This window comes from Camelus bactrianus, chromosome 11, assembly GCF_048773025.1.
Source record: "Camelus bactrianus isolate YW-2024 breed Bactrian camel chromosome 11, ASM4877302v1, whole genome shotgun sequence".
Classification (NCBI taxonomy): domain Eukaryota; kingdom Metazoa; phylum Chordata; class Mammalia; order Artiodactyla; family Camelidae; genus Camelus; species Camelus bactrianus.
Window position 1 is genome coordinate 7,186,359 of NC_133549.1, and position 125,455 is coordinate 7,311,813.

A 125,455-nucleotide genomic window follows, 5' to 3' on the forward strand; every position below is an offset into this window, starting at 1 on the left:
CAATGTCTGCTGTCCAGCATCACGTTTCAGTCATCCTCCATATACATACATACATTCCTTTCCATATCCTTTTTCATTATAGGTCACTACAGGGTATAGAATATGGTTCCCTGTGCTGTACAGAAGAAACTTGTTATCTATTAGAATTTGTCAGCTTTAGCCTCTGAGGAGCTCTTGGACCTTTTTGAGAATCTAATGAAAGCTGGAAGCCCTTCTCCCAAAAAAATATGCACATACCCACCATCTCTTCATATAAATTCATGCGGTTTATAGACACCCCAAAGCTTACACTGCCTTTAGGTTGGGAAAAAAAAGCCCACTGCCTTAGCAGGAAAGTGTTGTAAACATGTAAGAAAAGAATAATGTGTCATTTTTATCATGTCACTGCCATCCTTGTGGACTTTTTTAACTCATGTGTCTAATGTGCTTTGTCATCCTCATTATCCTCATCTCATTAATATTAAATACAATTCTGCTGTCTCCACTGGTGTTCATTCTTCCCTCTCACCCCCCACCCAATTTTTTCTTTTTTTTTTTGACTGTTGACACTCGGAAGGTCTCGGAACAAAGGATGCTTTGGCTGTTGGTCTCCTGCATAACACAGCATAGGTCCCTTCCAGCTCAGCACAATCTAGAAAAGAAAGAAGAACATGCAATATTGAAGTGAGTTTTTAAAATGGGGTCTTCTTTATGGGCAGTTAAAACTGCCAGGCCCGAAAGAGAAAATGCCAAGTGGCCCCTCAATACATTAAGAGAGGACCCTCGACATAAGCATTCAGTCCAAGATTGATTCAAATTTTCATAATTCTTATTCTTATTATTTATTCTAAAATACCTGAAAAGCAGTCTTCTTGAAGATAGAAGTGTTAAAGAAAAGCAATATTTTATGCATAGGTTGAAAAGGAATCAGCCCATTTATTCGATAATGAAAAAAATAATTATTTTCCCCTCCCCACCTAATGTCTTCTGTTTCCTTCCATCCTCATTCAGGTCCACTGGGAATTAGGCATATTCCTTAGTCATGCTTTTAAAAAACAAAGCCTGCATCATGGAACAGCAGCGTCCCTTGCGGACACCAGGACTCCCTCCACAGAAAGACACCTGAGCGCGTCTGGGTGCCTCTCAGGCTTACAGGGGACCTTCCTGTCTTTTCCTTCCCCATTTTTGGCACAAGGCGTGGGTTTTCAGCATAGCGGAATCTGGACTCTCTCCCTGTCCCTGTGTATGTATGTTTTCCTTTACTGTCTTCTATAAAAGGAGCCTGCTATCGATTGCAGCTGACTGAGCCGCCCGAGTTGATGTCCCACCAAGGCTAATCCAGTTAGGAATTAGTGTGACATCAGCCGTCAGGCAGGGAGCATGGCTGTGCGCAGCCTGTAAAAACGGACCGCGTTTGCATCACCGCTCCCTTGGCGATGCTTCTTGGAGCTTTGTCAGCTGTCCCCTGAGGTTGTTTCCTTAATATGTCAACAGACATTCCTGAATCTTCAATGCTGAATAGCTCTCTTCCTTTTCCAAAAACACCTGGGGGACCGAGCAGCTGGGGCGCCCTGTTGCTATGATCTTTCCCAGTGCTGTTTCTTTCGCAAAATCGGTGTTTCATTCTGTTCAAAACATTTAAGGTGATTTAAGAAGTTTCTGATTTCTGCTTCTCCGTGTTGGAGAACCTATTTTTTTTTTCTTCTTCTTTTTTTGAAGAAACAGGGCAGCGGGTTTAGTGCTGGGAGCTGCTTCTCTGCTTTTGTCTTTCTTTAGGAAAAGCCCTTACTCCCTCACCAGCTCATTCAGACCTTCCCATTATCCTGTTACAGGTGACACTTCATAGAACTAAACGACTGGTTGAAAGACCCGGCTGCAACTTGCCCCCATTTCTGATTTGCTCTCTGACCTTGCTCTCAGAAAGTCGGTGAGACACAAGAACGGGAGGGGCAGTGACCTTCAGTGTCCCCTGCCGACCAGGAGCCACCAGTCAGAAAGGTCTGTCCACCGGCGCCCAAGTGATACCTGCTTCCTCGTTTCTCCTATGTCTTTATTTGCTGTTCTGGTAACTTGATCTCCACTTTCATCTCGGAATATTTGACTTTGAGGAGGACCATATCCAAGTGGGTAAAGGGGGCCTCCAGTTAACACCCCTTCCTCCTCTCTCCCCCAAAGCAGACACAGCTCCTTCAAGGTCAGGTATTTCCCGCCACAACCACCCTCCAGATTGTTATGCGGTTGCTATAGCAATTAATCACTGTCAATAGTCTGAACATGATAAATTTGGACAGAAGTCATTTGGTCTTGGGTGTGGGGGGGTGTCATTAAATTCACCTCATTGTGAGTGACCAAGATGGAGTGTTTGGGGGAAAAGCCACTTCCACCTGTGTGAGCATCGGACTCCAGTGTTGAGGGGTGCCTGTCACCAGCAGCTGCTGTGGGGGGTCACAGGTCTTGTCCTTTGGAAACACACTGAGGGCCCCAGAGAGTTTTGTGCCCCTGGGGCTGGGCCTGCTGAGACCACCGCTTCCTCATTCTGCCAGCAGATGGAACCATCCCACTTCTGTTCTGCAATGCCTGGGCCCTGGGCGCCCGGCCTCCTGGGAGCTCTGCCATCACCCCCGCTGAAGAAGGTCCAGGAGGAGAATGGGAGTGGGGCTGCCCAGAAGGGGAGAGACTTATTAGAGTCCCTGGGTTTTAGAATTGAAAGTAATGTTTAGAGAGTTAGTGAACTCCAAGCTCCTCACTCATTTTAAGAACGAGAAACCCCAAGTCCAGAGAAGCTGAATGGCTGTGCTGGTGTGGCCAAGCTGGCATAAGGCCTGGGAGGGGAACAGGCCTCTCAGCCCCGGCCTGTGTCCGCCTCAGGACTGCTGCCTGCTCTCCTGCCGGGGCAGGGCCTGGGGGGCAGAGCGTGGTCCTCTCGGCACACTCAGTGCCCTGCCCAGTGGAGGGTGAGGCTCGAGGACCTCTGGGGCTCTGGACAGCATGGACGTGAGCAGTGAGGATGGAGTCAAGTCCGGGGGGGTCACCTGGACACATCTTTCCTTCTCCTCGCCTCACTGAGAGCCTGCAGGAGAGCTCTCCTGTCTGCACTCCACTTGGACTGGCCAGGGCACGCCATCTCCAGATTGCACACGTCCCCAGACAGGGCTGAAGAGGAGGCAGGGGAAGCCTGGGGGTTGCAGCAGGGCTGGAGGCAGAGAACCTGGGTGGTGCTGGGACAGCCTTGAACTAGGCTCTCCCTCCCTTTCCCTTGGGAATCGAGGGGAAAAAAACAGCAGACACGGATAAGGAAGTGGAAAGGGCCTCCTAACCCTCATGCAGGGCTTGCACATCCAGAATAAGCCTTGCTCATCCTTCCCCTCTTCCCTTTCCCCAAACTCCAGGAGCCCCCGTGGGCTGGGAGGGTGCAAAGCTGGCCAGACTTGGTGACTCTTATCCAGAGCCAGGACTCTGGGGTCCAACCTCCTGAGTTTCAATCTAGGCTCTGTCACTCGAGAGCTGTGTGATCTTGGGCAGGCCTGTGCCTCCTCGCAGCCTCAGTGTCCACATCTGTAAGATGGAGAGTTAGTTTAAGAACTATCAGAAGGATTAAATAGGAGGAAGTCCTGTCTGGTTGGCCCAGTGCCTGGGTCAAAGCAGCAGGTACACCTTGGTCACTGCCTTTATCCTCCTGTATAGAACTTTTGGAGAGAATCCCGAGGCAGTACAGAAGCGCAGACCTTTTGGGTTATCAGGTGGGCCTGCGTCAGCCATCAGTGTCTGGGCCTGGTGAGCAGGAAGGGCAGCAGGAGACGAGGAGACGGGGTGCTGGAAAGAGCACAGGTTACCTCCCTTTGATGGAGCCGCAGATCAACATAAATCCCACATAAATGGTAGAGTTGGCTCGTCCCAACCGGGGACGAATTTCTGCTTCCAGTGGCCTCCAAGCTCTAGCTGGAGGCACCTGGCTCCACTGGGCAGTCTAACCGTGGACAGGGCTGCAAGGAAAGGAGACCAAAGGAGCCCAAAAGTCAGATCGATACATACTCATGGCGCGTTGCAGTGTGGCCAGGGCTTGCCTGACCTCAGAGGAGTCGAGGAGGCGGTGTTTGTACCTTCCCCTTAGTCTGCTCCTAGCCAGGCTGAAGGACTTGCCTCAGGGTGAAGAGTGAGCAGCTGCTGAGAAGTAGGCCTGGCCTTGGCTCTCCATCCTCAAAGCGGTCCTCCCTCACTGCACACACACTCACACGCACGCAGAGTGCACACGCAGTGAGTAACCTCCAGGCGTGATCAGGCCAGGAGGACTCGGCATCCGCACTGATTGTGGCCGCTCTGCGATCCACTGGCTCCCGCTCCCCAGGAGTCTTGAGTGTCCGGAGAGCTGACTGCAGAGGCGAGGTCTGGGCCTGCCACACTGCGTATCAGAGAAACTGACCTCGTACCCAGAGCTGTCCTTTCCCCCAAAGGGACTGGGGCTGAGAGGCCGGCCAGGAGAAACTGGACCATCTTCCACTTTGTTCCCTGACATCTCTCTGGCCATCCTGGCCACGGACAGAGGGCTGATTCATCTCTTTCCAACTGAACCCGTCTTTCTCTCTCCAGCTTTGGAATGAGTCACTTGGCAAAGAGCTTCACGTGGAAATTACAAACCTCTCGTGTCACCTACGGAAACCCTGGTCCTCAGAAACCGCAATGAGGTTTCTGTTTGTTTTTGTTTGGTTTTTGCCGTTCTCCTCACTCCTGCAGCAGGAGTGATGCACGGGAGATCGCAGACCGCACACACACGCTTACACACACATGCACACACACACGCGCACACACATGTGGTGCATCCAGTCCACAAGCAGAGGGACACGTCTTGTCCAGCGGGGCAGACCTTGCTGTCCACTCTCCATGTGCTCTCCCAGTGTCTCTCTAGCCTTGTCTCCCGGGCCTCTGTCAATGCTTGGCCAGCCTTCCAGGATGAGCTGGGCTGCCCAGGGCTCAGAGGCACCTCCGCGCTTCCTGTGCAGCCAAGGGAAAGACTTCCCCTGGGAACCCTCGGAGCATGTTTTGAGGGGGAATGTTCCAGGCCTGGAGGGTTTCTTTCACTCTTTTGGGGCTAAAAATCATGACAGTAAAACCATAAAACTTTTCACACCGATGGTATCTATGCTCGTTTCATGGTTGATCCATTGACATCTGGGGGGAAGAACAAGAAATTAGCTCACGACTTTTAAACAGCAAACTTCTCTCCCCGTGGCTCCCACACATAGGAACGCAGTCACTCAGGAAGTGTTTTGTGAGTAACTTCTCCCTCCCAGGCACTGTTGAGGCTGCTGGGGACATAGCTTTGAAACACACAGATACACTTGTCTTCAGGAAGCTTATCTCCCAGTAAAGACTAAAGAGGAAAAAAAACTGCATAGATATGCCGTAAACTAAAACTAGAATTAAGGTCCATACGTGAAGCCTCACTTGTTATTCATACATTTTAAAATACTGTTATCAAGTCATCTACCTGAATTTAAGGGTTGAGGCTACATTTCTTTTCAGGAACCCTGAGCTCATCCTCTGACTTCACACACCTTTGCTCTACACAGGTGTCCACCAGGCAGCCGGCAAACCGAGGCTGGGTCACAAAAATCTATGGCTCTGAATTCTCCAATGGTGATTGCAAGACTCTGTCTATAGGGCTGGAAAGGCACCACCCAACCTATGAAAAAAATTAGGTTTAACTGAAGGTTTATCTTGGAAAAGGACTGATAAGTTAATATAATCAATGGTTCATTTATTTTTCTTCAGGGACATAGGAAACAACTATTTAAATAAACTGCTTACTGCGGGGAGGGTATAGCTCAGTGATGGAGCACGTGCTTAGCATGCACGAGGTCCGGGGTTCAATCCCCAGGACCTCTATTAAAAAATAAGTAAACCTAATTATCCCCCCAAATAAAATAGCTGCTTAGTAAACATTAAAAAAAAGAAAAATATTTAAATAAATAATCTCCTTAATTTGTAAGTCTGGCCTTTGCTGAGTTTAATTGGCAGCTCATCCATTTATTCATTTATCGAATGCCTGGCCCTGTGCACTGTGATAGAAACGCAGTTTAAATAAGACGTGGCCCCTGCCCTCATGGAGCTTGTAATCCTGCAAGAGAAGTAGGCGTGGAGACAATCGGAGCACCGTGGTGGGTGGTGAAGGCGGCGATGGGTTCCATCTGGCATGAGCGAGGCAGTGGGGGGGTCTTCAGAAGAAGACACCTGAACTGAGTCTTCAACACGAGTGGGAAGATACCTAAGTATCTCCTAAGAGCAGCGCCTTTCTTCCTCCTTTTTCTCTCTGACAGTTACCTACAGTGGCTGTCAGGAATTTGGCCACTGTATCCATCCACCGATAAACAACCACAGCTGCCCTTCGATGGAGTAAGTGCTTAGTGTTCTGTTTTGTGCAGAGATTAGATTCCAAATTCACTGGCACAGAAGATGAAACAGCTAATCATATTCAGTAATTGCATTTAAAACCCATGCTTTTGAATGACCGATGAACTCTTCTATTTTAAATGCTCCTGAAACTCTGTGCACCCAGCAGCTGACTGCAGAGAAGGGGCCTATCTTTTGAGTCTTATACTGTGGGTAGAGGGTCACGCCTTTTCACCCATGTCCCTTCCTTGAATTCAGCCCATGCATTTGAAAGAATACTGCTGTCAGAAAAGAAGTAAAATTGTCTCTGCTTGCAGATGAGATGATAAGTATATATAGAAAACCCTAAAGATCCACCAAAAGTTGTTAGAAATAATAAATGAATTCAGTAAAGTTGCAGGAGACAAAATCAATATACAAAAATCAGTTGCATTTCTATATGATAACAACAATCTTTCAGAAAGAGAAACTGAGAAAACAATCCCACTTACAATAGCATCAAAAAAGATAAAATACATAGGGATACATTTAACCAAGGCAGTGAAAAAATCTGCATGCTGAAACCCATCAAACAGTGATGAAAGAAACTGAGGAAGAAACAAATAAATGGACTGGAAGAATTAATATCGTTAAAATGTTCGTACCACCCAAGGGATCCACAGAGTCCACGCAATTCTTATCAAAATTCCAATGGCATTTTTCACATAAATAGAGCAAACAATCCTGAAATTTGCAAGGAATCACAAAACACCCCCAGGATCCAAAGCAGTATTTCGGAGTGGGGGCGGTAATTAGATGTACTTATTTATTTTAATGGAGATGCTGGAGCTTGAACCCAGGACCTCATGTACATGTACTCCGGCCACTGAGCTCTACCCTCCCCAGCCAAAACAATCCTGAGAAAGAACAATGGTGGAAGAACCACACTTCCTGATTTCAAACTACAGGTGACCTGTGAACAACACACGGGGTTAGGGGCCCTGACTCCTTACATGGTGGAAAATCTGCATTAATTTTACGAATGATCCTCCTCTATATCCACAGTGCAGCGCCCTCAGATTGTGCAGCAGTGCAACACACATCTGTGTTAAAAACCCGTTTACGTGCACGGATGCAGTTCAGACCTGTGTTGTTCAAGGGTCACCTGTATATTACAAAGCTACTGTGGGCGCCGGGTTTGCTCGGGGGGGGGGGTACTCGGTGCTGCCACGGTGAGTATTCTCCCCCAAAAGAAGTCGCCGCCACCGCCTGCCGACCCCACCAGTAAGCAGCAGCCGCCGCCGCCGCCGCCGCCGCCTCCCGGGCCCCGCTGTGCTCGGCCCAGCTCCGCGGCGGGGATCGCGACCGTGACGCGGGCGCCGTGGGGGCCCGTCCCCGGGCCTCGCCACCGCCTCAGGGCCCGCTGCCTGGGCTGCTGCCCCGCTGGGCGCTGGCCGTGCCGCCCGGCGCCGGAGCGGGCCCCGCCCCCGCCCACAGCAGGCCTCTCCTCCCCCCTGGCGGGGGCCCCGGCGGTGGCCCGGGGGGGGGGGGGGGACGCGGTGGGTGCAGCGGCGGCGGGCGTGGAGGCGGGCGAGGGCGGCTGCTGCCCGGGGCCCGGCCACAGCAGGCGGCGGCGGCAAGCCCCTGGGGCGGGCGCGGCTGGCAGGGCAGTCCGGAGCCGGAGGAGGCCGGCGCAGGTTCCAGCAGCGAGGGCGGGTATGAAGCGGCTGCAGCTCGCGAGGCCACGGGCCCCGCCCCCGGCGGAGCAGCAGGAGCGCTGCTTTGAAAAGGCCCTGGGAGACAAGCAGGGCTTCATCATCAAGCAGATGAAGGAGGACGGCGCCTCTCTCTTCCTGGCCGTAGCCGACTAGGTTTATGGAGACCAGGACATGCATGAGGTTGGACAGAAGCACTGCGTGGACTATCTGATGAAGAATGCTGACTCCCTCTCCAACTACGTCACAGAGTACTTCACCACCTACATCAACCGGCAGCGGAAGAACAACTGCCATGGCAACCACGTTGAGATGCAGGCCAAGGAAGAGATGTTCAGCCGGCCTGTGGAGGTGTACCAATGCAGCACAGAACTGATCAACACATTCCATGGCATCCAGCAAAATGCGGATGAACCCATCCGTGTCAGCTACCATCGGAATATCCACTACAACTCAGTGGTGAATCCTAACAAGGCCACCTTTGGCGTGGGACCGGGCCTGCCATCATTCAAACCAGGGTTTGCAGAGCAGTCCTTGATGAAGAATGCCATAAAAACATCGGAGGAGTCATAGATTGAACAGCAGATGCTGCAAGACAAGAAGCAGGCCACAAACGAGGCCATTGAGGAGCAGGTGGCTCGGGAGTCCTACCTGCAGTGGCTGAGGGATCAAGAGAAACAGGCCTGCCAAGTCCGTGGCCCCAGCCAGCCCTGGAAAGCCAGTGCCACATGCAGTTCTGCCACTGCAGCAGCCTCCAGTGGCCTGGAGGAGTGACCCATCTGGTCCCCATGGTAGTGGAGTTCAGCCTCGTCTCCTGAGCACCCTGAGCTGATGCCGAGCTGGGCATCAGGCCCCTTCCCCAGGCACTGTCTTAGCTCTTGCCAAACCTCCTTCACCCTGTGCACCAGATAGAAGCCGCCAGTTCTCAACAGGGGCCAACCGGGCTACTTCCCCCCTCATGTGCCTCTACCCTGCTCTGGAGTGCCAGGCCCTCATTCAGCAGATGTCCCCTTCTGCCTTCGGTCTGAGCGACTGGGATGATGAGACCCTAGCTTCGGTGCTGGCAGTGTCCCAACGGGAATACGTAGACAGTATGAAGAGAAACAAAGTGCACAGAGACCCACCCCCAGACAAGAGTTGATGGAGACCCAGAGACTGGAGACCGTCTCCCAACCCCCACCACTCCTGCCCTCCAGTGCCACCCCACCTTCTTTGGCTTTCTTCCCCTTCACCTTCTTCCTTGTTCCCTCTCTTCCCTCCTTTCCTTCCCTGCTTCCCTCTGGCTGGTCCACCCCCACGCACCCTTCATCGCTGCCACCACAACCACCAACTGTCTCTTCGCCAGCTGATGTGCCCTCTTGCCCCCTGCACGGCACCATCCCTGCATTCCACAGGGGACTCGGGCAAGGGTGCTGAAGGTAGGTGAGAGGCACACAGAGACAAACCGACTGGCAGCCAGGCAGCCCCTGAGGAGAGACATTCAGAGGGAAGTCTCCCTGCCCTCAATTCCTTCCAAGATCAGAAAACTGTCACCCCACCTCCACAGTGATGGCAGGGAGGTGGGAGGAAGAAGTGGGTATATCCCCTTCCCAGTACCCCCAAAATTGTCTGAGCCTTCAATGTTGAATTTTTCTTTATTAAAATGCACTTTTATCTTATAAAATCAACCAATCAAAAAGTGATGTAGACAATAGCATTGGCTCTATGAAGGCGGCATCTCTGGTTTGGGGGCAGGCAGGCCATGGGGCACAGAGGGGGCACAAAGATGTGGTTGCTGTCCCTGGCCTCCAGCTCTGTGGAGGTGGGCAGGGTCTAGAGCGTGAGCCAGGGGCAGGGACAAGAGGGGGCAGGTGTTCAAGTGGGCTTTTTGGACAATGAGACTGACCTCGCTGCATTCCTTATGGTTCCACCACCATCACTACTCTTTTTGGGGTGGGGGCACCTTTGAGGATCATGGCCACCACCCAGGATTTGAGTGTGGGGAATGGGAGCAGCCTGAGCAGATGGGGCACTCGTTCCCTGCAGGTGTCAACAAAATCCGCCATCTGTAATGTCCTTGGCACAATAAAACCAAATGTCAGTTTCAAAAACCAAAGCTATTGTGATCAAAACAGTATGGTATTGTCTGTCGACAGATGACTGGATAAACAAGATTTGGCATAAATATATATATATATATATATTTACTTTTTTACATACATGCATATACATGTATCATATATATATTTTTACAATGTAATACTACTCAGGCATAAAAAAGAATAAGATAATGCATTTGCAGCAACATGAATGGACCTAGATATCGTCATTCTAAGTGAAGTAAGCCAGAAAGAGAAAGAAAAACACCATATGATATCACTCATATGTGGCCTCTAAAAAAAGGGACACAAATGAACTTATTTACAAAACAGAAATAGAATCACAGACATAGAAAACAAACTCATGGTTACTAGGGGGAAATGGGGTGGGAAGGGATAAATTGGAAATTTGAAAATTGCACCTCTTGGGGAGTGATGGAAATGTTAGCTATCTCGATTGTGGTAGTGGTTTCATTGGTATATACATCCATCAAAATTCATCAAAGTGTATATCTGAAATATGTGTAGTTTTCTGTATAGGAACCATGCCACAATAAAGGTGTTAAAAAAAAAAGTATGGTATTGGCATTATAAACAGATATGTAGATCAATGAAACAGAATAGAGTCCAGAAATAAACCCCTGCAAAGATGGCCAGTTAATTGTTGACAAAGGAGCCAAGAATACACAGTGAGGAAAAGATAGCCTCTTCAATAAACAGTGCTGTGAAAACTGAATCTCCTAATGCAAAACATGGCACTGGACCCCTATTTTATACCGTATACAAAAACCAACTCAAAATGGATTAAAGACTTGAATATAAGACCTGAAACCATAAAACTCCTAGAAGAAAATAAAGAATAAAAGCTCCTTGCTGTCAGTCTTGGCAATGATTTTTTTTTTTTATTTGACACCAAAAGCAAAGGCAATAAAGGCAAAAAGAAACGAATGGGATGACATCAAACTAAAAACTTCTGCACAGCAAAGGAAACCGTCAACAAAAAGAAAAGATACCTATAGAATGGGAGAAAATGTTTGCAAACACATACCTAATAAGGGGCTAATATCTAAAATATACAAGGAACTTATATAACTCAACAGCAAAAAACCCCCAAACAACCCAATTTTTAAAATGGGCAAAAGACCTATACAGACATTTTCCAAAAGACATACAGGTGGCCAAAAGGTACATAAAAAGATGTTCAACATCTCTAACCATCAGGGAAATGCAAATCAGAACCACAAAGAGATAACACCTCACACCTGTTAGGATATCCAGTATCAAAAAGATAAGCGATAACAAATGCTGGTGAAGATGTGGAGCAAAGTGAACCCTTGTGCACAGTTGGGGCAAACTGGTACAGATGCTATCCAAAACAGTATGGACATTCCGCAGGAAATTAAAAATAGAACTGCCAAATGATCCAGTAATCCCACTCCTGGATATACATCCAAAAGAAACAAAATCATTATTTCAAAGAGAGATCTGTACACCTATATTCGTCGCAGCATTATTCACAACAGCGAAGGCATGAAAACAACCTAAGTGTCCTTCGATGGGCGAATGGATAAAGAAAATGTGGTACACACACACACACACACACACACATATACACACAATGGAATATTATTCAGCCTTTAAAAAGAAGAAAATCCTGCCATTTGCAATAACATGGATGGATCTTGAGGGCATTATGCCAAGTGAAATAAACCAGACAGAGAAAGACAAATACTGCATGGGATCACTGATATGTGGCATCTAAAGAAGAAAAAAAATGTTGATTGCACAGAAACAGACAGAGGAATGGTGGTCACCAGGGCTGGTGCAGGGGGGAAGGAAAATGGGGAGAAGATGGTCAAAGTGCACAGTCTTTCAATTATAAGATGAAAAAGATCTGAGGAGCTAGTGTCAAGTATTGTAACTATAGTTGATAAATACTGTGTTGTATAATAGAAATTTGCTGAGAGGGTTCAAGTTAAGTTTTCTCCCCCCTGAAAAAAAAAGAAGAAGAGTAAAATGTGTAAGATGATGGATGAGTTAATCAACTGAATTGCGGAAATCCTTTCATAATGCATATGCATGTATCAAATCATCACATTGTACATTTTAAATACATTACTATTTTATTTGTACCTCAGGACCTCAGTAAAGCTGAAATTAAAAAAAAACCCAGTTTTGTTACTGTCTCTCTTTGCCTCACAAATGTTCATGTGATTGAAGTCAATTAGAAAAAGTTACGTATGGGTAAGGTGTGTATACGTATCTGTCAGGAAAGAAAGTTAGTGAGGCAAAGGAGAAAAATCACAGAAGAATTAGAAATAGTAGGATAACCTTAATAGTAAGATAACGCCAGTATCCATAGTTAAGATAACCTGTAATATGTACCAAACAGATACAGTAAGATGACATGAATTGATAATAATTGTGTAATTACCTAATACCATGATAGCAAATCATATTTATTTTTCAAGTTTCCTGTATAATAGTGGTTTATAATGTAAACATCTATAATTTATAGCATTTTAAATCTTTTAAATATATATTTAAGACTCTGCAGTATTCTGACTCATAGTCATTAAAGCGTATTCGGTCATGTATTAGAATTGGAATCCGTCCTTCATTATAGACACTTGGGGAGGGCACAGGACACAGACTTTACCCAGTGCCTGTGCTTCGGGCAGGGCTTCTGCCGGGGGACTCAGTGCAGGATGTGGCTGTGTGTTTGGAGAACATTCAGTTTAGTTTCCTCTCAACTTTATTGTTTGTTGAGGCTTTTGGATTTGTTTCAGTTGGATAGAAAATGGAAGAAGTTATGTCAGATGAACCATTTCACTGTGTGTTGCTTTACAGAATCGCTTCCCCTGAATAATTAATAAAAGATTGACAGGAAGAACTTCCCTGGAATAATTAGCAGGTAGTTTCAGAATGGGAACTTTTCTTTTGCTCATTGTTCAGTCAAACTGAGCACCTAGTTTTTGCCCCTGGAGGATTTTGGACAGAGACGGAGGAAGCCTCAGAGCAACCGCAGAGCTGCTGAAAGTCAGAACAGGGCATGCGGATGCCCGGAGCAGCACCCCCGTCCTCTTACCAGAGAGATCCCCCGAAATCAGCCGTGACCTTGGGAAGAGCCCTGCCTGCCCTTCAAGGCGACATCCCAGAATCGCCTGTCTCACACACTGCTTTCGGCATCTTGCGGCTCTGACTGGCATCTTTATAATGAGATGAAGTTTCCGGTTTCTAGGGAAAAGAAGTCAGGCAGTGCACATTCAAGTGGCATAAGGGTTTTTTGTTTTTTTTTTTCTGTTTTTATATAAGACGGTGCAAAAAGTTTTCAGGGACTATACCAGGAATCCTGAGTCCTGTTTGGTCATGAAACACTCAGAGTTCACACTGCATCTAATTGCCCAGAACTCCACAAACGCATGGAGAACAAGAAATGCATTTGCTTTTCAGATCCAAGTGCTGACCTGAATGCAGTCCCCCTTTTGCCTTCCTGTGCGTTTTTAAATTTTGCCTTTTAACCTGATTTTGTTCCTTCTGGGAGTTCCTTCTTCCATGTCTGTTCTCCTTGAGCAGAATAATGTTTGCTGATTCAACTGTCATGCTGACATCTGTTGTGACTTTATTAATCATCTTGATAATATGATTAATATTAAAAATATAACTTAGGCACTCCCTAGTTGCATGGCCTCATGCAAGTCACTTAAATGCTTTGAACTTCAGTTTCCCTGACTATAAAAGGTGAGGATTAGCCTGGAATATTTCTAGTTCCTTTGGTGTCCACACGCTATGATTCTGAAGGGCCTGGGGGGCTCAGGGCCGAACTGTTCAGTGTGATGGGGAGGTAACACAGGGCTCCTTCAGTACCACTTCGGAGATGCTGCCTCCCCCTTTCTGTGCCCCCTTCCCTCTTGGCTCTCCCTGTAAACAATCTTTTTTTTGTCTTTCAGCCTGTGGTAGGGAGGGGAACAGTATGGGGGATGCTTTGGGGCACATGGGGTTTTTCATTTCTCCCTGGGCACCAGGTGAGAGGTTTCAGACTTTTTGGATGGTCTGGACCACTCTGGGGGATTTGGACCCATCCCTGCTTGGGGCAGGTTTCTTCTCCAAACCTGGGACAAGGCGGGTATCCTGTTCATATCCCCCACCTCCACAGTGTTCATCCACATTTTTTCCACTGTTGTTGGAAATCTGGCTGTTTTGACAGCCAACAGAACTGTAACTTAGTGCTTCACAATTTCACGTACAGCTGATGGGTCTATCTCCTCTCTGTAGGGATTTTGTTTGTTTGGGGGAAGTAAGTGGCCCAGCCGCCTCCTGCCAGGCCCCTGTGGGCTGCATGTTTGTCCTGGGAGGGGACAGCATATGCCTCCAGGGCGGGAGCTGAGAGACTATCTCAGATGAAAGCCACGGTGCCTTAGGCAAACCCCATCACCCCTGAGCTGCTCATGAACAACGCAGTGCTAATAAGGGACACCCCCTCCAGGGGGTGAGGGCCCCCTTGTAGTAGGGGGTGGGGAGGCAGGCCAGTGCTAAGTATTATTACAGTAATAGGAAGAGAGCCGCTGTTAGTGTTTTTAAGCCCCAGGGACACTTGAACATCAGAAGCTCACAGAGGTGCTGGTAACAGCTGCCTGAGGGCTGGGAGGCTTGCTTTTGCACAATCACCCGGCCACCTGCGCTTAACTCCTCACTGCGCCAGTAATTTGGAGGACATCAGTCTGAGAGGGGGCTGGGGATCTGGAAGGGATGGTAATTTTTAAAAAAAATCCTTTTCTTATGTGTTCATTTAATCAACACACATCAACTCAATGTCAAGATTTGCTCCTGGCAGGGGGCTGGGGACGCCCTGCTGCTCAGCCACTCCCCAGGGAGAGAGGAACAGTTCTGAGGTGGGTGAGGGTGATACCCAAGTGACAGGGTCCTGGGCCAGACAGATGGGCACAAGGGCTGGGGGCTCTCAGAGCCCTGGCACAGAGCCTGGTACCCTGGGGATGCCTCCCCCCCAAAATGATTGTGGAATAAATGGATACGTGAATAAAAGGAAACAACAGTCAGAAAATCCCAATCGGGGTGGGGTAAGTCCGGTCAAGCCAGAGGTGGCCAAGCCCAGGAGAGATCACCATGTGCCAGGCTGTGCAGCCTCAGAGGGACTGCACCATTGTGGCAACAGTCCCAGGTGCAGACCTGGGTTGATCACAAGAACCTAGGGTCCAAAAGGATGGGGAGACAAGCAGAGCCAGGTCCTGGGAAGTGAGCTGACCCAAGCAGCTCCTCTGTGCATCTGTGCGGAGTCCTTTGGGCACCAGTCTTTACTCAGTCCACACACATGCTACACCCCAGAGCCTCATCTCCTCTCCTTGAGCAGGTGCCTCCCAGCTTCCTCAGCCGCAGATTTTCTGACTCATCCGTCCATTTCCATCCTTGCTGTATATTTTATCAATAATTTTTCATTTAATCCTTCCAGCCATGATTTGGTGCTTGGCATTGGCCCAGGTTTTTAGAGGAGGAAGCTTGGCTCAGAGAGATTAAGTAGCTTGTCCAAAGTCACACAGCCAGTCAAGGTGAGAGCTGGGAGTGGAAACTGGGCATAGGAACTGGATTTGTTCTCCTCACCAAGGCATTTCAGACTCAGGGTGTCTCCAAGCTGGGAGGGATCTCGGGGGTCATGCAGAGGAATCCTCTGAATAATTAATTATTAATGCAGGAATCCTTTTCCAGCATTCTCCCTAAGTGGCTTATGCTCTTGCTTAGGGAAATCGCAAACAAAGACGAAAAGAAAGAGGAAGGGAAGAAGGAAGAAATGAAAAAAGGGAGGGAGAAAACAAAAGTTCAGCATCAATGGACATATTTAGGATTTTACTGAGAAAAACCTTAGCCAGCAGCTATTTTAATTTCAGCATACCCGAGCATCTTTTATTTTCGGGTCCGTGTGGCTACATCTGGAGATGGCCCCAGTGCCTCTTCTGGGTTGAGAATCTCTGTCTGAAAGCCTGGTCTGCTCGGCTGTGTCCGGGCATCTTTCTCTAAGATGTGCCTTTCCGTCCCAGGCAAGACTTCGTCTGCTCTTGTCAAAGGTCCCAATTTGCGGTCCTCGTAAGGAGCCTCCTCTGCCACCTCCCCCAGTCTGACCCGATGTCAGTCTCCGCCCAGGGGAGCACCCAGCCGGCCTGCCCAAGCTTCTGGAGCGAGACTAAACTGGGGACAAGGTAGGAAGCAGGCCGCAGGCACCCCACTGGCTCAGAGGAGGGCTGGGGGCGCCGGGACCTCGGGAAGACAGAAACTCCTGGAGCTGAAACGAGCTGCAGGTAGGTGACCTGGTTACTTCCTGAGGTATGTGGGGCGAGACAGCTCTCAGACCTAGAAGAGGGGCAAGTCTCCAGGTGAGTGGGGGACCACCTGCAGGCAGCACCTCTGCCTCCCGAATTGCTGACAAGGCTTTGACAGGTCAGGGCTGCCACCCAGCGCCCCCTAGTGCCTGGAGGTGGGCTAAACAGCAGAGGGAATCTAAGACCCAGGGAGGTAGGCCCCCTGCCTGCCCTCAGGATGCTAAGAGTCTAGAGGAGGGTCCAGTTAGAGGAGAGTTCAGGGCTAAGCTATGTGCAAATAACTTCCAGGGTAAGAGGGGAGAGGCCAAGAGTTGTTTTTTTTTTTAAGGGGGTGCTGGGGATTGAACCTAGGACATCACCCATTCAGTGATCATGCCAGTCCTGCAGGACTCGTCTCCTTACTCCCCTTTCTCAGGCCACTGAGGTCTCGGGAAAGGATGAGGCTCAGGGAAAAATTTGCCCCTAGTCACCAGCCAGTGAATAATTGCAACTTGACTCAAATTCAGATCTGATTTCAAACTACAGGGGCTTCAACTGCCCCCCCCCCCAGGGCACCCCTCATTGTTTCAATCAGGCTGCTGTAACAAAGGGCCCACCCTGGGTGGCTTGGACCACGCAAACTTGTGTCTTGTGGTTCCGGAAGCTTGAAGTCTGGGATCCAGGTGTGGATAGGGCTGGAGAGAGTCCTCGAGGTGTCTGCAGGGTTTCTTCTCCCTCTGTCCCCACCTGGCCTTCAGCCCTCTGTGTCCGTCTTGGGGGTCTTTCTTCTCCCCTTCTAAGGACACCAGTCCTACTGGATTAAAGGCACTTCTACAACCACATGACATTGTAACTTGATCACATCTGTGAAGACGCTTTCCAAATAAGGTCACATTCAAAGGCACTGGGGATCGGGACTTCAACATATCCATCACCTTCAAGCTCTCCAATGTCACTTTAGTCTCAAGAAAACAACATGACAACCAGAAAATGACAAAGGAAAGTCTGTGAGAACATGGACTGTTAAGCCATCAGGGAGCAGAAGACCTGTATTTGTAGGAAGACCCCAGAGAGATAAGGTGTGCATTGCTACAACATTCCAGGTTGAGCACAAATCGTCAGCAATTAGGCACTTAAAACAAGACGTCTTCCCGGTTCCCAGATTTTCTCTCCCTTTACATTTCTGATGCCAGTGCCCTCACCTCCTCAGTCATCCTCCTGTGTGGCCCAGGGCTGCCCTGTGCCCCCTCCCCAGACCCCCCACCTGTTATACCTGGCATGTTCACAGCTCCCACCTTCCATCTGACTGATGAGTACATAGGAGCTGAGTTCAGTCCTGGCTGGTATGTTAGCGTGTTACACTTTCAGACATGTGACAGAATGGTTATCAATTTTCTCTTCCAATTTTGAGGACAATAGGTATCCTCGTGAGTCTATGAGCACGTCTGGCATCAGCCCTTCGTGCCCCTTTCCCAGCTGACCCCTTGGTGTTGACAGGGCATTAGCCCATCCAAGCTCTGATCCCCAGACCCCATCTCCTCTCTCTCATGACCTTAGTCCTAGGTTGGCTCAGGACCCAGAAGACCACCTCCTCTTTTCTCTAAACTTCTGCAACTTGCCACAGCCTCCAAAAGGGGCCCCTCTGAGGGCACAATGGTGTCACTTGTCTGGCCCCCTTTCCTCTTGAAACTACATGGACAGTGAGTGCCTGATCCGGGCCCCCGCCGTGCTCCTGTGCCTCGCTGGGTCCCTGCACTACAAGGTCTGTCCATAGATGCTGGCAGCAGGTACCAACCCAAGACATCAAGGGAGACGCCCACCTTTAGCCTCTCTCGCTGAATCCAGGTGCACCATCAATTAAAACCCAGGCCTGGGTAGTTGCTGTCCCGCAGGGAATGTACACACATACAGCCCCCAAGCCCTCTCGCCTGTGACCACAACATGGAAAGAGCATTTTAAACCCTGAAAGGGGACAAACATGAGAAGCAGCTGAGCTTTTCAGTATTTCCTATAAGCAAGCTGCACCTTGAACGTTCAAAACACAGATCTCCCTGGACTTATGATGAGGTTACATCCCTAATAAACCCATCGTAAATTGAAAATATTCTAAGTTGAAAATGTATTTACACATCTGACCTAGCGAACATCATAGCTTAGACCTACCCACCTTCAACGTGCTCAGAACACGTCCATTAGCCTACAGTTGGGCAAAATCATCTCGCACAAAGTCTGATTTGTAAGAAAATGTTGACTATCTCGTGTAATTTACTGAACACTGTACTGAAAGTGAAAAACAGAATGCTTGTCTGGGTCCAGAATGGTATGTGTATCGGTCGTTTCCCCCATGATCGCAGGGCTGACTGGGAGCTGAGGCTCACCGCCCAGCATCACAGCAGAGAGTCAAGGAAAGCACCCCATAGCGCTAGCCTGGGAGAAAAGATTGTAGTAGAGAACAAACCTGACTCTATATTGGATCTGTTCCTTTAGTTTTAACCACTGTGCCCTGTTTTCCAGGCTCAGTCTTGCTAGCTCTGCTCCTTTTGTGAAACAATGTTGCCTTTAGCCTGAAATAGACAGGAGAGCCTATTCCTGGGGCTCTGACCTTCAAGGATGTTAGCCCTTCTGCACTTACGTGGAGATGGCAAGTTGCAAAATACAGAAAACCTTTGTTTTGTTGGAAGTTTACAGGGACACCATGACCTGGCCCACGTGGATGGCTGCAAGAACAAAGAATGCCTGCAGCAAGAAGTGTGCACCAACTAACCACACCCCCCCCCTTTTTTTTGTATTAAAGAAGCCTATATTCTGACTTGAGCAGGATGATTCTCCAACACATTAGTTGGCCATCCTCTCGGTCTGCTGGCTTTCCAAAAAAGTCGCTATTCCTTGCCCCAACACTTCATCTCCCGAGTTACTGGCCTGTCATGCAGTGAGCAGAACGAGTTTGGACTCGATAACAAGATCACAGTTCAGCATTGGAAGTATGGTTCCTACTGAATGCATATCGTTTTCAAAACATCATGAAGTCGAGAAACTGTTAAGTGGAACCATCGTAAGTGGGCACTGTTTCCTGCACTCCTAGTCCCAGGACTAGGTATTGATCAAGACCTCCACCATCAAGGGAAGGAGAAAATTAGGAAACCACAGCCCATTTATTTTAAAGAGCTGCACCTCACCAGAGTGCACATGTAAATAAGTAAGCCTCTCCCTAAATCAAAGATAATTTATATGACTATAAATTACCTGCACAAATTTATGCGTATAACTGAATCACTTTGCTGTACACATGAAACTAACATCATAAATCAACTACACATCATTAAAATTTTTAAGTAAAAACTTTAAATATATTTGGGATCAAATAAAAAATCTATAATAGGTATCTTACATATCTTATATACAATATATTTTATATATCATAGTTTATTTATAGATCTTAGATATAATTAAAATATAACACGTAAAATTATGTATTTTTATATATTATGATATATTTAATGTTTTAGGGGATATTAAGAGACTATTTTTCTCTTCTATTCCTTTTCCCTAGCCTCACGGATAATCAGGCCACCACTGCCAGCCAGCAAGGGGTGGGAGTTATTTCTGCTTTACGTAATCATTTCAACTTGGATTCTTGCAAAGTCTTTGGGTGGTCTTTGAAGCTGGTTTCTTTAAAGTTCCCCCAGGTCCCTTAATTAAACTGGATCATTTCAAGTTGATTGTACAGGGCATCTCGATGGTTTACAACCAAGCCAAGCATCACTACTTGGCCATGCCATTGTAAGGACATCTTCTTGTCCTCCCCCAGCAGCCCAGGGCAGGAGACGGTCCTTCTCTGGGGGCTGCAAGGATGGGCCAGCCCAGCAGTCTGCTTGCAGGAGTTTCTAGTCAGTGGTTATAAAGTTCTAGAGAAACCCACATCATTTCTGAAAATGCTAAATCAAAAGACATTTCTCCAAAGGGCCTCAGTCCTGCTGGTATTTCACAGGAATTCCAACTCCAGCAGCTTCACACAGCCATTATCACTTAATTACCAATATAAATCTACCAGCAACTTACATAACTTTGTTTGCAAATGAGTACGCACACCTCCTAAGTCATTCCCTCCTTTTCTCTCTCTCCCTGATGGGCGGGAGAGACTCCACAGCGCTATGGCTGGCGGAGGCTCCTGGTGTCCCCGTGTCATTCGAGGCCAGCATGTATCTGGAACGCAGCGACACTGAGCCTGCGGAATTGTACCTGGTGCCCACTCAGACCCACAGATCCCTCCTGGCATTGCGGGGCAGGTGCCTGGCAGAAGCCAGCTCCACCTGCCTGGGAGGTTCACAGACCGCAGGGAACTTCGTAGTGATCTGAGGCCACGTTTCTGGTACACGATGGAAACTGAAACCTGGATTTGGGTTCCCTCACCAAATTCACACAGAGCTAGTCATGACCGAAGCCTGAGTGTTTGGCGGCAAGGATGAGCAGCCCGGAGGCACAGCTCAGACACACAGGATTCAGTTCCATTTCCAGCTCTACCGCCAACCGGTCTTGGGGCTGAGGCCGGTCACCCACCCTCACTCCACCTGGTCCACTGTCTCCGGTACTGAGAAAGGGCTTTCTACCAGAACTTATCTTTCTGGTCTGGGAAGGGGTTTTAAGGTAGTAGCATTCCTCTGAATCTCTTTTAATGACAGCACACACACTGTATATATAAATAAATACGTATTTAATTTTTAAATAAAATCTATTACATTTATTTAGGCCCTCTGTCTTCATTCTGAAGTCTTGTTCTTATTTCTTTCTAGGCCTTATGTTTTGATTTCAGGCACATTTAGACTTACAACTTATGGAGAATGGTGGAAAAAAAGATTCCTGCATTATTTAGCGGGTTAATCTAAACGATCTCCCAGGTCTGTCCTAACATGGAAGTTCTGTGAGTCTAGAAAATGCCTTGGTGAAGGAGAACAAACCTAGGTTTTGAAGTCAGACATCCCTGGGCCCACCTCCTCACTTTCACATTTACCAGCTGTGTGACTTCAGGCAAACTGCTTAACCTCTCTGAGCTTAGGTTGCTCAGCTGAAAATCTGGGCCAATGCCAACTGCTAAATTATTGTCAGGAGGGTTAAATAATAAAGGGCTTTTAAGAAATGGAGAAGAATGCCTGGCAAGTAGTAGGCAACGTAGATATTAGAGTTTGCTTTTCTTTATTCACACAAGTCTTCGATTGGGTCAAAATTGTAGGCCACAATATGCTGGAATATTGCTTCTGTCTTCCCTTCCAGGGCCCTACTTCAGACAAAGAAAGAAGGAAATGAACAGTAACTCTCCAAGGCCCTTCTGAAAGCATCACCCGTCTATTGAAATGTTCTTTCCATTCAAAAACTAGGTTATTAATTATGGATTGCTATTGGAACTGAAAATCAGAACAGGGCTCACTGCTTAGGGCCCAGAGCTTGACAATTGGATTTTGGTCATTTCCTGGTATCTATGTAATACATCCCAAATGTGAGGTCTGCAGTGTTGAGAGACCAGCAAACTTCAGACTGAACGGCTGTTGGTAATATTTAGTACATGCCCTGGAATGACCGCTCTCTTGACTTTCATTCCCACCCCAGGCAGTGCGTTTCTGGGGGATTATTTCACTTCATGGGTGGCCTGAGTCCTTTGGCCCTCATCCCTCGTCCCTCAGCCTTATGGCTCATTCCTCCGCTCCAGGCAAGCAATAACCACCCAAAAAGGTGACTTTCATGCCCCAGTGGCATGAGTAACATCATTAACTCCTCAGGGCTGAGGTTTGTGATTACATAAAAATCTTACACCGCACCGCTTTCGCTGTCAGAATACCAGAGCAACAGGGTGTTTGCAGAGTCCGTGTTCTCTCCGGGAATGTGGTTGCCTGCCCGCATCAGCGAGACTTGGGATGCTTTTTCCGAATGATGCTATTTCAGCAGGATTGTGGGTTTCAGGATGGAAGCTAAGTACTCCCGTCTTCCAGTTCCAGCGAGAGCAACTGTGCAAGAGACTGGGCTCTGAAACTCTTCAGACCCAGGGAAACGCTGCTCATGTGTGCCCCGGAGGGATGGAGGGACGGGACGGGAGAAGCACAGCTGTGCCGCATGGTGTTTCACATGCTCTTCTACACATGAGCTTTCTAAAGTGCAAAAACGTTGCAGGGCCCTGGGCAGAGAAGACACGGTAACATATTTCCTCCTGGCCTCAGGCCAGCGCTAGGAGGAACCACGGGCTGGAGCTCCTGCACTGTGGGCTCCACGCGCCATCTGGTGACCTAGGGCTGACATTGCAAGCACCATGTTTTTTGTTTGTTTTTAAGATAAAATTCTAAATAATAAAACCAGTGGATCATGCTTTAGAAACACTAGTGTGAGCAAAAAATGAAGCAGATATTCTAAGAATGTAAAGATGACTGGGAGGCGAGCCTTGAGTAGTATAGAATTCAAATTTGTATCTTTTTTTTTAAAAAAGGCACTTCCAGACAAATACAAATATCATATCACTTATATGTTGAATTAGAGAAAAAAAAAAGAGAGATAAAATGAACTTATTTTCAGACCGGAAATAGACTTACAGATGTAGAAAACAAACTATGGTTACCAAAGGGGAAAGTTGGGGAGGATAAATTAGGAGTTTGGGATTAACAGACACACACTACTTTATATAAAATAGATAAACAACAAGGTCCTACTGTACAACACAGGGAACTATATTAAACATCTTGTAATAATCTATAATGGAAAAGAATATATATATACGTATATGTATAACTGAATCACTGAGCTGTACACCTGAAACTAACACAACGTTGTAAATCAGCTACACTTCCATTAAAAAAAAAATAATTAAAAAAAAAAGTACTCCAAGTTTGGGAAACTCTGGATTACCCAAGTTAAAACAGACATCTCTTCAAAAGTCTTGAATCCAAGGATGCTACTGAAGAAGGAGTTATAGTTCTAGACCTGTTTAACATCGAAATCTTTCTCCGCTCCACCTTCAAGCACTTCTTGAAGACAGCGCATTTGGCAAAGTTACTTTAGTGAGAAATTGGTCCATCCCACTCACTTGATCCATGATTAGATACCGTCTTTTCAAAAGGGAAAGACTTAAGTGGTAGCTGGTTTCAGCTGCTGATGCCAAAGCACCGCACACTGGGGGCTTGTACAACAGACATTAATTTTTCCACAATTTCTTCTGAGGTTTCTCTCTTTGGCCTGTAGATAGCTGTCTCCTCCCGAGGTGGTCACTTGGTCCTCTCCGTGTGTGAGTCTAGAGTCCAAATCTCCTTTTCTTATAAGGGCACCAGTCATGTTGGACTAGGGCCCTCCCTAATGACCTCATTTTTTTTAAGCACCTCTTTAAAGACTCTATATCCAAATACATCCCATTCTGAGAGACTGGGGGCTTAGGGCTACAATACAGGAATTTTGAAGGGGATGCAATTCGACTCATAAGAGCATCTTATTTTTGCATCTTTTGGAGAAAATTTGTGCTTCCGTGGAAAACTGCGCATTCTTTAGAGTGGGGTCAGCAAACTACAGCCAGTAGGCTGGACATGGCCTGCCACCCAGGCTTATAAATAAAGTTTTATTGGCACAAGGCTACTCTCATTGCTTCACAGATTATCTATGGTATCTTTCTTATTGTTTGTTGTGACTATATACTTCAATTAAAAAAAAAAGTAGACTTGAGTAGTTGTAACAATGACTCAAACACGGCTGGCAAAACCTAAAATATTTACTCTCTGGCCCTTCATAGAAAAAGTTGGCCAACCTCTGGTCTAGAGCACAATCAACCCCAGGGTTACCTAGTTTTTCATTTTTTTAATTCTAATTAAAAAAAATTTTTTTACACTTATCTTTTGATGGAGGGAAATTAATGTTGGTCTTTTTTTTTTTTTTTTTTTTTTAATGGAGGTACTGGGGATTGAACCTAGGACCTCATGCATGCTGAGCACACGCTCTACCACTGAGCTACCCTCTTCCCGCTGGGTTGTCTCATTCTGACTCTACAGGGCTCTGCACCTTCTGTTGCCTTTGAGCTATTGTACAGCCACTCAGTTGTAGATGATGGCTAGCGATGAAGAATAATCCTTGCCCTGGGACATGAAGAAGCCAGCATGGCCTCCACCGGCTCCTTCCTTTCAACCTTTCTCACCTACAAATGTACCTGTTCTTTCTCTTCTGAACTGGTTGTGACATCTTAACAGGTCCCTCACTGATCACAACTTCAGTAAAACCTTTGACATGTGTTGGTTTTATATTTGGATGAGTGTCATCATTTTACCTTTTTGAAAAGCTTCCTTTGACATTTCCATGTTGTTCTCCTTGGGTGTGATGACAGCACTGGGCTGAGGAAGGACCGTGTCTTGGTCCTTAAAAGACACATAGGGAAGCATTTGGGATGAGGTCGTGATGCTTACACCTTACTTACAAATGCTTTGGCATATGTGTTTGTACATTCTAACACATATTATATATACATACATGTGTGTATACATAAGCGAGAGAAAAAGAGAAAGCAGAGACAGCAAAATATTAATTAACCTGTGAATTTAGGTGAAAGCTGTGTGATGTCCTTGAATGGTGCACCTCATTCCACTTTTCTGTAGGTCTGACAATTTTCAAAATTAGTGATTGGAGGGGTCAGCTTCTGCCATATTCCCAGCTCAGCCTGGAGCCGGCCCCTGTCCTCGACTTCTGGATGTTTCTCGGTACTTCAGAGAGCAGCCAGTTACAGACACTTGCCAGTCATCTGACTCTTCACAGTGAGTCCCACTAATATGAATGTGAGTCCTTGTTGTTTATCTATTTTATGTATAGTGTTTTTTAAAAGATTTAATGGAGTGCCTGTTCTGTGCCAGATTTTATTCAAGTGCTTTATATTAAGTAATAAAACTAAGATCAGAAAAAGTGGAGCAGTTTTTTTTTCCTGGAAATATAAACACTGTCCTCAGACTATTTTGTAAATTACAAGCAGTGAAATTCTATTTCACAATTACCATACAAATAATACTTCAGCTCCATGAAGTTAAAAACTTCGCAGTTAAAAAACTTAGGGCAGGGGAAGAAGAGAGGAGAAGTTATAAGAGACAGAGGCAAAGGGGGGCTGCGGGAGAGGAGGGGGAAGAAAGAGAATATAGGAAAAAAGGAGAAACACGTTTAAAGGTGGGGGAAGGGAGAAAAGAAGAGAAAGAATCAAAAGGAGAGAACAGGTGAAAAAACTGAAGAGCAAATACAAAGAGAAGATAAAGAAAACCCTAGCAAGATGACTTTTACATCACACTTTGCTATTCAGTTATGTTGTGCACGGACTTAAGGCCAAAATATCAAAGGATTACTTCCTTTTATGATGCCTAGTTAACTATTGAACCATTGTTCACAGATCTGCAGTGTCTCTTATTATGCTTTTTTAAATTTTTAAAATTTTTTTCTCCTTTTTCAGTTTTATTAGGTAGAATTATTACAGTTCGACTGCACATACACATTATATTGCGTGTAAATACATATATACAATTTACTGCACATTTTTCAGTTTACATATATGTACTAATTATTGTTTCTAAGAACAGGTTAGATCTTTAGCTTTTTAAACTTACATAGTTGTCAAAGAAATAAAGACAACTACAAAATAAGAATCAACAGAATGCAGTAATCCAATCATAAAGGACAGTCAAATGTGCTTACACACATTCAAGAAATCAAAATAATAATTAGTTCATTTGTGTTATTATTTGTTAGATTCCTCATGTAAATGATGTCATATGGCATTATAGTAATCTGTATCCCTTCATCCCAAACTTCTAATCTATCCATTCCTACCCCACTCCCCTCTGGTAACCACACTGTGTTAGACAAACAACAAGGACCTACTGCACAGCACAAGGAACTATGTTCAGTTTCTTGTAATGAGCCTTAATGGAAAAGAAACTGAAAAAATATATGTGTATGTACATATACATATAACTGAATCGCTTTGCTGTACACCTGAAACTAACAGTGTAAATCGACGACACATCAATAAAATATTAGAATTTAAAAAAAAAGAATAAGTAAGTGAAATGTCGATATTTCTATTGTGATATGGCTCAAAGTTTTTTTCTTTTAGCAGTCTTAATGGTACCAAGTGAACAATATAAAGTAGATTTTTTTAAACTAGATTTCTTGTGCTCCTAAAGAGTGTCATTTAGAAGAAATGAATCTTTTAAGATGTACCCAGTATCCTAGGACCACTTGGAGTACGTTCGTGTTCAAGCTTAGGGAGCTACTTTGAGGTTTGTATCAATTACTGCACAGTCATTGCACAGCCTCCCCCACTCCCAGCTTGACACCACGGTCTTAATATAGTTTAGGGACCCCATGAGTTGCAATTGTCTGCTGCTTGTGTTGGGACTGTTAAGTTTGGGAGATTTTCACATCCTTCTATTACTGAGTCCAAACTCGTTCTGCTCACACATGACAGGCCAATAAATTGGGAGACGAGGTGTTGGGGCAAGGAATAGCGAATTTATTCGGAAAGCAAGCCGACCGAGAGGATGGCAGACTAATGTCTTGGAGAACCATCCTCCTCCAGTCAGAATACAGGCTCCTTTTATACGAAAAAACAGGAGAGGGGTTGTGGTTGGTTGTTGCAAACTTCTTGGTGCAGGAATTCTTTGTTCCTGCAGCCATCCACGTGGGCCAGGTCATGGTGTCCCTGTAAACTTCCAACAAAACAAAGGTTATTCTCTCTTCTGCAACTTGTTATCTTTACGAGAGTGCAGAGCTAGCAAGACTAAGCCTAGGAAACAGGGCACAGTGGTCAAAGCCAAAGGAACTGACCTATCATAGAGTCCGATGTGTTCTCCTCTGTTACGCTTCAAGGGATGAATGGCAAGGAAATAATGACGGAAGAGAGCAAGCCGGGCTCTCAGACGCTGTGTCATTCAGGGTGAAGGTGTAGATTGAAATTTTCTTCCTGAAGGAAGCAGAAAAGATGAGGTTTTTTTTGCAGGATGCTGCTGTTTCTAAATCTAAAAGGCACACTAAAGATAGCTAAAGGGACCGAGCTGCCCAGAGGCTCCTCGAGGTGCCCGGTGGGGGTTCCTGCTTGGAGACTCTGCCCTTCAAAGCCAGGTTCCAAACAGCCCTGAGAAATGGTGTGCACTCCTGGGCTGCCTTTCATCTGGTCACGAGGAAGCGGGGGCTAGAGTGGACGGAGAAGCTCCTTAATTGAAGGAAAACCCAGGGGAAGAGACTTTCTACCTCCCACAGAGGCTGATGGATCCTAAGAGAGAGGCCCTGTGTGGGTGGACGCTGGCCACTCTGAGCTCAGCCGTGGACAAGTGGGCTTTGGCCATGACTGACGTGGACTTTTTTCCATCCTCACTGATACCGTGCTCGTGAAGGCCCTGGTTTTCTCTTATCCAGGCTGATACCAAAGCCTCCAACTTGGGCCCCCTATTTCCAGGCTTGCCCCCTTCAATTCACAGTACATATGGACTCCAGCATCATTTTTCTTTAGCTCAGTTCAGCTCCGGTTGTTCTATTTTTAATTTAATTCGACTTTTAACAAATCAAACAACCAATTAACCAAGAAGGTAAAAAAGCCCCCGAATCTGTCAGTGATGTTCTACCTTTTCTTGAATTAACTCAAACCCCCTTAAACCAGTCCTATCTTTCTAACTACATCAGCCACCTCCCATTTACCTACCCCACCAACATCTGCAGACGGAGGGGAGGCATTTTCTTGTCGACACTGGGTTGGCCAAGACTGTGTCATATTCATTTTTTTAACCCTCATAGTATTTAGTGTAGTGTCATTCCTGAAAAGGGGGTTCAAGAAATGCCTCTGAGGGTATATACTCAAAAGAATGAAAGCAGGGACTCCAAGAGCCGTTTGCACATCCATGTTCATAGCAGCGTTATTCACAGTAGCCAAGGGGTGGAAGCCACCCAAGTGCCCATCAGTGGATGAATGGACACACAAAGTGTGTTCTGTCCACACAAAGGAGTATTATTCAGCCTTAAAAAGGAAGGAAATCCTGCCATACTTTACAACATGGATGCAACATGAGGACGCTCTGCAAAGTGAAACGAGCCAGTCAGAGAGGGACAAGCACTGTATGACCCCTAGAGAGGTCAAGTTCACAGGGACAGAAAGGAGAATGCTGGTTCCCAGGGGCGGGGGGAGGGGGAGCCATTTAGTGGGGACAGTGTCAGTTTTGCAAGATGGTTGCACACCAGTGTGACTATATTTAATGCCACTTAACTGTACACTTAAAAAGGGTTAAGATGGTAGATTTTATGTCGTGTGTATTTTATCACAATTTTTAAAAAGAAAGAAAGAGGGTTTGAATGTTAAATGCTCAGTTAAGGAGACTGTGAGTGATCTCTCCTGCACCTTTGCAGTGCTGCTCTTCCAATATAGTGGTTACACTTAACATACGTGTATATATATATTTAATATAAAATATAAATATAAATATATATATATATATATTTAATGGAGGGACTAGGGATTGAACCCAGGACATCATGCATGCTGGCTATGCCCTCCCCTCTGCACAATTCATCATTTAACAGGAACCCGTGTGTGACTGAATATACTGGCACCGCCTCCTTGGGCAGAAGCAGCAGAGGGAAAGATTCTGACAGCAACAGAAAGCCTAAGAATTCTGGTTTTTGCCTCAGAAACAGACTGCATGAGCAGACTGAGTCCTGCCCCCTTGCCTGCCAAACTCTTAAGGATCTGACTCGAGACCTTGGAACCCAGACCCAGGGATCTAAGTACGTCATGGGTGGGTCGTGCCACCATTACTGTGCCAGGGACGCGCCCTCAGGCAGGACCCCTTTGGTTTGCAGAAAAACAGAGAAGGACAAGAAAGGAGCTAGAGGTGGGAGTAAGGGTGATTGGTTTTTTTCTTCGTAAAAACTCTTAGGTTGTGTTTAAAAGGTAAGCATGACTGGGACATTATGCTGTGCATCAAAAGTTAACACATTATAATTGACTGGACTTCAATTTTAAAAAGAAGCATGTAGAAATTAGATAAAAATAAAACAGTAAACATTTTTTAAAAAGATAAGCTGTGCCTCAATTTTTAAAAATTAAAAAAAAAAAAGATAGGCTGGTAGAAAATTGGCTGGCGTTCACGGTTTCCTTGGGATCTTAGGAGAGACATGCACCCAGTTCCCGAGAATGTCCCTCCTGCGGTTGGGAGAGACGGGAGTCCCACCCTTTCCCTCCCTATAATACCTCTCCTTCTGTGCATCTTCCAAAGAGCGAGGCCACCCCAAGTGGAGATGACACGGTATCTATCTACAATTGGTTGATTTGCTGAGTATTGAAAGAATGGCTTGTCCCCAGATATGTAAGCTTTGTTCATCCCTTCCTCCTCGAATTTCTGTGCATGTCTACCATGAGAGCAATGCCAGCAGTTCCCAAGCCTCTTGTGGAGCTTCTGAAAAAATACAGATGCTCGTGCCCTGCACTCGGAGTTTCCAGTTTCACTGGTCCAGGGTGAGGTCCAGACATTCTCTGTGAACATGCTGCTCCCAGGATTAAAGATTCCTGGTGATTCTACTTGGCAGAGATGAGAACCACTCGATTAGGCCGACACGACTAAAGATCTCATTTCCTGGAAGGGCAGCGCTCACATGTGCGTATCCATGAGATGCTAATGACAGTATCTAAACACCTTACCTTGCCGGTCACTTGAGTAGGAGTTGAAGCAAAGGGACCGGGGACGTGGGTGCCAGGGACAGTTGTGTGTTCTGCTCTTTTTGTATTGGGCCCTCCAGGACCAGCAGGGCTTGGCCCAGTGAATGTGTCGAGGCAGGAATGATGGCGGTAAGTGGTCAGAAAGTGGCCCCTCGGCTTGGAAGTAGTAAGATGCTCACACTGGGTTGAGGGAATACTGCGACATAGAATACACCTGGGGAGGGGTTCTCATCCAGCAGGAACAGGTGGCCGCAAGTGCAGAAAACTCTGCAAAAGATGCTTCAGCCACCAGGGGCCGATGTCCCTCCTAGAACCGTGAGCCCGGACACATACTTGCGAGCGCTGGCTGAGCAGCTCCAAGGACTAGGCTGCTGCCCAGCCTTCTTCCCTGTTCCCTTTAATAAGAATTTGTCCTCTCCTGGGTTCAAGATGTTGAGCACACTGTGTGTGGGGCAGTGAGGCCCTCTCCTTTCATCAGAAAGCAAACGCTTTCCCAGACATACCCTAGCTGACTTCTGCTTAAGTCCCATTGTCCAGGACAGAGACACAAACCCAGCCTGTATTCCCTAACTAGAAGGAAGGCTGAAAAGTTGGGAACAGCATAGTCCTGCTGGCTGCCTGAGCAGGAGACATTGCCCCAGGGGTCAACTTACTGCCAGCCTGGAGAAACTCAGGGTTTTGTGAGCCAGCAAGAAGGGAGGCTAGGTATTGGGTTAATAACCTGTGGTCTGACACAGGTCCCCACCGGGAATTTGACTTTTCTAGATGTCGTCCTCCACATAAACCGATTACTAATACTGTGACAGCATCTTCACCGTGGAGATTCTCTGAGGACTTGTGTGGGAGACATCGCAAGGCCAGAATCTCAGACGGAGCCCTATCAGGCAGCTCCCCCCCAACTCTCAGACCCTCAGAGGTAACCTGCAGACTCCAGCTGAAATCTTGCTTTGTCACTGCTCCCCCCACCGACCCGACACTAAGTGGAAAGGCTGGAAAAAGCACACTGCATTGACAACAGCACCATCTTCTGTCCAGCGAAATGTCAGCTTCTAAACCGAGCAGGGTGTTGGGCCACGCCACGGCCCACTCCTTCCACAGCACTAATGCATGTGAGACGCAGGCACTGGAGAACTTTTCCCGTGGGATTTGAGCCCTGGGTACCTGTCTCACGTCTGCGTGTCCATCATTGGCTGTTTTCTGTGGATACCTCCTAGCCCTGCAGCACTCACACGGTGGTGACGCTCCAGTCCACTGCTTCCCTGGCAGCGCCGTGGAGACCGAGGCAAACGCCTGCAGGGCGCCTGGACAGCTGCGGACAGTGGGTTTATGCAAACACTCCTGTAGGAAGGAGACGTGAGAGAGCGTTTCCTTGGAGCGTTTCCCTCGCTCACACTTCCTCTCCCCCATTCACTCCTCTCCTCTCCCCTTCCTGAGCCCAAAGCAGAGCCCATTTTAAATTAGGAACATAAGGAGAGGCAGGATGAAAATTCAAAAGTGTTTCCCAGAAACCGCATTTATGCGTGAAGGGAATCCAGGCTGCCCTCCTTTAACGATCTCGTGGAAGGATGGAAGGTATACAGCGTGGACAACCAACCCCCAGACATCTGAGTTCTTCGTAGGTTGGAACCAGCGCTGTGAGGGTCCAAGCAGGTGAGACGGTCGGCCAGCTGCGGGAGCCAGAGGTGAAGGAGTGAGCACATCCCTGTAAGGGGGTCCTCAGAGGCCACCACTGGACATTCCTATCCACGAGACAAAGCACAGGCAGGGTTTCTTTCTCAGCACCACGCGTGTGTTGCCTAGGAAACAGCACGGGGCCGGCGCTGGGGGTAAGGGGTGGCAGAGAGAATATATGAGCTAAAATAAAGTGGCTACACAGAAGGTAGGGGCGGCTCTAACACTTGTCTATGATGACCTTTTGGGGGAGGGTGGGGAGGTAACTAGGTTTATTTATTTATTTTTAACGGAGGTACTGGGGATTGAACCTAGGACCTTGTGCATGCTAAGCACACATTGTACCACTAAGCTGTATCTTCCCCACACCCCTACCCCTGGAAGCTGTTTTTGATGTTAGAGTAACAACTAGGCATAAACCTTAATTCATGGATGGATGAAACAGAAAAAATTGCAAGGAGTAGGGGGAGCAAGCCCTTCTCAACCCTCTTCACATACCCCTTGCAAAGCCAGCCCTCATCTCCACGAGGATGAAGAGGGGTAGCTGGCTGTTCTCACACTGGGCCTCGTCGGTCCCTCAAAGCAGCAAGCATGTCAGCAAGGACTTGGAGCTTTCAAAGGATCATGTTTCAAGAGTAGTTATGTCACTGGAAATTCTCCTATTGATCCATTTATAACAGGCTCACTGTACAATATTGAATTCATTTTCATCCAGTTTGAAGTATTTATTAACTACCATGTTTCTGGTACAATGTTTGGTGTGCAGGAGACAAGGAATGAAAAGCAACATCCTATTTCTCAAGGAATTCATAAGCTGTGGCAGAAACACACATACTCTTTCATTCATACAGCAGTGATTTATTGAGGGCCTACTGTGTGCACTGGGAGTGCAGATTATGTAGGCAGGAAGCCTGACCTATTAATTGCATACTTTTCTTTCTCAGTGTTTTGGAGATAAAGCAGCAGAGGGCACAACTGTGAGTGGGACAGCTCTGCGGCTTTCTTGTTGTGTGATGCTGAGGCAGGTTACCCTCTCCCATTCCCAACTTCCTCATCTGTAAAGTGAGAAAAATAACCACACCTCATTCATGAGTCGTTTTGAGGATTAAATGCAATAATATATATAGAGAGAGATCACTGTGTCTTATTTATAAGTATGATAAGTAACTGTAAGCCACTATTGTTCCCACAATTGAAAGTTTGGGGAAGGCAGAAGAAGTATGATTAGGGCCATCGTGAGGGGCTTCTCAGAGATGCCTGGTAATCTGGGTCTTCAGTGAGGAGTAGGAGGTAAGCATTTCTCGGGCATGCCATAGCTAGAGATGCCGGCCCTGGGATTAGTGTGATGAAAGCCGTAACTCCACAAACCCTGCTCAGCCCTCAGACTGCTCATGGGAGGGGAGGGGTGGGGGCAGAGAAGTAAACCTGCAACTACAACACAGCCGTGTTAGGGATATGCTAAGATGTTTGCGGAATCTGGGAGAGGGTGACCTCACTTCGGTAGGGTGGGTGGTGGTGAGAGGTATAAGGTATTTAGAAATGACTTTCTGGAGAGATAACGTTTGAACTGTGTCCTGAAAGGAAAAGAACCCGTCAGGTGGAGTGGAGGTAAGGGCTTTCCAGAAGATGGAAGGGCTCTTGAAAAAAAAACAAGTGAGAGCACGTGGCATGTTTGAGGGACTTCAGAATCCAGATGTATATGAGCCTGAGGAGAATGCGGCTGGAGAAGTCGGCAGGGCCAACTCAAGAGGCATCTCAGATGCTATGATAAGAAATTCAAACACTGTTCTGAGGGCTCTGGGCAGCCGTGGTTTAATTTTAGGAAGACCATCCTGGTAGCAACATGGCATGGGTATTGCAGGAGAGAGTGAATCAGGCAGGGGGTGATTGCCGTTATCCTAGCAAGAAATGAGGAGAGTCTAATACTAAGGTGTTATTGGGGGGCAGAGAGGTGGGGACCAAGAGGTTTAGAAAGTTTCTTGGATGGATTTGAGGAGCCACTGGAGGTGGGAATCAGGGAAGAAAGTGGCAAGTCTGTTGGCTCCCAGGATGTCTGACTTGGGTTCCTCAGTGATTGATGGCCATTGCCCTAAACAGGAAATACCTGGGAAGAAGTGTAATCTCAGGGGGTGGGGGTAATGATGATGGAGGTGAAGATAATGAGGTTACACTGGTAGAAGTGAAGATTGAGAATGATGTAATACTCAAATGGAGACATCTCTCAAATGGAGGCAGTAGGTACATAGGTTGGGAGCTCAGGAGAGAGATCTCTGCTGGAGATACAGATTTCTTGCATCCTTAGCATGTAAATGGTAGTTGAATCTATAGTTTTAATGAAGTTTTTCAGGGAAAATTTATAGAGTGAGAAGAAAGGGGATCTGAAGGATATAACTCTGGAAACATCAATATGAATGGGTCAGGAAGAGAAAGAGGAGTCTTCCCAAAGAGATGGAGAAGAAACAGCTGGGGAAATAGGCAAAAGGAAAAACAGGAAGAAGCTGTCTGATGAAAACCGGAGGAAGACAGGTTTCAAGACGAGGACATTCTCAACAGAGTCAAGTGTGATGAAGACAAAAGAGGGCAGCTTTGCAATTAGGGGAGCACTGCCCAGCTTGGTGAGCCAGGAGAGGGTGTGGGAAATATTCAGGCAGAGAAAGTGACCAGTGCAAACACGTGGTGAGAAAAGAGTTCCATGTGGCTGGGACACAGGGCAGAGTAGGGCAACTGGGTTATGAGGCTGGCTGGCTTTCACCAGATCCTGAAAAGCCTCCAGTGCACTCTCTACAGTGGGCTTTATTTTGTAGGTAACAGGGAACAAATGCATAAGCCATAAGCCAACTTATTCTTTTTTACTGTCATTTAAAGAAAAAATTAAGGTGAAACTTACACACCATGAAATGCATAGATCTTAAGTGTTCCTTCAATTCGAGTTTTAACAAATGTGAAACCTGCCTAACCAGTACCTTAATCAAGATAAAATATTTCCATCACTTCTGAAAGTTCCCTTGTGCCATGTTTTGGTCAGTCTCCACTCCCCATAGGCAACCACTGTTCTCACTTCTATCCATCAAATCACTTTTGTCCATTCTTGAATTTCACATAAATGGAATCATGCAGCATGTTAACTTTGTAACTCTGGCTTCTTTTTTTCAACACAATGTTTTTGAGATTTATCCATATTGTTGTATGGATTAGTAATTCATTCTCTTATTGGTGAATAGTATCAATATATTAATAGATCACAATTTGCTTCTCCATTTGTCTATTGATGGACATTTAGGTTGTAACACACTTTTGGTTATGACTAATGTTGCCAAAAATATTCTGGTGCAAGCATTTTTGTTGTAATATGTTTATGTTTTTTTAGGCAAATATATAGAAGTGGAATTGCTGAATCATAAAGTCGATACATTTTAACTTTACTAAAAACAATCTTACAAAGTGATCGTGCCAGTTACACACCCCCCAGTAACGTAAGGAGTTTCAGTAGTTCCACCTCCTTGATCTTTGCTATTTCATATTTTCAATCATTTAAATTTTAGCTGTTCCAGTGGACATGAAGCAGTATCTCTTTGAGGGTTTCATTTGCATTTCTCCAATGACTAATGATACTGAACACCTTTTCAGATGCTTCTATTTTTATACCTTCATTTGTTAAGTGTCTGCTTAAGACTTTGACTCATTTTTGTTTGATAGTATATGAAGGATATAAGTTGAAGGAAACAAGTTTACTGGCACATTGAATTCTGAAGGCAATGCATATTTACTGACACATCCTGAATAGGTTTACAGTGGAATCCTTTAATGCATTCTGTCAATGGAAATCTGAACGACTCTGAAATAGGAAAAAAAAATCTTGCACATATGATGTCAAATAACTTTTGATTACATAAAACCAAAAATACAAAATTTAAATAACTTTAAATTACATAAAATAACCTTACATTTCAATAAGTTTAAATTTCACTTTATCCATTATGATTACTACACAACCACTTTGAAGGTGCGATTATGACTTCTCCATTGACCAATGTAGAGATCTTTTTGGTTAGAAGGCAAAGAAAACCCACGTCACTGATTCAGTTTGCCTAGGATTGAACCAGAACCCAAACCAGTGCCGTGCATGCTTAGGTGAGGTTTTCTGTTTCTGTGTTTAGCAGTAGATGCTGTCAGAAATACAGAAAATACAGACACGTGGACTATTTTGGGGACTGCACGTGGGAGCACAAGCATGTGTGGGAAGACCTGCGGCTAGAGTCACAGCTTGGGCATCTGACTGCGAGCGCTGGCGCAGGCATCCTGTTTTCAGCCCAACCCCTAGCTCATAGATGCAGTACTTCCCATGGCCTCTAAATCATTCTTGGTTTCGCTATTTATTTTTTAGGCAGATGTCGGGAACGCATTTCAGACCCACTGCGTCAGTCTCTGTGGGTGGTGCCAGCCTGCACCTTTGTCAAAATGAGATTCGAGGTGATCCTAAGCACAACTTACATACCTCCCTTTGGCCCATCCTCACAGGCACGCCTGATTTAGTGTCTTCGAGCAGGCCAACCGCCAATTAGGAATCGATGGAGTTAGTGTAGATTGTATATTAATTTAACGAGGGCCTCCTTTCTTCTTAAAAACGTAAGGACCGGATCAGACTCCAGGTAGTGCTTGGTGGAATCTGTCAAAAGCGCGCAGAGAGGACCAAGGCGGGAAGCCAAGCCCCCTACCTGCGGGCGCGCGCCCGGGCCAGCCGCGCACGCGCACGCACTCGCGCACGCCGGCTCCTTCCTTTGGGCGCCCGGCCTCGGCGGCGCGCGGGGCAAATGGAGTGGGTGCTCGCGGATGCGCTGCTAGCGCAGAGCCGGGACCCCCGGGCCCTGCTTGGGGCGCTGTGCCGCGGGGAGGCGTCCGCGGAGCGCGTGGAGACGCTGCGCTTTCTTCTGCAGCGACTCGAGGACCAGGAGGCCAGCGGTGCCGGCGGCGCGGGCGCGCTCCCGGAGGCGGTGCGCGAGGTCGCGGCCGGGTACCTGGTGCCGCTGCTGCGGTGCCTGCGTGGGCGACCCGCGGGCGGCGCGGACCCCGGCTCCCCGGCCCACCAGCGCCGGCGCCTGCTGAGGGCGGCGGGCGCGGCCCTGCGCTCGTGCGCCCGCCTCGCCGGGGGCCCGCAGCTGGCGGCCGCGCTGGCCGAGGAGGCGCTGCGCGACTTAGTCGCCGTGGGGCGGGCGCCTGGCCTCGAGGGGGCCTCCGAGGCGGCCGTGGAGGTGCTGGCGGCCGTAGGGCCCTGCCTGCGGCCCCGCGAGGACGCGGCGCTGCTGGAGCGGGTGGCGCAGGCCGCCCTCGGCCTGGCGCTGGGCGGGGACGAGGCGGGGCCTGCCGAGGACGCGGCGGCGCTGGTGGCCGGGCGGCTGCTGCCGGCCCTGGGCCAGTGCGGCGGGGCGGCGCTGCGGGCCGTGTGGGGCGGGCTGGTCGCGCCTGGGGCGCCCTCGGGGCCGGGCCGCGTCGGGCCGCAGCTGCTGGTGCTCAGCGCCCTGGCCGAGAAGCTGCTGCCCGAGCCCGGCGTGGAGCGCGCCCTGGCCGCACGCGAAGCCGGCCCGGACGCGCGGCGCTGCTGGCGATTCTGGAGGACCGTGCAGGCCGGGCTGGCCCAGGCCGAGGACGCCCTGACGCGCAAGCGGGCGCGCTATTTGCTGCAGCGCGCGGTGGAGGTGTCGGCGGAGCTGGGGGCGGAGTGCGCGTGCGCCCCCCAGGAAGGAACTGGTACTTGTCCCTCTGTTCCTCTGCCCATCCCTGCCTGACTTTCTGGGGGGGGAGGTCCTCTGCTTCCGACAGTCAGCTCCAGGGGTCATCTCCGCGATCCATACAGAATTTGGTTATTCTCATGGTTCCCAGAAAGCCCGAAAAACCTGGGGAACGTCATCTCGACGTTGTTCTTTGAAGTGACAACAAATCACTGCAATAGTCTGCATTTCCTCACCTTTCTGACCCACAGCAGTGACATACTGCATCCACGCAGTAATTCAGGAAGGGGACTGAGCCCCTGCAGGATTTTACAGACCAAATTGTTCCTATATCGTGGTAGGTCCGTTCTAATGAAGGGCTAGAGCCCATCAGAGCAGTAGGAAAACTATTTGCAAGTACTGATCGGTGAATTGACTCTTGAGTGTTAGAATTTTGTCCTGGAAACCATCACACTCTTGAAATTTCTCTTGGTAGTTCTCTAAACAGGATTTGTTCAGCATATGGGCCTTAAGTCGACCTTTTGAGGATATTTTTGCAATTCATTGAAAAGAATGAGGTTTTAATTTTTTTCTAACATTCTGAGCCTGTGTAGGAATGAATTCCTACCGCTTTACTGCAGAACAAGAGCAGATGAAATAGCAAGGCCCTTCAGTTTGGTTACTTCGCTGAAGTATGTGAAAGTCATCTTAAGTTCATTCTGAGCTGTCAAAATCCAAAGTGGATTGAGTGATTCAAAACTGCCTCAGTAGATGCAAATTTTCTAGTCTTTCACCTGTAGCTATGTAATTATTTATACTGGTAAAGGATTTTTGCTTGGTTGAAGTTGTGAGGAGATTAGATTTTTCTGTAAGTTGAAAACATGAGATAGTAATATTTTAATGGTCCGTAAGTTGGTGATCATCCAATAAGAGTTGTCACTGGAAAACATTTTTAAAATTACCTAAGTTAAACATGCGTTTATTTTAAAGAGTCAATCCTCCTGCAGATTTAAAGATAATGGTCTTTCCATGCTTGCCCCTCCCCCCTAGTTTCCCTCCTTTCAGAGAGATCAACCACTTTTACCTCTTCTAGCTGATTATTTTGGTATTTGCCCTCTATCTTGAAATAATCTAGTTATATCATAAAATCCTTTGTCATACTTATCATTTTGGTTAAGTGTGGGTTCAACATTTACAAAATTATGACCATGAAAATACTGTTCACAGGTGATGTATGTAGTAAACTATGATGATTTTTTCCTTCCTGCAGGTTTTTCCTAGATTTGTGTCATTTTAAAATTTGTTTGGTTATCTCCATGCTTATCACTAATTCAGCCCCAAATTCTTAGTTGTCTAAATCTTTGCTGTACAAAGTCAGATCATCTGGCATTATAAACTTTCCCAAAGAAGTCTCTCCCGGTGCCCTCTTACAAGCTCAGCCTGGTGCACAGCTGACATTCTTAGATCTGCCTTCACCATCATCCAGGGGATTCCCTTTACCTGAGTCCTGTGTTGGAGCTCTTGTTTCCTGGAGTTCATATCTTCTTTTTTGGTTTACTCATTTATTTTGTTGTAGTTCATTTTCCATTAGTTTCCTGAGATAATTTTTTTCTGATAAAAAATTTTAAGACCTTGCATATCTGATAATTTTGTCAAAGGATCCTTAATTTCTGATGTTTTTATTTCTGCCCTTTCCATCTGACACTTTTTTTTATAGTTTTCATCTCCTGAAAGTCCCCATCTGTTCGTGCATGTTGTGTATCTTTTCTGCTAGATTCTTTAACATACTAATCATCTTGATTATGTACAAGTTCTATACCTGGACCATCACTAAGCCTGGTATTGTTTCCTATTTTATCTCTTGGCATTGGGACCACTTGACCTTTGAAAACTTGTCAAAATTTTATTTTATTTCTTAACTGATTTTTATTTTAGTGACCATCACTTCCTCTTCTGCTTGGCCAGAGGCAGAACAGTTTGTGTGTCCTGTCTATTCTTGGGAGGCGTCCTGCCCTTTGGAATTCACAACTCCTGGTTGCACTGCAACCTCAGCTCTCTGACGGGCACCCCCAAAAGCTTAGGCTCCTGTAGATTATCCAGCCTTTTCTCTTCGTTGGTATGGCAGTCCTGTTCTCATGTGGCTTTTTATGTCCCAAGTGGGAGCCAAGACCAAGCATGTCTAGAGCCTTTGTTTTGCTCTCACATTTGATCATTTGATCGAAGGTTTGATTGGGGTAGAGGTCTAGCTTGAAAGACATTGCTGTTCAAGATTTTAAAGGCGTTGATCTGTTGTCTTAGAAGCTAGAGCTTCTGTTGTTACTGGGTAGAAGTCTGGAACCATCCTGAATCGTGTTTGTTTAGATGTGATGTTTTCTCCGTGGAAGATCGTGGAGGCTGTGTCCCTGGGATTCCGCTGTTCCAGTTTTGGCATGGGCCTGTTTATACCCCTGTGCTGGGCACTTGGTGGGCCTCTTCCATCTGGAAATCATGTCCTTTGGTTCTGGGAAATTTTCCCAAGTGACTTTGCTTTCCTTCCTCCCTGTTCACTTTCTGTCCTCTTTTTGAATATTGGACCTCCTGGACTGGTCTTCAAGGCATCTTTTCTCTCCGATTTTCTATGGTTTTGTCTTTTTGCTCCACTTCCTGGGTGATTGCCTCAACTTTATTTCCAGTCCTTTCTTTGAGTTTCTTGTTTTTGCTGTCAGCTTGTGTTCTCATGTGATCTTTTTCATTCTTGGATTCTCTTCTTTTTAATAGTGTCTTTTCTTATATCATAACTGCACTGTTTTCTCTTACCTCCCCTTAAAATATTCGTGAAAGTTTTTTTCTTGTTTAGGTTTTCTTTTTCCTGCATAGTTTTGTTTTTTCTGGATTTCCTTATTTGTTTGTTTTAGTCTCAATCTTTGGAGGCTTCTCTGGATGTCTGGTGACCCTTAGATACTTGCTCAAATTTAAGAACGTAGAACCAAAAGTCATGTTTAAAGCTCTCTATTGTTAGAGAATGCAATGTTTGGTAATAGTGGCGTAATTTTAAGAACTACTGTCATTTAGAAACTTAATGAAGTTTTCTACTTTAGGAACTAAGTCTTGGAACTAATTTTATTTTTTAAACCATATTAGGCCCAAGTCTGTTTTGGTGGTCTGAGAAGAAAAAAGATGAGCTGCTAAAGTTTTGGGAAAACTATATTTTAATTATGGAAACTTTTGAAGGAAATCAGGTAAGTGTTTTCCTATATTAACAGTCCTATGTAGATGCAGGTTTTTATTTTCTTTTCTTCAAACATTCTGTAAAATTAAAAAAGACAAAAAGACCAGCTTGGATATAGCATAATAGAATACAAGTGTACTTTGTTTCCTGGCGTAGATGCAATTTAAAATTGAATATAAGCTCAGGAAATTAAAGAATACTTTCAGTTGACTTAAATTATCATTCAGAGAATTTGGTGTATTCGATCTTCTCTGACATTTACTTCTTAAGCGTTTGTTAGTTTTTAGTTCCTTGATGTTATGAGTAATCAACAAAAGAAATACACACTTAGGAAAATATTACTTAAAGTCAAAGGTAAATTATTATTAAGTAATTATTAGTCCTTTGAGTTTGTTTTTGCTTTTCTTTTTAGTTTTTTTGGTTTCTTTTTGTCTTTGCATACGTGGTCCTGAGAATGGAAAGTTGAAAAATCATTTTCAGTTGACTTTGAGTTCGTGTTTTTAGCATCATGGAATTTTTTAATTGAGAGGAATCTCTTAAGATTACCTAATGCAGTGCAGTGGTTCTCAAACTGTAACAGTCCTTAAAGTCTCCCAGGTGGCTTAAGTATAAATTGCTGGATCTGGTACCCCAAGTTTCTGATTCAGTAGGTCTGAGACGGGACCTGAGAACTTGAATGTTTTACATGTTCCCAGGGGAAGCCCTGGTGTAGGGGTTCCCAGTCTGTAAGCTGCAGGCCACTCTGGGGCCAGCCGTCTGTCGAGTCATTACCAGGTGTCAGTGCAAACGCACACTGAGCGCGGTGTGGCCTGAAATGAGGAATTACTCACATGTGCTAAATATATATGCAGATGCTTGGATGAGGAGTAGAGAAAGTCATATGGAATTTTATGGTTTTCCTTAATCCGTAGATCTGTTAAGATCTCACTATTCAGAAATTCCGATTTACCTTTAATTGGAAGGACGTATAAATTAGCCTCTGGTATCTACAGCGCAGTCTAAGAGTAAGGAGCACTGAACTCTGACTGGCTCTGCTTCTAAATGTGTGACCTTGAACGACTTGAGTGACTAAAGTGTTTCAGTTTTTTTCCTCCTTGTGGTACAGTGGTATTATCAGCCCTGCCTGTTTCCTGGGACCGTTGAGGACTACATGATGTCCTTTATGCTCAGGCCCTAATTGTGACGTGACTGTAACTTTGTTCTGGGTTGCATTTGTTAGCTTTGCCACACTCCGTCTCACAGCCCTGAATTCATACAGTTGAAAAACTGGGCAATCAGGCACCTTCTGCGTATTTATTATGCATAGTGGGGAGGTGGGGGGCGGGGAACAGAAGAGCTACTGTTATATAAATAGATGAAAAATTCTTTTAAGTTTTTAAAGGTGAGTTTTCATTTCATATGGCTTTTTGCTTTTGTTTTCAGATACATGTTATAAAGCCAGTTTTACCAAAGCTAAACAATCTGTTTGAATATGCAGTGTCAGAGGAAAATGGTAATACTTCCATTTTGATTTTTTATAACATTTCGTTTTTCCCCTTGATTTTATAACAAACGCTGTTCATTGTGGAGGATGTTTATGAATAAATGAATTTGCCGCCACCAAGAGCCAGCTGTTGACATTCCAGATACATACCTTGTGGGTTGATTGTAGTATTTTTTTCTCACTCAGCGGTGGTATCCAAATGCATTTACCTATATCCTTAAATAGTCCTTGAGAATTTAATACCAAGTGGCTGCAGAGTTTTCTATAATTTAGAGGTATGGTAATTTAGTAAGCTTTTGATTATGAAAAATTTCAGACATTTATAGAAAACGAGTTGATATGATGAACCCTCATCACCCAGCTTCCACAGTGAGCGGCTTGTGGCCAGCCTCTGCCTTACACGTAACCTGTCTCGAATGATTCTGAGGCACATTCCTAGACAGCACATCATTTCATCTGAAATTATTTCAGTATATAGCCTTAAGGGATAAGGACTCTTTGGTAATGTTTTAATGATGGCATATTATGCATTTTTAATTTTATATTTTAACTGCTTTCCATTCTTATTCTCCATATATCTGTTTCATTGTTTGAGTTGCTTTCTTGGGGTTTCAGTTACTGCTCTGTAGGTTGGACTTCTTAGGAAGAGAAAATTCCAAGGTATTGTTTTAAATTTGGTTTTAGGTCCTTAATCAGTACGGTATTATGTGAGCATTTTAGGAGAAATAAAGTGAAGCCTGGAGAGCTTCCTAAAATTATTTTATGAAATTAGGTTTAGATCAGTGGAAAAGCTAAATGTAGGCTGACGGTGTCTTGTATTCACATGAATGATAAAGTGCTTCATGATCGTGTTTACACATGAGATTAACCTAGGTAAGTGAGTTGTAGGCCTGCTTTAGGTAATTACAGCTTTAACAGCTTGAGCCCATTAGGGACTGAGCTTTACTAGCTGATTGCTGTGCTTGTTTTCTGATACACTGGGGTTTTTCTCAGACCGTAAGAATCTACAGTTCCACCGGGGGCTAGAATTTAATTCAATCCTGTTGTGACTTCACTTATGCATTTACTATTAAAACGATTCTCTTATTACCATGTTCTGCCCTCAACTCATGGCAAACCAAATCAAATAGCAGTGACAGATTTTGAAAAATTACCATTGCCAAAGAACTGAACAGGCATCTTGCTGTAAATTACACACACACAAATGGATTGATTTATTCATAGAATGCGAGAGCTGAAAAAAATGCTGTATTTTCAAAAATAGAATTAGGATATTTCAAAAGAGTTAAAGTATCTCTAAAATGCTTATAGATTTCATTTTTTGTTCCTCACTCATTTATATATTTGCTTAATAGATGTTTACTTTAGTGTCCAGAGCATCCTAAACACTGGGCTAAATTGGTGAGACAGATGTTCTGCACTTGATTTTTGTCTGTTTTCCATGAACCAATAGTTTTGATCATAAGTCCCATACAAGAGGCTGAAATGAACTCTCCAGGGAGCGAGGCCACACCCTGGAGAGGGCGGTCAGGAAGGGCCTGCCTGAGGAATGACGTGGAAGTTGAGGAGGGGGCTCTGGGTGCCGGAGCCCTGAGACGGGACCAGAGGAGCAGAACAGGGAGGCACAGGATAGTGGTTGGGTGCGGTAAGCCTGGGATTGTTGTCAGGGTCAGTTCCTGCCTTGTTCTGATTCTGTTACGAGGTTTGAGAAGCCACTCAAGGGTGTTGAGCAGAGGGGAGAGAGTTTCAGGTTTCTGTATGAGAAACAAATGGAAGTAAGGTAAGAGAAAAGTGGACTGAAACCACCCCAGATCTAAGGTTCCAACCCGCGTGCGTGGGGTAACATTTAACTTTTGTACCCTGTAGCTGCCATAGCATTTGCTTGCGGTCTTTCTAAATAAAACTATCTGAAAATGGAATACTGAAGTTATTTTGGCCCCTTAGTGATTACATACTCTTGGGTGTGATTAAAAAGAAACTCAAGTTCGTAGCGGTGCGGGGAAATTAATGTTTGTGCGTGTGATTGTTTATGAATATATCGTCCACTGTGTAGGGACACTGTGTGAGAAGCAAATGTCAGCGCTGCGTGTTTATTTCCACAGGATGCTGGCTCTTCCACCCATCCTGGCACCTGTGTATTTATAAAAGAATGTTTGAAAGTGAAAACAAAATCCTGACCAAAGAAGGCGTTACCCATTTTTTGGAGCTGTGTGAAACAAGGGTTCTCCCATTTTCACCAGAATTTTCTGAGGTAATGACAGTGATTCCGTCCACACGTTGCCTCTGTCAAAGGACGAAAGGCAAAGGCATCCGTTGCAGCAGATGAGATCTTCAGAAATAAATACTAGGGCTCTAAGATTATGAGTAACATTTTACAGATTTGCGTACGTCAAATCCTGTTTCTCTAAACTCAGCTATCGTACTTGGAAAGACTTCCTGTAATGTAGTTTGCCGACAGGCTGCCGGCCTCGTGACCAGTGTGGAAAAGCAGCTCTTCGGTGTCAGTGTTCTGAGCAGAAGTCAGCAGCATGAAGACTGTGCCAGAAGCTTGTCGGCGGTCCTGTTCCACGGTCCTGAGTCTCTGAAGTCTTGCTGCTTGTCCAGTGATGCTGCGCCTCCAGTTATCCACTGTATTGAGCATACGTGGCCTTTTGAGCTGTGTTATTAGCGTCTACACTTCCATTTGTCAGAAAGCACCCAAAGCAAAGAGATTGTGACGATCACAGCTGTGCTTTCAAGTTTTATATTATGGTGCCTGTGAGCCATACGATCACTGACTCGGGGATGGTAATTGAGCCCCCCTTTAGAGGGAGCCTGAGTAAACTTCCCTCATTGTCCCACTGCGTGGATAGTGCTGCACTAGGCACCGTTCCCTCCGTTCCCCACCTCTTGCTCTCCTGTGAGCTTGCCTTTGTCTAGTGATAGTTTTGAGGATAGACTTCCACATTTTCCACCATGTGTTCCTCCTTTGGATTCCTTCCTTCCTTCTTAACATGTGTATTCTCTTCTCAGTGTTCCGTAGGTTTTTATCAGGTGGCGAAATTAGATATTTTGTCATTCTGGTAGAATTAAGGTGTCCTCCAAGGCTGTCATAAGCTAACCTCCAGCAGAAGAGATGAGCTTTGCTTATAACAGCTCTTCTGTTGCCTGTGTAGGATGTGCGGGTGGGGCAGGCTGACTTTTCAAAATTACAGTTACAACTTAACACCAAATACTGTTTTCCCTTTTTTTTTTCTTTTTTTAGTTTATTGTTGGACCATTGATGGACGCACTTTCAGAGAGCTCTCTGTATAGCAGGTAAACACGCATTGTTATCAAGCAGCCGTGCAGTGATACGCGCTTCATAGACAAGGGTAACGTGAGTGTGACAGTGACCAGGCTGTTTAATGCGTTTGATGCATAAGTACACGTTGCCTCACAGACGTCCAGCTCTTTCCTGCCATGTCGTCCCTTCTGCGTTTGTTACTCCTTCTGCCTTTCTTTTAGTTACGTCGGGTGTTCCTCTTTTTCTTTTCTCTCCTACTTGGGCCCTTCCATTCCTGGGCTTCCGGAAAGGGCATCTCACAGAGCTTTCTTTCCCTCCCTCCTGCCTGGTTTCCGCCCTCTTGGAAATTGTAGTGGTTTTGGCTAACCAACGCTTAACCCTTTATTTTCCCCTTTTTCTTTTGATTTTGACCCATAGAAAAGTTGTGAGGATAATACACACATGCTCATTTGCCTTCTACCCACTTCCCTACATGATAATGTTTTGTCACATTTGTTTAATCGTCACCTCTCTCCCTCTGTATGTGTGTGTGTGTGTGTGTGCATCTGTTCCTTAGTTCTGTCTGCTGAGCAGTCTGTCCATCGTTCATCCATCCATATTGAAATCCATCCGTTAATGCACCCACTTCCAGAGCAGCACCACGGGGCCCATTCTGACTTCCCCATTTCCATATCTGATGGGGCGGCCGTTCTCCAGAATACATTATTTATTTCCCACCTTTACCCTTTGTCAAAGTTGATAATGAGAAGAGTTTGTCTGTGTTGTGTCTTGCCCTCATTTTCTGAGCATCATCTGTACCCTTGAATTACATCTTCAAAAATGTCCTTCGCTTTTGAAATTGTTACCTTTCTAACTCTGATAATTAAATTTATATTTGCAAGTCTTTTTTTTGGTATACCTGTAACAGAAAAAACCCTCACCACCAACTTCTTTAAAATTTTTAGATTAGTCTAAGTTATATTAATATTTAGTTCTATTTAATAAATATCAAAAGAGCAGAGCAATGGTTGATTTGAAAATTATTTTTAGTTTTCAGATACTTTGTTACTATTGAATCATTTTCTGAAGCAGTTAGGCAGCTGGAGAGCAGTAACACCAGCTTGGTGCTTTCTGAAGGCACGGACAGACGTGTTCATTGTGCAGCACCTTCAATTTCCGGGCACACTCATTTGTTCAAGTAACAGGTGATGTTCCTGGCAAAAGTGGATGGCAGGCAGGAAGGAAACACGGCTTTAGTAGATGTTACAAATTAAATGCTCTTTCAGAAGTGATTTATTACCAACCTACGTCTTTCTATGAATGTTACTTCTTTAAAATTATTGGATTATGTGTTGGAAACAGTAAAATATAATTTTAAATTGTCACTTTTAGACTTTTTTTAAATGATACTATTTGGCAAGATTCACATATATGTGTCAGAGAAAGTACCGTAAAAAGGAAGTCCGTGCCTGCTCAGATAGAGCACACCACTCACTTCCGTTTTCCTGGGAGATCTGGATGTTTTTGGGACCAGGAGGAGCCTCAAGATCTTTCTGAAAAATAAAATGCAAATTCAGGAAAAGAATATAGTTTTATTGTTGAAACACACTTGGGCCACATTGCATTTAGTTTCAGTATACTTATTTGTAAATAGATTTCAATTTTTTTTTTTTTCTCCATTTGTCTATAGGTCCCCAGGCCAGCTGATAGGAAGTGGTTCACCATTGGGACTGAAGTTACAGAAGTTTTTAGTTGCTTACATTTCTCTTCTTCCAGAAGAAATAAAAAGTATGTGTCTGCAAAGAGTTTCTTTTTAATTTATTAGCTTAAATTTTTAAAATTTTTAATTTGTTGATTATAAGCACTATCCTATGACTATTACAATCAGTATTGTCAAGATAATTCCGTTTTCCAGGATATGGAGATTTTGTCAGAATTGAACAGGCGTCCGTGGACTTTGAGTACACCCTTTACTGCATTGGTGTGCCATGGAAGCGGCTTTTTAATGTGTGCTGCAGTTTGCCATTCTTTCTAATTGTCTCTATTCAGTTTCAAAAATCAGCAAAATAGTTTGGAGAAAGAAAGAACCTGGGCTTAGGAGAAAGTTGTAAACAGAATATCCATTGTGGCAGACTTGCCTCTTTGTAGGTACTGACTCGGAAAGATAAGGAAAAATTACTGCTTTTTGTAAGACCTTGTGTCCCAGAAATATCCCACTTTTTCAGGCTGGAGACGTGTTATTCTTGCTGATGAAACATGTTGGTAAACAAAGCACAAAGCCAGTGTTATTTTGCTTGCTGATCCACAGGATTTACTCTGCTTTCTAAATCTTTATTTCATTATGGGCTTTGTGACCCTTGCTATGAAATATATGTATTTTTTTCTTTGGTATTTAATGTGCAAACAGGGTGAACCTGGTTATTTTATTATTACCAATAGTGATATCTATTCAAAAGTCAGGAAAGGGAAAAGATGGTCATCTGTGTAATCACGGCTTTAGGTTTACAGAATATTGATTGTTTTAATTAAAAAAAAAATAAAGTGGCGATAGTACCTGTCAGAGCTACTCTGTGGCTTGCTAGAGTTTGGAAGTTTACAGTCTGGGGATGAATTTGCTGATCCCGTTGCCTGTAGCACAGTGAGTGAGAGGATAGTGGTCAGCTATCCTCTTAGAGGCTGGGGGCCTGGTGTCTGTGGCAGTGCTGGGCACCTGGTAGACCCTTGTCCAAGTGAAGACTGTGAAATGGAAGCTTGGCTGTTACCACATTCCTCGTGTCACGTGTCGGGTGTTAGTCCACCAGAAGGGAGGACAAGTGAGACGTCTACTTACACTTTTTACTTTGTAGTTTGATTTTCAGTCAACAATTTCCAGTGTTGTGCTAGACACTTTGGGAGATATAAAATACAGGTAGCACCCTTCTAGGAGCTCCCAAGGATTTCCTAAAAATCATTCTACAGTGATGATCTGAGGAAGCAGTCAGATTTTCATTAACTACATGGCATGAAGGTCCTTAAGGTATCACACATCAGCAGAGAATGCACAATAAAGCACCACCCCTTTGTTATCTCAAAATGGTTTAATTATAGTGATTAGATCCAGGGGAGGTAAGAAATAGCCTGTGAGAAAGATCTGATACTATTGTTTGCAGATACCAGAGGCCAGTTACCCTTGCTATTTATCCTGTTTTTGTTTTTTTTTAATATCTGTAACAGAAGAATGGCTTGCAACAGTAAAAAATGTATCTTTTACCTTAACTTTAAAAATATATATAACTTCATGGTTACTAGAATCTCTGTAATATAGTAGAATACTTACCTTATTAAAAGGAATTAAATGGAAATAATGTTGATTTTTTTTTTTCCAACAGCCTTTTTGAGGTATAATTCACATACCACAAAATTTATTCTTTTAAATTGTTCAGTTCAGTGGTTTTTAGTATAATTACAAAGTTGTGCACCCATCATCACTAATTCCAGAGTATTTTCATCATCTGGGGAAGGAAATTCTGTGCCGATAAACAGTCATATTTCATTCTCCGTGTCCCCAGCTCCTGTCAGCTAATTTACTTTCTGTCTGTATTCTAAATTTTTCATATAAAAAATTTGTGTATTTGTGTATTCTAAACATTTCATATAAAAGAAATCATATAGTATGTGGCCCTTTATTTTATGCCTGGCTTCTTTCACGTAGTATAATTCATCTGTATTGTAACATGTATTCATATTTCATTCCTTTTTGTGGCTGAATAATATTCCACTGCAGAGATACTTCACATTCTATTTATCTGCTCATTGGTTGGTAGATGTTTGGATTGTTTCTGCTTTTAACTGTTATGAATAACTCCTTTGAATATTCACAGAACAAGTTTTTGTATGAACATAGTCTTTCACTTCTCTTAGTTATATACCTAGGAGTGGAATTACTGGGTCGTATGATAACTCTGTGTTTAGCTTTTAGAGGAGCTGCCTGTTTTCCACAGTAGCTGCCCCGTTTTGCATTCCCACCGGCAGTGGATGAGTTTAGTTTCTCCATGTCCTTGTGAACAGTGGTTACTATCTGTCCTTTGAATTAGCGCCGCCCTAGTGGCTGTGCAGTTACATCCTTATGGGTTTGATTTCCATTTCCCTGCGTGATGTCTGATGGTGTTGAGCATCTTTTCATGTGCTTATTGGCAACAGTGATTCCTTAAAACTTTCTTTCAGGTAGTTTCCTGTTAAAGTTTATTCAGAGGATGACAAGTAGACATTGGTGTGCTGTTCCCATTCTGTTTCTGTCTAAGGCTTTGGCAAACATCCCAAGATGTAAAGCCCTGGGTATAGAAGGCCTTCTTGCCCTCAGGTAATTTACTCTGTGTGTGTTCACATATGCTTATTTGTCAAAACTTTCCATTAGTAAATTTTGTTTTCCCTTCTGCTTTAACCCATAGTGAGTGGTTTTAGTTAATACTGGCATTGGCATTTTTTTTGCTCTTAATTTTATATAAGAAAAAAGTAAATTTAAAAAAACTATTATTTATATAGTTGAACTTGTTTTGTTTTATGAATTACTAATTTAAATATAGCATAATTTATACATATGTACTAATATATATTAATGTATGATATATAAGGCTATATATAAAAATACATAAAGCTAATATATAATATATTATGTATACTAATATATGCTAATTTAAAGGTATCAATGTAAATATATTTATATAAATGTAACGTATTTAAATACTAATTTAAATATATTAAATAAGAATTTAGATATATTACATTTATATAAATACATACTGTTGGATTTTGATCACTTTAAAATAAGGCCTGTAAGTTGTTTTTATTATGTTGGTATGTAGGAAACTAGAGAGAAAATATCCAATGGCAATATTAATTACAAAGTATTGGAAAAAAATGTAAAATTCTTACTTTGAAAGTATCTTCATTTATAGTCTTACTTTTAAAAGAGATTTGTTTCCTATTAAAATTGAGCTCTGTTTGAGGCCTTAGTGGAAAATAGCAGCTTTGAGACACTCCTGGCAGTGACCTTGTGCATTAGAAAGTGTAGATGTTACCAGCCCAGGTGTCAGTGCTCACGAGTGATCAGAGCAGTCTTTGGGGTCATGATGTACATGTGTTTTTCCGGTGTCAGGGATGTCCTCCAGTGCACCATGATCACACATCAGATTCTGCTGAGAGGGGCGGCCCAGTGCTATCTCCTTCAGACGGCCATGAATCTAGTGGATGTGGTGAGTTTGTGTTTTCACTCGTGTTAACTTCAGTTTACAAGTCTTTCTCAGTGGGTGGGTGTTCATGAAATAGCTTGACAGGCCTGTGCTGCTGTCCTTAGAAAGCCTGGATTGTCAGGCTGGCCCTGGGTGGTATCCGGGACCTGGGACTCCGGGAGGGCTTCCGCTGCCTAGCCCACTGCAGAGCAGCGCACTGTGACCGAAGAGCTCGTGCAAACAGTGTGGTTTATACTGAATAGTGGTGTCCCTCCCGGCCGCCTGGGACCCTGGTATGTGCTATAAAGAGGGTGTCTGCCCCCAAAACCCCCGGGTGCCGGGTCTCTGAGATCCCCTGGCGGACACTGTACGAGTTGGCGGGGTGACTAGGGGACATGCTGGGGGAGGGCGCTGGGCTGCTTTCACCTGGTTTCCTCGGCGTTTTTCTCCACATCTTCCAATAAATTGACATTCAAGGAATACATACTATATTCTGCATTTTTTACAGAGCCCACTATTGCTGAGAACAGGGGTCAGCAAACTTTCTTTTGTGAAGAGCTGGACTAGCATTCATTTCAGGCTTTTTGAGTCATTCTGTCTTTGTCACAATGACTCAAAAGCAGCCGTAGACCGATTATAAATAAATGGGCATAGCTCTGTCCCAGTAAAACTTTATTGACATGACGGGCTGTGAGTGGCTTTGCCAACACCAGCCCCTGGCTTACAGCCAGGTATCTTAACTGTAGACATGCAATCTTAGGGGAATGAAAAGGTCTAGGTGAGTTTCTTAAGGCAGGGGTCATTTTTGTGGCTTTGAAAAGTAGGGTTCACTTTTTAAAAATTTTTTGTTTATATATTTTTATTGAAGTACAGTCATTTACAATGTGTCAATTTCTGGTGTACAGCACAATGTCCCAGTCATGCATATACATGCATATATTCATTTTCATATTCTTTTTCATTAAAGGTTAATTACAGGATATTGAATATAGTTCCCTGTGATATATAGAAAAAAAAATGTTTAATCTGTTTTTGTATATAGTGGCTAACATTTGCAAATCTTAAACTCCCAAATTTATCCCTTCCCACAAATTCACTTGATTTAAGCAATAAGTAATTTCTTACAGGATGTTTTTGTTTTTGCTTTTAGATTGTGATCATCTTGTCTCTAAGATGGTAACTTTGATTTTAAGGAAAACAGGTTGACAAAGTCATCTTTCATTTTATATAATGGTCGTTTTTAATCAGTATCTTCACTGTAAAAGTTGGATGTTATTTTCTTTTTGAAAAATAGCTTTTGAGTTAACTAATGGTGTTCTACTTTAAATAGTACGCTAGATTCCTTTTACGCTGATTTCTTACACAGTTAAGAATTTAAATGACTAATTTTTTCAAACTGCCCTGTCCCCTGCCCCCAGGAGAAAGTGTCGCTTTCGGATGTCTCAACTTTTCTCATGTCTGTGAGGCAAGAGGAGTGCTTGGGACGACAAACTTCATTGTGGACAGAGGTGAGATTGCAATACGATTTTTGAAAACTTTGTGAGAAACTGTTCCTAGTAGAATTCATTTTATATAAAATACAGTGATTGCTTTGTTACTTATCAACAGAGATTTTTAAAAATCGTTTACTTTCATTGAGTGGACCTAACTAATAATGCTGCTAAGATTCTGGCGGACCAGTGGGAGACAGGAACTGTCTGGGACAGAGAGAGCCCTGTTTAGAGGAGAAGGTGGTGTCAGTGCTCAGATCTCGCTTCTGGGTGAGGTCTGCGTTAGGAGTAGTGGTGGCATTAGACTCAGAAACAGTGAGAAATGCAGACTCATCTTTCTCTTTTCCTGTTCGTTACTTGCACTTTCATCTGCTCAGGGCCCCAAGCCTGACGTTTGACCAATTCATGATTCTTCCTGACTGTTTGCATCGAATTCACCATGAAACCCTCAGTCTCTTTACCCGTTTCCAGCCGTTGCTCTAGTGGAGACCCTCCCCTGGTGCCACCTCGGCTGTGGGGGCTTCTTCCTCCCCGAGAGCCTCCTCTGCTCCCCCCGCGGGGCAGGGCCTCCAAGTCCCCTTCCTCCTCCTCCGCTTCGTTTTTGAACAGAGGATGGGGGACTCAATTCATGCTACTGATGTTAGCACTTCTCTGTTACAGACTCGGCTGAATTCTAATCTGTGTCCTCTATAGGTTATATACTTTTTGAAGACAGGAACCTTTTTTTTTTTAAATTTTGTATTTCTCCAGTGCCTAAGAGACCACTGAGACTCGGGATGTGATTATTTCCTTTAGAAAGCACCTCTGGCTTCGGGTGCACAGAGAGAAACGAGAAATCAGGTTGAACTATGTTAACACAATTCAGGCACAAAATAATGAGGGTGTAGAGTTAGGGTAATGGCAGAGGGAGTGAGGAAGGGGCTACCTGGGGCCTTTAAAAGTTTGAATTTCACTTAATTTTTTTGATCATAGTACATCTAATTAGGTGGAATCTGAAAAATTTGGAACTGTGGAAAGCAAGTAAAAATCACCTGTAATGCCAACCATCAAATCCATATTTTTTAGTTTAATTCTTAATTTTTTGAATGTATGTATTCTCACTCTTGCTTATTTTGAATGATATTTTAATACATAGCGTATTTCTAAGCAAATTAAGGTTATATGTTTTGAATTTTATTTTTCATCTTCACATACATTTGAGTATTTTGCAGCATGTTGCTAAAGAATTCTCCAGTATGTGATATTTAAATATTAAGTTGTTGGAGGGGTGAGGTATAGCTCAGTGGTAGAGCACATGCTTAGCATGAACAGGGTCCTGGGTTCAATCCTCAGTACCTCCATTAAAAAAATAAATAAAATAAAAATTCAGTTGATTAACTATTTTAGGATTTATTTAATCAGTTCCATTTGTTGGACTTTTGCTTCAAATCTTATTTCATCTAGAAATGTGTACAGCTAAACGATAAGGATTTTAAAGGATCTAAGAAACAGACCCTTCTCACACCTAAAAATGTTAATTCGTTTATTGATGTCAAATATTCAGTGTTTAAATTTCTCCAGATGTTCAGTAAATGTGTTTTTCTGCTTTTTGCATTTTGTTTCTTCAGATATTGTTATTAACCAACATCCATAGTTTACATTAGGGCTCACCCTTCGTGTTGTACATTCTGTGGGCTTTGACATGTACCCACCATTATAGTGTCACACAGAATAGTTTTACTGCCCAAAATATCCCACGTCCACCCATTCACTCCTCTCTTCTCTTTCTGCCCCAAACCTCTGGCAGCCACTGATACTCCCCTGCCTCTGTAGTTTTGCCTTTTCCAGAAAGTCATTTAGTTGGAATCATACATTATGAAGCCTTTGCAGATTAGCTTCCTTCACTAAGTAACATGCTTTTAAGATTCTTCCATGTCTTGTTGGGGGAGGGTATAGCTCAACGGGTAGAGCAAGTGCTTAGCATGCATGAGGTCCTGGGTTCAATCCCCACTACTTCCTCCAAGAATAAATAAATACTAAATAAACCTACTTACCTCCCCCAACCAAAAATAAATTTTTTTTTAAAACCTAAAAAAAAAAAGACTCTTCCATGTCTTTTCATGGCTTGATAGCTCGTTTCTTTTTATCACTGAATAATATTCCATTGTCTGGATGGACCATTGTTTATCTGTTCACCAACCAAAGGATGTCATGGATGCTTTTAAGTCCTGGCAATCATGAATAAAGTTGTTATAAACATTTATGTACATACAGTTGTGAAGACATAACTTTTCATTTGGGTAAATACCAAGGAGCATAGTATTTGGATGGTAAGAGTGTGTTTAGTTTTTTTAAGAAGGTGCCTTCCATCTCCACGGTGCCTCGTGTCTGTGGTTCCTCCACATCCGAGGACTCATACAACCACGGGTCGTGTTGTACCGTAGCCTGTGCTGTGCAAGAATATCCTTGTATAAGTGGACATGTGCAGTGCAAACCCACGGTCAGCAGTCAGCGGTGCTTTAAAAAGCACATGTGATCGAAAGTAAACTTGCAAGAAGGGCGGGAACTTTAATTATAACTTACATTTCAAATTCTACATTCTCTCAAAAACAACATATCCTTGTTTGAGTATATGAAGCTGGAATGAATTTTAATTTAAGGTTGTAATTTGCTTTGCATGATGTTATTTTTCACAGAGGGATATTCTTTAGAACACCTTCCCAAAAGATGCATTTTATATTAGGTGCTTTAAAAATTCTTTCCTGTTAAGAAGTTTATGAATTCTTCGAGGAGATTAGAAAACACACACACACGTATGTATATGTACATATACATAGACATACTTTTTCTTGTCTGCACTATCTGGGGAACTCAGTGATGATAATAAACATTCTGTTACTTTGTTATGTTTGGTCATTTAAATTCAGTTAATTGTGGAAGAAAGAAAACTGACTTAAGAGATACAAGAAACCCTTTATTCAGTGAGTCTTTTAAAATAAAGTAATAACTGTTTTCTTTTCCAGCTCTGTGATTGGTTGTGTGTTAATGAAAGCTGTTTTAGACGAGCCTCAATTGGTAGTTCTACTGGACTCCACGAGACGTCAACTTTAAATGCTTACGTCAAGAGCCTCGTCCAAGAATATATCAAGTCACCTGCCTGGGACCGTAAGTCTGAAATCGTCTTTATGGATTGATGTAACTGAATGTTTTCAAAGAACTTTTTACTAGTTTTTCAGATTGAGATACAGGCTTCACCAAATGCATGCTGACTTACTGATTGCAGACCTGTATTGCAGAGAAATAATGTGAATAACAGAAGGTGAAAATACTCTTTCCTAACTTGTACTTTATCTGTTCTTGGACTTGAAATTTTAAGGTTTTCTAAATGTTTTAAGAAACTAGTAAGTCGCCAGAGTAGGAACAGATACCAAATCAATTTATTAATTTATTCTACAATTACTGAATCTTTGTCAGCGAGATCTTGCAAGTGTGTTTTTGGAGCCTCTGTAGTGGAAATATTTGTTGATAAATCTGTTCCTCTTTTGTTTGTTTTTAAGCATGACATTTAGTGTGAACTGATTGTGAAAAGTAATTCAGAGAAAAATTAGGTTTGAAAGGATGGTTTTAGTTTTTATTCATACCAAACACTTAGCAAAGATCAGTTTTGCATCTTCTTTGGGGAAATATGTAAGACTTCATGAGGGAAGAACCATTAGCAGATTCATTAATTAGGATTCTTTTTACATTTCCACTGCTTCCTCGTCATTAAAGTCATTAGTGGTAATTTGGGTAAGTTACGTCTTTAAATTTAACGTGTCTTAAATTTCTTAGCTTTGTCTCAGACCAAGTCATTTTCATCTTCTGATTTCTCTAATCTGATCATGGAATAGGTTTTAAATGACCAGGTAATTATCCTTCCAAAATGCATGAGTTTATCTGTTCATCCTTCTTAGAATAACATTTCTCTTTTGTGTTTTATTTTCTCTATGGTCTAATAAATTTTCCTTGTGGTAACTTGGAAGATTCTTTTGCTAGGCCTGTAAAAGTAAATAAATTTTAGTTCCTACTAGAGTAAACATAGATTAAACTCTCTAAAATATCTATGGAACTTCTTAATTCAGAGTATACAACAGCATCAGATCTGATTAAATATTCAAAAGTGGATACAATTTTTAGAGTTTCTTCCTTAACTTTTCTAGGACTTAAAATACACTGTTTAATACAATGTACTTTTTTAAGGTTTTAAAAAACTGGCCTCAAATGCAAATGAGATGTTTGCATGTGTGTGTGTGTATAATATTTTTGTTTTGACTCTTAACGCCTTTGGCTATGTGCCTTTATAAAATTTTAGTTTAGTTATCAATTACTGGGCAGTTTTCAGAATAAGTTAATACAGTCCAAAGAAAACATTATTTAGCTTGAGTTTTGGGGCATAAAATACATGTAGTATTCAAATTTTTTAAAATACAAAGACTCATCAGTCCAAATGTTTTCAATCTACATGTAAAGTAGCTTTTTTCTTTGGGTTGGACATGGTCAGTACAGATAGATTTTACACTGTTTATTCCACAAACATGTATCAAGGGTTTTCTAAGTGCCAGACATTGGAGTTACAGAGGTAAAAGATATGTCCCCTATCCTCAGAGAGAGCATTGTCTAGCAAAGGAGTTGACAAGTAAGCAGATAATCTTAGTGCCATGCCTTGAAAGACATAAGCACTGGGGTGGGGATCCTAAGCGAGCTGTCTCCATCCGGGGCAGGTAGACCTGCAGTGGTCGGGAGAGGTCACTGATGGGATGACACCTAGTGAGTGAATAGAAATGAAGATAGAAAGTGGGGAGGAATATCCCACAAGGCTGGGGTGAGCTTAGACCCAGGGAACTGAAAGTAGGTAGGCATCTCGCTGTGTCTGTCTGTCTATGGCTGGAGTGGTGAAGAGGTCAGGATGAATATAAGTTAGGTAGATACATATGTGTATGCTGTATCATTTATATGATGTACAACAAAACAAAGCAGCGACAACAGGACCACACAAAACCAGAATCATCAACAAACAGAAATGTTGGAGAGCTTTCAGAACAGGCTTTTTGAGTTAGAGAAAGTGAGACATGGTTTGGAAACAGCAGTAAGAAGAGCTTTCAGAGCTTGGAAAATGTCGTGTAGTCGCCCTGCACCAATATGTTGCTATTCATACCTACGTGTGTAAAAATGAGCCATCCTGTAGGGTGTTCTGCCACATTTCATCTCAGCTGAATTTCTCTAATGATCTAATACTGATGAAACACAGACATTTAGCTGTTTTATTTTTGGAACCGTGTCTTGGAAGGATTTTGTTAATGCTTTGCAAACATTAACTGTTGTTATTTAAGGAGGAGAAAAGTGCTGCATGCCTGACTGGTTTGAAGCCAAGCTTGTTGCTCTGATGGTCTTGCTCGCCGTAGATGTGGAAGGAATGAGGAGTCAATATAGGTAAGTGTTTCTAAATTTGAAAAGAAAGCTTTTTTTTTTTTTTTAATTTAAAGGCCAATCGAATTTATGGTACGTAGTCAGACTTCTCAGCGATTGGTATGGAATTGATCACAGTGCATTAGCAGAGGGTACTAGAACATTGGCAATACACTAAAGAAATGTTGAATATTAACAATAAATTAATAGGACTAGAGGTTTAAACTAGAGAAGGTCAAAAAAAAACCCCAACTATATACATGAATCATTGCTTTAAGAATGGGTTGTAAGATCTTAGCATAAGATTAGGTTAAGACATTTACCGGATTTTACCCCTTTGCGATATGTGTAGTTTTTTTTAAAGATAATAAAGACTCATTTCTATTTTGAGAAATAGGAGCAGATTAATTCTCACCAAATTATAAATGTTGCAAAAAGGAGCTTCATTAGGTGGGATATTTGCATGATAATGTAGTTAATTGGATTAATATCAGATCTCTTTTAGATAAAGTTTTAGTACTAAAGTTGGTTAACAGTTTTTCACAAATCTTTAATTCTTTGTATTTTTTTGGTTAATGTGTCTCATTTCTTTGACTAGCATATATTTTTGGTTTTTTGGTTTTGTTGTTGTTTTTTTTTTTTTTTTTGAATTATGGAAGCAGGGTCTCAGCATTTTAATTTGCAGATAAATTGGGTATAGGATTTTCTTCATACTGGTGCCTAGAGTCGAGGAGGTATGTGTGCCCTGTGCTTCCTTCTCTGGTGAATCACTGCCCTCACTGAGAAAGCACAAACTGAAAGTTCAGTGAGAAGATGGGAGTGAAGGACCAGCCCCAGTAGGATCTAAGTGTTTGGATCATCCGTAAGAGAAATTCTGTCTAATGGAAGCGTTAACTAACCAGTTCCACAAAGTGTAGCTGGAAAGTAATTCCTTTATGCTTTTGAAATGCTTGATTTGGGCATGTCTTTTAATGTCTAGTGAAAAGCGGAGAACACAGAATGTATTAAGGATATTCTTAGACCCTCTCCTGGATGCCCTTGTGAAGTTTGGCACAAATGCCTACATGCCCTTGCTGAGAACTGACAGATGCCTGCAGTTGCTGTTGAAGTTACTGCACACTTGCTTGTTGAAAGGTTCCAGTTCCCAAGATGGTGAGGATAAGTAGTTTCTGTTGGTGTCTTGCTTGGTCTGTCGTTGGTACTTGGAATGAGAGGAAACTCCTGCCCTTTTAACATCATGCGTTCAGCAGATACTCACCGAGCATCTCCTGGTGGTGCTGGGGTTGTGGAGGTAAAGGAGCAAACAGCCCTCAGGACGCTGACATTTTAGTGTCTGCATTTGTTGGTTACTGTTGATTTTAGAATGTGATTTCGTTTGCTTTTATTACTTTTTTAAAAATTTATGTGCGCTCATTAATTTACAGACTGTCAGAAATGATCATGGCTCTTTCATATATGTTTTTAAGAAAGATGCATTTCTAATTGCCACTATGCTAGATGTTGCAAAAAGGAAGCTAAACCATGAGAATGGCCATAATTTTATAATTACTTATTTTTATTTATTTTTAAATATGTTCATCCCCAAGCACCTCTCGGTGGGAAATGCTTCCCACAGGAAGTAGAGTGGTGGCAGGCAGACATGTTGAGACGTTTCTCCCTCCTCCCTAAACTAAGATTTATGTAAAACAGTAGTTGAAAATCCACGGACGTTAGAGACGAGAATAGCAATGGGTAAGCCTTGATTCCCAATCTTTCTGACCAATTTCATTTGGAATTTTAGAATTTTTCTCTTTAAAAAAGAATATTCCAGGGAGGGAGGGGATAGATCAGTGGTAGAGTGCATGCCTAGCATTCACAAGGTCCTGGGTTCAATCCCCAGTACTTCCATTAAAGATAAACAAATAAAAACCTAATTACGCCCACCCAAAAAATTAAAAATAAAAAGAATTTCTAGAGAAGCATTAGTATTAGGTTAAACCTGAGGATAATATTGAAAGGGTAGATTTTAGTATAGGCTCATGAAATATTAAAGCTAGTTTCCAAGTTCTGATATTTTTGAAAATGGTAGCAGAACCAAATGCCTACACATAACCATTACTTTTTATAAGACTTTGAACTCCTCTAAGGGCGTAAATTTGGTTTCATTCGAAATGTCTTACCTGTTGAAAATGCTCAGATCCATGCTTTCAGGTTCAGGACTGGGTCACAGGTGCTTTTGGAAAATTGTTGTGATATTTAGTACAGAACAAAAACATGTGGTGTTTATATGTAAATTATGATACAGAATAATTAAATACCCAAGAACTCACCACCCAACCTGAGAACGAATTTACCCATTACTCCTCAATCCCTTCGTTTTTCTCCTTATTTTGACTTACCTTTATCGCTTCTGTGCACTTAAAAAATGGTTTTGCTTCATACCTAGCTATTCCTCAACAGTAGTCTCATTTTCCTGCTTTAGGGAAATGTTACTTTTCTGTAAGAAGTCTCCTGTCACTTTTTTCACTTAGCATGTTTCCAAGGCTCATCCCTGTCCTTTCTTACACATCATTGTTTCGCCTGCCGTGTTATCTTCCATTGTGCGGTGACAGCACAGTTACCGGTTCTCCTGTTGCTGGACGTCGGATGGTGTTTAGTTTATTACTCTTATGTACAGCGCTGCCTTGAACACTTGTCCACGTGTGTCTTCTGGGTCTGTTTGTTTCTGCAGTATATGTACCCCCAGGACCAAAATGACTGGTTCCTAGGGCACATGCGTTTTCAGCTTTTAAGATAAGGTGAAATTGTTTTTCTAAGTAGCTGTGTATGCATTTTACGTTCTCACCTGCAGAATGTAAGCATGCCCATTGCTCCTCAAGCATTTCTCCTTTTATACCACAAGTAAGAGCCAAAGAAATCTCTAGTTAATTTTGATAGCAGTGGACCTCTAGGTAACTGGTAAACCAACTGTATGAAGTTTCATTACCTTTAAATGGACCTAAATCCTGAAAGGATTTCTTTGATGGGGGAAGAGGAAAATAGTTATCTCCAGTTTATGAATGAGTAAATACTCTATGAATTACTAGCACAGAGGTCAACAAACACGTAATGGTAAAATAAAAAATAACTTGGTACCGTCAGCCCTCCATGCTTCTGGATTCAAACAACCCTCAACTGAAAATATTTGGGGAGAAAAACCCCAGAAAGTTCCAAAAAAGCAAAACATGAATTTGCTGCGCTCTGGCAGCCACTTACACTGTATTTACAACTATTTGCATTAGGTATTATAAGTATTCTAGAGATGATTTAAAGTATATGGGCGAGTGTGTGCAGGTTATGTGCAAGTACTACTCATTAAAGTTGTTTAAAAATAGTTAATTAACCATATCTGTGTGGATCTATTTCTAGACTCTGTTCCATTGATCTATATATATATATCCCTTGGCCAACACCACACTGTTTTGGTTACTGTAGCTTTATAAAAAGCTGTTAGATAGTTTGATTCTTTAAAATTTATTTTCCTTTGTCAAAAATATTTCTAGCTATTTAGTTCCTTTGCCTTTTAATATAAACTTTATAATCAGCTTGTCTGTATTTACCAAAAGAAAAAAAAGTCTTGCTGGAGTTGATTAGAATTTTGTTAAATCTACAGATTAATTTTTTGAGAATTACTCTTTATATATTGAGACTTTTAATTCATGGATGTGGTATGTCTTCTGATTTATTTAAGCTGTCTTTATTTTCTTTCATCAGAGTATTTTAGTTTGCAGCATATAGATCCTGTGCAGGTTTTGTTAGATTTATACCTTTTGTGGGAAGATTATTGTAAATGGTATATTTAAAAGATTTTTGGTTTTCAGTTGTGCATTGCTAGTGTACAGAAATAGGACTGATTTTTCTGTGTTGACCTTATATCCTCTCACCTTGCTGAAGCACTTACTAGTTGCAGAAGTTTTTTTAATAGATTCCTTGGGATTTTTTTGTAGACAATGATGTCATTTGTGAATGCGGCAGTTATATTTTTAGTTGTCTGTCGTGTTCCCTTATCCTTTTAATGCCTGCAGAATCTGGGGTCTGAAGGAATTCTGTTTTTATTCTTGGTAATGGTAGTGGTAATTTGTGTCCTCTTTCTCTGTCTGTCTCTCTAAGACTGGCTAGTGGTTGATATTTTATTGATCTTTTCAAAGAACCAGCTTTTGGTTTCATTGATTTTTCTCTTTTCAGTTTCATTGATTTCTTTTTGTTTGTTTGCTTCTTTCTGCTTGCTTTTGGTTTATTTTGCCTTTTTATTGAAGTTAAGGTAGAAGCTTAGATTATTGTTTTTAGATCTTTTTTAAAGTGACATCTAACACAGTGAATTTTCTTAACTGCATCCCACAAATTTTGATATGTTGTATTTTCAGTTCAAAACATTTTCTAACTTTTTTGAGACTTTCTCTTTTATCCATGAATTATTTAGAAATGTATTTGGAGATTTTCCTGTTATCTTTCTGTTACTGCTTTTTAATTTACTTCTATTCTAGTCAGAGAGCATACTTTGTACAATTTCAGCTTCAAAAAGCTTGTTAAGGTTTGTTTTATGACCTAGGGTGTGGTTTACCTTGGTGAACGGTCCATGCACACTTGGAAAGAATGTGTGTTCTGCTGTCGGGTGGAATGTTCTGCAAATGTGCATTGTATCCAAGAGCTTCGTGGTGTTTTCAGTTTTATATTCTTGCTGATTTTAAGAGTGTTGAAGTCCAACTACAATTTTGGATTTGTCCCTTTCTCCTTTTTCTACTGTTAGCTTCATGTCATGTATTTTCAAGGTCTGTTAGGGGAATCTATATTTAGGATTGTGTTTTTTTCTTGGTAAGTACTCTTTTTCATTATGTAATGACCCTTTTTATCCCTGGTTATTTTCTTTACTCTGCAGCCTAGTTTGTCTGATAGTAATATAACCACTCCTACTTTCTTTTTATTAGAATTTGCATTTTTTTTTCTGGCTTTGTACTTTTACTTAGGTGATTATATTTAAAGTGAATTTCTTATAGACAGCACACAGTTGGATCATGTTATTTTATCCATTCTGACAGTCTGTGTCTTTTAATTGGTCTAGACTATTTGCATTTAATAAGATTACGTATATCTTTGGTTTTTGAGTCTGTCATTTTATTTTTTGAATTCTGTTTATTCCCTTTATTTTTTTTTTCTTTCCCCTCTTCTGACTTCTTTTGGGCAGTTTGAACATTATTTTGTCTTGCATTTTAATTATTTTTTGTATTTTTTACTAAATACCTGAAGATTTTTGGGATTACTCCAGAGATTACAATGTACATACTTTTTACTGTTGGCTTAGAATTAATATTTTGCCACTTGAAATTCATGTAGAAACTTTACTACCTTCTAGGTTCCTAACTTCCTCTCCCCTGTTTCTTATAGTTGTTATATCTACATTTGCTGAAAACCCTACCAGGCAGTGCTATGTTTCTCGCTTTCAACTATCAAATACGTTTTAAAGACTCGAGAGAAGAGACTGTTGCATTTACCCAGATATTTACAGATTCTTTTGCTTTTTCGCCCTGATGTTCCATGTTTTCCTGTGACATATGCCTTTTGTTCGAAAAATGTCTTTCAAAGAAAAAAAAATATATTTTTTTGGTATTTCTTTTGGAGCAGATTTGTTGGCAATGAATTCTTTTAGTTTTCCTTCATCTGAGAATGGCTTTATTTTACCCTTCTGAAGAATATTTTTGTTGGCTCTAACATTCTAGTTTTATAGGTCTTTTCTTTCAGCAATTGAAAGATGCCCCCTGTGCTCTGGGCCTCCGTGGGTTCTCATTAGAAGTCGGTAGTGATTCACATCATTCTCCTCCTCGGTCATAAGCCTTTCTTCGTGCTTTCAAGATTGTTTCTTTGTTTGCAGTTGTCAGCAGCTTGGTTATGCCGCGTCACGTTGCATGTTTTACTGATCTGTGTTCAAGTTCACAGGTTCTTTCCTCTTGCCTCCTTTCTGTTACTGATCCCATCCAGTGAGCTTCTGAAACGTGTTATTGTACTTTCAATTACAGAATTTCTGTTTGGTTTTTGCTTAAATCTATTTCTTTGCCGCGACTTCATTTTCTGTTTCAAGAGTGTGTGTGGATTGACTGCGGGAGCATTTTTTAGTAGCTGCTTTCAAGTCTTGTCTGATGATTCTAGCCTCACCATCATCTTGGTGTTGTCTTTTGTGTGTTCTTCTCCCACGTGAGCTAGGAATTTCCTCTTGCTTCAGACACCCAGTTATTTTGGATTGTACCCTAGGTATTTTGAATATCATGTTATGAGACACTGTATCTTGTTGAACTCCTGTGGACAGTGTTGACATTTTTGTTTAGCAGACAGTCAGCCTCGCTTGGTTTCAGCCTCTGTTCCTGACGCTCAGGCTTCCGTGGGGGCCGGCTCCACTGTCAGTTTTATTTTCAATTCCTCTGCGGTGCTGTCTTGACCTGCGCCCCAGGTGTTCCATCCAGTGGCCAGGCTGGGACCTGCACAGTTGTCTCCGTGAGGTCAGGTCCCAAAGTCTGTGATGTGCTGAGCCTTATATACCAGCAGAGCAGCTCAGGTGAGCCCAGCACTTCATAAACCACTTGCTGGGACCGTTTTCCTGAGCACCTCTGTCTCTGGCATCTTCTAAGGACTCACTGTCTGGTTCTCTGGGATTTTCCTTTTTCATTCCCTGCCCAGAAAGTTGGGGCCCATTCTGCTGCACGCTTTCTTGACTGCTCTGACATCTGGTTCCAGTCTGCAGCAGGACCGCAAAAACTCACTGCTCTTCCCAGTTACATCTGCCTGAATCCATCTGCTGCTTTTTGCCTTTCAGAGTCTTCAAATGGCTGTTTCAAATATTCTGGCCAGGTTTTGTATCTGTGTTCAGTGAGAGAGGGTGGCATGTCCCTGTTTCATCATGCCCAGAACTAAAACTCCTAAATGATTTTTAAGATCAGTTATAGATTTCCCCATATTAGTGGCTAATATTAGAATTCATTTTTGGTAAGTTACGCACACATATGCTTAACGTAGTTGAACTTTTACTAGAATATCTGGTCTAGTTTGTACCAAATAACTTATTTCTATCATTTTAGTTGCATGCTTTTTTTTCCCCCATACAGATGAGGTGTTTACCCTTCTTCAGAACTTTATCTTGTCCACCTCAGAGAGCATTTCTGAATTTATTCTCAGAAGACTTACTATGAATGAACTAAATAGTGTAAGTATTTATTGGAGTAACTTTCAGTCTTTTCATCGGTATTTGAGTGATTATTGACTGGCAGACACTGTATTAAATTAAAAATTACTTTAATGTAATAGTTTCTTGAAAAGTGGACTTAGGGAGCAGAAAAATTTTAAGCTTTGAAGTGTCCTAGTTCCGATAACTGTGACCTCGGTAAAGTTGTGTGGCTTTTCTGAGCCTCAGTTTTCTCATCTGTAAAGTGGAGATAATACATCTGCTTCCCAGGGCTTAGAGAGTTTCAGATGGTGTAAGATATTTGAAATACTTAGCATATTCAGTGCTCATTGGTCCCAGGGTCCAGAAGTTCTAATTTGGCAGGTTTGGGGGATGGGACCAGGTTTCAGTACACATACGGTTTAAGCTCTGTGTGTGATTCTGAAATGCAGTTAGAGCTGAGAACAACCAGTCTGAGGCAAAGAAGTTGCTCTGTGAAGGTAGCTGTCTTCTCTGTCTCTGTTCCACTTAATGTGTTCTTTCTAGGACATCTGAAAAAATTAATAAAGTTTTCTCCCTTCAAGAATATTTTGAAAATACAAATTTTTACAAATGCCTATTACTCTTAATTTATTTGGGGGGAAGTTGAAATCTCTAGAGACAAACGTTGAGGCAGTTAGAATCATTAGATTGTCAATAGAGTGAGACAATATACTTACTTTAAGAACTTTTATTAGACTATCCAGTTAAGGACATTTGTTTGATAGCTGATAAGCAGGTGTGAAAATATAAAAAGACAAGTTTTATAGTAAAAGACTTGAGATACTGTGATAGGAAGGCAAGAGAAACCTCCTGGACTGGGGAGGTTTTTAGCATTTTCCTTATTAAACAATTGTTTCTTGTTTGCTTTTTTTAATGGAGGTACTGAGTAAACAATGGTTAACAGTATACCTAAATTTCCAAGAAAGGATTTAATAAAGAAATAATTTTTTTTGTTTTGCTCCAGTATCACTTATTATTATCAGTATTGCTTTACCTTTTTATTATGGAAATTTTCAGACATACACAGAAGAAATATAATGAACTTCTGTGTACCCATTATATGACATAAATGTTTCTGTTTGTTTGGAATTTGAAGCTAAAAATAGCTTTAAAAAGGGAAATGTTAATGTGATTTTATCTTTTAGATGCAAAGATTTTATTTTATTATTATTTTTTATTGAATTACAGTCAATTACAATATATCAGTTTCTGGTGTATAGCACAATATCCCAGTCTTGCATATACATACATATATTCATTTTCATATTTTTTTTCCATTAAAGGTTATTACAGGATATTGAGCATAGTTCCCTGTGCTATACAGAAGAAATTTTTTAAAATCTATTTTTATATATAGTGGCTAATATTTGCAAATCTCAAACTCCCAAGAGTGATAGCATATGGTATTTTCCTTTCTCATTCTGGCTTATTTCACTTAGAAAGACAATCTCTAGGTCCATCCATGTTGCTGCAAATGACATTATTTTATTCTTTTTTATTGGCAGAGTAATATTCCATTGTATAACTATACCACAGCTTCTTTATCCAGTCATCTGTCTGTGGACATTTAGGTTGCTTCCATGTCTTGGCTATTGTATATAGTGCTGCTATGAACACTGGGGTGCATGTATCTTTTCACATTAGGAGTTCCCCCCCAGATTTATACACAGAGGTGGGATTGCTGGGTCATATGGCAAGTCTGTTTTTAGTTTTTTGAGGAATCTCCATACTTTTCTCCATAGTGGCTGCACCAAACTACATTCTCACCAGCAGTGTAGGAGGGTACCCTTTTCCCCACACCCTCTCCAGCATTTATCATTTGTAGACTTTTGAATGATGGCCATTCTGACTGGTGTGAGTTGATACTTCATTGTAGTTTTGATTTGCATTTCTCTGATAATTAGTGATATTAGGCATTTTTTCATATGTCTATTGGCCGTTTGTATATCTTCATTGGAGAAATGCTTGTCTAGGTCTTCTAGATGCAAAGATTTCAAAAAGTAAAAGCAGTATATGACAGTTTAAAATTATTTTGAAAAATTCACTCTCTAGTGAGTTACTAGAACTCCCAGTTAAGTACATTTGTTCGGTAGCTTATTAGAGTTAAATTAAAGTCTCTTCCCTAACCTCACATTCAGTTTGCCTCACCTCAGCAGCATGATGGTCAGTATTTGACAGCTGGCTCTCAGGTCGGGGAAAGCCCTGATTTGTAGTGTTTATCCATTTCTGTGGCTGATTTCAAGCCACCACTGTGAGGCCATGCATTGGGGTGAGATGCACCGTCCCCTGCAGCGCAGGCTGCCTCAGCCCTTTACTCACAGAGGAGACCACAGCCGTGGCTGAGTCATTTGTTTCATACTGTCCAGTGCCTGCACACCTGCCCCCGCACCTGCGTCCACCTTGCCTCCCTTTGTCTCTGCAGAGGAGGGCAGTCTGGCTTCCGTCCTCTTCCATTTTCCTGAGGACTTTACCCCACTGGCCATCCTCTTTTTCTGGTGTTTTTAACCTCTCTTTCCTCCTGGACTCCTTTCATGAGCATTGAAACTGCTCTAAGAGCCCCTCGTCTCACAAGAACCCTCTCGCAGTTCCTCCTGGCACGCTGTGTCCTTCTCTTTGTGAACTAATCTGTAGACAGGCCCCTCAGCTCCATTCAGAAATAGCTGACTCTGAAGTTGTCGGGGCCTCCTTTGTCTTACAGCTGGCCGAGACTTTTCAGACTCCGTCTTTCTTGATCCCTCAGCCCCAGTAGGCACATTGGACGCTTGTCCTGGACATGCCAGCGACTGTGACATCATCACCTCCTGCCGTTGCCCAGCTCTCTGACCGTTACTCCCGGGACCCGTCCATTCTCTCCTCTGTAGCCCGGGGAGTCGGAGTTTTTCCGGCGTGGCCCTGGTCGTTCCCTTCCCCTTCTCTCCTGTCTAGGGCATCTCACCTGCGCCCGGCACGCTCTCACTTAATTCTTCCAAAAACCACGTGTTGGGATACTGCCCTCCCCGTTTTACAGATGAGGAATCTGAGGCCCAAAGATGTTAGGTAACTTGCACCGGTCCCAGAGCTGGTGAGCGGTGGAGCTGGGCGGAACCCATTCCTGCCAGGTAAAGGCCTGTGTTTCATTCTGCCCCTCTCACTTACTAGCTCTGAGGTGCTGAACACAGACACACCGTGTGAGTGCAGAGGAGGACGTGCTCAGCTCCACCTGGGGAGGTGATGGAAGGCTTCTTGGAGGAGATGACTTTTCCTCTTGTCCATGTCTTCGCTGGGTACTTTTAATAAACTGATTTATTTCCTTCCTGAACTTTCCTAGTTTTGTGAAAACCATGGACCCTGCTTACTAAACATTTTATTTTGTGTCTTAGATTTCAGATCTGGACCGTTGCCGTTTATACCTGACGGTATTAACTGAGCTCATAAATCTCCATCTGAAGGTTGGCTGGAAAAGAGGTAACCCTATTTGGAGAGTTATTTCTCCTTTGAAAAATGCATCCGTGCGGCATCTTCAGGAGATGAACAGTGGACAGGTAATCTTCTCCACTTCAGGGCTTGCACTTAGGTTGAATGAGGTGCACATGGAATACGTATTTGACCAATAAACCATATTTTGATAACATAAAGGGTACCTGCTGAAATTCAATTTTTAAAATAATACCCTTTGTTTATAATATTGGATGACGGACTGGGACTCCTATTATAATATTAGGTGTGATGACCTCAACCATAAAATCATTTAGATACAGATAGTGGAATTTCACTAGGTGTTTGGCCCGGATGCCAGGAAGGGACGTTTCAATGTGTCCACATTCACCGGTCTGGTGTCCAGAGCCCTCTGTCCTTGGCTTCCACCCACCCTCCCCAAGTCCAGTCATCCCTGGCCTTTCCTCTGCCTTCCCACAGAGCCCCCTGGGCTGCAGTCACTCTTGGCCCCAGTGTGGGACTTCAAGATCACAGGCACATGCCATGTCCTCCCTCATCTGGGCTTCTGTCCCGTCCAGTCCTTCCACGAGCGCTCTCTCAGTGCACATGTGTTGGTGTCTGGTCCTCCCTCTACGTCCCAACCCAAATTACATTTTCTCTTGAAGGCCTCCTGGAATCAGTGCCTCATTCTTTCCTTCATTTATCTATTGCTCTTTATGCGTCCCTTTTTGCATTTATTTTCATCTTGTCTTTGGAATAATTTACGTGTATGTGTATTCTCCACTTGATTTTAGTACCTAAAAGTGTTTCTTAAACATGATATAATAAGGTGTAGTGGTTATGAGCACAGGCTTTGGAGTTAGACTTCCTGATGTGAATCCTGGCTTTATCCTTGCTAGCTGTGTGACCTTGGGGAAATTAATTAGCCCCTCTGTGCCTCATGGACTGCACCTGCAAAATGAGGGTTAGAGGGCTGATAGTGAGAATTAAAGCAAACTCACGTATGTCAAAACTTTAGGACAATCCCTGGCACGTAGAAAGTCTTCAGTAAATGTTAGCTGTCTTCACTTAACACATGTTGAGAGTTTTAAAAAGTTGAGCTGAATCATACTCTAGTCCAGGCTGCTAATTTAAATAGCGACTTGGTTGCCTTAATAATCTGATTTTTTTAAAGTAGTTTTCAGGAAATGTCCTAAAAGAAAATTATAAGGAAGACTGATGAGCATTCCAGCATCCTGTCTACTGCATGTTAGTGTTACATCAGTGCTAGGGCAGGACATTGTGATTTTCAAATGTGGACCAGAATCATGAACCACACCACAGTGATTCTTAAGCTTGCTTTATTTAGTGATTCACTGAGTTACATTAAGGTTAATAGGAACCATACTGGCTCAAAAGTAACACTGAATTTTATTTCCTGTGTTGATGGCATTGCTAAGTAAAATTCGTCTTGCAGAGATGCCTGGTTTACTTTGGCAGGGTGAGGGAAGCTACAGGGAAGTAATAAAAGGCTCCCCTCCATGGAGACACACTGGTTGGCAGTATTTGGAAAAAGGGCTTTGGTCTCCTGGGCAAGCTGTTTCCTCCATCTGGGTTCTTGCCTGCGCTCCTGGCCCCTTGGTTGGAGATGATGATCTAAGCACGAAGCTAGGCTGTCCCCTTTCCTTCCTTTGTGCTCCTTCTTGTAGAGCTACCAGTGCTGTATGTGAAATAACCCACTTATCTAACCCTCACAGTTATCCTGTGAAGTGGGTTCTATTACTGTCTCCCATTTTGCAGATGAGAAAACTAAGGTGTAGTGTGTCCACAGTCGGACAGCTGGAAAGTGCAGAGGCAGGATTCAGCCCTGGGCCCTGCGGTTCGTGGTCCCAGCGGTGTCACATCTCCAGAAGCAGCACAGGCTGACTGAAGGAGGTGTCTGTGGGTATACCAGGAGTCTCTTTTTTAAAAAATACTTCAGCCAAACAGTTAAAATAAGACTCACTCATAGGAAAGTTGTATCCAAATTGTCTTTAGTCTGAACTGCTTAAAGTCATTGCCACTCTAAGTTTGTTTGCCACCAACCTGTACAGAAACAGTAAAACTAAACAGCGTGTGTCAAATTTCCTTCTCCTCCACCTGGTGGCGTAGCAGGCTGGAGGAGGGAGGGGAGGGCGTGAGGTTCCCGCAGACGGGGACTCAGGCCCTTCCTGGTGAGGACCTGACACATCGTCCGTTTCCTCCTCAGGAGCCGACGCTCGGCAGGCAGATTCAGGGAGTCGTCAGTATGGCCTCCTTGGCCATGGTCTGTGAGGCCACTGACCAGAAGCCAGAACTACAGCTGGACTCTCTGGATGCTGGACCCATGGAGAGGCTTCTCTGCTCTCTTCCGCTCAATCAGACTCTGCAGAAGCCCCGCACTGATGGAGAGAGCAGGTGTGTTCACCAGCCAGCGGAGGAGGGGGCATATGTACGCAAAAGGCATCTTTTTGCTAATGTTTAAAAATGTACTTTGCAGGGTGGGTACAGCTCAGTGGTAGAGCATGTGCTTAGCATATACAAGGTCCTGGGTTCAGTCCCCAATACCTCCATTAAATAAATAAACAGACCTAATTATGTACCCCCTCCAAAAAAAAAAAGATGCGTTTTTGTTTGAGTCATTGGGAGAGTTAGTGAATGCCTGGCTCACTTAGAGGGGCGTGGAAGCTTAGAGGTGAGGCTGCGTTTGGGAAGATAATGTATTGTTGCATTCTTTGTCTCTGTCACTGGGAACCCATTCGCTTTTCTGCATTTAGTTATCAGTGAATCACTTAAAATGAGTGAAAAATAGCTACTTTCAGGGTAGTTAGAGATTGGAGGTTTATGTGGTTTCCTTGTTTTTTGGGAGACAACATTTAATAATGACTTTAATTTCTCCCCTTATAAGGATAGTTTACTACATACAAAAGACACTGAAACAGACTTAAGGAAGGATGGAGTAGTGACTTTATTTTTTGTCTCAGTTTTTCTGAAGAATCATCATCTTCTCAAGGATGGGGGAAAATAGTTGCACAATATATTCATGATCGGTGGGTCTGCCTCTCCTTCTTGTTGAAAAAATATCACACCCTTATACCAACCTCAGAGGGTGAAATTCTGGAACCCATTCTGCCTGCTGTTCAGATGCCAGAAAGGACTTTGCAGTCTGCACTGGAAGCCCTCACAATTCTTCCTTCTGATCAAGTTTTACCTGTGTTCCATTGCATGAAAATTTTGGTTCCGAAGGTAAGAAAGACACAGGGAGACATGAATTGAAGAATAACCATAGGAACAGACATCTGATTCTGAAATTGTGATAATTATGTATTTCTTTTTTTCTTTCTTTCTTTCTTTCTTTCTTTTTTTTTTCCTACCAGCTTCTGACCTCCTGTGAATCACTCTGCATAGAGTCTTTTGACCTGGCTTGGAAAATCATATCTTCTTTAAGCAACACTCAGCTGATATTCTGGTCTAATTTGAAAGCTTTTGTTCAGTTCGTTTTTGATACCAAAGTTCTTACCATTGCTGCGAAAATCAAGGGCCAAGCATATTTCAAAATAAAAGAGGTAACTTTTTAAAAAATTGGAATTAAAAAGCACATAATGTAAGATTTAGCATCTTAACCATTTTTAGGTGAGCTGTTCAGTCCTGTTAACTATATTCACATTGTTGTGATCTCCAGAGCTTTTTCATCTTTGTGGAACTGAAACTCTGTACCCGTTAAACAAGTCCCCTTCTTCCCCACCCCCAGCCCCTTGCAAATATGTTCTTTCTGTTTTTATGCATTTGGTTACTTTAGAAAAAGAGGTAACTTTTTGTTTTTATTTTAATTTGTGTGACCTGTAGTGCATGAAGAAGAACAGAGCTATATGTGTGACTACGTATTTGATTTGTTGTAATTTATTTATTCAGTCAGTAAATATTCCAAACCTTCTTCAGTGTCATGAGTAAGGACAAGAAAATCTGTTAGATGTGAAAGAGTAGGTGCGAAATGGTAGCCCATGAACCACACCTGCCTTACAAACATATTCGGTTCATATAATCAAATTAAAAACTTTTGCATTAGTTGCCTGCTTTTGAGAATTGGGAAATTTGCATGAAAATCTGTCTTTCCCCTTCTCGTGGGAAACTCGATGATCTGGCAGCCCTGGTCATTCCTCCATGATAGCAGTGGCTCGGCGTCGAACAGGCACTGGTCCATCCAGGGGGGCACACACTTTCTACTGCTCCCTCCACCCCACACCAAACTGTGGCACGATTCCTCCAGTACCCTGGACACAAATGCCAGGGGCGCTTGTCAGTGCATTTGTGCTGCTGCTTTTCTTGTACAAAGAACTATTTCTCTGTATACAACTGTATCAAGGTCTTTCTGGTTTCTGGAGGCATTTGCCTTTATAATCACTGATGCGTAGTAGAGAACATGACATGATGTTACATCATGCCTCAGGACTCGCATACACTCCTTCCAAGGGGGAAACGGAAAACAAACCCATTTATTTCCCGGCTGCCCCTGCATCACCTGTTTCCTTTCCTGCCGCATGGTCCACACTTGGAGATTGGTCTCTGCTGACTCAGGAAAGGGAGGCCACTGGCAATTGCAAAGAAAATTGCAAATGGAAAGGGCGAGGGTTTTTTCTCCCTTTCATTCTATTACTTTAGGCAGTTGTTTCTCTGGGAGAGTTCTGGGTGAATATCACTATGAGTAAAAATTTATTTATTTTTATTATTAAGAAGTGAAAATTAGCATTCAGTGATTGTTTATCATCTTGCAAAATTCTAAAGATAAAGAATTTTTCATCTTTTAGACTATGGTTACATTGAAACTATCATTCACAGCCATTCAAATAACATTTTTTAGCAACACGAAGTTTTTTTTTAAAAAGCTAAATTAGTCAAAGGAGAAGATAACTATTGTGTTTCATTCCAGATTATGTATAAGATAATTGAAATGTCTGCTATAAAAACTGGAGTTTTCAATATACTGATAACTTACTGCTGCAAATCTTGGATAGTTTCTGCTTCAAATGTATCCCAAGGGTCTTTATCAAGTGCTAAAAATTACAGCGAACTTGTCCTCGAGGCGTGTATATTTGGAACAGTGTTCCGGCGTGATCAGAGGTAAAGGATGCCATTACTTCAGCCTCTCAAGACTTGAACTTACGTATCTGCTTGGGCAGAATTCTCTTTATTTTAAGGCTTTCCATTAGAAGAATATTAGTTAACTTTTAATTTGGGGCTTTAATTTTTTTCTGTCTGAAACTTACTGTTCTTTGTCACATGTTTTTTTATGGAAAGACTTATTCAGGACGTACAGACCTTCATAGAAAATCTTGGACACAATTGTGCAGCAAACATTGTTATTGAAAAGTAAGTCTGGTGGGTCTCCCGTGCCTTGGTATCACTGGAACATTCAAAATACAACATCATATGAGAGACATTCTGTATGAGATATTGAATGAGGCTTCTAAAGTGTGTTAGAAATTTTATCTCCTCGCTAATACATTTTCTTCAGACCTGTCATTATTTACTAACATTTGATAAAAGTTAAAAAAAAAAAGTGTAGTGCAAAATCCAGCATAAATAAGGAAATAACAGTGGGGGACATAAAATCCCTAACCCTCTTCTTTTTGGGGGCGGAGGGGTGATCATCAGCACACATACTTTATTTTTTGGCTAAAATTCACAAGTCACTATACTTGCACAAAAATAAGATTATTGTTGTAACAGGCCCTGGAGTTTTGGTTCCTGGGATAAGCCTATTCTTCTCCAAGTGCTGAATTAATTTTTTTGTAGCTTTTTAAAAAGTTTTATTTTGTCACATAATTTTCAGGAACTTGTGTGTGTAGGTGTTTATGAAGAAGTTAATAGTGTTGTCATGATTCACTTTGATTTTAGAGTTTAGGACAAGAAATGATCATTGTGTCTAGCTATCATAAAGTGTTTATTATCCTAAGAGTCATAGCTATGTTTTAAATCATCTCCCTCTCTTCATTAAATATATACTGTTATCATTGTTAATTGTTTTAATTGATTTTTTATTTTCTTGGCTGGCTTAGTATAGCAGTAAGTGAGATTTCTTAGTTGACAGTTCCAAAATATTTTGATTTCTACTAGACAGATGTTTTATTGTGAAATTCAAATAACATTTATTCACATTATAACAATTGTAATGAACTTTGGAAATGCTTATGAAGAATTTCACTTAATTGATCTGTCCACATTTGGGTACTGGAAATGCTAGGATGCTCAGTGCACACAGTGCTCCCTGAGTCTGCCCCTCACTTAGAAAACATGTGTTTGAGCTCGTCCTGAGCAAATAGGTGTCTGTGGTCCTCTTCCAGGAACAGTTTCATATGATCTGTCTTGTCCACAGATATTACCAACCCAGTATCAGTAGTCTGCATCGTTTTCTCAGGTGTCTAGTTGAATTTGTGCTCATTCAGAGTTTCTGTACAGGTTCTCCATTTTTTTTTTGAGAGGGTAGGTGATTAGGTTTATTTATTTACTTACTGGAGGTACTGGGGATTGAACCCAGGACCTGGTGCATGCTAAGCAGGCACTCTTACCAATTGAGCTATACCCTACCTTGCCGCCAGGCTCGCCTTTTGATAATATTTGTTGTCTTTCCCTGTCTATCCTGAATTAAAAAGCATTGTCATTAAATATGAAGCTACTTATTTTTAGAAAACTTTGGAAAGCTTTGATATTTTGAAACTAATATTTAACGTACATTTTACTTTGAAAATGTATTAATGTTATCTATCATTTTATATTTTTCAGTACTAAAAGAGAGGACCATTATGTGAGAATTTGTGCCATCAAATTCCTGTGTTTATTAGATGGCTCAAATATGTCTCATAAGTTGTTCATGGAAGATCTTGCAATCAAGCTATTAGATAAAGTAAATATACTTTATTTTACTTTAAAGTATCTTGGTTTTTGTATAGTTAACAAGTTAAAATCCAGCAGTTACTCCCTCTATTGACACAACGTGTATTTCTAAGTATTTTCCGTCAAGAAAGAAATGGGGTTTATGTTCCATGTTTTCAGTTAACTCTTGGTTAGTAATTGTCCAACTTGTTTGGTTTTAGAGAACAGTGTTTTCTCTACGCTAGCTAAACTTCACCCTGTATATTTTCCCATACCAGTTAGAACCAATTATATTTCGTATGTTATATCCATACATCCTTTTCTGTAAGGAAAGGAATGAAAAGGTCAACAATTAGGAAGTGGCGTAATGGGAAGAATGGATTTTGTTGAGCCTGCGAAAGCGTTTGTAAGTGAACGTCACACTGTCTGAAGAACATGTTCCTAAATCAAGGCGGGGAGAAAAGGGCACGGTCGAATATAGTGCTCATTCTGAATTAGCAGCCAGGGTAGATGTGTTGCTTGGTCTGCTTTCTAAACTCTGGGGTGGGCCCTGGGGTGGAGCTGATGGCCACGGAACCCACTGAAGAGCTGATGACCACGGAACCCACTGAAGCCACCTGTGTGGAAAGAGAAGTGCTTATGGTACATTTGTTTCTGAAGGAGGCAGATCAGCTCATTACAGGAAACCTAGGACCTTTTTTTTTTTTTTAATGCAAGAACTCCTTCCTTTGCACTGTTGGAATCAGGGGAGACATCTTAGAGGTAACAGTGTTTTACTGGTTTCCTGAAGGGTAAGTAGGATTTGAAGCAGCGGGGTACTCCATCGGGTAAAACACGAATGCATGTTATCTTGTGTGTTGCTGTGTAGTATAAACTGGAGGAGTATTCGGAAGAAAAGTAAAGCAGAATAAGGAGGGAGGGGTAACTGTTTAGATAGAGGGTCAGAGAGGGCCTCTCGCGTACTTGACATTGGCTGATCTCTGGGTGAACTGTCAGTGAGGCGGGACGGTACCAGAGAGGATGGTGTCCCAGGGCCAGATGAGGAGGGTGCTGCCTGGAATGGTTGTCCAGCACAGTAATTCCTGAAGCATGTCCTATGGACCAGCAGCAGCAGCATCACCAGGGAACTCGGAAATGCAGACTCCTAGGCCCTGTCCCAGTCTACTGAATTGGATGCAGGGTAGGGCCCAGCCCTGTGTGTTCTGACCAGCCTTCAGGGGGACCCTGAGGCGCTCTGGCTGCAGGGAGGGCTCCTCGAAAGTTGGGACGCGTGTTAGTGACGTCCGCTGGGGCAACTTGAAAGTAGGGCCAGAGAAATAGATGAGCACGTTTATATTGTGCAGCACAGAGGACTATAGTCAATATCTTGTAGTAGCCTAACGATGAAAAAGAACATGGAAACGAATATATGTAAATTCATGTGTCACAAGCACTGTGCTGTACACCAGAAGTTGAGACAACATTGTAAACTGACTACACTTCAGTAAAAAAAAGAAAGTAGAGGCAGAGAATCTAAGGCTACAGGGTTCATACAAAAGTGGGGAATTTGCAAATGGTTTGAGGTTGTAGTGAGAAGAGTTGAATGTGCTCTTGAAGATCTTGTGGAGATTATTTTGGGGTCCAGGTTGGGCAGGAGGCACATGAAAAACTAGAGAATGCTGCTAGACTGGTAAAGGGACAGAAGATTTTGAGCTGAAAGGGGAATTTCAGCACTTCCCAGTTAGGACAGTGACTCCAGTGAGGCCCTGATGGCAGGTTTACTGGAGTCAAAGTGCTGGACCTGAGTGCAGATGGGATCTGCCCTCGCGATTTTGGTTTTAGCTGCATTGAGGCGAAGCAGTACATGAATCCTAAAACAACCTCTATCGAAAGAAACTTCCCAAAAGAAAGGTTGATAGTAGAGGAAGTTATGAGATTTCCATCATTGTCAAGAGTCATTAAAATCTTTATTAACTTAGCTGTCATAAAATTTAATATACATTCAGATGTACAATTTGGGATGACGGAAGAAGAAAGATCACAGAATTTACAAAGTAGATGAGAATTATCTGCATTAGATGAAAATTCATTGGGAGGTGGTGGATGAAGTTTTCATCTTGAGCACATTTGAAAATGTTAATTCTCTCTTTAGTGTGATCTTACTTAGCAGCTAAAGCACTAGCAGTCATGTGACAGAAGTAAATCTGGCATTTGGGTGAATTTGGACAGCGCAGACCAGGAAAGCAAGGGAGAGCCCTGCTCACGTGGGAACTCAGTGCTGCCGCCTCTGGTGTCTGGTGATGGCAGTGCGCCATCCGCATGCCGGGTGCTCCTGTCTTAAGGGTATTGACATCAAATTTCAGGTGCCTTATCCCAGACTTACAGTCATAGGCATATGGAAGGAGCAGGGTCTTAGGGCGCACCGTGATGTATGTGAACTGTGCCCTCTCCCCCTGTGACTCTCATCCCCCCCTCAGCTGGGCACAGGAAGCAGAAGTGTATTTCCAAGTACTGTTTGTATTCAGTACAGCTTTCTGGTTCCTTTTCTAATTTTAAAAGCAGATAAATTAAACAAAAGCAGCTAAATCATTGTTTTGAAAGGAAACCAAAGAAAGTATCATCAAACTTATTTATAAAATAGAAGCAGACTCACAGACACAGAAAACAAACTTACGGTTACCAGAGGGGAAGAGGCGGGGAGAGGGCTAAATTGGGCTTTCAGGATTAACAGACACACACTACTGTGTATAAAACAGGTAAACAACAAGGTCCCACTGTACAGCACAGGGAGCTTATGTTCATACCTTGTAATAACCTATAATGAAAATATGAAAGAGAATAATATATATATATATATACATACACACACACACACAACTGAGTAACTTTGCTGTACACCAGAAACTAACCTAATATTGTAAACTGACTATACTTCAATTAAAAAAGAATGAAGTATCATCAGAAAGTGTCTTTCTTATCCTTCTGCCTCCTGGAGGCTAACAGGCTCCTATGCCCTGTTCAAACCTTTTAAATTTGAAGTTGTCGTTGGTTTTGTTTTCATTAATCACAGAATCAGAAGGTAATTTAATATTGGTCTCACTGCCCCCAGGATGAGTTGGTGTCCAAGTCTAGAACTCGATACTATGTGAATTCTCAGCAACACAGAGTGAAAAACCGGATATGGCAGACCCTGCTTGTACTTTTCCCCAGATTTGACCAGGTATAGTATTTACTATGTTTGTACCTTTAAGCACGATGTTTTCACATGAGTAAACTGTTTAGTAGAAAGTGTCATGGGCTACTTTAAAACTGAGGAAGTAATCTGCTTAAAATTTATACTTCAGTTCTTAAAATTGAAGTTATTCAGAAGTTTTTGTTCTTAATAGGAAAAATACTAAGGCAATTAGGTACTGTAGAAGTAAACTGGAAACTGATTTACATGGCCCCAGGTAATATTTTTCCTTCAATATTTTATTGTAATATTTTTTAAAAGTCTCATATGCCACAATAAAGCTTTGTTCTGCTTTTAATAGTGACTATTAAAATTAATAACCATTTTCAAAGTTGCTAACAGACTAGATTTTAATTTTTCCCACCACAAAAAGGAAATGATTATATGATGTGATATTGGTGTTAGCTAATGCTGCTGAAGTGGTAGTCATACTGTAATATATAAATGTACCAAATCAATGTGTACCTTGAAGTTACACATTATATGTTAAATATAGCTCAATAAAAATTAAAATCAAAAAAATTAATAACCATAACAGTTTAATTTGTGAACTTTATTTTTCTCAGAATTTCTTGAATAGAATTATCGACAGGATTTTCCAGGCTGGCTTCATCAATAATCAAGCATCTATAAAATATTTTATAGAATGGATTATTATACTGATTCTTCATAAATTCCCCCAGTTTCTTCTGAAGTTCTGGGACTGTTTTTCTTATGTAAGTAAAGGAGATTTTTCTTTCTTTTTTTCTTTTTTTTTAAGTAAGAAAAGATTTTGGCTATGTTGGGGGATTGTTCACTTTAATAGTTGTTTTTTGACTGTCAATTGCCCTGCCCATAATGTACTGACATACTAAATTGTGTTTTGCAGGATTTGAATTAATTTAGGAGACAGAAATTCCTGGCATTTATCTTGAGTATAGCATAATTTTGATTTGAGAGCTCTTCTATTCCAACAAAACAAAGATGAAAAAGGCTTCTGTTTTTAAGAAGTAAGGAAAATAGGTGCCTTCTATAGTCTTATTTACCAGGCAGTGTCTTTGTTTGATCTTAGAAAGAAGAATGATGAGAAATTAATGCTTTCCTTACATTTTAAAGAATTTCTTCATAGGGAAATTTCCAATATACCCAAAGCAGAGAGAGTAGAAGGGCGCCCCTATCACCCAGCTGAAAGCAAATACCAGTTCACTCCCACTCTTACTTCATCTGTGCCCCCACTCACACCTCTGGCTCCCTACTGCCCAAAGCTCCTTATATCTTGAAAATCATTTTTAAGAAATCGACACTAAGATTAGTTGTAGAGTTTACAGTTGCAGGCTTCCTGTTGGAGACGCCACCCGCAAACTGTCTCTTTCTGTTTCTTCCTTCCTGTTCCAGGGGGAAAAATTGTTGTTCTCGTTTTCACATCCACATCTGCGTCCTTGTTTGTATTTCCTTCTGGGACTTCACCCTGTAAAGTAAAGTTCTTCACTCTTATCTTCTTGGCTTGTCCTCCGTCTGGCCATCATCCTAGAGTCGTCTTTTCTTTCCTACTGAACTTCCAGAGGGAGCATCTTTGCCTTTCCCTCTTGCTCTCCTTGAGCCATGGTGGCCCGCTGCATCTCCGGAAATCGTGCATTGGGGATTTCTTGTGCAGCTGCAGACAGCCTTTTCTTTCTCTTCATCTTTCTTACCAGCACCCAGCCTTTCATGTTGACAGACACCTAGTAGCCCCCTGTCCTTCTCTCTCTGCACTCTCTGCCTTGTCAGCCCCTTCTCCGCTGGTTGCCTGCACCTCCAGCCACCTCCCTGGCGCTCTCTCTCATCATCACGTCCAAGTTCAACGTCTAGAACACGAAATTGATGCCAGTATCTCCCCCTAAAATTGGCTCCCCCGTGTTGTCCTTCATCATCCCTGGCTCCTCGGCTGAAACCTGCGGTCACAGTGAGCATAGCCACGTCATCCTCACGGTTGTCCTGAAAGACAGGGTGGGGTTTACATTCTACTTAGTGAAAGAACTGAAGTTCAGAGAGATAAGTGACCTCCAAGAAATGACAAAGCTCTGCTTCAGTGTCTGTTTAATGTCAAACGCCACGTTCTTTCCACTGTTCCAAGGTTCCTCTCCTGGCCTTTCCTTTTCCTCTTCATGTCTCTGTGATTACGAAAAACAGTTTGTCATTTTTCCTTGAATTGCTTCTCAGATCTGCTGCTTTATTAATCTAGCTTGTTTTGTCTGCTCTCAGGAATTCCCACGAAATGCAACTTGGCCCACATGGAGGTCCATGCCTTCCTGGCTCGTGTGTCCCCAGGAACGCCGGCACTTCTGTCAAGTGCTTCCCCTTAGCTCAGTCTCTCAGTTTTCATAAAGAGCTTGCAGATCTGGTCTCCTTTGGTCACCAGTCACTGTTTTTTCACTGTGAGCAAGTAAAACATATGCTGATTGAATCAAATGGGATTTAAAACAACAGTGGAGAAGGAGGAAGTTAGGTAACTTACACAATGCCTGGAAAACTGCAGGATCCGGCTTGGAAAACAGGCAGGAACAAGGTGGGGCTCCAGACCTGCAGCCACAGGCAGGCTATGGAGCCAGGCCACCAGGGACCGAGCTCTGTCCCTCTGCCAAGTGCGTGGAGGGGGGTTCTCTGCGGGCTCTGCCTCCCCAGGTTACGAGTTCTCAGCCCAGCAACTGGGGTGGGTGTCTCTGGATCATGGTGCCTTCTCTTTAGCTGCAGGGAGGCTGGGAAAATGAATATATGGCGTTTCCAGCTTCTCACTAGACCTATAAGGTAGAAGAATTCCCTGATTTTGGAAGGGGATTCAGAATAGATATCCCCAAAAAGGGCAATCAGTGTCCACTACGCCCTTTTCCTCCTTTATTCTAAGCAGATGACCTTAACTTTTATGTCTTAGAGAAAATAGAAGTCGCCACATAGGAGCACCTATACTTTCTCAGGAGACACCTTGAGCTAAGTGCTCAGTCAGGGCTGGCCAGCTCCAGCCCAGCTGGGCCTGGCTGAGTTTCATGGGGACACAGCAGCCATGCCCATCACGTCCGTGTCGTCTGTGGCTGAGTTGGTGCCCAAGTGACAGTGGACAGAGCCGTGGACCTCACAGCCACACTTTTATTTAGTGCTTGGTCCTTGACGGAAAAGCTTTGCTGACCTCTGCTCTAGACATCTTTCTTGAATGCTTGTAAATCATCTAAAACTTGAATGTCAAACACTACGTACCTTATTTTTTCCTTTAAACTCGATCCTTTTCCTTCTCTGGCAAACAGCACCACCATCTACACGGTTGCACAAACCAGAAAATGGGACTTTTCACGCTGCGCGTCTGATTCGCAACCAGGCCTTGAATATTTCTCGCTACCTGTCGTCTGTCGCCACATTGTGCCTTGGTCCAAGCCACAGTGATGCCTGCTCTCTTCCCTCACTGGACCACCTGATCCACGTTTGCCCCCCTTTCAGTCTCGTGTCCACATGGCACAACCAGAGCAGACTCTTCCCCATGGACCTTGGATCAGGTTACCCACCTGCTCAAGACATTGCTCTCAGAACAAGGACCGAAAGTCTTGAGACTGGCCCGCGGGCCTTACGTGGTCTCCTGCCTCCTCCCTCCTGAGTCCTGTGTGCATCCCCCACACCCACACTTCAGTCACACGGATTGTCTCGGTTTTCTGTAGCTAGAACACTCCAAAGGCCGGCAGTGTCCACAATGAAGTCTTACTGCTTTTCCTGACTGGGCTGACCGGGGCAGGCTGAGCAGGTCTGCATGTGGTCTCTGCTGGGCTGGGACTTGCGGGTGACTTCTGCACTCCCCCCTGTGTTTGTCACCTCCGCAGCAGCAGTGGGGACAGCCGTGGTGGCCGGGCATCGCTGTCTCTGCGTGTCACCAGCCGGGGAGCTGGACCTCTCTCTCTGGTGGCGCAGGGCTCTGAGAATGAGAGTCCCAGGAGGCTGAGTCTTGCTGTGCTGGTACTGACCCAGCCTCTCAGTGCACCCTGCAGGCTCGTGGCTCATCCCAGCAGCCCCCCATGGGGAGGGGCCTGATTACCATGAAGGAAGCTTGCTTCACGGGGACCGCCCAGGTGACTGAGCCCCACTCTCCCCTTTCCCGACCCCTCCTCCTTTTGCTCTCAGGCCATTCCTGCTGTGCCCTCTGCCCGAAACGCTCGTCTTTCTCCTCTTTGTCTACACAGTGGCTCCTTCACGTGTCATTTGTGTCCTTTCTTGGAGGAACTTACCTCCCTGAGTAGTTCGGATCCCTTAGGGTGGCTTTTTGCAGCACATCAGCAGTGCTTTGATAATAGGAATTCTCATTTGTTGTCTGGTTTGGTGGTGTCTTTCCTTCCCACTAGACTAAGCTCCATGAAGGCAGGAACCTTGCCTGTTTCTGTTTCTCTCTTTCTGCCACAGTAACTGGTACATGGAAGACATTCAGTAACTACTCGTTAAGTGAAGGAATTCATGTCTGATTTGCCCTTTGGAGCAGTTTCTGTCCTGGAGTGTCTGTAGTCCTTTTCCAGTCTACCTGACATCTATCAGCTTTTTATTATTAAAATAATGTGTAATTTCAAATCACTATTGTTGGGGAGGTTTCTGAATTCCAGTTTGACACTCTAAGTAGCTTTTCATCATGGCTTCTGAAGGCGTCTCCAAGATCCCACTTAAAATTTGAGCCTTGTCTCTGCCACCCCCTCCACACTGCTGCCTTTGCCTCCATTTGCGGTGTCTCTGTTCGTCTCGCTTATTTTCACCTGTTCCCCGCCTCCTGCCCCCGTCCTGTCCTTTCCTCCCCACCCCGCCCTGCCTTTCCAGCCAGGCCTCCCCATCCTGAAGGCCCCGCCTCGTCTGCCCTGCCCGCACCCTGGCTCCCCCACTTCCTCCGCGGCTGAGCCGTCAGCCCCTCGTGGTGTCTGTTGAGTGTTGTGTGAGCTGGCGTTTGGCTCTCAGACCTTACTTTCCCTTCTTTGCTTTTGCTCCGGCCTCCCCACCCAGGTCACAGCTGCGTCAGAAAGGGACGGCCTCACGTCCCGGGGCCCATAGCGTCCAGCACAGGGCCCTCACGTGCACGGGCTCACAGACTTGAGTGACGCTTCTGTTTATCTGTTTTTTTTTTTTTTTCAGGGGGAAGAAAACCTGAAAACAAGCATTTGTACATTTTTATCAGTTTTGTCACATTTGGACATCGTTACTGAAAACATTCCAGAAAAGGTGAGTTTAAGTTGTTTGTAAGAAGAGTTCAAACTTGACTGTCAAAATGGAATTTATATATGTACTAATTTTTTTTTTCCCTGGAGTATTCCTGGTGTGCTTTGCAACTGCCCCCTTCCCTTCCACACCCCTCCTTAGACCCCACCGCACAGTAAGGTATCCCTCACATGCACACACACACTGAGGCATGCCTGAGCACATATTAAATCTTTAGATAAATTAATGGGCAATTTTTAGTGATAGATTCTTAATTTTATGCAAGTATTTATGTGAGATTATTTAAATAGGACTTCCTTTGTTGCATCTAACTATTCCCTGGCCGGCAGAGTTACTTAACAGATGCTTGTTCAAAGAAATTTCTGGGCAGGGTACTAACGGCTATCATGTCATTGAATGTTTATATAAAATGACTGTCATTATGTGGAGTGTGAAGGCCAGTCTTTCCATCTGTCTCAGGTTTAGCACATCTTCCCTAGTGGTTTACGATGCAGATAGGTAGAGATCTTAGTTAATTCTAGTTGATCACTATGGCAACGAGAAGAATTTAGGAAAACCTGTCTAAGATTTAGAGCAAGTTTCTATTTTATTGCATCTACAGAGAATGTACTGACAATGTTGCAAACTCAAGGAGAAACTTAATATAGTGACCCTCGATCAGTGCAGAAGTTAGGGGCAGCGGCCCTCCGTGCAGTGGCAAATCCACGTGTAACTGTGCATTGCACGTGTACTCCACGTATAATGTGAGGCTCTGCAGTCAGTCAGCCGTGGACCACGGAACCTTGTCGTACGTGTTCAGTGACAGAATTCCTCCTGTAAGTGGACTTGGGCAGTTTAAACCCCTGTTGTTCAGTGGTCACTTGTATGAAATAAGAAATGTCATTTAGTCTTGAAAGTGAAATAAAAATATTGAGGGAGTAGGTTTCTTAGAATTTTCAAAGGGTTCTTGTCTTTAAACATGATAACAATCAAGGTTTGTTGTTAATCTGTTTCATCAATCCTAAAACAGACCTTTCTCCCCACCCCATTTTAACCTCAAAAACCATTATTTTTAAATTGATGGTGTGGTACAGTGTCCGTCAGCCAGATGGCAGTGTGTCAGTTACAGTCAGGTGAGAACTCGTGCTAACACCTTCTGCTAGGAGTAAGGAAGCTCTGGCTCAGAAAATGTCAGATGTTGTCTTTCTGTTTTAAACACGTGCGATCTATTGAGAGACGTAAGATAGACAAGAAACTGTACCATTGCAGGGTAGAAATAGCTCAAGAACAGTTAAAACAAGTTCTGAAAATGAATTCATTGTAGAATGTGTTCACGTTAGATCTGGTGTAGATAACATAACTAATGTGTTATTTTTCCATTAAGCTCTTTTTATACTTACTGTGTATTACGTATTTTAGGTTTATTTCTTTATTTTCAGAACATCCAAAAAGAGAATGCTGACATCTTCTGGGAAAACAAAAAAAAAAAAACTAAACTACACTGAGATACCTAATATCTAACTACTTTAGTTAGTCTCTCCATTTCTGATTTATGAAGTCTGTTGGTATTTAATAAGTGTGTTTTTGTTTGACGACTTCTTTGAAACAGTCACTTAAGACTTTCTGTTTCAGTTTTTTTCCCCGAAGTGTGTAACTTATCCTGTATATGGAACCCGCAGGTGTGATGAAAACGCCTCTTCACCTCTGTGGTCTCCCTCCCAGACACCAGAACCCGGTCTGATCATCAGAAAAACACCCCCCAAGCCCCAGCCCAGGGACACCCTACAAAACGCCTGGCAGAGGCATCAGAAACGGCCACAGCCAAGGGGAGGCTGACGGGCCACATGGCGTTCTGGGCGGGGTCCTGGAACAGACAAAGGGCATTAGTAAAAACTAAGGAAATTTGAATGAAGCGTGGACTGAGGATGAAGGTTACAGGAGAGTGGTGAGAAATCTGAAGGGGAAGGCCGGGCCCTGCAGCCCAGGGAAAGGCGTACGGAATTTATTCCTTCTGTTTTCCTGTCACGTAGAGTGGACTTAATACTTCCCAGCTTAGAGGCTCACTGTGAGGATCAGATAGCATGGAAGTGCTGCGTACTCAGTGAGTGTTAGTTTCTCTCCTCTCAGACCCTCCTCAGGCCTGCTTTATACCTGCCAGGGCTTGGGATCCAGGCTTCATGCTGCTCATTCATTCCAGTGCTGTCAGTGCGTGTCCTTACTAAGCCCCATACCAGACGGCGGAGACGCGGCGTGAGCGCCCAGAGCCTGTGCGGACCGCAGTGTGCCGTGTGCCGTGTGCCGCACTGGGGTCGGGGTCGCGCAGGATGCCGGGGGCTTAACCCATGCTGTTGCATAACCAGGAGGCCAAGGCTTTGATGAATCCCACCGCAGAGATGGTGAGGAGAAAGGGTGGGGGGACTAGGAGGTAGGGGGTAGACAGCTGCTTTGCGTCAGAAATGGGATCACCTGATTTTAAGATTTTAGAAAAGAATAGTTACAGTTTTAGAACAGGGTCTGGGGTGTGGCTGTGGGCAGGGAACGGGGAGCCGTGGGTTTTACACGGTGCTGGAGAAGTAAAGGTTTGGACGTCACCCTGAGGGCTGGAATTGGGCAGACCCTCCTCTGACATAGGCAGGTGAGAGGAAGGTGAGGGAGGGGTTAATGCACCCGCCAGGGGAGAGTCCTGAAGGGTGGGTCAGAGGGAGCATCTGTTCTTTGGGAGAAGACACCATGGGAGCAGAGAGAACGGTGGGGTTTACGTCTGGATAATAAGCAGAGAACGCGCAGTTGGGATGTGTGGTGAATTTCATTGCCCACAGGCCCCAGCTGGGTGGGGTTCTTTGGAAGAAGTCGTTGATTTTTTTTGCCCCCTTCCTTCTTCTCCCAGCCTCATATTTACCCTGTGCCTTTTAGGTGTCTTTGTATGTTATCCTTGGCCCTAGCGATTCTGCAGGGAACGAAACAAAGTCTGCATTCATTCTGGTGGGGGAGAGAGACAATAAAGAAATAGTATACTGTCAGGTAGTGGCATGAGCTTTGAAGAGAAAGAAAGCAGAATAAGGGTGGAAATTGGGTGCCTGGGTGGGACGGCTGTTTCAGAAAGTGGCTTCAGGGGAGACCTTTCCATGGAGACGATTCCGAACAAGCACCTAAATGCAGGAGGGTGAGCAAGCCCAGCGGGGGGTCCGGGGACTTTCCACCCAGGGCTAGAGGACAGCAGGTGCCGGCCGCAGTGAGAAGGGCCTCGTCTCGGCCAAGGTCAGAGCCACTGGCACGGAGTGCGGGGGTCAGCGCAGGAGGAGGTGAGGACCCACGCAGGAGGTGGGAAGAAATCAGGGGCCTGTTTTGGACGTTTCTCATTGGGATGACTGTCCTTTTAACTATCACTGTGCAGGTTTGCCTCCCCTTCGCGTTAGTTATCTAACATCTAATTCGGGGATGATAAAATCTACGTGGGGATGTCGTGCTTATGAAGAACACAGTGCATAAAATGCCGCGCCTGGCACTTGAGGTGCAGAACTCATGCTAGAGGGAGTGGGTATGTTTAGATGTTGTCACATGCGTGCTTCATAAAGTTGTAAAGGACTGTAGAACACCAGCAATTAATTAACAACATTCCTCCTTTTTCCTCTTTGTTAGTTTTTAAATTATCTTTTATCGATATTTCGGTTGTCTTGGTTAACCTGCCTTGGTTTTCAACATCCCAACTAAAACTAGATACTTCATCCGGTGTCACTGAGAAGTTGCCGTTTCCCATACTGCCCGTCCTGTCTCTCTGACCTTCCCTCTGGCCGAGTAAATACATTTTCTCTTCACTGCACTTTGTCTTCTAGCTTTCTCAGATTTGCCTCAGCCATCTTTGTCCCTCTGGCTGAGAACTGTTCTTGCTGGGGCCTGTCCGACTCATCACTCTCCCTCACCCGGCTCCAGCTACAGGCGATTAAAGTTGTGTATCACGTGGGGTGGTTGTCTGTATGCTGTGGTCGTGTGTGTGTGTGTTTATGTGTCTCCCCACAGTGTCCTGCCACGCTGGACGTACAGTGACCCCCGATCAACGCTGATGCTGTGTTGAATAAAGGAATGGAATAAAGAGGATCATTTATATCATCATTCTGTCCTCAGAGACACTTCGGGAAATTGAAGTGTGATATCTCAGTTAACTCTTTCGTGAGTGTGGTTACTTTTACTCAGTCAGTAGAAACTAACAGTAAGACTCTTAGCAAGGTGCAGCCTGTGACATTTACAGGGCCCATTTGGTAGGAGTATTAAGGTAGCTCCTGCTACTTTATTAGAAGTTTGAGTCCATCTGGTTTCCACAGCGATAGATGTCACTTCCTTTGCCTTTCAATATCTGTGGAACTCTGGTTTTGGAAATCAGGGACTGTCATCGCATAAAATCTCCAGGCTGTGAAAATGGAAAAATCTGTGTGTTCAGATTTTATTTGTCTGTGCCTTTTAGGTGTGTGTGTGTATTACGATAGGCAGGCCCTGTGTGGTTATTCCCTCCCCACTTCTACGTTGTCCTGCCTCCACTTGGTGCTGTGTGTGCCCAGGATCACCCTTAGGGAAAACAGCAGTTCAGATCAACGACGAGGGGGCAACAGCACTTTGTGAGATAGCTTGCTTTAGAAGCACCTTCAAGTTCACCAAAAGCAGGGCTCTTCAAGACTATTTCTGACTTTTTCAGCCCATAGTAAGGTAATCAGCGATGGAGGCTGTTTGTAAAACACTGTGGTTATACAATGGGTAGCATGAAAGGGCTCTGTTCAAGTTACCCCAGGAGCTGGAACACGGGGAAGAGGTACCACAGCATCGTAAACACTACAGAGCTGGGAGGGTATTTTCTTTTGGTGGGGCTAATTAGGTTGGTTTATTTATTCACCTTTCTTTCTTTCTTTTCTCCATCCCCTCCCCTCCCCTCCCCTCCCCTCCCCTCCCCTCCCCTCCCCTCCCCTCCCCTCCCCTTCCCTCATTTTTAATGGAGGTGCTGGGGATTGAACCCAGGACCTTGTGCGTGCTAAGCACACACTTTACCACTGAGTTGTACTCTCCCCTCCGGGGGGATATTTTCTCTCTGAAGGAAATCGCTCACGTCAGTGTGTCTCACCTGTCTGAGGAGGAAGAATGAGAAGGCCCGACAGTGCAGAACCAGTGAAATAAGATGTACTGTTAGCATTCTTATCATCTGTAGACCTTGGCTTTGATCATTCAGTCAGGGGTGAAATGGTCCATGTTTACACCTGAAGACCTGTTGTCCTCTCTTTTCAGAAACTGATTCTGAAGCAAGCCCTCATTATCGTACTGCACTGGTGTTTCAATCACAATTTTAGTATTCGGCTGTATGCCTTAATTGCGCTTAAGAAAATCTGGGGCATGTGTAAAGCACTGCACCTTGAAGAACTTGATGCTTTGACTTCTGTTATTGAATCCAGTCTCAATCAAGTGGAAAACATGCAGGGAGCAGGGTAAGCAAACCTTGTCCCCGTCCCTCCCCGCCTGGCAGAGCACAAAGGGGATGCGGGGGCGCCAGCCTGTGAGCATCTCTCATCCATCACACTGCAGTGCACAGGTTGGATTAGTTGGTGTTTAAGCAGGTCACTCTTTTATATTTAGTTTAATTACAATACTAAGTGCTGGCAGCTCCATCCTGACGTTTTTTTCTTTTGCTTTCATATCTTTGACCCTTTATTTTATGTGCCTCTAGATGTTCCTCTTCAGCGTAGCCAAATGTTAGCACCCTCTGTTGTCTGAGAAGCCGCATGACCTGACTTTATTTAAAGGCATGCTCTTAACCCCTCAGATGGACCAGTCAAAGCTCGTTCAAAAGCTGGAAGCTTTTTCCCTTTTCTTTTCTAAGAGAACTTCTCTATTCCCCAAACAAAATCCTACTCAGATGCTCAATATCAAACAGACAAAATACAGCTACAGTGGGGAGGGGTGCATGACTCAGCAAAATCCCAGGGGATGGGATCTCGGGCCCAGATTAAGGGGCTGTCTTTTGGCAAAGGAGACAGGTGTGGAAGGTGGCCGGGAACCCTGGGGGTCCTTTAGCTTTTGGGTTGTTGATCATGAATGTAAACTGAAACCTGCCAGTGGTCATGTATAATTTTTATTTCTACCTCTTTTGCCTTTTAAAACTTGACAGATTTTTGTTTTTTGTTGTTTGTGTTTATTTGTTAAAGTTAAGAATTTGAAACCTCATATTACTTTTGTTTGGCTTGTGAAAGTTGGTACAGTTTGGCTGTGTGCTGTGTGAATCTTCAGAGTAGAAAAAATGACTGAGCTCACGATTTGTCTCTCCTGGGGGGAAAAAGGTGTTTATGGCCAGAGAGAGACTTGAGGATCCAGGTCCAGATTTCTTATACAGCTCCCTTTTAGAATTCTTTTTTCCCCAGGTGTGTGAATTGTGCCTGTGGCAGGCTTCCTGTGTGGGATTTTCTCCTCCTTGTCCACTGACGACCATCCCCACTGCCCTCACCTTCCGGGCAGCCCCGGCCTCTGCCCCCTCTGTAGGCTGATCCCCGCACTTGAGGTGTGGAGAGCTGGCTTCACGCTTGTTCAGTCATTGTTCGTTGTGTGACTGTGAGAGAGTCATTTAATTTCTTTGTCTTTGAATTTCATTTCAAAATGTCAAATTTAGGGTCAGTTTTTAACGTATGTTTATCTTGGAGATAGGGGTGTATAAATCTTGGGATAAAATTCACAAGATTGCCTGTTCATTCTAAGTTCTGCAGTACCTCTTTGAGATCTATGTGATGTGTCCCCCCTTACCGGAGTTGGTTCACTCATGAGTTGGTTCACCTCATGCATATTTTCATCCCTAGGAACGCCAAGAAGAATTGGCAACGCATCCAAGAACATTTCTTTTTTGCAGCATTTCACCCACTTAAGGATTACTGTCTGGAGGTGAGCTGAGATTAATACCATTTGCAAATTCTCTACTGTGTCTCTGGGCCTGATGCTTCCTTTCTGCCACGGTTGTTGAAGGGTGTTCATGAGGCTGACTTCCCTCCAGCACCACCTTCTCATCATAAAGCTCTCAGTTTACTTTTGTCACTTCATGCAGGTGGCTTGCTTGTGTCTCACTCTTCAGCAGTGAAAATCGGCTTGTCATTTTCACTTTCTGTTTCTCAGGCAGTGTCTGACTTGTAAACACTGGAAGGGGGAATATTTAACTCTAAACAGAAATCTGTTCTGACATTAAAAAGGAAATGAGTGAGAACATTTGTGCAGGTGAGACGTTGTAATAAAGCCCGTTGTTAAAAAAGAACAAAAAGATCTCCTCTTTTGTTTAACTGCACATTTTAGGTTCTGGGTGACTGAGATTGTGTAGCAAATGATACTGCACATCACTGATGGTAGCAGATTGTGCTTAAATAATTTTGAGAACCATAAACTTGTTTATTACAATTAGCATGTGCATTGATTAACTCAATACATAGATTATTAAAGTTTCTGTAAGTTGTATTACCTTCTCCCTTTTGCAGCTGTAATTATAACGTTCTGCCTTTGAATTTAAAATATGTAACTTAAGACTTTTCCTCTAAAGAACTTGGAAGTATCAGTAACTTTAGCTACTGTGCGTAAGTGATTTTTTTTTTCTTGTTGGGTGTGTGTATGTGTGTGGATTACTAATAAGCTAGCCTTTTAAAAAAAATACAGATCTGTATACTGTGAGATATTCATCATAGAACATTACTGTGTACTTTCCATTGCTTCGTTGCAAAAAATTATTTAGGCTTTTTCAACTATTCTAACATGCTCTGTTCTGTGTCCTTTAGCGCCCAGAATGCTCTGTTTGACATCTTTCTGAAGGACCCTTAATAACTCTAGTGCTAAGTCAGCCTTTCCTAGTCAGTTCTCGATCAGGAGTAAGTCCCTTGCCTCCCCCTGACTTTGACTGCCTCACCCTGATACATTTATATACTTTATTTCCCATTAATTATATGAACCCTAACCGTATGTGCAGATAAAATAATGGCTCGCAGCATGTGTATTACATTGATCCCCATGTAAGGAACATTTAGCTGCATTCATGATGCCTGCTTAAATTTGCGCAAATGTTGCTAACAAAAAGAAAACCACGTTCATTCCAAAAACTGTTGTGAAGACTTGTGCCTTGTTACAAGGTTATTATTTCATTTTTAAATTGCTTATTGTAATTCTGCTTCTTACGTGCTTTCCACCTTTGAGGATGACCTGGATCTCAGTTTTGGTGGTAGGTAAGAAAAGTAAAGGAGGATTGGTACGGAATGACTGAGTAACCACTACTCACGGGGGTGTCAGGCTGGACGGCTGGCAGATCACTGTCCTGTGCTGTTTTAACCTGATCGTGTCCTACTTAACCAGTGAGGAAATTGAAGCTGAGAAATTGAGAAAGGTTAATGGCTTGTCCAGTGTCCACAGCTAAGATACACTGGAGGCAGAATTTAGATTCCCAATTTGTACGGTGGCAGCAAGAGCAGAGATTTGGCATCATGAGAGCTTGAGCTTGGCTGCTTATGGACAAGTCTGGTTATCGATAAGTAGCATTTATCCAGGCGTTGTCCAATGTTAGTACTGATGAATTCCAAAATACCTGCTGCTTTTAGCAAGAGCGTGGTGCCTATGACATACAGTGAGAAATACTGCCCTCAAAGATCTGTGTACTCTCAGGGATTTCCTAAATCAATCCCCTAATTCTTAGAGAAGATAAGAAATACAGATGGACAGTTGCTACAAGATATAAATGAGCGTATGTAATTTGATCAGAGGTGATAGTTTGGGAGAACACATCAGTAATAATACATAAGTTGTGCTTTAAACATGTTATCATGTATCTCATTATTAGTTTTAAGGGAAGAAATTTAGATTTTACAATTCTCCTTTCAGACCATATTTTACATCCTTCCTCGCCTTTCTGGCCTCGTTGAAGACGAGTGGATCTCCATTGGTAAATTTACCAAGTTCACTGACATTCCTCTCGATGCGGGATTTCAGTGGTACCGTTCTCCAACTCAGCTTTGTGAACTGAAGCCAGGTGACTGGGCTCAGCAGGACATAGGTAAAAAGAACTTTTGGTTTATTTTCTCCCCGGGTTGCCTGGCTCGGGCTTGTTGACGTCCATTACTGAGAACAGAGAGTTGACGGTATCACTTTTCCATTGACGTGGTGAACTCTGCTCCTCCTCCGAGAGTAAAGACAGAGCACGTGGTGTCACTTCAGCACCTTTAGTTGACGTTCGCTTTGCTCTTAAGAGCCAGAGGGAGCCTGATCTCCTTGACTCTGTAAAGCCAGAGGCTTCTCTCTTCCTTGAAATATCGTTAACTAATAGTCATTGCTTTTCCACTATGTACTTCTGAAAACAGATTTTTTAGAGGGCCAGATTAAGAAATCTCTCTTCTTGTCCCACTTATAAAGCGGGGCTCCCGACCCTCGTCCTGCTGGGTCTGGTTGGACATCACTCACTGTTGCCCATCCTCCTCCTCCATCTCCCCCCTCCTTCCCTTCAGCTCTCTCTAGGACACCCCTTTCCCTCATTTGCTCCCTCCAGCTCCTCCTCCCCTTCACAGTCAAGCTGCCCCCAAAAACCAGGGGTCAAGTCGTCCCCCCCCCCCCCCCCCCAGTTTTTAAAATCACAACGAACCTTAGGAAATGTGCAGTAGTGGTCTTTGTTCTCATCAGTCTGTCAGTCACTCACATTTGTCCTCGTCCTGGCTTCCCTGACCCGTAAGCATCACTGAAATTCCTTTCAGAAAGTCAGAAACTGTCTTTGTCTCCTTCTTTACAGAATCTAAACACTCACCTTTCTCTCACCACACCTGACCTTTAGGTAGCTCGCTACCCTGATGTTCCTCCACAGTCTGACTTTGCTTACTCTCCTCTGAGATCCACCCCCCACCCCCCGACCGTCCCTTGTATTTATAGTTCTCTAAATTTTAATGTTTTTAAGAATCCCTTGAACAGCTTGTTACAGTGCAGATTCTTGGGTCCCACCCTTAGATTTTAACTTAGTATGTCTGGAGGAGAGTTCTAGGAAAGTGTATTTTTCTATCAAACATTCTAGATGGTTCACAAATGCATTTTAAGATTTATCTCCTTATATTTATTTACTCCACCAACAAAGATTTATTGACTGCCTCCTGTGTGTTGGACAGGAGGCAAGGGCCCTGCCCTTACGGAGCTTACATTCCTGCAGAGGGTCAGCCTGGAACAAATAAACACGATTTCAGGTAGCAGAGTAAAGAGATGGTGTGACAGAGTTAAAAAGAGTTTTGTAAGGAGTTGGCATTGAGCAGAGACCTGCGTGAAGGGAGAGCAAGTTAGGCAAAGTCTGGGAGAAGAGCTTTCCCAAAAGAGAGATGAGCCAATGTGAAGATTCGGGGGCAAGAGCAGTGTCAGTGGGGAGAGGACAGCCTGGCTTGGGGAGAGGACAGAGGAGCCACACGTGAGGACACCTGAGTCGGTTCTGCCATGGAGTGGGGCAGAGAGGTGAGGAGTTACTGGATGGGGAACGGGCCCAAGGGGTTTCTCTGCGCGTTGTTTGTTTTTGGTGGAGAGAGGGATATTGCATCTGGTTCTTCTGCTGAGACGTAAGTGTTGTATCCCCTGAACTGTGTCATTGGCTTGGTTTTCCGCCGCTCTGAGTGTTCTCCCTGAGCGTTTTTATCCATTTCTGCACCTGGAAACGGCCTGCCGTGTAACTGCAACCTTCAGGTGTTTATGTCTGCCCCACCTCTTTCCCGAGCTTGTTGGCAACACTCTTCCATAAGCCCTTTAAACTCAGTATATCCAACGTGACTTTGCCTTTCTGCTCAGACTCCCCTCCCCTCCCTCTACCCTTTCTGTTAATGGTGTCATCCAGGCACATGGAAGCCACACGTTTCCTTTTTTCTCTCTTTCCACATGCATCCATCCAGATCCGGGCCGTTCTGCATGTCCTCTTCAGCTCCTCTTGCATGGACTTAACTTAGACTGTTCTTTCTTTGCCTGGACCAGTGCAAAAGCCCCACGGTGGTTTTCCAGCCCCAACTTATCCTACACGTTGCTTTTAAGAGGGATTTTCCTAAAACACAAAACCAGTACCGTTCTCCCCCTTTTTAAAGCCCTGTAATGGCTCCTGTCTGTAGAATAAAGTACAAAGTCCTTGTGATCTAGGCGGAGTCACGCCCCTGCGTCCCTCCATCCTTCACACGCTGTGAGCGAGGCCGAGGGACCGCCGCTGCAGGGCCGTCTTCCTCCTGCGTCCGGTGCGCATGCGCACACGCCGTGTCCACAGTGCGCTGCGCTTCCCACGCGCTGTGCTCTGCAGACCATCGCGTCCCTTCCCTGGTGCCTCCTGGGTCTTGCTCTCTGCCTCTCCCTCCCCCAGACACTAGTCCCTCCTCTCTGTGAGCCGCCCGCCCTCCGTGTATGGCACTGCGGCATATTTCTGTGCTTCTCTCTTCCACCCCCAGCAAGCTCAGCAACCCCCCCCCCGACCCCCGCAGTGGGACGGGGTCGGGGAGGAGCCTGGGGCAGTCTCCATCCCGAACGAGAACTCAAAACGCAGTCAGACAGATCAGTAACGTCGTGTACTCATCGGGTTAGTCGAGAGAGAATTGCTCCAGAGAACAGTCCTCATTTTAGCAAAAGTCCCCAAGTACTTGTCAAATAATTTAAGATAAAGACTATTTATGTTGTTTTCAAGAATATAGTATTTCTACAGAAAATTCCAACCTAATACACTGTTGTTTGTAAGATACACCATTATTTTATGTACCCCCTAAGAAAAAATGCTAGCAAACTATGCTACCCTTACGGGTTCTAAGATGCTTCCCAGTTTGGGGTGTGCTAAAATGTAAAAAATGTGCACGTGTTACTTTCATGAAATGTAGAATATTGGTTAGTAGAGTTGAATTTGAAAATTTTAAATTATTATTGAAAATGGCCGTTATATGTGAACCCAAGTAAAGTTCTTTAATAAATCTCATTCTAAATTATCATTTTAAGCTCTTAATTTTTATGTATGTAAATAAAGAGAGGGAAATTGATATTTTCTTTTTCCTTCCCAGGTTCTAACTCGGGCGAAGCAGATAACCAGTCGGAGTGGACTGATGTTCAGAAGAAGATTATCCCGTGGAAAAATAACGTTCCAGACTTAGACCTGGAGCTAGTTTTTCAGGATCGCGCTGCCAAGCTGGGAAAGTCAATCAGTAGACTGATTGTGGTGGCCTCGCTCATTGACAAACCCACCAATTTAGGAGGTAAAATTACAGTTTTCCAGGAGACTTGCTGGATCTTTTGATCCTGAACGTTTTTAATCTATCCAGTGCCCTTTTGGCTCTCTGTTCCACGTTTAACCCTCTCCGCGAGCCGCAGAGCACTGTCTGGGACGTGGTGAACCTGGCGTTCGTTGCACTGGCAGCAGTAACCGGCGTGTTCTGTGCAGGGCTGTGCCGGACCTGCGAGGTGTTTGGGGCCTCGGCGCTCGCCGTTGGCAATCTTCAGTGCATCCGAGACAGACAGTTTCAGCACCTCAGTGTTTCCGCAGAACAGTGGCTTCCGCTGGTGGAGGTGGGTGGAAAGCGATTTACTGTTAAAATTCTTATTTGCTAAAATCTTTTGTTGAACTCTTGTCTTCATGTGTCAACCCTTTTGCAAGTAGTCCAGCCTTTAACAGTTTAAAAACAATACTGAAAAGTAAAATACATCCCACTCTGTTCTCTTTGTTTTATTTTGGGTTTTTTGGGGGGTGGGGTAATTAGGTTTGTTTGTTTGTTTATTTATTGTCTTTAATGGAGGGACTGGGGATTGAACCCAGGACCTCGTGCATGCTAAGCACATGCTCTACCGCTGAGCTATACCCTCCCCCCTCTTTTTATGTTTCACATGGTTGTATTTTGAGAAATCCTCAATAATGTAGAATTCTTTTCGGTAATATGTGTCCTGTTGCAACTCACTCTTGTTTTATAAATTTATGTGATGTTGGGGAGTTCTTTTTTATAGAGTGTAATTCTGTCCTTTTTCCATTTAACGAATTTCAGTTTCATAAAAGTTTTTTTTTTTTTAACTCTGATTTTACTCCCAGCAGGAGTAAATGAATGATTTAATATTCTACTCTTTTTAAACTAATATTAAGGTCAGACCACCTCAGCTAATTGATTATCTGCAGCAGAAAAAAGCAGAAGGTTATACCATCGTGGGTGTGGAACAAACCGTCAAAAGTGTAGACCTTACCCAGTATTGCTTTCCTGAGAAGTCTCTACTCTTGTTGGGGTAAGGACATTCTCTTGAGTCCCTGTCTAGAAAATGTTTCAGAGGATTTACAGTGTACTTGGATTCCTGATACTATACCTGCCCCTGACTTCTGACAAGGTTTATGGAAAGCGCCCCTAGTTTTTGTTTTATTTCACCTATTTGGTATGGACAGGTGAACCCAGAATTGAACCATAAACGTTTTTGTTACTCTCTTTTATGTTCCTGGTACTACGGTGCCAGGTACTGTGGACTTGTTTCATTTAGTAACCTGTCTCTTCCAGTAACATCCAGAGTATCTGAGAAAAAAACGTTTATTATAAGAAAGCTAACTTCTCCCATTTTTTTCTTCATCAGAAATGAACGTGAGGGGATTCCTGCAAATCTGATCCAGCAGTTGGATGTGTGTGTGGAAATCCCTCAGCAGGGTATCATCCGCTCCCTCAACGTCCACGTGAGCGGTGCCCTGCTGATCTGGGAGTACACCAGACAGCAGCTGCTCAGGCACGGGGTCCCCGTGGCCCGGAGCTCGGGCCTTATCTGAGATGACCGACCACTGCTGCTGAAATATTGTCTTAAAACTATTTGGTATGAAAACAAATACATGTATGTATATGCATGACTGGGACATTGTGCTGTACGCTAGAGACTGACACATTGTAACTGTCTGTACTTCAATTAAAAAAAAAACTATTTGGACTGATGGATTCTGAAATCTACTGGGACAATTTGGGTTTTTTCCTTGCAATTTAATGCCAAAACTTTTTCATGTGCCTTAAATATATGACTATACGTTATAATAAACTCTTAATAAACATTTTTAGCTAAGTTGCATCACTTCTTCAATAAAATATTTTAAGGAATTGTGGAAATAAAGCAACATATTTTAAAAAGATCATTTCTTTCCTAGAAACTAGTATTGTCAGAAATGTGGATTATGGTAGGAGTCAGGCAGAAATAGAGCAGATCTCATTATCTATCAGTGCCATACCCTTGTCCAGGGGGTGAGGGGGGTGGAAGCAAAGGTACCGTGTTAAGAAGAGTCACTGGCCTCTTTCTGCTGCTCCATTATCACTTACTCCCAGGGAGGAAGCAGACTTGGCAAGATGCTGCCAGCTTTCCTGTAAAGTTCCTAATGCCAGGTAGTAAGATTTCATTTATTTTTAAATCCGTGAACTAGGCCATAATCATTGATACAAAGTTTTAAGGAAATTTGCATATGCCATTTTTGCTCCAAGTTCAAATAGGGATTACAAATAGTCTACACTCTTTGACAGTTTCCAGCGTGGCCCCAGAAGAGGTGAATTACTCTTGTACATCATGCTTAGTGGTGAGAGTGGAACCCATGAGGGTTGACTTAATGTTTCTGTTCTTCTGGGGTTTTGTGTGGTGCTGAGATTACTTAGCACCACACAAAATTACTTTATTTAATGGTAACTGTCAGCATCCAGCAATGAACTTCAATCATGTCTGGGTCCTTTTTAGTACTATTTAAATTTCAGAGTCCATTACCTGCATATGTTTTTTTTTTCTCCTGTAACTTTATTAAAATAATTTTTTGTCTTGCAGAAGAGCTGCAAAGACTCTACATTTCCATATATCCTTCACCCAGATGTTTCTCATAGGACCTTACTTAACCACAGACATTTGTCGAAACTATTAACGGTGGTGCTGGTGCTGTTCACTAGACAGACTACAAATCAGATCTATATTCAGATTTCCCGTTTTCCCACTAATAACGCTTTTTCTGTTCTAGTGCCACTGGCTTTGGCACCGAGGACACGATGTTGCATTTAGGCCTGCTCCTTAGTCTCCTCCAGTCTCTGACAGGTTCTCGGTCTGTCATGACCTTGACACTTTGAAGTCAGGTATTTTGCAAATGTCTCAAAATTTGGGTTTGTCTGGCGTTCTCTTTTGTCAGACTGAGGCCATGGGTTGGAAGGAAGGTTCTGCAGTGATGAAGCGCTTCTCATCACATCTAAGCATGACTTATACCCTGATTTTTGCTTGAAGCACTGTTTGCCATGTTCTTTGCAAACTTACCACTTCTCACTTTGCAGTCTGGTTTTCAGACCAAGCCACTAAGCCAAGCCTACACTCAAGGGCAGGGAAAACGAGCTTCCCCCCTTGGAGGGAGGCGTGTCAGAGGTTTTGGAGGCAACTGTTAATACCACAGTATTTAATAAATGTTTTGGGAGAGAGACTTGGAGGCTCTGCTAATAAGCTTTTTCTCTTGAACTTTTTGCCCCCTGATTTTATCATTCACGAGTGGGTATCACTTATTACTTGGTATTCTTCTGTAAGGAAGATGCGTCCCTCAGTCAGTCCTGTTGAGATGTGTGTGTGTGGTGGGCTCCCATGTCCTTTAATATGCTCTTGTTTTTCTTTTTAAAGCACGTCCTTACGCCCTTGTGCTACAGAGTGTTCCAGGCGCATCTGTAATTTTCTCTCTCCCAGTTCTAGAATCACACATTTCAGCAAGGATCACTGGTTCCATTTATGGGAGAACAGTATAGAAACCAAGATTGGGGTTTCAGGAGATGTACTTGTTACTCCTGGAGCATCACTGCAGCCCCTCTCAGGGGACAGAGCTAGGGGACCTAGATGTCTGCCAACCCACATGTGTGCAAACATACTGTCTAGACAGGGTCACATAAACATGAATTCTTACTGATAACCTGACACCAATCCGACATCAGAAGACTCATTCTAACAGTCAAACGAATCACTCCAGGGTCCTGGTTGACTTTATTTTCATGGGCACAGTGTCGCTCTCTGCAGTGTATGGTTCTCTGGGCTTTGGCTGGTGGATACCTGGATCTACCACCCCGTGCTGCAGGAGACAGGTTCAACACCTCAGGTCCTCTGTGGAACGCCTTCAGTCAGCACCTTTCCCCGTTCACAACCACCGATCTGTCCTCTGTACTGATTTTGCCTTTTATCACGTAATGGAAGCGCATCAGGACCCAGCCTTGGGGTAAGGCAGCTTTCACGTAGCAGAACACAGCTAAGGTTCATCCATGTTGCTGCAAGACTCACAAGTTCGACTTGTTACTGCTCAGGTGTTCCATTGTGCCCCAATTTTTTTTTTTAAATCCATTCCTTTGTTGTGGGCGTCCGGGTTGCTCCCAGTTTGGGGCAATCATGAATGCAGCTGCTATAAATATTCATATATAGGTTTGGTTTAATAAGCCTTGAAATCATGTAAGTCTTCCAGTTTTGTTCTTTTCAGAATGTTTTGCCTATCTTAGACCTTCTGCTTTTCCATACAAATTTTAGAATCATCTTGTCAATATCTACCAAAAATCTTGTTGAGGTTTTGACTGGGGTTGTTTTGAACCCATAGAACAAACTGGAAAGAATGTAACAGTGTTTTAACACTGACTCTTCTAATACATGAACACAATCTCTCTCTCCAATTAAGCTGACCTCTGATTTCAAGTGTTGTGTATGTGTAGTTCTCAGGTTACAGGTCCTGCACGTACTGTTAGATTTATATCTAAGTATTCCTTCTATTTTTAATTTTTTTTAGTGCTGTTATAAACGGTTTTAAATTTTACTTGAAATCCCAGTTGTTCATTGGTGTACAAAAGTGTGATCTTTTGTATACTGATCCTGTTTCCTGCCACCTTTCTAAGATTCACTTATTAATTCTAGGTGTTTTTTTTCTTGATTCTTTGGGATTTTCTACAGAGATAATCTTATCATCCATGAATAGAACAGATTTTATTTCTTCCTTCCCAATTTGTATTCTTTTTTTCTTTTTTGTCTTACTGAAGTACTAGGAACCCAGGACAGTGTTCAATAGAAGTGAGGACATCCTTCCTCGTTACTAACTTTACAGAAAAAGTATTCATTGTCCTATCGTTAACAATCTTAGCTGAAGGTTTTTCCTAGAGGTTCTTTATTTTACCTGCATATTTTAAATTCAAGCTCTCCCCCACTTTTTTTGTGCCTGTATTAAAATGCTGACTCCCAGGACAACAATGGCAAACCTACTTTTTTAGTGTATATCTATATCTATAATAGTATTTGCCTACTACCTGTCCTCCAACAAAAAAGATACAGGTGTTTTTATAGTAAGCTTTAATTTTATTTTTTTCTTAAAATATATTGTTTTCTTTTACTAAATTAAGTGTATTTCATATCATTTGATGTCAATTCTTTGTAAGTTGAATAAATGGAATCCTGTTACTTGATCATTTTAATTAAGAGTTGTACATACGGACCATGTATTCATGTTTAGCATCATTCAAGCTACTACTGTCCCATAGTCAGCATTTTCAAATGTCCAGAAAAAAAGAACTTCAATCATTCTGAAATGTTCAGGAATAGCCTAGGACTTTGAGGTTGTTTTTGGAGGCTGGATCTCTCCGGCTTCAAACTTTTCTTTGAATTTTAAGTAGTCTCTTCTTTTATCAAAATATTTTATCTGTTGAGAAAAAAAGGTCTGAAATAAGAGCAAGCTACACAGCTTGAACGAAAGCACAGACTTAAATGTAATTCAATATAAACTGTATAAGTGGCATAAGTAATTTATATTCTAGAACCATTTTGAATCAGTGCATTTGATGGATATGAGTCTCCGAAGAGACCGTAGACCAGTGAGTCCTAACCCTTTTTGGGTCACAGACCCTGCTGAGAATTTGAGGACCCTGTGAACCTTCTCAAGAAGCGTGCCTGTGCTTAGACACGTGGGACTTGCCCTGCAAGTTCGGAGTTCATACAGCTCTCAGATCATAGGCTTCATGATTTAAAGACACTGTACATGGATTTCCTATCAACTGTAACTTCAGTAAATCTTGTAATTCATTAGCCATGATATTTTTATTAAGCTTATCATATCCAGAAATATAATTCAAGGAGATAGACACATAGTTAAAAACTATTTATGACCTGTGAATAAGTAAGTTGATGGTGAAACTTAAATAAATTAAAGATTCTATTTTATTATTTTTTATCTGCATCCTCCTCTTGCCATTAGGAATCTGGAGTATCTTAAAGCCCCATATCCTGAAACAGTAAAATCCCAGAAGTAGAAAATCAAGGCCAACCACAGAATCATCACAGTGTCTCTATCTGAGCTGTTTTGCAGACAAGGCAAAGGCAGGACACACACATTTTTCACTGTCAGAACAGAAAAGTTTTTCTTAGGATTTAATTCTTATATATTTCAGTGGAGCCTGAGCTGAGACTGAGAATGCAGAAACCTGCCCTGTCCGAAGCTGGGTAAGAGGCTCCGATAAAGCCAGCTACAAAGGTAACGTTTCTCTGGAAGACACACTGCAGGTCACAGAGTGTACTAACAGACCCCTTTGAGTGACTGATGCTTTCTTATTCACCAAGAAACTTTGCTCTCTACAATCATAAACTCAGAAATTTGCTCTTTGAAGTTATTTTGGTAAGAAAGAAACACCCACTTTGGCCTGAAGGATCTGATAGGCACTTGGACACAAAGAAGCAGTCTTGATTTCCAAGTCAGGTGCAAGGCTTCAAATAAGGGGTTTCTGAGCATGACATTCAGCATTTATCTTTGCAGAAAACAGGACCCTGGGTCCACTTCTCAAGTCCAGAGCTGATGACGACCCACTTATATGCAGCCCTGCTTTGCTCTACTTCTTCATTTCAGTTTCATCTAAACTCCAACCTTCCCCCAAACCCAGGGATAACTCCTTTCCTTTGCTGGTGAGATGCCCACAGCAGCCCTGGTGCATGGGCTCCCTGCTTACGGCACACGAATAAATCTCACCGTCAAGACTACACACCCCTGTGAGTTGTACTCCATTACATGTATATATGCTGCATCTTCCTTATCCATTCATCTGTTGATGTACACTTAGGATGCTTCCGTATCTTGGCAATTATAAATAATGTTGCTATTAATAGCAGGATGTATGTATCTTTTTGACTTAATTCTTATTTTGTGGTTGGCCTTATTCCTTTGGTAACTATGTAAGCTTAAAAAGCTAAAGCTCTAAATGTCCTTAGAAATAATGAAAAGTACATATATGTAAATTTTAAAAATATGTGCAGTATATTGTGTATATGTATTTACATGCAACGTATTATATATGTGCAGTCAAACTATAACAATTCTACCTAATAAAACTGAAAAAAAAACCCAACAAGGTAGATCTGAGGATTTAGTGGGTAGAATTAAGGACAATCATGTTAAACGAGAGCCAATCTAAAATTCAAGATTCAAATTCCCGGGACACAAAGTCTATTTGTTACAGTGTGGGTCATGTCCACTACTGTGGTCAAAAGAGTGAGGTCCCAAGATTGGTAGATCTTTAGAACTGCATAGGAGAAATTGTCCCAAAAAAGTGGGTTTGGGAAAGAAAAAAATAAACTAACTGTTTTAACACTTTGTTAACTAGAATTTTAATAAATCAAAATAGTCTATTTAATGTGGGAAAAAAAACAAAAGACTACATACCCCTGGTGGTCTTGGGCTGCCTGGGCTGGGCTGGGTGTTGCATGTAACAGATCCCAGATGAACAAATGGACAATGTCCTTAACACTCCTGTGGCGAATCAACAGATCTTTGCGTCTCCTGTCGCTTCTCAACTACCTAATGGACCGTTCCACGAGTAGCCCTACTCACATTTCAGTCCACAGCTCCTCCCCTCTCAGCCAATGACTGCATCACTCTCCACCTAAACACTCCGACCTCTCTCCTTCTTGATCGCCACAGGACAGGCCCTCCTCACTTCTCACCTGGGTTGATGTAACAGCTGTTTAACTGGTTTCTCTCCCCTCCTTAATCCATCTGTCACACCACTGCCAAGTATAATCTTTCTGAAATCCCAATTTGATCATGTCACTGCTTGTTTAGAGATCTTTCAAGGCATCCCTATTGCCTTCAAGGTCAGCATCCAAACTCCTCAGTGAGACATACAAGGTCATTCATGGCTCAGTCTCTGCCCATGTGTCTATCCTCCGAGTTTACCACCAGTCCGGAAATGCTGGCCACCCAGAGCTACCCCAGTTCCCAAATGTGCTTGTTCCTTGTTCATCCTGCTTCTATGCCTCTGCATACACACCATACTCTCTGCTTGAAAAGCTCGTCTCCACAGTGCTTACCACCCGATTCAATTAACAGTGAGGACCTTTGACATGTGGCACCTCTAAAAGGCTAATGTCTGAAAGGCTAAAAGGCTAACACATCAACCAGCACTGACTGAGAAGCACTGTGTACACAGAAGGCTGCTGTCCTCTAAACCATTACATGAGAGGCAGGGCAGCAGCACGAATGCCAAAATACTGCCATTTCTGAGACATTTCAAAGGCTCCCAGGAAAAAGACAGTATCAGAAACTGACATTGGGATCAAACCTCTTGGATGTCTGGTTGCTCTGCTTGCGGAAGACTGCGCTGCACGATGCTGGAATGACACACCTGAGCCCTGCTCCTTCCTAAGTTATGAACCAAGAGGAGACTTTACACAGGACCATTATACAAGTCAGACTGATGAAAGCTACAACAGAGAGAAAGTGGCAGAGACATTTGTTCTTGTGACAGTGTATTAGTTGTACGGCATATTTACTATGTAACAAGTGTGTTTTTTAGTGTTTTATGACTGAAGTATTCATTGTAAAATCGCTATTTGGTGGTTTTATCTATACCTTTATTCTTTGGCTGTGACTTAAGCTAAGGAAAAGTAAATACAAACTTTGGAATCGTAGAAACCTACATTCAAATCCCCTCTACTGGTTAGCTGATCTTGAACAAATTATTTCATTTTTCTGAGCCTTAGTTCCTATTATGTAAAAGAGACACAACAGGACCTCACAAAACTGAATGAAAATTACAGCTAATGAGAACAAAATGTCTCACACAGAATGCATTCAAGGGATACTCCCATTACTTCCCCTCTGCCCCCCTCCCCACCTTCCCCCATGCATCTCTGGAAATATCTTTCATTTTTATTCTATGGCCACTGGGTAAAATTTCAGCAAGGTTAAAACCGGAGTAGAGAGCACAGGTGACAGCGAGCAAAGGACTGAGGGAGCAGGTTGAGAGGGGAGCTCAGGTGCAGACTAAGAACAGTCTGTAGAGGAAAACGGAGAGTGGCTACCACTGTGGGGTGAAGGGGAAGGGATTTTGGAATACTTTGCTCTACCACCCACTCCCCTGTTTTGCTGGAGTCATCTCTAACTTTGCAGGTTGCTGTCATTTCCTCTGACAATACTCATGTCATACTCTTGGGTGGTTCAGTATACAGGTGATTGATCCTTCCAATAGCCTGGCCTCTCAGCAACTTGACCTTTTCAATGATCTTGTCCTCCAACTTAACCCACTCCCAGGAGCAAAGCCCAGACGTCGTCTTCACCCACAAACACAGCCCTTCTGTAATCCCAGGTCTGAACATCCCACTCTCCAAACACCCCCTCACCACTTCCTCTTTGAGACTCTAATGCCAACAGCCCCTTGATCCACCACTTTTTCACTGCCATCCCTCTCACACCCTCACCAGCCTCCTTACCCCCAACTCAGAGCTCTCCAGTGGCTCCCCGTATCACTAAGAGTAAAAGCCACCATCCCTGGCCTCCCATCATCCAGGGCCGTAACTTCTGTTCTCTCCTCGCTGTTCCTGAAATACACGGGACCTGTCCCCACGGCAGGGTCCACTGTCTTATGTTCTCCTGCTTCTCTCCTGGGAACAGTCCTGCAGTAATTCCCACAGGCACTGTGGACTCGGGGACTCTGCTGATGCTGGTACCTTTCACTGAGGTTGGGAGTGTGAGAGGAGAGGCCTGCTGAATACAAGATGAGCAAGAATTCTTTCTTGTATCTGCAGAGGTGAAGGCTGGTCCTTGTGAACCTCCAAGCAGAAAGCTCAACGGGTGCTTCTGAAGTTGGAGAAAGGGCCAGGCTGGTGATGCAGATTTGGGCATCAACACGTAAGTGGTACTTCAAGCCCTGGCTGTAGGGAAGACCGGCTTGGGAAAGGGGTGGCACAGCGGGGAACTCTGAAGTGCTCGGCAGTAAGACGCGGAAAGCATTCCAAACAGCAACAGCTGCTGGAGACGAGGGGGGAACCTGGGGGAGTGAAATGTGAAGGGACCCAAGGCCGTGGCACTTTTCTATTTAAATAGACTTGAATGATGATTAAGTCTCTAGAACAACATGAGACTTGTGCAGCCTAATTCACAGATCCTTTCCTGACATGACAGGTACAGAAAGAAGTATGTGCATCAGGGAAGAGCATGGGGTCTGGACTCAGACCACTGGGCTCAATCCAGGCTCTGCACTGACAAGTGCCCTCATTGCTGTGCGCCTGTGTAAAAGGGTAACAGAGTCTTTGTGAGGAATAAATTATATAGACAGCACATTTGAAGTGCTTAGAGCTAATAAATGACTAATGTCAGCTGTAACCAGGATGCAGTGACCTGGAGAGAGGGCACTTGGCCTGTGTCTGGGTGGAAGAGACATACAATAAAGAAGCACCTGGCTGGCTGTAAAAACAAAAACAAACCTTTCAAGATGCCAAGAACAGAAACTGCCCAGAAACCAGGGAGATGGGAGTGTCTACTAGCCACGAGGCTGGAGGAAAAGCAGTTGTTTTGGTGGGGAGAGAGGATAAAAATCCAGGGCTGAAGCATAACTTCCCAGAGGGGCTAAGACGGTGATTCCCAACTGTGCTTATCCGCCAGAACCACCTGTACGGGCAGAGCCCTTTTAAAAAGAAGCTTCCAGAAATTCAGTAGATCTGAGGTGAGGCCTGGGACACAGCACTGCCCCTCCCCCCTTTTTAAAATTTCCATACGATTCTGACACACAACCTGAGTGGAAAACCATGGCTAGGCTGTCAAAAGACAGGTCTCATAGTGAAGAGGTTCTCCTGGGAAAATGTAGGGGTGGGGTGCAATCTGCTAACATTCTAGCCATGACTTACCTCAAAGGGCTTCATCATTCCCACCCCAGGGCCCCACATCCGTCCCTGTGCCTCGGTGACCACGGGGCCAGACAGCAGAGAGTGAGAAGAGGACAGCACAGGCCGCAGGGGTGTCCAGGTCTTACAGGACTCACGTCTGATGTCAGCACAAACTCCCACATTTTCCACCTACTTCTTAAACCAGGAATCAACTTTCAATGCATCTCTAATGGAAACCAGAGACATACAACATTTTTTGCCTAAATCATCCTCTAGTCCAATCATAAAGCCCCTCCTTTATCAGCTTTCAGTTTATATGTCAAGTTAGACACTTATCTTCATGGTAGTCCCATGAGACAGGTCGCGTCATGCTGACTTTCCAGATGGAGAGCTCTTCTAAAGCAGCACCCACTCACTGCGCTCATCCTCACCCCCATCCCACCCTTCTGCGGTCTTCTTCCAGCCACAGCCTCCTCCTCTAAACATCTGAGGTGTGAGAGGGTGAAGATCCTAATCCACTCATCTCCAAAATGATCTGTTCTCCAAGCTACGTGACATACCCTGGAGTAGCATGAAATGGTGAAAAAGCACAGACTTGTCGAAGTTCACACCTCACATCAGCCAGCTGGGCCTGACTTAGATTTTCGGTTCTGCCATTTACCAATACTGAGCAAGTTATTTCCGTGCTCCTCTGGAAATTGAGAGCAGCAACGCCCATCTTAAGAGGTATTAATGAAGGTGCGTCAAGCACTTACACAAGATCACTTACTGAGCCCAGTGATATTAGTTCCTTTTCCCAACCCCTCCATTCTAAGGACAGGCGATACAGAGAATGAGGCATTTGGGGCAGCTGGTGGCAGAAGCCACCATATGAACATTTTGTTTCTTTCACTTTCTAAACTCCTTTCTTTGTATTTTGGGCATATGACTATACACTATATGATTTTGGGTAGGCAACTGGGAATGTTTTACTGCTGATAGTAGCTCTAGGCCAATGAATTTGCTAACTCTTGCCCAAGATTAAATACTATCACTTCAGAAGATCCTGGAGAAGTCTACCAATTTTAGGGAGCTGGAATTTTTTTGGTTATTATTTGTATGTTTGTTTTGTTTTGCAACGATCTTTAGAGTATCAGGTGGCATCTTCCAAACTTCTGCCTGACATGTACATAAAACAAGCCTGGATTATCAGACACGGTTTTCTCTGCCCCTCAGTGAAAGTGCAGATTTGACATGTCTGAGACAGGGCTTCATTTCATAGCCCACCACTCACATGGTAAGCTCTTTTGTGTTTTTGGTGGGGGATGGAGGTAGGTAATTAGGTTTAATTATTTATTTTTAGCGGAGATCCTAGGGATTGAACTCAGGACCTCGTGCATGCTAAGCATACGCTCTACCACTTGAGCTGTACCCTCCCCGCTCCTCTCTGTGTTTTAACACCAAACAGAAACGCGTCCAAGTGTGACTTACCCACTGCTGGGGACAACTTGATTCAAATGAGCTTCTTAAGTTCTTGCATTGAGAAGCGTCCTCTGTGTTCTCATCTAAACACTTCCAGTACTCATCCCGGGCTCCCCAGCAAGCCTGCCTTTCTTTCATAGATGGGGCTGCCATTCCTAGTGGGCTCAAGCTGTCAACCAAAACATGTGACATTAACAAGGAACTTGTAATTCGAGAGCAGACGAGGCAAAGAAAAAATACTGTCGTTCCCTCCAACCCCTTCTATTTAAAGTCACGCCTCGGGATTTTAATGATGAGACTGAAACTCATGAGCTCTACATTAACGGTATCATAGGGGTACTCGCTTCTGAAGCTCATCTCTCACAGCACGTAATTTGCTCCACTGCTGGGGTGGCAGCCCGGCCTCAGAAAGCCGGGGTTCGACCGCGGCTCTCACACATCCTACCACTTAGAACACTTCAGTACATCTCTCGAGCCGGCCTCCCCACCGGTCAAACGCGGGCAGCAGCGCCCATTTTACAAGGCTGCCGTTCGAAGCAAAGTGCCGTACAGATGTGCACAGATGAATGCACGCGGGCAAAATCACCAAGCAGGAAGAGGAGAGCTACTCCGCTTCGCCGAAGAGGGACCCGAGGCTCGCGGAGAGTCAGCGACCCCCGGGTCCGTTCCCGCCGCGCCCCGCCCGGCCCCACCAGGAAGCCGACCTCTCAACCCGCCCACAGCCGGTGAGGGGAAAGGGTCACGCAGCGGAACAACCGGGGAAAAAAGGCGCGTGCCGAGTCCTGGCGCCGCAGGGTCGCCTAGCCCGCGTGGGCTCAGCGGCGTAGACACCCCGCCACCACCTCAAAAAAGCAATTCGCGCGGCGAATTCGCTGGCCTTGAAATGACCCTTACAGGCTGCCGTTAGGGTCTCCAGAAGGGCGGGACTTCCGGTTCCATTCCCCGACCTGTGGGAGTGACTTCCAGGGCGGTCCCGGAGAGGGAGGCGGTGCCTGGGGACGCGGAGGTGGAGAGTGAGCCGGCAGGTAACTCCTCCCAGCGGCTTGGCCCTGTGAACGTCTTGGTACCTCTCTCCCTGCAGTTTTTCGTAATTTTGACGGACTGTGCTCCTTTCGTGAATTTCAGTTTTTCTGTATATCTCGCTAAGCGCCGCCCAGAATGCTCAATGTGCCAGCGCTGGCGGACGAGGCGGCTTTGTGTGAAAGTTTGCACCTGCTAGATGAGAGCTGGACGGAGCGTTAAAGAGCCCTGAGGGCTTAACTCCTCGCTTCTTAGATTAACAGAAAAAGGAAAGAAAGAGACGGCCGCAGAGGGAGGCGAGTGACGGCCCAGGACACTTGTCAAATGAGTGACTAAGCTGAGAACTCTGGGCACCAAGCTCCCAGTTATCTGGTTGAGGTTTCATCCTCTCACGTCTCCTAACATCATCACCTTTTCCTTGCTTGAACCCTTGCCGCTTTCTTCTGTAGATGCAAAAGATCCTTTTAGTTGGTGTTTGGAGACATCTAGTGAAAAGAACGTGAAGGCAAAGTTCCAGTCGGCTGAGATCTGATAGTTCGTGAGGTTAAAATGCGAGCCTGATTAGCTTTTACAGCTGAGATCCTTGGACTTGGATCTGAAATTTGCCAAAGGTAATACAAATTGTTCAGGAGAGTGGGTAAAGTTAGTATTTGTATTATTGTTTTCATCTTGTGGCTTTTTTTTTTTTTTTTTTTTTTACTCCCTAAAGGCCACGGTGTTTTTCAAAAGGACGAAAAGAGCTGCCCCAGATATTCTGAAAGGATGCTATTTTTAATATATGAGTTAATATCTCCCAACAGAATCTTTGTTTCAAAGCATGTTTATGGATAAAGGTCAGCCAATCATCAAGTTCTCTTACAGATTCCGTGTGCTCCATAGTCCTGTTGAAGGTCTAAGTGCTTATAAAACTCATAAGCAATTTACAGCTTAGCACTCAGTGCTGCTGTTTGATTCTTTCCAAATTGAACACATGCAGATTTTCAGATTGGCTGTGTGAATCTAAGTACCACCAAACACATGTTAGGAGAATTTATAGGTTATATTGGAAAAGAAGCTGAAAGGTCTTTAGCTAGACATCCCCTTTCAAGAAGTTAGAACAAGGAGAGAAAACTTAAAGAAAGTAGAAGGTGGAAATACATGCTAAGATACTTGAGTATGGGAAGTATTACTGTAATAGTTAATGGACTCTAATTAGTGGATTGCTTTAGCTTTACTAGAGCCATCATTTCTTTTTACACTATGTCTATCAAGGGCAGTTTATATAGAGATAGTACCTTTTAAATATGACTAAGGATATATAAAAAGGATGAAAGGAAAGAATCTTGGATGACTTATGAGTTGAAAAAAGAAATATATTAAAATTTTTAAGTTTATATGTACTTAAATATATATAAAATATGTACTTGAAGCTTGACAAAATTATTAAGAAAAAACATGGCCGTATTGGGTGATTTTAATAAGCCTTTCCCAGTGATTATGATAAACAAAAGAACAGGGATGTAGAAAATTTGAATAACATGATGTACAAACTTGACCTAATGAATATACACAGAAAAACACAACCAAAATCAGAACATATGTTTTTCTGGAAAGCAGACATGATATATTACCAAAATAAACCACAAACTTAGCTGTAAAGCAACTTCAACAAATTTTAAAGATTGAAATCATTCAGCATGTATTTTTTTAGTACAGTGCAGTTAAGCTAGAAATCAATAAAGAACTGTAAAAACAAGTCCACATAACCCTTAGCCAAAGAGTCATAACGATAATGAGGAAATATTTTGAGCTGAACGATGAAATACAATAGCAATACCTGTGGAATAAGATTAATGCAGAATTTAGAGGGAAATTATAGCCTTAAGTAAGTGTATTGGAAAAGAGGCTGATTCTAAGTGAAGTAAGCCAGAAAGAGAAAGAAAAATACCATATGAGATCGCTTATATGAGGAATCTTTAAAAAAACAAAAACAAAAACAAAACAAAGCATAAATACAAAACAGAAACAGACTCATAGACATAGAATACAAACTTGTGGTTGCCAAGGGGGTGGGGGGTGGGAAGGGACAGACTGGGATTTTAAAATGCAGAATAGATAAACAAGATTATACTGTATAGCACAGGGAAATATATACAAGATCTTGTGGTAGCTCATAGTGAAAAAAAATTTAACAACGAATATATATGTGTTCATGTATGACTGAAAAATTGTGCTCTACACTAGAATTTGACACAACATTGTAAAATAACTATTACTCAATAAAAAAAATGTAAAACAATAAAAAAAAAGAAAAGAAGCTGAAAGGTCTTTAGCTAGACATCCCCTTTCAAGAAGTTAGAAAAAGGAGAGAAAACTTAAAGTAGAAGGAGGGAAATAATGCTAAGAGCAGAAATGAATGGAATGGGAAACAAAAGCATTAGAGTGCTAGACACTGCCTGTACTGGCTCGGGAGAGCCAGCCGTGCACACCTCTTCCCAACTCCATGGTCAATAATATCAAACTGGTTGCTTGAAATTGCCCCGCTGGGAATCTTCACACTGTGGAAATCAGCACACAGGGTAGTGTTCTGTTTTGTTATGTTCAGAGCCAGCTCACTGGCACACCACTGTATACAGCAGATTTTAAAAATCCAAAAGTTGATTTTGTTTGGAAAAGACTAATAAAATTGACAAATATTTGATAGTATTGAGTAATAAAAGGAGAGATGTTAATGACCTATATCAATAATGAAAACTATACTTAGGAATCAAAACAGAACATCTTATAAACAATTTAATGCAAATAAAATTTAGATAAACGTACAAACCTCAAGGAAAACAACTAGCTGACCCAAGAGTGGAAACTGTGAATAATCCTAAACCATTAAATAATTTGAATCAGTAGTAAAGAATGTTCATAGAAATTCCAGGTCCATGGCTCCACCGGTAAATTCCTCCAAACTTTGAAATAATTACATTTTTTTTGTATGAGGCTCCCATAACTTTTGACTTAATTACAGAATCCCCAAGCCTCAAAACACCAAACTCTTTGGAACTCATTTGGAGAAAAATGTGACTTAGTGACATGATAGTCATTATTTATATATCCCTTAGTTGACTATGTTTTGCTGTAGAAATATTGATGTGTTTGGTTATAGGTACTGTCCCAGTTCTCGTTGAGAGTGTTATAGTGTATGTTGTATGTTCCATGGTACCTTTCCAAGATCCAAGAAAGTCTATTCCAAAACACATCTACTTCCAGGGATTTTAGATAAATTATGTGGACGCGTATGGAAGAATAATTTTATGACTTTAGGGTTGAGAATAAATTGTTTTAGCCATAAAGAAAAAGATCAGTAAGTTCAGCTACATTAAAATTAAGGACTGTTGTTTACCAAACAACACCATAAAGTGAGTGGAAAAGACAAAACCACAACATGGGAGAAAAAGTTCGCAAAGCATGTAACAAAGAATTAGTATACCCAGAATATGTGAAGAACACCTACAAATCAGTTTTTTTAAACCAGAGAGATGACCTAATATTAAAAATGGGCAGAAGGCTTAAATAGGCACAGCACCAAAGAGGAAATACAAATAGCCAATATAAGAAAGCATGCATGTCTTGTTAGTAACCACAGAAGTGCCCATGAAAACCACAGCGCCACCCGATTAGACACCCACCAGACCGATTAGTAAGTCTGACAGTAACAAGTTTCAAGAAGGATGAAGCAAGGAGAATCCTCAGACACTAATGATGGTATAAATTGATACAATCACTTCGGAAAACTGTGGCTTTATCTAGTAAAGTTGAAGACACACTCGCTTTGACTCAGCAGTTCTATTCCATAGAATCTCTTGTATATGTGCATCTCTGTAATAGCTAAAACAGCACACAACCCAAATTTACATCAACTGTAGATTGGATAAATTATGATATGGTCGTTTGGTGAAACATAATACACCAGTGAAAATGAACGGGCTATAGGCATTTACAATAACATGATGGACCTCAAAATTGAGTGAAAGAAGCAAGTCAACCAAAAAATAGATACCATTTGTTTCCACATACATAAGATTCAAAATGCAAAGCTCAACTATACTGTTAAGGATACATACATTAAGTAGCGAAACTTTGAAAAGAAATGGGATATGATCAGGGAGGGGTACATAGAGGCTTCTGAGGGGCTGACAATATTGTTTCTGAAACTGAGTGTTGGTTTTATAATTTTCCTTTAAATAAACTGTGCAGTATATCTTACGTACTCTTCTGTGAATAAGAATGAATATGTCACATACATGAATGATATATGTCATACTTTTTAAATAGAGTAATTGGCCTGAGAAAGGTCATCTTTTGTACATTCGATTCACAGAACAGTAAAAAAAATAATGGTCAGTCAGAATATTTGTCAGGTGATTACTAAGTTTTTAATAGATCTAACATCTTATGTGCTCTTCTAGTTGAAAGTCAGTAGTGTCTAGTGCCAACTACCACTTGGGCAGCTAAGCGGTTACTCAGTGGTTGGCTAAGGCACAGACAAGGAGAGGGTTACAGAGAGATTCAGTGAATTGCAGTAATGTCCCTGCCCCTGCTTACTCTCAGGGAGCTCTGTGGTTCACCAGTTGAGAAACACTGGTCTAGCCAACAGAGCAAAAACAACTAGAAGAGAGAAGTTTTGAGGTGTTGATATGGCAAAATAAATAAGTAAGTAAGTAAGTAAGTAAGTAAGTAAATAAATAAATTAATTAACAACAGCAATAACTCAGAATAAGAATTGCAGAGGCCAAGTCCACCTTCCAAAATCTGGAAGACTGTGGGCAAACAAAAGAATGTGGGTGCCACGAGATGATTTCAGATGTGCGATTTTGACACAGAGCGAGTGTACTCTCCAGCCTATGTTTGGAGGAGACAGGAGGCGAAGAGAAGGCAGTGCGAAGAGGTGGAAGGCACGTCGTGCTGGCTGCTGCCACCAAGAGGGAACTTCATGTGGGTGTTCTCCAGCCTGAACTCTAGATCCCAAACCAGTGGTGGGCAGGGCCAGACAGACCCAGGAGCACTGAAAGCATGTGTGTTGCTTTTCTCTCGCTGCCCACAGATTTTTATTTATAATCTGTACTGTTTTACAAAGCAGTCATCACAGACACCTACTCGGGGACACAAACGGAAGAAAGATTCCTTTGACTTCAGTGTTGCTGCAGAGTTCCTCCTGAATTTCTTTTAGATCTCTGTGCCGACTCCTTGTCTTTTTCCTCCCCTTAACTATAGGTATGCTCCAAGGGGTCGTCTTTTTTTCCTCTGTTTTTCTTTTCTTTGCATTCTGTCTTCCACTGGTGAGCTGATTCACTCTCATAGCGTCAGTCAGCACTTCTGTCAAAAAGAATGGCAGGTCTGTTTTAGTCCTAAAAGAACCTTTGTGCCAGTTTTCTCTTTCCAAGACCCCAGTGGATATCTCCACTTGTTTGTCCTTCCATCAGTCCAGGAAGTTCAAAACAGGACTCCTAGTGTTCTTTCTCCAGAGCAGCTTCTCCTTCTGGGCTGTTTCTTTTCATCAGTGCTACAAGTCCTTTGGATGCCAGTTAGGAAACTTTGACTCTTCTTTCATTCTTCTTGCTCTAGACTTACATAGCCAATTTATTTCACAGACTTAAGCACCTGCACAGTGCCAGGCACTGTGATCGGCCTTGGGGATATAAAGACAAGAAAGAAGTCTTGGCCCTTGAGAAGCTCAGTCTAATGGAGGATATAGGCCGCACTGTCCTCTGATAAAGGTGGTAAGAGCTATGACAGAAGCATGCACCAAGTACAGTGGGAGCCCAGAGACATCAAGAAGGGACACACAGGTAGCATCAGAGGCAGCAAAGTGCAGTGGTTAAGAGTGTAGGTTCAGAACCAGACTGGGCTGGAATCTTACCCTGCCACCCTCGCCAGTCATGTCAGGCTGTGTGACCCTGGACAAGTTACTGAACTTTTATATACATTGGTTTCCTCAACTGAAAATGTGGATGATGGAAATATCGATTTAGATTTCTTATGAAGATTAAATGGAATAAACCAAGCAAAGCACTTGGAACAGCACTTCCAAAGATTTCATTCATTCACTCAACAAATAATTATTGAGAACTTACTATGTGCTAAGCAGTGTTTTGGAGACTTGGGGAACATCATAGTACAACATAGATGAAAATTCTTGCTCTATAGAATGTACATTCTGGCAGGGAGACAATAAGCAGTAAACAAAAAAATAAATTCTATATATGGTATATTAGATAAGTTTTATAGGAAAAAGAAAAAGATAAATGTTGGTTATTAGTATGACTATATTTTTGAAGTCACTTGATCTTGGACTTAAAGGGAGGGAAGTCCTTTAAAGAGAATAATTCTATGTTTCATCAATCTAAGATGCATTCATTGTAATTTGCACCATTATTTTACATACCCCTAAGAAAGAAAAACATTGCCAATTGAATTATAACACAATGCTTTTTCATTACTTAAAATTCTTATCTTAACCTTGAGATTTTCAAATGTTAGCCACTATATGTAAAAATAGTTAAAAAACAAATTTCTTCTGTATAGCACAAGGAACTATATTCAATGTCTTGTAATAGTCTTTAATGAATATGAAAATGAATATATATATATTCATATATACATATATATATATATATATGAATGACTGGGACATTGTGCTGCACACCAGAAATTGACACATTGTTTAACTGTATTTCAATTAAAAAAAAACCTACTGGCATATTTAGGCATGAAGTCTTAAAAAATCGTAACACACTAATACATGCGGAAGAAGGAAAGTAACAGTAGAAATTGATTAAAGTGTTCTAAAACTTCTTTACAATTACACTTCTAGCCATCAGAATCGCTTTTTGATTCTATCACCAGGGTCAGTTTTTCCACCAGTCTTTTCATTTGTGCCATCAGGCACTTTGAACAAGTGCCTGTCTTCTCCCCTCCCTCCTCTCGTCTTTTCAGATCCACGAAAGAGCTAGAAGCCATTGGTGCTGAACCATTCAGCCACCTTGGTAATTAGGTACAAGGAGCCTACTCTTCACTCCTATTTTAGGAATGTTGCTTAAATACATCAGAGTGACCCTCCACCACCCCTCCCCTTAACGTTTTGATTCCTAGAGGTTGAGTGCCCCCTTCTGATCGCCTAGGTTTTCCTCTACGCCACTGACACTCCGCAAGTATGGATGCTGGTGCTTTTGATGTGCATGCACACACAGGCAGTGACAGCTATGTTATGACTGGGATCTGGCGACTGCTAGACCCCATCAACTGCAGGATGCATCCTAGTGTACAAGATGTGAAAAGGCAGGAACAAAGATGGAGGTGTTAGTGAAACAGTACACTAATAACTAGCCTACTTTCCTTCTTCTGAGTATTTGCTCTTTGTTAGGCACCGGGCTAAACAGTTTACACTTGTGATCTCATTTAATCTTTCTACCCATTGAGGTAGGTGCTGTATTTTTCCCACTGTATACAGCTGCATTATCCAGTAGAAATATAAAGCAAACCACATATGAAATTTAAAAATTTCCGTAGCCACATTAGTAAAGTAAAATAGAAACAGGTGAAATTAATTATAATAATACATTTCCTTTAACCCAGGATATTTAAAATATTATCATTTTATCCTGTAACCCACCTAAAATGTAAATAAGATATTTTACTTTTTTGTCTTTCATACTAAGTCTTCTAAATCCAGCATGAAGTTTGACTTAAAACACATCTTAACCTGGACTAGTCACATTTCAAGTGCTCAGTGGCCACATGTAGCTGGCAGCAACCATGTTAGACAATGTAGTTGTAAATGGCAGAGGCTTCAGGTTGTCTGAGACACACATTAAATATGTGGCAGAGCTGGCTCTCTAACGCAGATCTTGACAAAAAGATATGCTTCTAGCTTGTATCCTATGAAAAGGAAGAATCTTCTAGGCAAGAGCAAGCATTGATAAAAATGTTCAGCATTGGGGCAGAGCAGGTCTCTTAAAAACTGGACGGGGTTAATTCCAGAAGCACGTTGAAATGCCCACAAAAAAGCGTCTCTCTAGGGCTGGCACACTGGGGTTCTGGTGCAGAGGAGCGAGCAGGCCTCTCTACCGCTCGTGTCTACAGTTCCTGGATTGAAAACGGCTCTTAACTCTTTCTCTTTCTCTTAATCCTGACCCTTTCATTCACATCATTCACATTCAATACACATCTGTTCAGTGTGGGGCCAGTTAGTGATCCAGACACAGTCCTGGAGTCAAGTTGCTTCCAAGCCCCTCGCCACCTCAGGCTCCCTCTCACCTTGAAGCCTTTCTCCTCCCTGCTCAGCAGTCAGACTGACTTACCCAACCAAAATCCTTCCAGAAGCCTGCTGTGACACGAGACCAGCTGTTGCGTTTGTAAGCAGTACAGCACGCTTCTGTAATTAATCTGCCTGTTTATTTCACGTCTGTTTGGTCCCCTCAGCTCTACTTAGGACAGGGGGTTGAAATTTTCCCGTTTATTCCATAGTACAGAAAACCTTAGAACTGCACACGAAGACATTTAGGAGACACCTCCCACTTGCATGAATGACAGGGAACAGTGCAAAGAGGAATTGCATTGCTTAACACAGACTAGCTCATTTGATCTGCAAATGCTTTCTCAGTGTCTTGAGACCCATACTGATGCTCTGGGAAGCAAAGCTAATTGAAACCCAGTCCTTGCCTGTAATAGGCTTATAGTCTGATGGGTGGCGGGGGCTGTCAGACATGGTAAGCAAAAGCCACAACATAATAAATACTAATATCAGCTACGGGCCAAGTGCTGTGAGCACAGGGGACAGAGTAACACTCTTCCTGGGAGACCCAGAAGTTCCCTCACTAAGGAAGTGGATTTTGAACTCACATTAGAGGGAGATATGAAGGGGAGAGGAGGCATTTCAAGCAGACAGACCCACATGTGCAAAGGCTTGGCACCTTCGAAGGGACCCATGGGCTGTCTTACTGTGCTTCAGACTCACTAAGCACGTCCCACCTGAGAGCCTCTGTACTGCCTGGTCCTTGGGGTTTTCTCCCAAGCACCTCTTGTCCAAGTCATTGCTCACCACGTCCTACCCAAACCTTCCTATTAAACAGAAACCTACTCCCACCTCATTTAATTATCCTGATACCAGTTTTGAATATTCCATTCTTTCCCCATTGATTTAAGATCATCAGATCCAACCATAGGTACTTATAATATTTGTAGTCTCTCCTGGGTAAATCAGTCAATCTATCTATATGTATCTATTCATATCCATCCATCCATCTATACAGTTAAGCTTATATGGTGTTATTCACTTAAAACTCATACATTTTTGTTATTTTTTAAAGGTTATACTCTACTTATAATTATTATAAGATATTGGCTATATTCCCTGTGTTGTGCAATATATCCTTGTAACTTATTTTATACATATTAGTTGGTACCCCTATATTGTCCCTTCCCACTTCCCTCTCCCCACTGGTAACCACTAGTTTGTTCTCTGTATCTGTGAGTCTGCTTCTTTTTTGCTATATTTATTAGTTTGTTGTACCTTTTAGATACCACATATAAGTGTTATCATTACAGTATTTGTCTTCTTCTTTCTGGCTTATTTCACTTAGTATAATACCCTCCAAGTGCTTCAAATGACATTATTTCATTATATATATATATATATATATATATATATATAGTATTTCATTTTATATATATATTTACCACATCTTTATCCAGTCATCTGCTGATGAGAGCTTAGGTTGCTTCCGTGTCTTTGCTATTGTAAATAATGCTGCTATGAACATTGAGGTACATATATCTTTTTTGTTATTTATTGATTACAGAGAGAGGAATATTAAAATATGTCACTATGATTATGTATCTATTTCACTTTTAATATTTTTAACACTTATAATAGCTCACAGTTGTCTTGTTAGGTGTATAGAATTATCTATTCCATCAATATTAAGTCCCTATTTACTCATTACTGCTTCTGGCCATAAATTTTATTATATTATCTGATATTAACATTATCTCATGTACTTTATTTTTTGTAGTATTCCTCATTATCGTTTTTCAGTCCTTTATTTTCAACCTGTTTTCTTGTCATTTTGTTTTAGTTTACCTATTATACATAGCATATAGTGACATTTTAAAAATCTTATCTGAGAATCTCCATTTTTAAATGAGTGATTCTAACTTATTTTCATTTACAAGGATTATGAATATGTTTCAAATTATTCTAGCCTGCCCAGGTCTATTTCTAGTAATTTGGGGCAAAGGAGAGCCCATGTTCCATATGCCTAGTACTTTAGAGTTATTAATCAAGCTAAAAATAAAATGTTCTATCCTTTACCTTGAAGAATGTACTTTCATAATGGCAACATTTTAAAATGTTTAAAGGTATAATTTTTATATGACTAACAGTCGTGAAAATATCAAAGATGGCTGAATTAGATTTTTATTACATATATCTAGGCGTCCTGTTGATGGATATCTTAGTCTTTTAGGACTGCTTTAACAAAATACTACGGATAGGTAGCTTTAAACTACAGAATTTTTTTTTGAAGTATACTTGATTTACAATATTATATTAGTTTCAGGTGTACAAGATAGTGATTTCAACATTTTTGTAGATTATACTCCAAAGTTATAAAATAATGGCTATATTTTCCTGTGCTGTATAATATATCCTCGTTGCTTATTTATTTTATACACAGTAGTTTGTACCTCTTAATCCCTTCCTTCTTGTCTTGCCCCTTTCCCCTTGCCTGTCCCTGCTGGTAACCACTTGTTTGCTCTCTGTATCTGAGACTCTGTTTTTGTTTTGTTAAATTTATTTGTTTTATTTTTTAGATTCCACATATAAGTGATAACATACAGCATTTGTCTCTCCCTGTCTGACTTATTTCACTCTATTCATGTTGTTGCAAATGGCAGGATTTCATTCTTTTTTATGGCTGAGTAGTATTCCATTGTATATCTATACCCTATCTTCTTTATCCAGTCATCTGTTGATGGAGATTTAGGTTGCTTCCATATCTTGGTTGTTGTGACTAATGTTGCTATGAACATTGGATGGCATGTATCTTTTTTAATTAGTCTTTTCGAAACCTATACCTATATTAATCTTGTATCCTTCAACTTTACTGAATTCATTTATTCTAATAGGTTTTTGACGGAGACTTTAGGGTTTTCTATATATAGTATCATGTTATCTGCAGTAGTGACAGTTTTACTTCTGCCCTACCAACTTGGATGCCTTTTATTTCTTTTTCTTGTCTGATGGCTGCGGCTAGGACTTCCAATACCATGTTAAATTGAAATAGTGAAAGTGGGTGTTTTCAGGAAATAAACACATACAACTGCTAATATGCATAAGGCAGAATCATTGGCACATTTAAGAAAAAAATTAACAATAGGTACATAGAAATTCAGACTCTCAAAAAGGCCTAGTATCAAGCCTCAGTAATAAAGAAAGAGAAAAAAGAAAAGAAATATGTAAGTAGTATATTACTTGGCTCAGCTGTGAACAAGGTTGGTATAACCACAATAATGGTAAATACTGACTATTCATTTAACCACAATTAATAATAAAATAAAGTTAGGGGAGTGAGAGGAATACAAGCTGGGATGGGGAGGGGTATACAGAGCTAACAGCATAAAGGCTTAGTGTGAAGTAGCCAAGTTGCCTTACTTCAAATCACAGCTCACTTCTTACTGGTTGTATAATATTAGGTAAGTTAGTCAACTTCTTGTTGCTGAGTTTCCTCATCTGCAAAGTGAGGGTAACAATACCGCTTACCTCAGTTATTGTAAGGGTAAAATGAGTGTGGGTGTGTGAATATACTGTGAGTATATAAACTGCAGCGGTAAAAACTGCTCTGCACAAGGTAGGGGTTTATTATATCATTCACATGGTGGTAAGTCAATATATATTCTCTAAACTTGAATTAAAGATTAAAATGCCAGTATAAACATGCTATTTAAAATATGAAGATAAGGAAAATAAAAGAGGTAAGAGTACAGGGTGGAGTGAAGGACTGTAGACTTCCATATAATCCTTTTAGATCTCTTTGATTTAGTAATAAGCTTTGCACACAGACCAATGTGATAAAAGTAAAACTTAATTCCAAACAAAGTGGACTTGGTCCCCAAAGCATCCTGCCTAATGAAAGGGAGTTGAGTGAGCCTTAATGAGTAGTTCCTGCTACCTCTGTGTAATGATATTCAGTCTACTTCACAACTCACTTCTCTACCCTTAAGCCTAGTTATCTTTGCTTCCTCTAAGGCCTGTCACTTAAAGCCCAGCTAGTTTATGTTTTGGATTTGGTTTGCTAACATTTTTGTTGAGAATTTTTGCATCTATATTTGTTAAAGATATTGGCCTGTAATTTCCTTTTTTGGTAGTGTCTTTGTCTGGTTTTTTTTTTTTTATCAGGGTAATGGTGACTTCATAGAATGAGTTTGGGAGTGTTCCATCCTCTTCAGTCTTTTGGAAGAGTTTGAGAAGGATCAGTATAAGTTCTTTGTATATTTGGTAGAATTCCCCAGTGAAGCCATCCAGTCCTGGACTATTGTTTGCAGGGATTTTTTGAGGTTTTGTTTTATTTTGTTTTGTTTTTGGTGTGGGAGGTAATTCGTTTGTTTGTTTGTTTGTTTGTTTGTTTGTTTGTTTATTTATTTATTTATTTATTTATTTATTTATTTATTTATTTATTTATTTATTTATTTATAGAGGAGATACTGGGAATTGAACCCAGGACCTCGTTAACGCTAAACATGCGCTCTACCACTTGAGCTATACCTTTCCCCTCTGAGTTTGGTTTTTTTTTTTTTTTTTTTCATTATAGATTCTATTTCAAAAGCCCAGCTAGTTTAGATAGCGAATTGAAGGCCAGACATGAGAGATAATACCTCTACCATCAAATGGCCTCTCCGCAGATTCTCACACAAACTAGTGTCTCCCATTTTCTGTAATAGACCTTAGGGGTTCAAACCTTGGATGTGCCATTTACTGACTGCATGATTCTTGGTGAGGCACTTGTCTCTCTATGTCTGTGAATTGCACCAAGTTTGCAAGGAAATATGTACTTGATGCTCTGCCCCCTTGTGACTTAGCCTTTATGGAATAGTCATCAGTGCAGTGTTAGACAGGCTTTCAGATAACAGATGTTCCCTGAACAGCCCCTGAACAGGGAGCAGAGCACTCTAGGAACTCGTCTCTACGTGCAGAAAGCATACTCCGAAACAGACCCCAGTCCTTCCTTACACGCTTGGTCTCACGTACTTAGAAGAAAGATCATAGGATGACAGCCTGCCTATGGGCCCATTTACTGACCTCATTGGTAAGACACTGGGAAGAAAAGTTTTATACCTTAACTCATCATATTTAATGCAAAAGAATAACAAAATCAGGAAATAAACCTTTTCTACAGTAAAGGTCAGAACACATGTGGGGATTGAAACGCTGTGGTTTATAGAAGAAAGGAGACAGTATTAGCTGTTACAGCTATTTGCATATCTAAGGCTTGATTTTCTGGCATAATAACCACCACTGTTAACAAATATGAACATAAAAGTCTAACCATCACCACCAAGAACGGTTCAGGTGGCAACAGCTATTTGGCACTTCTTAGATGATGCTCTTTCATCTCATTACAATTCAGAGCAGTTCTTTGATAAAGGCCAATGCGTTTCCATGGAAACCTGCTTTATTACCGAGGCAACTAAGGGCCTATGCGGGCACTGTAAGATTATTTTAAAATTTTCAGGAAATTCAGGTCTACTTAGATAAAAATTATGCTTCTTGGCTAAGTTGAGACTCTTATTTCATTATTTCTCTCTGCCAGATTTGAAACTTTCCAGTTAGCCTCAATAAACACAAACAAAAGTGAAGTTTCCAGTTGATCTTGTGAATTCTACAACTCTTTATATTAATCAGATGGATATTAAAGGAGTTACAGTTGAGCAAACATTTTATGAAGGATCTATTTGGTAAAATCCATACTTTCTTTGGAGATTGATTGAAAACCAATCAATTCAAGGTTGAGATTCCAGTGTCTGGGACAGGAGAGACTTTGCAGTTTAAAGGAACACACAGTAAATTTCAATCACTTCATCTCAGAGAGCTAGTGAAAGGTTTAAATAAGATAATGAGTGTAAATCGTGTGTATTGAAGTGAGCAGTCAGTAATACCTGCTCTTATGTTGAGCACTGTGGACTGGATGCTGTTAATATGAGCATTACCTGGTTGGATAAGCATAGCCAAAGAATCTGAATATCAACCTGGAGGGAGGTCGCTTTTACAGTTATGACTAGGGCTGTGGCTTTTACATGTTTTGTAGTCAAATTAGAGAAGCATAATCAAGGATGCTTACCAAACCTGCATGGAGTCTGGAGATGGAGGAGAAAGCTTATCGTTTAATGAAAGACTCAAGGATCTCAACAGACTGGAATGATGGACTGGAATAAACAAGATTTGATCATGCTACTCTCCTGCTTAATCACTTCTAGTGGCTTCCTCTTGCCGATCAGCTGGCATCGAAGACCCTCACATTAGGACTTGGCCTGTTTCCTGACTTAATCTCCTGCCACTCCCCGTACCGTACAGACGCCCATCTCGTCGTCTGAGCTGTTTGCTGTTCCCAGATCTTGCCCCTAACGTTCTGCCTGTCTTCCTGCTTTTCCATTCATCTGAACTGCCTTGTAATCCACCTGTTTCTGAAAATGTGATTCATCCTATTAGGTCCAAAACTCACAAAGTTTTTTCCTTCATGACGCAGTTTCCAATCCCTCCGGATCAAAACAGCACAAAGTCTGCCCCTGAGAGGCAGGTATCTCACACTGCGTTGTATTAGAGGTCTTGGTGACCTTGACCAGTCCTATTGTTAATTTCTAAGTTTCTCAAAGCCAGGAGCTGGTTCAGTTATACAGATTCCATTTTTAAAGTATTTATGGGGCAAACAAATAAATGATGTGTGAAATCCTGTTTGTGTCCAAAGCAAAACAATTTCAGGAGAATAGGATGGAATGAACATCTAAATCTTGAAGTCTGGTTGATTTTAAGTAAAGTGAGTACAAATACTGTAGGCACTAAAAGCTAACATAAACATAGTAGGCTACCCTATCCCGATGAGAGAACTATTGTGTAACCAGATGTGAGGCTGGTAACCTCTGTGGGCTCTGATTATTGAATGCTTAAAAGAACTGCTACAAAGTGTGCTTATGGTGGGAGGGGGCTTCACCTGCAGGATGGTGAATTATCACTTACCTTGCCAACAACAGCATACTCCTCACCCTGGAACTTGATTATATCTCTCCACATCTCAGACCTCCAGGGACTAATAAGCTTGAAGTCTCTGGCTATGACTGGAAGAGGGACACACTGGCCAAAAAAAGGAATGAGTTCATCTTAATGGTGGGAAATAAAAATGTTGGCGACCCAAAGGGACAGGCTGAGAACCATGAATTAGGATGGGAGGGTAAGAAGGGTGACTACTGTGGGAGTTAGGCTGAAAAGCTAGGGGTCAAGCCAAGAGCTGTGAGGGAGGTGACCCCTGGAGGATGGGGAAGAGCAACCTGAAGCCTGCAGAAAGCAGCAGCCCCATCACTGAAGGACCAGGGAGGCAACTGGGAGAGTCATCTATGTCTGGAAAGATTAGTGTTTCTGTAATCATTTCTGCTTTGCTTCACCTCATTATTTCTAACTTTTTTTTTTTAAGTAAGGAAAGCCCTTCTGGTTTCCAGTTTTACGCATAAGGACCTTAGAATTTGCCACTCCATCCTAACAAGTAGAAAGCTGAACAGACTGAAACATCAACTCTTCTAGGATTTGTAAGAGAGCTAAGGACACAGGGTAGACCACTGCCCTCAAGACTGGAGAGACAGACAAATACAGAGGGTACTTAACCAGAGCAGTGGCAAACACGGGCACTAGTGCCGCGATGGGAAAGCCAGAACTGCAGTTCACAAGTGCTGGAGGCTTGGTGTGAACAACTCTGGGAGTTAAAAACTCAGGGGGGAACCCATTCACAGGGGGCCTCCACAGCATTGTGAGGTTTACCTCCAGGAGCTCAACCAGTTCCCACGGGAGACATCAGAGAAAAATCTTCTGAGCTCCCAGCAGTGGAAGGGGAAAAGGAACCCTTTTGAAAAATACCAGATCTCTCTGTTCTTCTTAATGAAGCTACCCTCCGGAGAAACTAGTTAATCCGAGCATAACCTACTGGGGTGTTATCAGAGCCTAACTGACCTGGGGAAGGGGAAATACCCAGCTCCAGTCCGTGATAGCCTTTCATGTGGAAAAAGGCAATACTCAACACTAGCCCACTGCAGCCATCCTCTCCCACCTAAGAGAGGAGAAAAAAAAAAAAAAAAAGGACGCATTCGAGAATTCAGTCTAGAGCTCAGACTCGCTCAAAGACAAAGACCTAATCATAGGATTATGGAATGG

At 42.8% G+C, this 125,455-nt stretch overlaps 2 protein-coding genes, 1 long non-coding RNA gene and 1 pseudogene across 11 annotated transcripts; 2 read left to right on the forward strand and 2 right to left on the reverse strand.

The window, feature by feature from the left end:
* Nucleotides 1-7,919: 7,919 nt before the first annotated feature.
* LOC105075234 (OTU domain-containing protein 5 pseudogene) lies at nt 7,920-12,690 on the forward strand (annotated as a pseudogene).
* Nucleotides 12,691-26,929: 14,239 nt separating this feature from the next.
* On the reverse strand, nt 26,930-36,585 carry LOC123619118 (uncharacterized). Its single transcript, XR_006727656.2, has 4 exons — nt 36,309-36,585; nt 31,304-31,480; nt 27,265-27,400; nt 26,930-27,139 (listed from the first exon to the last, which is right to left on the reverse strand). It is a non-coding gene; the product is annotated as an uncharacterized LOC123619118 (long non-coding RNA).
* Nucleotides 36,586-36,624: 39 nt separating this feature from the next.
* On the forward strand, nt 36,625-97,477 carry TARBP1 (tRNA guanosine 2 -O-methyltransferase TARBP1). 5 transcript variants are annotated; one of them, XM_074373134.1, is made up of 30 exons: nt 36,625-37,558; nt 40,639-40,736; nt 42,149-42,218; nt 44,312-44,460; nt 45,454-45,506; nt 47,144-47,241; nt 49,657-49,792; nt 50,588-50,684; nt 52,079-52,168; nt 55,153-55,294; nt 57,499-57,598; nt 58,554-58,726; nt 64,684-64,781; nt 68,141-68,302; nt 70,423-70,610; nt 71,177-71,438; nt 71,570-71,758; nt 73,120-73,310; nt 73,488-73,559; nt 74,973-75,093; nt 78,151-78,261; nt 78,840-78,989; nt 83,377-83,463; nt 88,708-88,904; nt 90,264-90,345; nt 92,311-92,482; nt 95,472-95,663; nt 95,849-95,973; nt 96,539-96,675; nt 97,012-97,477. In XM_074373134.1, the coding sequence occupies exons 1-30, from the start codon at nt 36,625-36,627 to the stop codon at nt 97,196-97,198; spliced, it is 4,863 nt and encodes a 1,620-aa protein (XP_074229235.1). In that variant the 3' UTR covers nt 97,199-97,477. The 5 variants fall into 5 exon arrangements, 3 of the variants coding, with proteins under 3 accessions (XP_074229235.1, XP_074229236.1, XP_074229237.1); XM_074373135.1 differs by lacking the exon at nt 73,488-73,559; XR_012509904.1 differs by lacking the exons at nt 95,472-95,663; nt 95,849-95,973; nt 96,539-96,675; nt 97,012-97,477 and adding exons at nt 90,574-90,672; nt 91,221-91,310 and having other exon boundaries at nt 92,311-92,449.
* Nucleotides 97,478-100,840: 3,363 nt separating this feature from the next.
* COA6 (cytochrome c oxidase assembly factor 6) lies at nt 100,841-109,022 on the reverse strand. 5 transcript variants are annotated; one of them, XM_045522634.2, is made up of 3 exons: nt 108,889-109,022; nt 108,004-108,163; nt 100,841-101,086 (listed from the first exon to the last, which is right to left on the reverse strand). In XM_045522634.2, the coding sequence occupies exons 2-3, from the start codon at nt 108,145-108,147 to the stop codon at nt 100,991-100,993; spliced, it is 240 nt and encodes a 79-aa protein (XP_045378590.1). In that variant the 5' UTR covers nt 108,148-108,163; nt 108,889-109,022; the 3' UTR covers nt 100,841-100,990. The 5 variants fall into 5 exon arrangements, with proteins under 5 accessions (XP_045378590.1, XP_010961288.1, XP_010961291.1 ...); XM_010962986.3 differs by lacking the exon at nt 108,889-109,022 and adding an exon at nt 108,699-108,882; XM_010962989.3 differs by lacking the exon at nt 108,889-109,022 and adding an exon at nt 108,581-108,834.
* Between the last annotated feature and the right edge of the window lie 16,433 nt (nt 109,023-125,455).

Coding starts and splice junctions, on each gene's coding strand:
- TARBP1 (XM_074373134.1), top strand. CDS start 36,625: ATGGAGTGGGTGCTCGCGGATGCGCTGCTAGCGCAGAGCCGGGACCCC. Junction 70,611..71,176: donor CGCACTGATGGAGAGAGCAG/GTGTGTTCACCA, acceptor TTTTTGTCTCAG/TTTTTCTGAAGAATCATCAT. Junction 73,311..73,487: donor GTGTTCCGGCGTGATCAGAG/GTAAAGGATGCC, acceptor TTTTATGGAAAG/ACTTATTCAGGACGTACAGA.
- COA6 (XM_045522634.2), bottom strand. CDS start 108,147: ATGGCAGCCCCATCTATGAAAGAAAGGCAGGCTTGCTGGGGAGCCCGG. Junction 101,087..108,003: donor CAAGTTGTCCCCAGCAGTGG/GTAAGTCACACT, acceptor TTTTCTCAACAG/ATAAAATATTTTGATAAAAG.